This window comes from Mustela lutreola, chromosome 9, assembly GCF_030435805.1.
Source record: "Mustela lutreola isolate mMusLut2 chromosome 9, mMusLut2.pri, whole genome shotgun sequence".
In the NCBI taxonomy this organism is placed as follows: Eukaryota; Metazoa; Chordata; class Mammalia; order Carnivora; family Mustelidae; genus Mustela; species Mustela lutreola.
In genome coordinates this window covers 25,973,785-26,115,976 of record NC_081298.1, presented here as the reverse complement: position 1 = coordinate 26,115,976, position 142,192 = coordinate 25,973,785, and the positions used below count along the sequence as shown (strand labels likewise).

At 46.6% G+C, this 142,192-nt stretch overlaps 3 protein-coding genes across 12 annotated transcripts in view; all 3 read left to right on the top strand.

The window, feature by feature from the left end:
• CCM2L (CCM2 like scaffold protein) overlaps positions 1-11,743 on the top strand; it is a 16,202-nt gene extending 4,459 nt beyond the window's left edge. Inside the window, exons 5-10 of one of the 3 annotated variants that reach the window (XM_059133599.1) lie at positions 1-157; positions 3,653-3,752; positions 5,856-5,919; positions 8,827-8,956; positions 9,523-9,661; positions 10,547-11,743. The exon at positions 1-157 is cut by the window's left edge and continues 304 nt beyond it. In XM_059133599.1, the coding sequence (XP_058989582.1) occupies positions 1-157; positions 3,653-3,752; positions 5,856-5,919; positions 8,827-8,956; positions 9,523-9,661; positions 10,547-10,860 (904 nt within the window). In that variant the 3' untranslated portion in view covers positions 10,861-11,743. Of the gene's footprint in view, positions 158-3,616; positions 3,753-5,855; positions 5,920-8,826; positions 8,957-9,522; positions 9,662-10,546 lie in introns of all 3 variants that reach the window. The other 2 variants (XM_059133598.1, XM_059133600.1) reach the window with 2 other exon arrangements.
• Positions 11,744-28,689: 16,946 nt separating this feature from the next.
• Positions 28,690-70,548, top strand: HCK (HCK proto-oncogene, Src family tyrosine kinase). 6 transcript variants are annotated; one of them, XM_059133592.1, is made up of 14 exons: positions 28,839-28,975; positions 43,579-43,637; positions 44,459-44,576; positions 47,605-47,647; positions 48,011-48,110; positions 48,919-49,017; positions 52,166-52,269; positions 55,535-55,684; positions 55,982-56,134; positions 57,590-57,769; positions 58,602-58,678; positions 63,846-63,999; positions 64,908-65,039; positions 67,879-70,548. In XM_059133592.1, the coding sequence occupies exons 3-14, from the start codon at positions 44,460-44,462 to the stop codon at positions 68,079-68,081; spliced, it is 1,512 nt and encodes a 503-aa protein (XP_058989575.1). In that variant the 5' UTR covers positions 28,839-28,975; positions 43,579-43,637; position 44,459; the 3' UTR covers positions 68,082-70,548. The 6 variants fall into 6 exon arrangements, with proteins under 6 accessions (XP_058989579.1, XP_058989578.1, XP_058989575.1 ...); XM_059133591.1 differs by having other exon boundaries at positions 48,008-48,110; XM_059133596.1 differs by lacking the exon at positions 43,579-43,637 and having other exon boundaries at positions 28,690-28,975.
• Positions 70,549-77,031: 6,483 nt separating this feature from the next.
• Positions 77,032-134,833, top strand: TM9SF4 (transmembrane 9 superfamily member 4). Of its 3 annotated transcripts, none has more exons than XM_059133583.1 (18): positions 77,032-77,206; positions 103,886-103,999; positions 108,863-108,962; positions 113,614-113,782; positions 113,883-114,012; positions 115,197-115,320; positions 116,572-116,690; positions 116,807-116,918; positions 118,260-118,330; positions 120,539-120,671; positions 121,690-121,771; positions 121,867-121,942; positions 125,119-125,202; positions 127,016-127,191; positions 127,679-127,742; positions 128,859-128,978; positions 129,812-129,901; positions 132,931-134,833. In XM_059133583.1, exons 1-18 carry the CDS (start codon positions 77,192-77,194, stop codon positions 133,078-133,080), a joined length of 1,929 nt encoding a protein of 642 aa, XP_058989566.1. In that variant the 5' UTR covers positions 77,032-77,191; the 3' UTR covers positions 133,081-134,833. The 3 variants fall into 3 exon arrangements, with proteins under 3 accessions (XP_058989566.1, XP_058989567.1, XP_058989568.1); XM_059133584.1 differs by lacking the exon at positions 77,032-77,206 and adding an exon at positions 78,139-78,159; XM_059133585.1 differs by lacking the exon at positions 77,032-77,206 and having other exon boundaries at positions 113,658-113,782.
• The last annotated feature ends 7,359 nt before the right edge of the window (positions 134,834-142,192 follow it).

Genomic DNA, 142,192 nt, shown 5'->3' with positions numbered 1-142,192 from the left:
CGGCGCGGGCAAGCCGGGCGGCAGCTGGGAGCGGAGGCAAGCGGGCGGCGGCGGCGGCAGCTGGGAGCGGCGCCACCCGGGCTCCAACCCTCTCGACCCGCAGGACCCCAGCCCCGACGCCTACTGCAACCTTGTCATCCTGGCCGTGGCCAACAGGGTGAGCCCGAGGGCACCCGGAGCCCCTGCGCCCTGCCTCCCCCGCGCGTCGGGGGAATTTGGAGGGCGTTGTCCTCCACCCCACCCCGCCCGGTTCCTGGGGTCTACCCTGGCCTCTTCCCTTATTCCTCCTGAGGCCCTACCTAGGACTTCAGGTTCTACCTGTGCGCTCCAGACGCCAAAGGGTTTCTAAATCTCCAGCCTGGACGCCTCCCCTTGCCAACTCAATGGGATGAAAACTCAAAACAGCCCAAACAGACTTGATCTAACCCTCTTTCCAGCCCTGCTCCTTCTCCCATGTCGTCAATTTCGGCACAACCACAGTAACAATCACGAGGACGCTCATTACCAGCACGAATGGAATGCCAACCTGTGCCAGACAAGGAACCAGCACGAACACATTTCATTCTCTCACTAACCCCTAGAGGCAAACATCACAACCATCCTCATTCTATAGAGGAGGAAACTGACACCCAGAGGCTAAGTAACTTGTGGAAAGTCACACAGGAAACTGGTGGTGGTGGTTTCAACACTGGGACCCAGGATTTTCAGAGCCTTTACTCTCGTTAACTATGGCAGTCATTCAAGGCAGAAGCCTTTCATTTTTGCCTCTCCTCCCCGCCCTCCATTCTCCATATTCACCCTTGCTTCTATTCCTTTGACCATCTTTATTGAGCACCAGCTTTGTCCTAGGCATTGGGCTAAGTGTTATGGATGCAGAGGTGAACAAGACATATTTGGGGCCCTCCCTTAGGGAGCTCACAATCTACAGAGATCTTCAAGTCCTGAGCTGTTTAAGCTTCTCCTCTAACCCAGGGCCCCCAAGCCCTCCCCCAACCCCATACCTACCTTACTGAGAATGCCCCAAATTTTATCTCTCAGCAAATCTCCAGACTCCTTTCTCCAATTGGCCTCTTCATTTGGTGGGCTAATGACCATCTCAATGTCCCAACACAACTGAAGCTAAGAGCCCAGTCTTCTCCCCCAAACCTGCTCCTCCCTTTGTCTCCCTGTCTTGATTAATGGCAGCTCTGTCCTTGCCTCATTCAGATCAAAATTTGGCAGTGACTTGTGGCTCCTCTCGCTTTCACGCAACACACATCCATTCTGTCAATAAATCCTGTTGGCCCTATTTTTTTAAATATAACCCAACCTAACTACTTCTCACCAACCCCCAGGTCCACACCCCATTTTCTATCATCCGTGTCATGCATCTAGATCACGAGTTTGGCTCTGGCTTATAATCTGTCTCCCATTCCCCCCACCAACACACACAATCAGAGCAGTTCTGTTAACACGTAAGTCACAACATATCACTGCTCAAAATCTTCCTGTGGCTCCCCATCTCACGCAGAGTAAGAGCTGATGTCCTTACAATTGCTTATAAGTCCACCCTCCACCCACCTTATGGTGGCGGCTGAAGCCCATTTCCTCTCTGGACTCCTCTTTCTAGGTACCCCTTTATGCATTTCACTCTAGCCAGACTGGTCTCCTTGTAGAGTGCAAAAGACCTGTGCATTCTGGATGGTTCACTCTGTTATCTCTGACCCCTAAAACAGTGGCTGGCACATGATAAATATTGAATGAATGGACGAAGAGATAGGGATTATATTACTATACCTTGGGACGGGGACCAAGAAGAAAACAAGCAGATTGCAGTGATAATGAGAAAGGAGATCCATTTTCCAAAGAGAAAGTGAGTTTGTGCCTTTTAAACTGAAATATGAAGGGGAGGAAGGAGTGAGCAAGGCGAATTGGCAGGAAAATGAATTCTGAGCAGAGGGAACAGCGTGCCCTGTTAATCTCACTGCACTGTGAGGGCTTTAGGGTACAGACCTCATCTAATTCACCCCGAGACCCTGGAGTCTGGCCCAGTGCCTAAAATGGGACTAAATGAGAATTTGCAAAATGAGTAAATAAAGAGTTGTTTTTCAGGAGTATCTGATTCTCTGACCTCCTCTCCAAGGCCTTGGTCCAATGGAGGGCATAGGAGTTAGAGTAAAAAAAGTCCTGAGTGCTGGTGGGGCACCTGAGTGGCTCAGTGGGTTGGGCCTCTGCCTTCAGCTCAGGTCATGATCTCAGGGTCCTGGGATCGAGCCCTGCATCAGGCTCTCTGCTCGGTGGGGAGCCTGCTTTCCCCTCTCTCTCTGCCCCTCTCTCTGCCTGCCTCTCTGCCTACTTGTGATCTCTGTCTGTCAAATGACTAAATAAAATCTTAAAAACAAAAACAAAAACCGAGTGCTGGGGTACCTGGGTGGCTCAGTCCATTAAGTATCTGCCTTTGACTCAGGTCATGAGCCCAGGGTCCTGGGGATTGAGTCCTACATCATGCTCCTTGCTCAGCAGGGAGACTGCTTCTCCAACTCCCTCTGCTGCTTTCCCTGCTTATGCGCTCTCTCTCTCTCTCTCTCTCTCTCTCATGCTCTGTCAAATAAAAATCTTTAAAAAAGAAAAAAAACCTGAGTGCCAATAATAACCAATGCTAAGAACTTGCTGTGTGAGCTGGGTGAGTCACGGGACCGCTCTAAGCCTCAGTGACTTTAACTGTAACAGAAGGATCTTCCATGTCTGTTTCATAGGGTTATTGTAAGGATCAATCCTGCCTCTCCTGGGTTATATTTTAATCCATACCCTGAGCTTTCTAGAGACACAAAATAGGAAGTGGTACCTGAAGATGGTCTCATCGGTGATTGTCTTTCTGGGTCTCTTGCTTAAAGACATAAAGAGGTAAATTAGAAAGGCAAATTTTTCTTCAAATTTGTAGTCTCGAGAAACTTTCACCCAAGAATTAAAATTCCTGCCTCTTATCAGAGACTGAAGTTTATGTATTCATCCTACTTCCATTTTTGCCCTGGGTGCCAGGAAGCTCATACCTAAATATGGCATCCAGTAGTAGTAACTATGTTGAGCCTAAAATTTTTATACATGTAATTCTTCCTCCTCCTAGTATGTGTCAGGAGTCCTGGGTTCTAGTCCTGGCTAATCACTTCACTTCTCTGAGCCTCAACTTCCCACTGGCAAATTTAACAAAATGGGGCTTATTTTATTTTATTTTACTTTATTTTTTAAGTAGGCTCCATGCCCAGCATGGAGCCCAGTGTGGGGCTTGAACTCATGACTGTGAGATAAGAGAACTGAGCTGAGATCAAGAATTGGATGCTTAACCCACTGAGCCACCCAGGTGCTCCTAGGACTTATTTTAGATAAACTTCAGGATATCCTATGAATCCCCTAGAAATATGGGGTGCATTTTTCAGAGCAGAAGACTTAGAGTTGCTGCTGGACTCTATAAAGGAGTCCAAAATCCAGAGGATGGCCATATAATTTTGATAGGGAATGCCCTCCAAAGTGCCCATAGGTACGTGTATGGCCACACAAGCCTCCTGACACTGTTAAAGGGGGTAGGGGTACCCTGGCCACTGGAGAGGTCCTGAGCACTCTGTCTTCCTCCCTGGGCCAGGATGCTGCTGAGGAGTCCTGTGCCCTCATCTGTCAGGTCTTCCAGATCATCTACGGGGACCAGAGCATTGAGTGCGTGGACCGGGCCGGCTACCACTACACATCCACGCCTGAGCGGCCATGGCTGTGCAGCCGCAGTGAGTACAGGAACTCCAGGCTGCCCTCCTCCCTGTGTAACAACCCAAAAGGCCGGGGAGGGGGGCTTCCCCAGGAATCAGGGCCAATGACTGCCTTTAGGAGTCCTGATCTCTACCACAGTTATAGGGTCCCCCCCAACTCCTGCCGCCCTTATGTAGTTAAAATAAAATGTCGGTTTTCACGATGACCTCCAACTTAGCTTCTTCACAGATGTGCTGCCAGATTCAGAATGAGCCCCTCAAAACTGAACTTTTCTCCCTGCTTTCTTTTTTGATGCCCTTGCTTTGCAGAAATCCAAACACATGCACTTTCTGTTTCCTGAGCTGTCTGACTCCACCAGGAATCTAGGTGAAACCCAAGATCTTCAGACCCACCCTTGAGTGCAATCAAGGGCTAGAATGAGAATAAAACTAATAGAGGCATTTATTGAGCGCCCACTGTGTGCCAAGCACAGTACCAATGTGCCAATTCTTATTTAATCCCATAGCAACCTTGTCGGTCCTATTCACATTGTATTCCCTGTGCTTAGCATAGGACCAAGGACATCACAGATGCTAGACAAGTATTTTTTGAGTAGATGAAAGGACTCTCTGAAGCCTTATGATACCAGTTTTACAGATGAGGACATTAAGGCTCAGAGTGGTCAATAAATTGTTCAAGGTCACCCAGCGAGTAAATGGCAGAGTTGGGATTCAAACCCAGATATGTCTGATTTCTTCTTTTTTTTTTAAAGATTTTATTTATTTATTTGACAGACATAGATCACAACTAGGCAGAGAAGCAGGCAGAGAGAGAGAGAGGAGGAAGCAGGCTCCCTGCTGAGCAAAGAGCCCGATGTGGGGCTCAATCCCAGGACCCTGGTATCATGACCTGAGCCGAAGGCAGAGGCTTTAACCCCATGAGCCACCCAGGCACCCAAGATGTATCTGATTTCTAAAGTTTCTATCTGCAACAGCCTTAGTTCCATGCTGCCTTCAAGGCCACTAAGTAAATTTCCTCAGCCACAGCCCCCTCAGTGTGCTCCCTGCCTTCACAGCTCCAGCAACAGAGCTCTTTCCTTCTGGAGGCATTCCCATCCGTGGGCTGTGGTTATGGGGAAGCTGGGATGGCTCATCAGCTCTCACAGGATGATGGGTAAATTAGATAAGTCAACAAATATTTCAACTTCATTCTATTCAACAAATATTTACTGAAGCACCTGCTATCACCAGGATATACTGGGGATTAGAACCAGACGTGCCCCTGCTCTCACAAGGTTTGCATTGCTGTGGTAGACCCACAGTAATTAAATAGTTGCATAAATAAAATGTAGCCACACATTGTACTCTGAGAACACAGACTGAGGAACCCGCCTCACCTGGGAAGCCACTTCCTGAGGAAGTGACACTGAGCAAGCCAAGATCTGAAGGGTAAGGCTAGTGGATTCAGAGAGTAACAGGCGTAGGTAGAGGGCAAGTTCTCACTAAATAGTGCTTTTATCCTCTCAAGATTTGGGGTTCTTTCCCTCAAAGTTCTTTTTATTTTTCTTGCCTCAAACAGTTTTCAAAACATTACCTCGGGGCGCCTGGGTGGCTCAGTGGGTTAAGCCGCTGCCTTTGGCTCGGGTCATGATGGCAGGGTCCTGGGACAAGCCCCACATCGGGCTCTCTGCTCAACAGGGAGCCTGCTTCCTCCTCTCTCTCTGCCTGCCTCTCTGCCTGCTTGTCATCTCTCTCTCTGTCAAATAAATAAATAAATAATCTTTAAAAAAAAAATTACCTCACCTCTTACCTTACCTGCTATCCTAAGACCCCTGTGAGGCAGGCAGGAAGGTGGTGGTGTTCCAGCCTTGGGGAAGTTGAGGGCCAGGAGAGGGGGTGAGTTGCCCCCCAAAGGCTGTCTGTGTGTTCGTGGTGGGGGTAGGAATCGTGGTCAGAATCTTCCAGTCGCTGCCTGATTTCACTCAGGGTAAAAGCTAATACCCTTACGGTTGCTTACAAGGCCATCCATGCTCCCGCCACCAGCCCAGCCACAGGGAGGGGCTGAGGTTGGGGCCTTAGGGAGCAGGGGATGTCGGTCCCTGGTCTGCGGCCTCTGACAGCCAACCTGTCTGCTGACCCCAGGTGAGAGCTGCCGCACGGATGGGACTTACGCCTATGACGCCGACTTCAGCTGCTGCAGCTCCTTGTGGGTACCGTCCTGCCCCCCCCCATCCCCGCACAATTAAGGTTACTCTTCTGGGCATTCTTGTGCCCCTTGTGGGCAAGAGAGGGTGGGAGAAAATGACCCCACCTCGATTTGTGCTGACACCCTGGACTCTGAGGGTGGGGGGTAGGTAAACCGATCTCTCTGGGCTTTAGTTAGCTCAGAGGATCCAAACCCAGACTCTGAGAGGCCCAGGGGAGGGCCAGAACCCAGAACAGGGCCCACGTAGGCCTGTAGTTCTCTGCTCATCTTCCAGACACAGTTGCCTGCAGAGCCCAAGTCAGAGCTAATACCAAAAAATGACTTGGGTTTACTTTAGTTTTAATTCCATGTGATAGAAAACTCTAAAAAAGAGCTTTAAACAAGATAGCTTTTTTCCCACCTTGTCTCTTATATAAAATAGATCAGGCGTTTATGGCAGGGGTCCAGGCCTGTCTTCTCTCCCCTCCTTAGCACTTGTTCCCATCCTCAAAGTCACCTCATGGACCAAGATGAGGGTGCGTGACTGTCATCACAGTGTCCTGCCAGAGGCCTCGGTAAAGAGCTTTGCTGGGAGTCCCACCTGACGACTTCTGCTTATGTCTCATTGGCCAGAACTTGGTCACGTGGTCACCACTAGTGGCCAGCAAGGCTGGAAAGTGCAGCATAACAAACTCACCCAGGAACATTGTCCAGGGTTCTGTTTAGTGTGACGAGCCTGCCCCCCCCCCCCCGCCCAGCCTTGAGGGCATTCCCTGGACATGGGAATTTCAGTACTAACACCAGGGAAGTCCCAGGCAAACTGGGGGACAAGTTGGTCATGATGGTTCTGTTACTAAGGCCTTAGGCTTGACTGGTAGCAATCTCTGCCTGTAATATATGCCTGACCCCCCCCCCCACTCTTTGGCAGCAATATATTCACCTTCTTAATACTGTGTGCACTTGGGCCGGTCCTTAAACAACCTGATATCTGCCGGGGAGATGGCAATCATGATAATGGCTAACCTTTGAGCTTAATGTGTGCCTAGTGCTGTTCTATAAAGCACTTCATTTAAAAAAAAAAAAAAATAAACTCTACCGCTAATATGGGGCTTGAATTCACCACCCCAAGATCAAGAGTCACGTGCTTTGCCAACTGAGCCAGCCAGGTGCCCCCAAGCACTGCATTTTAAAAAAAAAAAAAAAAAAAACTCATGAAGCAACATTACAGTAGCTATTGTTCATTTACTGCTTATAGTCCATGACCCCAGGTGCTGCACAGACTCCTCTAGTTCTTGTGACATCCATTTTTGTCATCCCATTTCACAGATGGAAAAACTGAAGAATAGAGAAGCTAAGCAGCTTGCCCAGGGTCAAACAGCTAGTAAGTTGTAAGCCTGAGATTTGAACCTGAGCAGGCTAGCTCCAGGTCCACATCCCTTAACCACTATGCCACACTGCTTTTCTGGAGGTAATAATGCAAGATGGTTCTGGAACAATTTAGAAAACAGGAGGCAGGTTAACTTTTTTTTTTTTTTTTTTTTTTTTTTTGAGAGAGAGAAAGAGAGAGAGCAGGGGGTAGAGAATCTTTTATATCCTTTATTTTAAAAAAGATTTTATTTATTCATTTTGAGAGAGAGACAGAGCACACGAGCAGGGGGAGGGGCAGAAGGAGAGGGAAAAAGAGAATCCCAAGCAGGGGTGCCTGTGTGGCTCAGTGGGTTAAAGCCTCTGCCTTCAGCTCAGGGTCCTGGGATCGAGCCCCACATTGGGCTCTCTGCTCAGCAGGGAGCCTGCTTCCTCCTTTCTCTCTGTCTGCCTCTCTGCCTACTTGTGATCTCTGTCTGTCAAATAAATAAATACAAATCTTTGAAAAAAAAAAAAAATCCCAAGCAGACTCCAGGTTGAGCTTGGAGCCTGATGAGGGGTTCCACCCCACAGCTGTGAGTTCATGGCCTGAGCTGAAATTAAGAGCTGGTGGCTTAACTGACTGAGCCACACAGGTGCCCCAGGTTGAATTTTTATTAAGCAAGATTTCTTGAGTACCTTTCCTGCACCAGAGACTGCTGTGTGCTAGGGTTACAGTGGGGAGCCAGACAAGGATGAGACCTGTGCTGGGCACTGAACAGGTACTTAACAGACGAAGAAACCAAGGTCCTTCCCTTGCATGGTTTACAGCGCAAGCGCAGTTAAAGTGTCTGACACAGGAGATGATGAAATCATGATTTAATAGAAATAAGCATTAATGGTAAGCATGAAAGAGAATAAGCACCTCAGGATGCTGAGAGAGAGGCCACGGGAGCCTTCCACCTCTGGGGAGTTAGGAGGGCCTCTCAGAGCTCATGCCACTTGAACTGAGACCCAAAGGAGGAAAAGGGAAGAGTGCCCTAGGCAGAGGGCAGACAGTGCAAGCGTTCTGAAGCAGGATGAAGCTTGGTGCACAGCAGCCAAGAGGCCACTGTGGACATTGATTGGGGGATCTGGAAAGGTCTCAAATGTCATGATTGGACTTATGGGTTTGTGACCACATTTGACAGAGGATCTAACCCAGTCATTGGGAGGGGGTCAGGGAAAACGTTGGGAAGGTGACATTTAAGCCCCAGTGACGAGTAAGAGTTAGTCGAGCAAAAGACGGGGGGGGAGAGAGGCATTTCAGGCAGAGGGAACAGCATGTAAAAAGGCCCAGAGGTGAAGAGGTACTTGGAGTCCTAGAGGAATAGAGAGAAGGCAGAGTGGCCTGAACACGCAAAGTGAGGGTGCATTAAGGCAGCAGAGAGACTCAGGGCCAGAAAATGTGTGGCCTTAGAGGCCAAAATGGGATCTCGAATGAGGCCTCAGGCCCAGAGCATTGGTAGCTTTGCCTTCCCACCTCCACCTGAGAGGAGCTGGAGGGAGGTGAGTGAGGGCCCCCCTTTCTGCCTCTCTTTGCAGCAATGGCTCCCAGGATACATTTGAAGCGTGTTATAGTGGCACGTCCACACCCTCTTTCCATGGCTCCCACTGCAGCGGCAGTGACCACAGTGGCCCGGGCCTCGAGCAGCTGCAAGATTACATGGTCACGGTGAGCTGGGGCAGGCAATGTGAACAGCACAAACAGAGGCCTGGAGACTGGAGAAATCACAGGGAGCATTTCAGGAATCATGAATAATCCTGGACATAATTGAAGCAGACGTTGAAGATCAGGGTGGGACATGAGGTTAGGAAAGTAAACAGAGGCCAGCTTGTGAAAGCCTTAACAAGTGTCAGCTAGCACTGATTGTTTGCTGTATACCAGGCACTATTCTATATACCTTTTATGCATTTTTTTTTAATCTCAATAACCAAGGTGGGAAGTGCCACCATTATCCTCATTATATATAAGAAAAGTAAGGGTCAGGGAAGTTGTCACCTACCCAAGACCACAGAGCTGACCAAGGGGCCAGGATGCGAACTCAGGCAGCTTGAATCCACATCCATGCTTACATTTAGTCCAGAGGATCTGGATGCCCCCCTCCGCAATAGGCCATGGGAAGGCTTCAAGGGAGGTCTTGGCCAAATATAGCCTTACAGAGAGGGCTCTGGGTCTTTTAGGCAGAGGTGGGGTGGGGGGCTGCTCCCTGGGACTGATCTTGAATCTTGTCCCTGCAGTTGCGGAGTAAACTGGGACCCCTTGAGATCCAGCAGTTTGCGATGCTGCTGCGAGAGTACCGGCTGGGGCTGCCCATCCAGGACTACTGTGCGGGCCTGCTGAAGCTCTATGGAGACCGGCGCAAGTTCCTCCTCCTTGGTGAGCCCCCCAACCCACCCCCCAAGGTCAGCTAAGCCCCTACATAGTCCATGACATTCCCAATCAGGCATCAGGCTAGACGTGTTCACTCCTATTCTTCAGCCTCCAATAAAGCCAAGATCATGAAATCCATCTCAGGGAGGAGAAAGGGGCAGAGCAGAAGAGAGACATGCTTGCTGTCATGGCACATAAGAAGAGAGCACTAGTATAACCATTCACCTTCATAGCAAAACTGGGCGAGGAAGTGATTCTCCCCATCCACCCCACAGGCAGCTGAGGCTCACAGAGGCTAAGGAATTTGTCCAAGGTCACGCTGCTGGTAAGAAAGGCTAATAATAGCATCAGGAATGATAATACTAATAAGCTAACAGGCATTTTGCAGTTACCCTCCTTGAATGCGTCAGTTTTGGAAAATGGGAACTTATTGCCCCCATATTGCAGATGAGGACACTGAGGCTCAGAGAAGCAAAGTACTGAAGTCACATGGCTAATGAGTAGAGATGGAGGCAAAACGGGCTGACTTGTCTGGGACCCTCAGTGTGAGTCAGGCACCTCCTCACAACCCTACCGGGAGAACTGGTGCGATTATCTGAGTTTTACAGGCGAGGAAAGTAGGCTCAGAGTAGCTATTTAATGAGGGTCACACAACTAATAAATGGGGATGTAACCGTTACAAGTCACAACGACAAGCTAACCTGTATTGAGCGTTTACTCTGTGCAGAGCATTAGATTATTATGCTCTGGTGCAGAGGCGAGGAATTTGAGCAAGGCCACCAACCAGTGGGCGGAGCAGGGATTTGGACTCAGATCTCTGAAGAAGGTGGCTCCGATGTGGGAGCGGGAGGGCTGAACCTCGAGGATTCTCCCGGCCTCTCGGCCCCGCAGGGATGCGGCCCTTCATCCCTGACCAGGACATCGGCTACTTCGAGGGCTTCCTGGAGGGCGTGGGCATCCGCGAGGGAGGCATTCTCACTGACAGCTTCGGCCGCATCAAGCGCAGCATGAGCTCCACGTCGGCGTCGGCTGTGCGCAGCTACGATGGCGCGGCCCAGCGGCCCGAGGCACAGGCCTTCCACCGGCTGCTGGCCGACATCACGCACGACATCGAGGCGCTGGCCCCCGACGATGATGAAAGCACGGACGAGGAGGCCAGGGACTCCCCGGGTGGGGGGGATGCGGCGGAGGACAACTACCTGTAACCGCAGACGAAGGGGACGGTGGGGACGCACCCACAATCCCGGCTGCGTCTCACTGGCTCCTGCTTGTGAGACCCCGGGCCCAGGGACCCCCTCGCAACGGACTCGGGCCTCCACTCCCCCTGGGTATCCGTCCCTGCCCTCGGGGCTCCAGTCCCTGCAGTACCAAGGATGTCCTGCAGGGGGCGGGGCCCTAATGTCGCAGTTGCCGGAGGCTCAGTGGGCCCCTCTGCCAGACCAGGATGGGCAGCGCCCCACTTTGTCCCGCTAGCCCCAGGCGCGGTCCCAGGACCTCTCATCTTCCTTCCCTGCCCTCCCACTCCCGCAACTTTCTGGAGGCCAACGGAGGGATGAGGGGTGGGCTCCACCTGCTGGCAGACAGAAAAAAAGCCCCAGAGCCCAGGCAGTTCTCTTTCACAGTTTGAGAAATTAAGGTTCAAAGAATGGGAAGGAACTTAAGAGAATCTCCTATTTCTCCTTAGAGATTACCTCAAGCTAACCATACGAAATAGTGTCGAGGGTCTTCTTAGGACTCTAAGTGTCAGGGTCGCCCCTCCCCTCATGGCAGGAATTGGATCATCAGTGTGAAACAGGGGTTTTTCTCTGCTGGCTGTTGAGTCAGAAGTAGATGATCGGGGTCCCAGTCCTGGTCCTAAAACTCTGAAGGAGTTGCTTGTTTAGATCTGGATTTAGAGCCAGACAGACCTAGGGCTCCTGTCTGGTTAGTGTTCTCACCTCTTGGTGACTTCCATTCCCTAATCTGTTGGATGAGGTGGGCGCCTCCCACTTCTCAGGGTGGTTCTGGGGACTAACAAAAGTCAAGGTCTTGGGGCTGGGTCCAGCACCTGATAGGCACCCAATAAAAGCTGTTCCCTTCCACACCTGATACTTTCGGACTTGGTCCTGCCTATCTCACTTGGGAGCAGTGGGGTAGGAACTGAAGAGAGGATGGGCTGTAAGAAGACCCTTGGAGAAGTTTGTGAAGAGGAAATAGGACTTGTTCCCCATGGCTCGGTTGCACCCTGGCTCTGGGCTCAAGCCCCAGATGAAAAGTTCCCCCAGACTCCACAAGCTACCATCCCGGGAGTCCAGGGTAGTTGAAGAAACCTGTTGGCAAGGTTGGAGAGGCAGAGAAGTCAGCGTAAGGACAAGTAAAAGTAAAGTAAAAGCCCTAAGAGGAGACAAGAGACTAACACAGAACTGCAAAAACTTATTTGTAAAACTTCACAGAGCCTTCCATGGCCAGACACATGGTACTCACCACGAGGCAGGTACAATGATCACGATTTTAAAGTAATATTATTAGGGCTTTAGGTCCAGAGTTCCATGATTTATCCTCAGTTTGTAGCAAATGGCCATCCCATCGTAATTAGTCCTTCAGTGCCCTCTGATGTTTTGTTTTGCTTTAATTCACCCCTCATTCCCCACACTCCTTCCTCTCCCCACAGTGCACACCCACCCTACGTGTTGATATGTGTCCCTGAACATGATACACACAACACTTTGTGTGTGTATTTACACTACATGAACTGTGTTGTGTGAAAAATCTAATTCCATTGCTTCCCTTTTTTTCACTCCATCATATGATATTTAAGATAGACCCACATTGGGGTGCCTGGGTGGCTCAGTGGGTTAAGCCTCTGCCTTCGAGCCCTGTATCGGACTCTCTGCTCAGCGGGGAGTCTGCTTCCTCCTCTCTCTCTCTCTCTGCCTGCCTCTCTGCCTACTTGTGATCTCTGTCAAAGTAATAAATAAAAAAATCTTTAAAAAAAAAAAAAGATAGACCCACGTTGCTGAGGGAAAGTCTAGCTTATTGCATCAAATTGCTGCAAAGCATTCCAAGTTAAGCATCCATGTTTTTTTTTTTAAGGTTTTATTTATTTATTTGACAGAGAGAGAGAGAGAGTGATCACAAGTAGGCAGAGAGGCAGGCAGAGAGAGGGGGGGAAGCAGGCTCCCTGCTTAGCAGAGATCCTGATGTAGGGCTTAATCCCAGGACCCTGAGATCATGACCTGAGCTGAAGGCAGAGGCTTAACCTAAAGAGCCACCCAGGTGCCCCGAGCATCCATGGTTTTAGTTATTCCCTCCCCCGCCCCAATGATGGACAACCAGATGGCTTCCAACTTCCTTTCATCACAAACAACACTGTGATGAACAGCTTTGAACATGACCTTATGGGCCTATGTGAAAACTTCTTTGGACTCTATACCCGAGTGGAATTAGCGGATCACATATATGTTTTAAATGTCACTAAATCCTATTAATGGCATGTGAAAGATGCTTGTCTCCCCATGTTTTCATTAGCTTTTACATTATCTGACTGTAATTTTTGCCTATAGTTTGGGTAAAGGTGGCATCTCATTGTTTGAGTTTCTCTGATTATATGAGATTCAGAATCTTCTCCTATACTTGTCGGGGTTTTGGGCTTCGCCTTCAGTGAACTGCCCATTCCTGTCTTGAGCCCGTTATCTATTGGGCTTCCTATCTTTTTCTTGTCAATTTGCAGAAGTAACTTGTAAATTTTAGATATTAATACCTTGTTGGTTGTTGATGTTCCCAATATCATCCCCAATATGTTGCTCACGTCCGGTTTGTCTGTGGCGGTGGTTCTCAAACTTTACCATGCACCAGAATCTTCTGTAAGGCTTGCTAAAACACAGATCGCTGAGCCACACCCCAGAGTTTCTGACTCAATAGAGCAGGCCTGGGGCTCAAGATTCTACATTTCAAACAAGTACTCAAGTACCTGACGGTTTGGGGAACACATTTTGCAAATCACTGGCCCGTTGTGCCTTCGTTTGAACAAATTTGCTCCATTGAACAAATCTTCAATTTTGATGTTTTAAAATTTGTTTATCTTCATTTTACAAATGAGGGAACTAGAGCTTAAGGAAGTGACATGAAAGACCCAAGGTCACACAGTGAGCTGGGATTTGGACCCATTTCTGGCCAACCACAGATCCCATAGTCCTAACTGCTCTACTATCCTGTCCACCAACTTTTGAGATGTAGTGACCACAGGCTGAGGCATTTGTCCTGAGACTATGGGGAACTTTAATAAGTTCCTGCGTGAGACAGACACAGAGGGAGAAACATAGCACAGGGCCGCTAAGAGTCACTGGGACAGTTCTTACCCCATAGTTCCAGGGATGGAGCAATTTCCCTCACACCCCGAGGAAGTCCCCACCCATCCCGGAACTACCCTCTTACCAAAGCCGTGTAACCCCTTGGTTTCTGAGGTCCTAAGAGCCCTGTGTGGGGCAGTCCAGGCTCTCAGCATGAGGAGTCTGGTCACACTTCCTCCTGTAACTTCCAGAGGCCTTTCCAGGATCACTTCTCATTATGGTTTCATTCCTGGCACTGCAAGAGGGGGGAAACCACAGGCGGTTAGACAGCTGCTTCCCAAAAACCTCTAGAGGTGATATAAGGATGGGACTTCCCTACCAGCTAAATTTCGTGGGGACAGTTTTGATCCATGGTCAAATGGTGACATTAGTGAAATTGTCTCCAGCTGCCCCTTACAGTGGTGACTCTTTTCATTTTGGGCCCTGCAACTTCCTACATTCTCCCAGCTTCCCACCAGAGGCTCCTAGCAGACCTTCACAACAGAGTGTTGGGAGGAGTCCTCAGGCCACTGTCCTTTGGTCACCATAATTTTGAGAGCATGCACTCTGTACCAGGCATTGTGCTAGACAAGAGGGAGATATAGAACAAGCTCTGTCCCCTGGCGGGGGTGGGGGTGGGTGCTCACGGCTTGATGGGGGAGACAGGTCCCTAAATAATTACAGCATAAAGTTCTCAGTTGTGAAACTGAAGAGTGAGCAACTAGCTCTTCCTAGGGCAAACAGAAAAGGCTTTGCAGAGGGGGTGACTTACAAGCAAGACTTTGAAGGATGAGCAAAACTTTTGGCAAGTAGAGGAAGGTAGACAGGAGAGCCCTCCAGAAGGGGCCATCATGAGCAAAGGGCAGGGAGCTTGAAGGAGCATGGCACCCTCCAAGACTGGTAACCAGTTAGCTCTACAGCACCAGTGAGGCACCGCGGCCCCGGGGGCCAGACTGAGTGAGTTCTGAATCCCAATTCTATCATCTGCTAGCTGGCTGACCTTGGATAAGCTCCTGAATGTCTCTGGTCTTGGTTTCCTCATCTACAAAATAAGGATAATAATAACTCTCATAGATCTTGTAGATCGTTGCAAGACTTCAGCATGACCCATGTAAAAGGACATACAGGAAGTGCTCAATAAATGTGACCACAACTATTTTTGGAGGAACATAAGGTGTGGAGGGTGAGAAACAGGACTTATGGGAGAGGAAAGCAGAGGAGCAGGCAGACTGAGAAGTCCCTTGAAGTGCAGGTCATGGGGAGTGACCACAAGGGGTCTAGCTGCTTGGAGAGGTGGGTTGACTAGAGGGCAGAGGAGAGCCTGGGCCCTGAGAGCTGGGGCAGGACCTGATGACCAAAGCTGAGACCTGACTCAGATGTGGTGGGAGGAAGGAAGAGGAGAGAGCACTGTTCAGGGAGGGGCAGGGGTAAAAAGGCTCCCTCCTCCCTCCCTGCTCAGAAACTCTGCCTCTCACAACCTTTGATTAGATTCATTCATTCATTTGTTCCTTCCTTCCTTCATTCCACAACTGTTTAACACTTGAACCTTGGCCTCTTGGTGTTTACATTCTAGAAAATTTATACTACTATTAAGCAATGTAGCTTGGAGCTTCTAGATCCAGTCTCCACCCATTCAGGCTTAGATGATCAGAAATTAGCAGCCCTATTGGTGTGCCCTCCCATTTCTTGCCTATCCTCAGACATTTCAGATGAAGGGCAAAGGATCTTAGAGTTAGGCCAGCCTGTCCTGCCTACGTCCTGGGATGGTGAGTTCACAGGTGACAGCCCTTTCGGTCCAGTGCAAGAATTAACAACTGCCTCCTTGCCCCCCTCCTCCCACCTCTTACCCTCCCCCAACACACACACCAGAACCTTACGGGGCACAGCTGCTCCCTAGACCATGGGCAGCTCTGCCCTGATGCCCAGAAGATGACATGACCTGCAGAAAATTCTCATTAATGTCTAAAAGTGACTTGTTCCAAAAAACAAACCAAAAAAATCCTTGTTTTTGAAGCTTATTGTGTAGACAAAGGGATAGTGTCTTTGATGTGCAAAGAAGATATTCAAACAAATAATAAACACTCCCAGTGCAATAGAAAAATAGGCAAATTATTTGTACGGGGCCTCAGAGAAGAAAATACAAGTAACTCTGAAATGTGGCAAGTGCCAACCTCACATATAGTAAGAGAAACATACATTAACACCACATCGAGAGAACATTGTTCAGTCACTGGATTGGCTAAGTTTGGAAAGTCTGGCCACTTACCATGTGGGTACAGGTGCGAGGAGACAAACATTGTCCCATGTTGCTGGTAGAAATGTACATTGCTATAAACCCTATTTAACAATATTTTACATGCTTGGACCTGTTGACGCAGCAAATACACAGCCAGGAACTTCTACGTTTACACTCAAGTAGAGGTGATGGATGGGCAAAGAAAACTATTGAGATTAGAAATAAACAAATGGGAGAACCTAGGTGGCTCAGTGGGTTAAGCCTCTCCTTTCGGCTCAGGTCATGATCTCAGGGTCCTGGGATAGAGCTCCGCGTCGGGCTCTCCGCTCAGCGGAGGGCCTGCTTACTCCTCTCTCTGCCTGCGTACTTGTGATCTCTCTCTCTCTCTCTGTCAAATAAGTAAATAAAATCTTAAAAAAGAAAAAAAAGAAATAGGTGCCTCGTTAGCGCAGTAGGTAGCGTGTCAGTCTCATAAAAAAAAAAAAGAAATAAACAAATGTTCAGTGATCGGAGACTGGTTAAGTAATCCGCAGCTCACACAGATAATAGGATGCTATACAGCCATTAATAAAAATGAAGAAGCTTTCTATGAACGGATGGGAAATTACTTCCAAGATAAAGTAAGCAAGGCGGGAAAAGCAGGATGCAGAGAGGCACACACTTTGAAGAGCGGTGTCCTTTTGTCTAAAGAGGGTGGAAAATGTCTTTGTGTATATGCACAGGATAGTTCTGAAAGGATATAAGAAATGGGTTCCAGTTGTTGCCAAAGCTGGAAGAGTGTATAGTTATAGAATAAGGAGAGAAGGAAACCCTCTTTCATGCCGTGTCTTGAATGTTGTACCACAAATACGAATTACATAAAAGCAGTTTTGTTAAAGCCGCTATTGTGATACTTATTGTACTCTGTAACACCATCTGTTTCCATGTCTGTCTGATCTCACCCCACATCCACCACTCCCAACACACACGCACACATCTTGTGAGGGGAAAAGGGATAGTCAGTTCTGACTCATTCCTGTACTCCATGGAGCCCAGCATCACACCCAGCACAAAGCGAGAGCTCAGAAAATTTGAATACCTGTTCATAATGACTACCTTCTTCTTCTTCAAGAAGACCCCAGTTGGTCTAGCCTCGTAGTAGTCTTGCTTTTGTGTAGACCACTCCCACATTGAATAGGGATGACCTGTGGAATCAACAGGCTACTTCACCTTGCTCTCCTGGATCACTCTTTCTTAGGGGAGAGCTGCCCCCATGTTGGGAGCACACTCAGGCAAGCCTTACCGAGAGGTTCACTTGTTGGGGAATGGGCACCTCTTGTCCTGGGAGTGAGGCATCTTGGAAATGGATCCTCAGCCTCAGTCAGTCTCTCACATGATTCCAGGCGGCTCTCGACTGCAGCCTCATGAAAAATCTCAAGTCAAACCACTGAGCTAAGCTGCCTCCCAATTCCTGATCCACAGAAACTGTGTAAGATAATAACCCTTTGTAATGTTTTAAGCTGCTAAATTTTGGGTAGTTTGTTACACAACGATATATACCTAATGCAATCAATAAGTCTTTAATAAGCATTTACTGAGTTTCAGTTCTGTGGGGCAGTGGAAGGGAAAAAGGCATGCTTCTGCCTTCAGGGAAACAGGCCATGTGCACATTCATTCCTTCAGCTGTCATTTATTCTTTTTTTAAAAGATTTTATTTATTTATTTGACAGAGAGAGATCGCAAGTAGGCAGAGAGAGAGGAGGAAGCAGGCTCCCTGCTGAGCAGAGAGCCCGATGTGGGGCTCAATCCCAGAACCCTGAGATGAACCATGACCTGAGTTGAAGGCAGAGGCCTTAACCCACTGAGCCACCCAGGTGCCCCAATTTATTCTTATTTTTTAAAAGATTTTATTTTTTACCCAACTCAAACTCACAACCCCAAGACCAGGAGTCACACACTCCATTGACTGAGCCAGCCAGATGCCCTTCAGCTAACATTTATTGAGCACTTACTATATTCCTGGTCCTATCTTGAATGCTGACTCATAGAATGCTGGCAATCAAAATACACTGTAGGACAAGAGGAAACTTTCTAGAGTGATGAAATGTTTTCTTATGGAGTTGAAGTTATGTTGATGCATATGCATTTGTAACTACTCAGCAAATGTACACTCAAGCTATGTATTTTGTTCAATGTAAATTTTACATTAAAAAAATACTGTAAAGAGTAGTACCTGGGTGGCTCAGTCGGTTAAATGTCGGACTCTTGATTTCTACTCAGGTCATGATCTCGGGTTCCTGAGTTGAGACTTCTGTGGGGGTCCTCCCTAGCCATGGAGGCTGCTTGAGACTCTCTCACCCTCTGCACCCCCTGCCCCTCCCCCCTTCTAAAAAATGCTGTAAAAAACATTGAACTCTAGTTAATAATATGTGGGCTGAAGTAATTAACTTTGAAATACATTTTAAAAAGATGCATTGATGACGGGCCTCTGGGTGGCTCAGTGGGTTAAGCAGTTCAGAATCTGCCCTCCACTCAGATCGTGATCTCAGGGTTCTGGGATGGAGCCCCCCACCAACCGCACTGGGTGCTCTGTGGGGAATCTGCTATCCCTCTGCCCGCCCTCCCACCCCCTGCTTGTGCGCTCATTCTCTCTCAAATAAATAAAACCTATTAAAAAAAGATGAATTGATGGATAGCTGGATGGACAGACAGACATGTGATGAAGCAAGCAGAATGTTAACAATAGAATGTAAATGGTAAGTACTATAAAGCTCTTGTTGTAAATCTTTCAATTTTGCTGTATGTTTGGAAATTTTCATAACAAAATGTTTAAGGAAAAGACCTTCAATAACCACATACATCAGCCCTCTCGTTTATTATTACTATTTTAATTACACAAATAAATACGGTCGAGTTTAAAAATGAAAAAAAAAAAAACAAACCAAAACCAAAAACCTGAGAAACAGTCACCATCTCTTCCCCCTGATTCCAATGTTCCTATCTTCCTCAGGGACAACTTCTGTTCTTGTGGGCTGTAGAGTTTCCACACCTTTCCCTTTAGGTTTACATACAGATATAGGTAAATACAAAACCATGTTCCTTTTTAAGTGTACTTGCATAGTACTCTGCAAGTATGTCTTGGAGATCTCTCCATGTCAATTCGTGCACACTGCCTCAGATTGTAGGATGTGCCTTGTTCAAGGTGCAAAGCTCAGAGAGGTCTGCAGAGAGGAGGTTTGCAGAGAGCAAATCAGAATTGCCGGGACTGGAACCCATTCTCCTGGTTCTGGAGCCCGGGCTCACTTCCGCGGGGGCGTGGCCGCCGCCTTGTGGGGGCGGGGCCGGGACCTTGGCCTTATTTCGCGGAATGCTGGCGGGTGGCAGGTCTGGCTTAGCACCCTCACCCGCCGAAGGGACCTGCATGAGCTTGTGCGCACCCAGACCCAGGAGGAAGTCCGATGAGTGCTTCCTCTTTTCTTGCCCTCCGGGGACGCTGGGGGAAGGCAGGGGGTTGTGAAACTGAACTGTCCCCCAACTCCCCTGTGGGGGGCGGGGTATGGGGAAACCCGTCAGCTGGAGGAGGCACGCAGCTGGGGTCAGAAAAACAACTTCTTGGGCTCCCCTCAAAACCCCCATTCCCGCCCAGTCCCGCCAGACCCCTGAGTAGGAGGTCAGCTGACTCTAGAATGGTACCTGGTGTAGGTAAGCTTCTGAGACACACCCATAGTCTTCCCGGTCACCTACAGGAGAAAGCCCCGGCTCCTTATCAGCTTCTGCAGCCATTTCCAGCCTGATTTTCCACCTGTCTGCGCCCAGGGGATTCAGGCACCAACAACACAGTAGTGTTTGTGGTTCATCAGCCAAGTCAAGCTGTTTTTCCCTCCAGTCTTTGTCAGGCTGTCTCTTCTGTCTGAAATACCCTTTGCCATGCTCTTCTGTTAGCATCCTTTAAATGTCGACCTATCGCCTCTTTCAAGAAGTCCTCCTTGATGCACCCCAGGGCACCCCATGCCCTCCTACTTAGCCCTACAAAACAATGGGCCTCTCAGTACTTCCCCCAGCATTTTCCACTCTGTATTTGAGTTGTCGGTTTAAGTTTGTCTCCCTGATTTGATTGGATGTTGCTTGAAGGCATCTTGTTCATCTTTTTGTGCTTCCAGCCCCTGGCAGACATGCAAGTAATAAGCCCTTTATAAATATTAACAGAATTAACCAAAGAATAAAGGGTTTGGATCTCAGTGCGATCCTTGACTGGCTGTTTGCAAACCTTAAACTTCAGTTTCTTCATCTGCAAAATGGGCCGATGAATAGTACCTGCATGGAGCTTGCAAATAAGCAGAAAAGACAGACAATAAACAGATTAACTTATTATAAATGTGTATTATAGTGCCTGGTAGTGACAAGTTCTCTGACAAAAACTGAGGCAGGGTGGGGGAAGGAGCTAGAGGTGATGGAGAATGTAGGAACTTGAGGAAGGGGCATCAGTGACCTGTTGGGGTGGTTGTGAGTTTCTTAGGAGCTGGTCTTCTCAGATTTTCATTTACCTCTCTTGGAAAATGAGGGCAGCAGTGACCTGCCTGGGAGAATATTGCTGTCAAATGAACACTGACTACTTTTGTAAATAAAAGGGGAAATATCTGAGCCCTGAAGTAATGACTGTGGCTCTCTTCCCCATCCCCCATCTTGTTTTGAATATAGAACAATCAACAGTGGTCCCAAAGAATTTGAAATATGAAATGCAAATGCCCTCTGAGATAGGAAAATATATTTTTGAAAGAGCCATCATCTGACTCACCATAAAGTGAAGCCAGTGTTGTTCCCCAGTTCATGCCCTCCCTCCAGGACTGAGCCCTGAGATGTGTCCCCTAGTCCGAATATTTCTCCCTGCTCCTCAGGCTCCAGGGCACTCTTACTGAGTTTGTGTACTCCTTACAAGCATGGGCTTTGAAGGTACACCGGAGACTCACAGAACTCAGTTTGAATCCCAGCCCTGTCGTTTGCTGGCTGTGTGACCTTGGGCAGGTGTCTTTACCTCTCTGAGCTACCCACTACCCACTTGTAATCATTCCTATCTCAAAGAGATTTAAATCAGGTGAAACAAGTGAGGGCACAATAATAAGAGCTTTTAATGTGATGATTTAATGACCTGGTGAAATAGGTACTCTTATCATTCCACTTTGCAGATGAGAAAACGAAATCATAGCTAGTGAAAGGTAGTTAGTCCAGCTTCAGTGCCTTTGCGTCCATCGTTCCTCCATCCCTGACCCATGGTCAAGTACACACCAAAAACTATTCTTGACTTTTTCATCCTCTAAAAATCCTACCCAGCTCTATCTCTCTATCGATTCTATCTCTGTCTCTGATTTAAGTATTTTTTTTTTTAAGTAATCTCTACACCCAATGTGGTACTCAAACTCACAACCCCAAGAACAAGTGTCACATGCTGGTAGACTGAGCCAGCCAGGCACCCCCAAGTCTCTGATTGTTAAATTGACTTTTAGTTTTTGAGCAGTTAATATATTTAAGTGTTTCACAATTCTAGAGTACAAAGAGTATACTAGGACCAGTAAGTCTCCTTCCCTGCTCTGTCACCCAGACCATCAACATTTGTTATTATCTTTTTAATTTTAGCCATTCTAATGTGTGCAGTGACATCTCTTTGTATTTCCCTAATGACTAATGATAATAAGCATCTTTTCATGTGCTTGTTAGATATTTGTATAATTTTTTTTAGAAATATCTATTCAGATCTTTTGTCCATTTTTCAATTATGTTGTCTTTTTATTGTTGAGTTGTAAGGGTATACATATTTGAGCAACCAGTCCCATAGGAGATCCGTATTTACCCCCATTCTATGCATTATCTTTTCATTTTCTTGATTGTCCCATTTGCTGCACAAGTTTTTGGTTTTGATGAAGTCCAATTTATCAATTTTTGTTGTTTTTACCTGTGTCATATTTAAGAAGGCTTTGCTTAATCCAAGGTCATGAAGATTTTTATAGTTTTAGCTCAGACATTTATCTATGATCCATTTTGACTTATTTGGTGTGAGGTAGGGATCCAATTTAATGATTTTGCATGAGGTATCTAGCTTTTCTAGCACTATTCCTAGAAAAGACTATTCTTTCCTCCATTGAATTGTCTTGGCACCCTTGTTGGAAATCAGTTGGCCATAATGTGAGGGTTTACTTCTGGACTCTCAATTCTGTTCCATTGTTATATATTTCTATCTTTATAAAGTACCACACTGTCTTGATTACTGTAACTATGTACTAAGTTTTGGAATTGGGAATTTTGAGTCCTCCAACTTTGTTTTACTTTTTCAAGATTGCTTGGTTGTTCTAGATTCCTTGCATTTCCCTATAAATTTTAGGATAAGCTTGTCTATTTTTTCAATATATGGAATTATGTTGATCAATTTAAAGACTATCATCACCTTCACAATATTAAGTCCTCCGATCTATAAGCAAATATCTTCTCCATGAGATATCTTTCTCATTCTATAAGATGACTTTGTTTAGGTCCTCTTCAGTTTCTTTCAAGGGTGATTTTTTAGTTTTTGAATTATCTTGTACTACTTTTCTTAAAATTATTCCCAAGGATTTTATTCATTTTAGTGATGTTGTAAATGAAATTGTTTTCTTAACCTTATTTTCAGATTGTTCATTGCTAGTGTATAGAAATATGACTAGTTTTGGGGCACCTGAGTGGCTCACTCAGTTGAGCATCTGACTCTTGATTTCAGATCAAGATCAAGGGTTTTGAGATCTCAGGGTCATGAGATCAAACCCTATGTTGGGCTCTGGGCTGGGCATGGAGCCTGGTTAGAATTATCTCTCTCTATCCCTTTGCCCCTCCCTCCCATTAATTAATTAATTAATTAAATTTTTAAGATGCGATTTGTTTTTATACATCCTTATTCTCCTTGACAACAGCAATAACCATTATTGTTATAGGTTATTTCCAACCCTTTCCTAGTAAAAGTGGTGCTGTATTGACTTCCCTTGTACATACCCATGAAGTTTCAAGTATTCTGATCTTTTCTCTCTCTGAGCTCTTATAACTGTCAGTTGCCACCACCTTGGCCCATGCCATCATTATATTACCCTTGGACGACTGCCTCAACCTGCTCATTGGGTTCTCTGCTTTCCTCATTCATGCCTTTCCAGTCCACTCTCCACCCAGCAACCAGACAGATCTTGTTAAAACACAAGCCAGTGTGGTTTACTCCTCTGCTCAAAACCCTCCAATGGTTCCCATCTTGTGTCAGTTAAAGTTTCATACCAACACCAAGACTTCTTGGCCTCATAATCTGACTTCACTACCTTTCCAACATCATCTCCATCACTCTCCTCTGCACCCACACTGATCCAGCTACATGGCCTCCTTTATTCCTTAAACACACCCAAGTGCAGTTGCACCTCAGGACCTTTGCCATTACTGTTCCTTCTGTTTGGAACACACTTCCCTCAGATTATCACATGACTTATTCCCCCAGTTCACCAGGTCTCAGCTACATGCTACTTCCTCAGTGAGGTCCTCCCTGACCACTCTGTCTCAAGTCACCTTCAACCCTCTTGCCGTGATTTATTTTTCTTGTAATCCTATTACCCTTGTACATAAGATGTTAATTGATCTTCACAAAGGTTCACTGAGATAAATACTATTGTTTTTTCCACCTCATAGCTGGGAAAACTGAGGCTCAGAGGGGTGATCTGATTTGTTCAAGATCATTCCATTGATAAATGGCAGTGCCAGGGTTTGAACTCTAGTTTGATCCCAAAGAGGCAGCATTTAGCACTACTTCTTGTGGTCAGCTATATTCCCCATGACAATGAATGAATGAACTGATAAAATATTTGCCACCCCAAGTACTAGTAAGGCAGCGTTTTAGGATAAATTTATAATTGTATAAATGTTCTTTGATGCTAATATGAATTAGATGGGAAATTTTTTTTAATTAAAAAGAACAACAAGGGGCACCTGGGTGGCTCAGTGGGTTAAGCCTCTGTCTTCAGCTCAAGTCGTGATCCTGGGGTCCTGGGATCAAGACCCGCATTGGGCTCTCAGCTCAGCTGGGAGCCTGCTTCCCTTCCTCTCTCTCTGCCTGCCTCTCTGCCTACTTGTGATCTCTGTCTGTCAAATAAGTAAATAAAATCTTAAAAAAGAAAGTTAGAATGGCCTTTAAAAAATAAATAAATAATCGGGGCGCCTGGGTGGCTCAGTGGGTTGAGCCGCTGCCTTCGGCTCAGGTCATGATCTCGGGGTCCTGGGATCGAGTCCCGCATCGGGCTCTCTGCTCAGCGGGGAGCCTGCTTCCTCCTCTCTCTCTCTGCCTGCCTCTCTGCCTACTTGTGATTTCTCTCTGTCAAATAAATAGGTGGAATCTTTAAAAAAAAAAATAAATAAATAAATAAATAAATAAATAATAAAAAGAAAAAATAAAAAGAACGACAATACCAAATTGGCAAGGATGTGGAGAAACTGTAAACCATATTGCTAGTTGGGATACAAAATGGTATAATCGCTTTGAAAAACAATTTAGCTGGGTATTATCAGGTTAAAAAATACACTCACTTGACCCAGCAAATCCAGCCCTAAGTATTTCCTCAAGAGAAATGAAAACATGTCCACACGAAGGTTTGTGCATAAATGTTCATAGCAGCTTTGTTCATATAACCAAACCTGAAAACAGCCCAAATGTCCATCAATAAGGAAATGGATAAACAAATTGTGGTATGTCTACACTGTGGAGTACTACTCAGCAGTGAAAAGGAACAAAATACTGTAACACGTAACAACATGGAAAATCTCAAAAGCAATATGTAAGTAAAGGAAGACAGACATAAAAGAAACATACAGTATGATTGTATTTATTTGAAATACTAGAAAATACAAAACTAATTTATAATAGACAAAAAGCCAAAAACAGTGGTTACCTAAGGCAATGGAGGGGGGAGAAGCTGACTGCAATAGGGTACAATGGAACTCTTTGGAGTGATAGAAATGTTCTATATCTTTTTTTGTTGTGTTGTTGTTTGTTTATTTATTTGACAGAAGCGGGGGGAACACAAGCAGGGGGAGTGGGAGAAGGAGAAGCAGGCTTCCTGCTGAGCAGGGAGCCTGATATAGACCTCGATCATTACCTGATCAAGGGATCATTACCTGAGCCAAAGGCAGAAGCTTAATGACTGATCCCCCCTGGTGCCTAGAAGTGTTCTATATTTTGATTAGAGTGGGGTTACATGGGTGTATACCTTTACCAAACTCAACAAGCTGAATATTTTAATGGTGCATTTTATGTATGAAACAATGCCCCTAAAGTTGATAGGAGCTTTGGAAACACACGCATAGATTTTTACTGCAGCATTATTTCAATAGCAAAAAAAAAGTTGGGGGGGGGGGAGGTGGAATTGACTGTTAACAGGACAATGTTCCAGCTGTCTGGTCCTTTGCCATCGGAATGACGAACTTGTGAAAGATGGTGTAGCTGATGCTAATGATGACTGTCTCGTGTCCCCGGAACATGTATCTTCTCTTTCTGGTGGCTGGAGCATGCAAGGGGCAGGCCAGAAAAGCTGGAAGATTAATATCCCCCAGGAGCATCCCTCATCCAATGTCTCCCGGGAGTTAGTACATCAATGCCTCAGCTTCCTCGTCTTCCAGGAAGAATAACTATGAAATGGGAATACCTCAGTGTCTCCAGAATTCCTTCTCCAGCAGGAGTGAGTTCCAGGAACCCACAGTTGTAACTTCATTGGCAATGGTCTCTTAATTGGCTTTCTTCCCTGTCCTATCTTATCTACCTCCCCCCCACCAGGGTTTTCTACATCATCCAAATAACCTACTTTCACTTGAATCCATGTCTAGGGTCTGCTTCTGGGGAACTCTTAATGGATGATGGGTGCCTGGGTGGCTCGGTTGATTGAGTGTCTGCTTTTGGCTCAGGTCAGGATTCCAGGGTCCTGGGATCCAGCCCTGCATTGGGCTCCCTGCTCAGCAGGGAGTCTGCTTCTCTCCCTCTGCTCCTTCCCTGCTCTTGCTGTCTATTTCTCTCAAATAAATAAATAAAATCTTTAAAAAAAAAAAAAAGACTAATGGATGATACCAAGAGTCAGTCAAGATGTGGGGAAATGAGGGGAGGGAGTTGGGGGGATGGGATAACTGGGTGATGGACATTAAGGTGGACATGTGATGTAATGAGCACTGGATATTATATAAGACTGATTGAATTTAATTAATTTTTTTAAAAGACTTTATTTATTTATTTGACAGAGAGAGATCACAAGTAGGCAGGCAGAGAGAGAGAAGGAAGCAGGCCCCCTGCTGAGCAGAGAGCCTGATGCAGGGCTTGATCCCAGGACCCCAGGATCATGATCTGAGCCAAAGGCAGAGACTTTAACCCACTGAGCCACCCAGGTGCCCCAGAATGAATTTAATTTAAATTTTAAAAGATGTAAGTGTATGTTAGGAGAAGAATTTTGGCAGCAGCCATCTGCAAGCATCAATCGTTCTTGGCAAAGCAAATCTTCACAAAATTCTTACAGAGGTGCACAGGGCACATAGTAGCCTGAAGTTTGTGTCATCTAGTTGTCCATGACTAGGTGGGTGTAAAAATAAACTGTGGAAGATGCAGACAATGACCTTTAGCAACACAGCTAAATATTAATTACAGTGATGGAGTCCAGGGCTGTGACGGTGAAGCACAAAATTGAATAAGTACCATTCAAGTAAATTAAGCATGGAATTAAAATTATTTTTAAAGGGGAACCCAAGTGGCTCAGTCAGTTGAGCATCCAGCCCTTGGTTTCAGATCACGACATGATCTCAGGGTCCTGGGATTGAGCCACACATTGGGATCCACGCTCAGTGTAGAGTCTGCTTGAGACTTACACTCCCTCTCCCTCTGCCCTTTACCCCCTAAAATACATTAAAAATATTTTTAAACTGTATTTTTAAATGAATTTTGTCATTTAGTAGGTGGAGTCCAGGAATGTTGTTCATCATCCTACTATGCCCAGGACAGTCCCGCACAACAAAGAATTATGTAGCCCAAATGTCAATCGTACTGAAGTTAAGAAGCCCTGTGTATCCCTGCACTCTGTACAGTATTGCTGGCTGAATGAATGAGTGAATGAAGAGATGATGGTGGCCTGAAGTGGCTGGTAGCAGTGGGAATGCAGAAACGCTGTGAGATTCTTACACATCTTGGAAGTGTACTTGAAAGACTTCAGTGCGACAATACCTCCCTTTTTCCAGGAGCAGATGTGCTCTGTCCTTGCCTGGTCCTGGGCACATCTCATTCATGTGGGACCTCCAGTTGCCCTCCAGGCGGGCATCCCGTCCCCTCAGTTTTCAAAGTCCTCTGAGGTGCCGGAAAACGGGCCAAGAATGAGCCAGGGCGGTGACTGTGGGTGAGAAACTTTGCACGCCATTTGAATAGCGCGGGGCCTGTATTGGGGAAACCACTGACCACAGAAGGACCCGGAAGGCCTGGGACGCTGTGTGGGGGAGGGGCCTGGCCTCGTAAGAGTGGATTAGAATGGTAGGGAAAAACCGGTCAGATGCTTGGGACGAGAGTGGGAAGATTAGAGTCCTGTGGAGTGGCAAGGACAGGGGTTAGGATTCTTATGGGCCCAGTTGGAACTCTTCAATGAGGGGTTAAAATCCTGGAGGGTAGGGTTGGAATTTTTGGATGGATCGGATTAGAATCCTGAAGGTGGATTAAAATCCTTTGGGAACAACACTGGGATTATCCAGGAGCAGGATCAGAATCCCTGGGGTTTGGGTTATGAATCTGGAGGTCTGGGTCAGAATCCTTTGAGGTGAAGGGTGAAGATCTTTTAGTTGGAGGGATTAGAATCCTTGGGGGCAGCATTAGAAACCTTTGGTTGGGTGAGGCTAAAAAATCCTTCAAATGTGAGATTCAAAATTCTTTGAGGGCAGAATTAGGATTGTGGAAGGAGATGGTGTTGCAGTTCTTGGGAGGACGGGTTTAATCTCTTTGGGGACTGCATTGGGGTTTGGAGAGGCGGGGTTTATAATGAATTAGGGCAGGTGTAAGGATTTTTGGAGGAGGGGGCAGGGTTCTGATCTTTGGGGGAGGGATTAAAATTCTTAGGGGCAGGGTTATTATCCTTCCAGACCGGTTAGAATCCTTAGGGGCAGAGTTAGAAGCCTCGGTTGGGCGGTATTTAAAAAAAAAAAAAAAAAAATCCTTGGAGGCGCCTGGGTGGCTCAGTTGCTTAAGCGTCTGCTTTCAGCTCAGGTCATGGTCCCTGGGTCTTGGCATCCTCTAGGCCCCCAAGGGGATCCCTGCTCAACAGGGAGTCTGCCTCTCCCTCTGCCTCTGCTCCTGCTCTTGTTCTCTCTCGCTCTCGCTCCCTCTCCCGTCGGCGGTGGGATTAGGGTGCTGTGAGATGGGGTGTGGGATTGGAGTCCCAGCAGTAGAGTCTTCAGGGGCGGGGTTAGGATACATGGGGGTGGGGTTAGCATCGCTCAGGGCGCGGCTAAGGAACCCAGATGGCCTGTGGGTGCCACCGCGTCCCTGGTCCTAGCCGGGGCGCACCACAGAGGCCTAGACGCCCGCGGGTGGGGACGCGGGCGGATCCACGCCAGGGCAGCCGGAAAAGCCGCGCGGCTCTCAAGCCCCTCAGAGCACGTCCCTTGCCTTTTCTGGAAAGTCAGCCCGTCCCCCTTCGGGCACGGGCGCCCCGGGACTCCGGGGGCTGCTGAGCTGGGGGGGCGCTCGAGTTGCGAGGATCCGGGCTGCCCGCCGGACGAGGAGCGGGCGCCCAGGTGAGTGGGGCGGCCGCAGCCGCCGAGCGCCGCCCGAGGGTCTTCGCTGCAGGGGGAACACGGGGTGGTGGGCAGGGCCGGCTGGGGCGCGGCGCGAAGGGGCCGTCGGGGTTGCCGGGAGCTGCGGAGGGGCCATGGGATGAGCGGCCGGGGGAGGAGATGGCCCTGGCGCGAACCCGGGAAAGCTCTAGGGAGGGGAGCTCCGGCCACCGAGTTACTTCCATCCAGCCTCCCCTTCTCCGAGCCGTCCAGGTTCCCTTTCTGCAGAAGTAGAAAAAAACAAAACAAAACAAAAAAAAAAACAAAAAAAAACAAAAAACGAGAAGGAAGGGATGGGGCTTCACGGAGACCCGGAGGGGAAGGCCCTTACGGTTCCTGGTGGGGGTGGGTCACGGCGGTTTGGCAGCGGGTTGGAAGCGGTCGTGGGGAAGGGGACAGCTGGCCGTAGGCGTGACGTGAGAACCACACCCGGGCAGGGCTGCAGCTGGGCCGGCTCGCTGCGCTCCCTCCTCCTCCCGCGCTGGGCGCTGATCCCCAGCAGGTCTGGGTCAAACCTCAAAACCTCCGGTACCACAGTGTCTGCCCCGTCACTTTCCACTTCGTCAGACCTTGGGCCAAGTCGCGCTCTCTCTCTCCAAATTCCAGTTTCCTCCTCTGTTGGACGGGCTATTATTCCTTCTCCAAGGCGACAGTGAGCTAGAGTCTCTGGGGGTCATGCAAGGGAAAGGGGGATTCTGGAAGCAACCGGTCGGTTGACCTTGAGCAAGGGATTTGGCCTTCTTGTGCCTCCATTACACCTGCAGGACGGGGTAGGAATAATAACGACGCCCTCACAGGGCCGTTTGGAAGGTTAAATTGTTATTAATGGAAAGCTCGTGGAGCGGGATGTGACAGGTATACATGCTTAATACATGTGAACTATTGTCATAGCTATTAGGGTCCAGCCCAGTGCTTCTCCAGGATACCAGAATCACCTGGAAGGCTTGTTAAAACACAGATTTCTGGGCCCTGACCCCAGAGTTTCTGATCCAATAGGTGCAGCCCAGGACTGAGAATTTACATTCCCAGGTGATGCTGTCGCTGTTGGTCCAGGTCCCATGCTTTGAGAACCATTGCTGTAGCCTTTGGCCAGCACAGAGAAAGGCTTCAATAGATATTGGTTCCTTTCTCTTCGCCACCCTTTTCTCCTCCTCCTCCTCCTTCTTCTCCATCTCCTCCTCCTCCTTCTTTTTTGGCTGGGGGAGGGGGCATAAAAGTAAAGAAAAGTGGAAGGGATAATATACTAAAGATCCCAGGAACCCATCACCCAGAATTAAATGTCGGCATTTTGTTGTTTGCTTCTTGTTTTTTTTTTTAAGATTTTATTTATTTACTTGACAGAGAGAGATCACAAGTAGGCAGAGAGGCAGGCAGAGAAAGAGGAGGAAGCAGGCTCCCCACTGAGCAGAGAGCCTGACATGAGGCTCCATCTCAGGACCCTGGGATCATGACCTGAGCCGAAGGCAGAGGATTTAACCCACTGAGCCACCCAGGCGCCCACTTCTTCTTTTTTTTTTTTTTTAATAAATTTATTAAAAGTGACAGATAAAATTGAAGCCTCTCCACCTTGTCTCTCTCAGTCCTGTTTTTCTCCCTTCCCAAAGGCAACCATTGTCATGAAATAGGGTCCTTTCCAGTCTGTGCCTTTAAGAATTTATTCCACAGATATGGATGCATAAATAATATATATTGTTTTTCTGTGTTTTAAAGATCTCCAAAAATGCTATCCAGCTGTGAGAGTCTTCTGCAATATCATTTTTCTTTTCCTTGCCTTATCATTAAGTTGTCAGGGTCTAGCCAGGATGAGACACAGAGGCATACATAGTTCATTCCTTCTCAGTGGAGTGTCCCAGCAGGTGACCATCCTATCTTACTTCTCATCCCCTGTTGCTGGACATTCGGGTGTGGAACTACAAGTGTGTTTACTACAACAGATTCTGCTGGGATGATCCTGGATGTATTACCTTGGTGGGGGTGGGAGGGTGCAGGTGTTTCTTGGGAAAACCCTAAGAAGCTGGATGGGTCTCCAGAGGGGGCATCTGTGGCCCTCTCTTCTTGTGTAGGAGGAGGACTGAGGCCTGGAAAGATCGCCCAGGGAATCTCGGTCAGAGAGGACAGAATGTCTGGGTCGGCTGAACTCCCAGGGTCACTGTCCCCAGTCTCTAGTTCTCCACTGCAGGAGAGCAAAGATCTTCAACTGCGTGACACTTGGTAGAAGCACAAACAATGGAAGCATGACTCCTTGGGGAAAAAAAAAAGTTTTTTGGATTACAAATATTTTATTTTCGTGTAGTCTTCTTTTTTGTGCACTTTTAATTTAACAATCAATAAACTGCTGGGTATACAATTTTCATCCTACTTCTTTGCTTAGCACTACATTGCAAACATTTACCCATGTCATTAAAATATCCTAGGATTTTTAAAAATTGTCATTTTATTTTTTAAGTTTATTTGTTTATTTAAATAATCTTTGCACCCAATATGGAGTTTGAACTCATGACCCCAAGATCAAAAGCGGCATGCCCCTCCAACTGAGCCAGCCAGGTGCCCCAAAATATCCTTTAATTTTTTCTTTTTTATTTTATTTTTATTTTTTAAAGATTTATTTATTTGAGAAAGAGAGCAAGCAAGCGCAGAGGGGGAGAAGGACAAGCAGGCTCCCCACTGAGCAGGGAGCCAGATGTGGGGTGGGGCTGGATCCCAGGATCCTGGGATCATGACCCCAGCCAAAGGCAGACGTTTAACTGACTGAACCACCCAAGCAGCCCCCTCGGATTTTTTAATGGCCACATATTATTCCACTGCTTGGATGCACTATAATTTGTTTAACCATCCTAGGAAAGCACTTCCATGTAGTTTGCAACATGTAAATTCTTTTGAGTCAAAATTCACATAGCATTATAAACTTAACCATTTTAAAACCAACAATTTTGTGGCATTTGTGCACCCACCACTTCTATATGGTCCCCAAATATTTTCATCTCCCCAAAAGGAAACAGTGAACCCATTAAAACAGTCCCTTCCATTCCTCCCTCCCCACAGCTCTCGGCAACCCCCAGACTGCTTTTGTATCTTTGGATTAATTTATTCTGACTTCTTCCGCATAAGATAACATTTGCAAGGTTCACACAAGTTGTAGCATGTCTCGGTATTTCGGTTCTTTTTATGGCTGAATAATATTTCATTGTGTGTATATACCACAATTTGCTATGCATTCATCTGCAGATGGAAATCTGGGTTGTTTCCACCTTCTGACTGTTGTGAATAGTGCCACTGTGAACACGCGCCTACAGGGATTTGTTTGAGCACCTGTTTTCAATTTCCTGGGTTTATACCTAGGAGTGGAATCGCTGAGTCATATGGTAATTCCATGTTTAACTTTTTGAGGAATTGCCAGATTGTTTTGTACCATTTTACATTCCCATCACCCATGTAGAAGGCTTCCAATTTCTCCACCTCCTTGCCAACACTGGCTGTTTTCCTTTTTTAAAAAATTACTATTATTATAGCCATCCTAGTGGCTGTGAGAAGCATGGATCTTAATCTCACCCAAATCAGGCTGTTCGCTGGGGGCCCTGACCCCTGAGAGTGAGGAGAAAACTGCATTCAAGGGACCAGCGAGGTCTTGCCCTTTAAACTCTTCCTGGAAAGTAAAGGCAAAATGGGCCGGTCTCCTAAACCACTGTCTCACTGGCACATAGTAGGCGCCTGGCACAGAGTGAGGTCTCAGAAACCCTGAATGCTGGCATGTTGAACAGCCTTTCTCCTCCTCTGCCTGAGACATTTCAGCACGTAGATGTATTTTATTGGCCCCACACAGTGATTCTTTTCAATTAGCTGCCAAGTTTTAACATCAAGAGGACTCACACAAATTTGGATTTCTGTCTTTTGAGAAACTAGCGAAGTTGGCAGTGGTGGGACCAGAGACTCCACCTCCCGCACCCCTCTGCTATTCACTCATGGCAGGTGAAACTGGGCAGGGCTGCCCTGTGGACTACCCCTGAGCTGTCGGTCCCTTTCTTGGATCTCTTTCCTCATGTGGGTGTCCCTGTGGGCCCCTACAGCCATCCAAGTTCTTAAGTCCTACCCCCCAATCACAACAAGGCCTCCCCTTTTATAGAAAAGGAATGCAGGTCCAGAGAGGGTAAGTAGCTTTCCTGAAGTCACACAGCATGTTAGCTGTACAAGCTCTCTTAGCCCCCACAGTGGTTTCTCCAGTTTCCTCCACTGCAGGGCTGGGAGTTTTAGTGTACTTCCAGGGGCCTGGGTAATGATGTAGAAGAAACCCTTGCTCGACTGTAAAACGCACCCTTGTTCTTTTCCGATACCTGTGGCCACACATGCCACGCCCTCCCGATGGCACTGCACCATGGCCTGCATTCTTGATCCTGCCCTAAGACACCCACCCAAGCTCTCACCACCACCCTAAAATCTCTTGGCTTCGGAAACTGAGGTGCAGCCCAGCAAATAGGAAACCTCTCCTTGTCTCTGCCAGAGAAACAACCGTAGTTAGAGCACAGGATACCTGAGTCTGAGTGCCCATGTTGCCTCATAGAAGCTGTGCTGCATTCTGCAAAACTCCTCACTCTGAGTCTCAGAAGTCTCCTCGTCTGAAAAATGAGAATAAGAATACTACCTCCCAACTCACTACAAGTCTTTTGATGTCAATATACCAAACAAACAAACGAATTTAAAGCTCGATATTTTCTGTGGTTATCTGTCTTAACTTGAGTTTCCTTAGAAGCAGACCCTAGAAAATGTGCCGTGCGCATTTACTATCTGGTCTCCTTGGGAGGGGATTCCAGAAACTCCTGGAGGCGGGACGTGAGCCAAAAGAGCAGGCAGTCATTCACTGCGGGGGGAGCTCACTTCGGCTGGGAGCCGGGGGAGCCAGTGAGCATGCACGGCAGGTGAGGGACTGAGGGACCTAAGGTATTTATTCACCCGCCCGCTCCTGTCTCACTGGTTGAAGGCTGCTCTTGGGGGATGGTATTTTTCTTGCCAAGCTCATGGGCAGAGCAGGTGCCAATGGCCACAGAGAACTCTCTCAGGCGAAGAAATACAGGTGCTGATAGCAGGATTGCTCTGAAACGGTTAAGGGCAAGGTGGGGGAGTGGTGGCGCACCGCCAGATCCCCGTGCGTCTGTCCGTCCGCACGTCTGTGCGTCAACGCAGGCGCAGACCTAGGGGCAAGGGGTGGCTGGGGAGAGCCTGTTCAGGGAGTAAGCCAAAGGCACCTTAGATTTATCGGTAAGGTTTTCCTTTTTAATAAGGACGATGTACTGTTTAACCAGGTGATGAAAGGTCATTTTAAAAACAAAATACATACCCTCCAAAACAGAAAAGAAACTGAGACTCTGTCAGCTATAAAGAAGCAGCTGTGAAAGGGTCAGCGCGTGCGTTGTTGTGGCTTCGAGGTTTCTATTTGTGGGGGACAGATTTGGGGGTAGCTGACCTTGGAGCATGATGGGAAATGAGAGTTAAAAGTTGGCCCCCTGGGGGCAAACTGTCCCCTGTGTCCTGTCTGAAGGGGGAAACCTCCACATAGTTCCAGTCGAGGAGAGGTTTTGTTCCTCTCCAAGCAGATACCCCTGGCCAGATAAGCCAGCACGGATACCCCTTTTCAGTTTAGACACACGGAAAACCAGGGCACCCAGGAAATTGAAGGAGACTTCTTTCAATTATTCAAGAATTTATTGAGCACCTACTGGCTCCTCGTTTTACACACTGAGGTACAGCAGTGCATAAAACAATCATGCGTCTTACATTCCAAGGATGACAGATGATAAACAGAACCCTAGGTCATGCATTAGTGTGTTAGTCCAGGTCCTTTGAGAAGCAGACTGTCATCTCAGAGAGATTAAATATGGAAGAAATGTATTAGCGGGAATGCGTGTGGAGCAAGTAGGAGAGGCTAGGTGAGTGAGCGGATGGCAATGTATGTTGGATTCCAAATGAAGAAGAAAGGGAAGGTGAGACGGAGGGCAGCAAAGAAGAAGGAAAGAAGAGGTGGAAATACCTTAGACTCCAGTGTAGTTCCAAGGAAAGCTTGGCAAGGCTGTTGGGGAGCCCTTAGCCAAAGCCTCCTGTCAGAGGTCCCCTTGGCATGGCCTGCCTCAGCATCCCTGCCATACTCCTTCACTGGCTGGAAACAGCCCATGGCTATAGTGATGGTGGACAGCAGCTGGAGCCATTGGTCAGTTCCACTGTCTGCAGTCAGAAATCTGTGAGGCCCATCTTCATGGCCGCCACACCAACTGCTGGGTAAAGCCATGAAGGATACAGCGGGGAAGGGCTAGAAAGTGATGGAAATTGGGAGGTAGGTGTTCCTACTCTTAACTAGGGTGATGAGAGAAGACCTCTCAGAGCAAGTGAGATCTGCAAAGAGACTTGGGTGATGTGAAAGAGGCTTTTCAAGTGAAGAACATTCCAGAAGGTACTATGTGATGGCCCTGAGGTGGAAGCATGGTTGGGGAATTGAGGAATAGCAAGAGGCTTGTGTGACTGGAAAAGAAAACATCAGGAAGGATGACAGGACTGCAGGGTTGGGGGAAACCCAGATCATGGAGCCTTGTCAGCCACAGAAGGGGACTTGGGCTTTTATTTCAAGTGACATGGGAGCCCCAGGAGTTGTTGAGCAGAGGAGGCACATGATCTGATTTATATTTTAAAAGGCTTGCTGGTCTGTAAGAGGCAGAATGGGAATTCAAACCAAGCTCAATGTGACATCAATCTCATCCTGTAGTTTCCAAACTTGCCTGCCCCCTGCCTACCTTAGAGATAAAGTTATTCTAAGGAGGTTCCCAATGGCCCCCTTGAATTCTGGACTTGAACAGGTGACCTGGAGGTAACAATGAACAAGCTAGGAATTTCCCGCATGTTTAGAACAAGTAGGTGACACACACACATGTCAGAGCCAGCCCTCTGGCCGAGTCAGGCGAATGACCAGAGGCCTTCAGTTCCTCTTCAGCATGTGGCTCTGTCACTAGCTATTGTGTAAACCAGGACACAACGCTCAATGGGGTTGCCACTCCAGCAGCAGAACGAAGGTCTCTCCAACAGCTTCCTGTCTGCAAAGTCCAAGTTTTGAGCTCTTTGATCAGAAGCTGAGGGCCAGGAAAAGAGAGAGATGAGGTGTCAGGGGTGAGCCCCAAATGTCCGTTATGGATAACAGTCACTTGGGGGTTTAGGTGGTTCATTGAGAAAACAGTAAGGGAACCAGAAGTGGGGGGATCTCTAGGGCTCTGCATCCCTGGAAACTCTTCTGGAAATTGTCCCTGATGGGGGAAGTCTTTTTCTCCACCTCCATGGTAGCCGGTTCAGCTCCATGGCTGAGCTGAACTGAGAAGGGCAAGTTCCTCTAGTTGGACAGTCTTGAGCCCTGGGCCCCTCAAGGACTGCCTTCCTGAACTTCCTATTTGACTTCCTCATCCTCATCCTGCAGTTCCCCACTGCAGCCTCTGGGGCTGACCCCCAGCAGAGGATGAGTGGCAAGAGAGCTGGGTTTTCATTCTACTTGCCACGGACCACCGGGGGAACCTCTCTACTGTGGATTTCCATTTCCCTGTCTGTAAATGGGCTCTTAACTCTTGTCCTGCTGACTTCAGCCAAGTATGGTCAGGACTGTAGAGGGTTGAACACAATATATTTAGTCCACAAACGTATATGCAGGGCCTAATACATACCAGGCACTTTCTAGGCATGGCTTCAGTGCCATCACCTTCTTGGGGTCCATATTCCATACATCCTTACCTATTCTAATGGATCAGTACCCTCGTCTCATCCATCAGAACCTATTATCTATAAAATCTTTGCTATAAGTCATTTACACTTAAGTATGAATTGCATCCCTGGTAAGAATTTCCCCTGCCCGGGGCACCTGTGTGGCTCTGTGGGTTAAGCCTCTGCCTTCAACTCAGGTCATGATCTCAAGGTCCTGGGATCGAGCCCCGCATCTGGCTCTCTGTTCGGCGGGGAGCCTGCTTCCCCTTCTTTCTCTGCCTGCCTCTCTGCCTCCTTGTGATCTCTCGCTTTCTGTCAAATAAATAAATGAAATATTTTTAAAAATAATAATAATAATTTCCTCTGCCCTAGGCAGCACTCTTTGAAGTTTAAGAGGAGGCAGAAGTCCAGCTCAAACTGGCCCAGGCAGGAGAGAGAGATTATTGAGAAGTCCATGAACACATGCTTCAGGAAGGGCTGCATTCAAGGGCTTAGGAATCTGCGTTTCTCCCCTTCTTGGCTGTTTACAACTCTTTTCCAGCCACAGGCCAATGGATGACTCTCAGTGCCCAGGATGGAGTCATATGTCCTCCTCTGCTTCTGTTACTGCAACTCTGCTTGGCCAGACTTGATCACAGACACCCCTGACACACACACACACACACACACACACACACACACACACACACACACCCCTACAGAGGTTGAAGTCAGCTCTACCCCAATCCATGAAATGAGGGTGAGGGAGAGGTGGTTGCCAAAGGAAGATTGGGAAGCTGTTCTCAGAAGAAAGGTGAGCAGAGACTATGCAGGAAAGAACGATCATCCAATATCTCGCTTCGTATTTGGAGAAATGGAGGCCCAGAGAGTGGTTGGGAATTGTCTGAGCTCACATAGTGAGCTTGTGGCAGAGGTGAAACCAGAATCCAGGGCTCCTCGGCCTCAGCCCCCACAGGCCTCTGCTTGAGCCTAAAATCTCCTTAAAAACCATCTCTCCTGCCCAGTCCACAGGATGCCCAGGAAGTGCCCTGGCCTCTCCCCCTTGGGTTTCACTCCCAGCATGCAGGAGTCCCTGAGGCTCCCCAACCTGCATGGTGACCGTGGGAACACCCAGGGCAAGTAAACTGACCTTTTTCATTTCCCTTCCGTGTCAGGCCTGCAGAAGCTGAGGGGGGAAGGGGTGAGTTTCAGTTTCCAGGAGCTTCATAATGACCTGAGGAAGCCAGGGGTCAGCACTTCTAAGCTAGTCTGGGACCAGGCAAGCAACTTCTGCTCTCAGAGCCTGGTTTTGAGTCACATTAGACAAGAATCATGTGTTCAGAGGTTTCAAAAAGCTTTTCACATCCCTGTCACCCAGGACTTCAGGCTGAGCCTGAGAAGCAAGGGCCTCCTACTTTATAGGGCAGAGAAAGCAGCTCAGGGGAATTGACCTGCCGAAGGTCACGTAGCCAGTCAGTGGCAGAACTGGGATCCAAACCCACGTCTTCTGACCCCAAGTTTAGCCCTCACTCCACTACATTGGTGGGTCTCACATTTACTGTGTATAAGAAGCTCCTGAAGAATTGTGAGAAATGCAGATTCCAGGTCCTCATCCCCAGAGACTCTGGTTCCTTCAGTCCAGATTGTAACCCAGGGAGATGCACAGAGCAGTAAGGACTATTTGGATACGAGCAGTAAAAATCCGATTCAAATGGTTTCAGACAAATTTGAGAACTTATCTGCTCATGAACTGGAAAAATCCTGAGGTTGGCAGGTTTCAGGCATTGCTGGATCCAGATGTTCATACATGTCTGCAGGAATCACTCTGTCTCCGTCGCTCAGCTCTGCTGGCCTCTGATGACTTCACACTAAGACAGTCCCTCCCTTCATGATGTCAGAATGACTCCCAAGAGCTCCAGTCCCCTACACCTACCCCTACATCAGCAATCCCTATAGAACAGAGTGCCGCTTTCCTAATTTTCCCAGCAAAATCCCAAGGCCAATTCTGATTACCTCAGTTAGGATCACATACATATCTATAACTGAATCAACCACTCTTGGTCGTGAGGGGGAACGTGGAATTCTCTGACTGGCCAGATCTGTATCAAGTTGTCAATCCCTGAAGGCAAGGGAGGGGTTTCCTGGTTTCTCCGGGAAAATCTAGGTGCTGTTATCAGAAGAGGAATGGATGCCAAGGAAGCAAGAGCAAAAAGTGTTCACTGCTTTGCTACCAGAATGATCACACAAATCATCTGGGCCTCAGTGAAATGCACATTCTGATTGTGGGCAAGCTGTGATTCTGCATTTCTTAGAGGGAGCAGGGGTACACATAAGGAGGGGAGGGGCAGAGGGAGAGCCCCGATGTGGAGCTCCATCTCAGGATCCTAAGGTTATGATCTGAGCGAAGGCAGACACTTAACCGACTGAGCCACCCAGGTGCACTGACTCTGAATTTCTAACCGTTTCTGTGTGATGCTGCCGCTAGGCCTCACACTGTCACACACAGTAGCCAGGCGCTCTGTTACATTTCTAAGCTCACTTCAAGCCACTGTATCACAGAGCCTCTGTGGTCCCATCCTGCAGAGAGGGCTTAGGCCATGTCACTCTTCGCTCATCCTCTCCTCGCCCCCATCCATCCCATGACCCCCAAAACCCACCCAAACAGCAGCACCATTTATTTGGGAACATACTTGTCAACAAATTGCAGACTCAACTGCCTTCGTCACAGCTGGAGAAACCATCCTTTGTGATCTTCAGTAACCTTTACATGAGGAGCCCCGTAGTAAACTCTTGTTGGAATTTAGTGTTCACAAAATACTTGTTTCTGTCGACAAATTGCTGTGCTTCCTGGAATTTTGGCGTGACAATGTACAAATTCCCATTTCTTTTTTTTTTTTTTTTTTTAAAGATTTTATTTATTTATCAGAGATGGGGGGGCAGAGAGAGCGAGCACAGGCAGACAGAATGACAGGCAGAGGCAGAGGGAGAAGCAGGCTCCCCGCTGAGCAAGGAGCCCGATGCGGGACTCGATCCCAGGATGCTGGGATCATGACCTGAGCCGAAGGCAGCTGCTTAACCAACTGAGCCACCCAGGCGTCCCCAAATTCCCATTTCTATCTTGGCCAGTAAGAAGCCCAGAGATAAACCTAGTAGGTAGTAGTGGCGGGACCCTAGGCTTCTGGTTCAATACTCTTTCCTTTCTCGATGGGGTAGCATAACTCTTTTTGAGTCTTGGAGCCCTCTGGATATGGTCTAATATTATAAACTCCCTCAAATTCTTTGTGGAAGTTAGTGCTTCTTTGGAACATTCTTGTTGTTTGGGGTCCCCCCCCTATTTATTTATTTATTGGGGGGCGTGGAGAAGGAGCAGAGAGGGAGGGAAAGGGAAGGGGAAAGAATCTTAAGCAGAGTCCTTGCTGAGCGTGACCCAGATGCAGCGCTTGATGTCACAACCCTGAGATCGTGACCAAGAGTCGCATGCTTAACCGACTGAGCCACCCAGGCACCCCTTTGGAACATTCTTGACTTTGCCCAAATCTTGATTGAAATCCTCCCCATTCTTCAAAACCCAACTTGTTATGCCGCTGCTCGAGTATTGTCAACAGTTTTCTTCCTCTATGAACATATTAATATACATGTTAGTGGCAGAACCCAGATGTATTCGTTTTACAAAAATGGCTTGATATTATATATCTTTTGAAGTTTGCTTTTTTTGTTGTTTTGTTTTAACTCAAGAAGTATCTTGCTGATCTTTGTGTGGCTTTGACTGTCTTTGCCAATGTGTAACAGCTTCTTAGTATCTGGCTTTGGAACATAATTCTGTACGTTCAGTCTTTCTGTTTCAGCTCAGTCGCTGGAGCAGGAAGCATGTACTGATGCTTTCACTTTGGACTGATTACAGGCCCTGGGCATGCATTTATTCACTAATTGTGATTTATGCTCCTACTATGTGCCAGGGAGCCGCTAAGCCAAGCACTGAGGGACACAGACATGAGCAGGACCAGCCTCTACTGTAATCTTAATGATAGACATGTTCTGTGTCTGCTCTGACAGGTGGCTCTTGGGCACCTGAAACATGGCAAGTCCCAATGGAGATGTGTTATGTTTGTAACATACATGCTGGGATTGAAAAACTTAGTGTACGAAACACAAGTATAAAGTATTTCATTGAGGGGTGCCTGGGTGGCTCCGTGGGTTAAGCCTCTGCCTTCGGCTCAGATCATGATCTCAGAGTTCTGGGATCAAGCCCCGAATCAGGCTCTCTGCTCCGCAGGGAGCCTGCTTCCCCTCTTTCTCTGCCTGCTTCTCTGCCTATTTGTTCTCATTCTCTCTCTGTGTCAAATAAATAAATAAAATCTTTAAAAAAATAAAGTATCTCATTGATAATTTTTTAACTTAAAAAAAATTGTTATGTATTTATTTATTTAATTTTTATTTTTAAGTAGGCTCTCGGCCTAATGTGGGACTTAATCTCATGACCCTAAGATCAAGAGTTGCACACTCTACTGACTGAGCCAGCTGGGCACCCCTCATTGACAGTTTTTATATCGATCATATGTTAATAATTTTTGACACGTTAGGGAAGATAAATGTATCTTTAAATTAATTCCCTTATTTCCTTTAACCTGGAAAAATATGGCTGTTGGAATTTTTAAATTATATGCATGGCTCCCATTACATTTCTGGGTCTGGTGGTCACAAAAATGAGCATGTCTGAGGTCACGTCACGTCAAGCAGTGGGATAGTTCTCCTGGTTTAGGGGGATAGTCACATTTCATACAAATTTGACCCCTGCCAGTATTTAACTTTTTTTTTTTTAAGATTTTATTTATTTATTTGTCAGAGAGCGTGAGCACGGGCAGACAGGCAGGCAGAGGCAGAGGGAGAAGCAGGCTCCCTGCTGAGGAAGGAGTCCGACGCGGGACTCGATCCCAGGATGCTGGGATCATGGCCTGAGCCGAAGGCAGCCGCTTAACCAACTGAGCCACCCAGGCGTCCCCAGTATTTAACTTTTTAAACGTTATATTTTACTGGGCAAAAGTTGAACTAATGGGAACTCCCTATTTTCAAAATTCGATTTCTTGGGGCACCTGGATGGCTCAGTCAGTTAAACATCTGACTCTTGATCTCAGCTCAAGTTTTACTCTCAGAGTTGGGAGTTCAAGCCCTGCAGTGAGCTCCAGCCCTACTTAAAATAAATAAAATAAAATAAAAATATTTTGCTATTGCTGTATCTCTAAGCTCGTGGGTCAGAGGAATGGCAATCTGCATTTGCTTTATCCTCCAGGGCAGGTCCATGTTTGCTAGTAAACAGAATTAGTTACGGTTAACATTTTTGTAATGTTTGCTGTGTGCTAAGAACCTTGACATTTATCAACTCATTCCATGCTCACCACCACCCTGGGGGTTAGAACTCCACCATCCTTTCTCAGATGTGGCCTTGACTCATGCATCAACACGAAGTTTGCAGAGTCCCGTTGCTTAGGATCTTGTGACCATCTCGAATATAAATTGCTGGGATAAATGATACTCTGTAGGGGCTCAGAGAAGCAGAAGGAGCTGCCTTGTATCACACAGCAGTGTTCTTCCCAGAACACTCTAACATAATCAAAAAAAATATGAAATGTGATATGATTGTATGCCATACAGAACCATACAATATGGTCTCTTATTTCCAGAACCATAATACCCATTAATCACAAGTCAAAGAGAGATGATTTAAATGCATCTAAGTACATTATAAAGCAGTGATTAATTGTGATAATTTTTCAAATTAATGATCCAGCACCCTGGGAGCCTGAAGAAGTTCCTTATTTTATTCACAACAGGCAAATGAAGCAGAAACCGCTTAAGTCTTCAAGTGGTAAATTGTTACCAATTCCCACAAGGACAGACAAAAACATCCTTGTGAATAAAAAGAATCTTTTTTAAAAAAGTAACTCCCCTAAGCTTAGGAATATGGATTTTTTTTTTCTTAGACCACAAACATGTGTTTATTTTAACAAGATAAGTATAACTGAGTTCTAAATGCTTTAGAGGAGAATTACAGTTATGCAGAGCTGAGAAAAACAATTACTCTCTCATGTGGCTGCTTAGGGCTCGTCTCAGCAAATACACGTGAGCATTTTGAGAGAAGAAATAAAACATTTCTGCCATTTTGCAATTAAGTTTTGACTCTGATCTGAAAAACACGTTTTTTTTAATATCTTAAAATTTCACAAATCCATTGGCAATGTCTATCAGCTTTACCTCCAAAATATCCCCTCCAATCCTCAAGTCCATTGTTTACCACCCCTGGGCCAGGCCACCATCACCTCATGCTTGAACTTCTGCTGTGGACAGGGTTCCCTGCCTTGCCTCCTAGAGTCCCTACTCCACTCAGCAGCCATTATTTGAAATGCAAATGAATCCCATCATTCTCCTGCTTAAAACTTTCCGTGGTTTCTCATCATCTTTTAGAATCAAAGCCAGATTCTCCCTTGGCTATAAAAGATGTGGCAGCCTTGTCCCAGACCACACCCCTCTTGCCTGCCTGGGACCTCCGGCCACACTGGCCTCCTTTCAGTACCACATTCTCTCCGAGCACATTCCAGCCTCAGGGCCTTTGCACTTGCTGTTCCCTCTGCCTGGAACACTGTTCCTCACTGTGTTTCATGACTGGCTCCTTTGTGCCATTTGGGTCCCAGGTCTGACGTCATCTCCTCAGAGAAGCCTTTCCCAATCACCCTGTCTAAAAAAAAAAAAGCCCTGCACCATTGTTTCCTGTCACATCCTTTATGGTTCTCTTCAACACTTTTCACTAAATTTATCGCGTTATGTATTTGTTTACCTGTTTATTGTCTGTGTCTCCCATTCATCTCCAGGGTGAGCTCCATAACGGCACGAACTCGCTTATCTTATTCATGGTGTAGAAGAGTGCTCAGTAAGTGTTTGCTGAGTAAACAAAGGAATGAATGACCAAATAAACTCATGAGAGAAAGAAGGAAAAAGGAAAGGGGGGGTGGTGTGGGGGTGTGGGAGGAAACTATTATAAGGCAGTTATAAAATGATACAAGGAAGATGATGCCTTGGCTACCATTTAGCTAGACTGTTTGAGCCATATTATGCGACCTCATCTTGGTCGTTTAATATAAAATGATAATTTATTAGATCGTAATAGTATAGTTTCACTTTACTGTTTGCTCTGAGTCCCACGCTGTGCTAAGTATTTCCCCGCCTACATGTTTTCTCATCCTTCCAGCACCCTGCAAGTATGTTGCATTATTATTATCCCCATTTTGCTGATGAGGAACTGAGACTGGGGAGCAGGGCGAGTGAGGAGTGAGGTGTTGGTGGGGTGGAGGGGCCAAGCATCAGCTCAAGGCTTTCTGAGCCCAGGTTTTCTGATCTCAAGGTTTTCTGATCCCAGAACCCGTGGTGCCTACCACCCACTCTGCTTCAAGGCTCTGCCTGTTGAATTTTGATGATCCTCATGATTTATTTCTCTGAATAAACTCCCCATTGCAAGGGTTCTTGGTAGCATGGCTATGACAACTTGTCAATTCTGTGTGGGTATGTGGTAGACACGGACGTGGAGAAGCCCAGAGGTGACAAGGGTGGAGTGAGTGGGCTTGGCAGGGGTGCGGGGACAGGGTAGGGGAGAGGGAGCCAGCCTGAGGGCAGGGGGCCTGGAACCCAGCATCTAAGACTCTCCTGTGTAGGGCTGGGGGCAAGCCAGGCTCACTTCCCTTCTCTCTGATGCAGGATGGGGTGCATGAAGTCCAAATTCCTCCAGGACAGAGGCAAGGTCTCAAAAACCGAGCCCAGCACCAACCCACACAGCCCTGTGTATGTGCCAGATCCCACGTCTACAAGCAAGCGGGTGAGTGGGGGAAGAAAGGGGGGTTCAGCAGCCCGAGGGACTGCCCCATGCTGTCCCAAATTGCCCTAACAGCCTCCTGTATTCCCAACGGTCAGCAGGGGTGACATGGAGCTGACCCATCACCAGCAGTCCCTTGACTCTCTGGAATACTTCTGCACCGAGGACCTGGGGCAGTGACGTCACTCCTCCTTATCCAGCTGCCCACACCTTGGCCCCTCCACCCGCCCTCCAGGGACCAGGTCCCGGTGGGCATGGCAGAGGCCCCAAGCCCGGGCAGTAGCACGAGCAGCGCTGAGAGTAGTCAATGACCTGATGAGTAACAACAGCAGTTGAAGTGGTGACAGTAATGACCGTATTAGTGCTGTAGCGACAACCGTAATAGCAATTATAGCAGCAAGAGCAGCAGGAGTATGATGGCAAGCGCAGACAACGCAGTAAGTAAGCAAAGTGGTCATAGTAGTAGAGGTATTCTCTTACTTCTCCTCTGCTTATACAGAGCCCACGACCAACCATGCACTGTCCTAAGTGCTGTACAGTTATCAGCACCTTAAAGCCTCACAGTAATCCTAGGTCTCCATTTTTGTTACACGGATGAGACACCAGAGCTTAATGATGTGCTGAAGGCTGTACAGGTAGCAAGGGGTAGAGGCAGGATTCAAACCTGGGCTGTCTGCCAAGTGCCAGTGTTTGAAGCAGGAGAAACAGAGGTAGAAGCCAAGTGCTCATGAGGAACTATAGTCAGGGCAATACTAGTGGTGAGAACGGGAGCGGTAGGTGCCCTGGCAGTAGGGCCCCTAGTCCTGTAGTCATGAGAGGGGTAGAAGACTCGGGGAAACAAACAGAGGGTTATAGAAGGGAGGGGGGGTTGGGGGATGGGCGAGCCCAGTGATGGGTATTAAGGAGGGCACAGATTGCATGGAGCACTGGGTGTTAGATGCAAACAATAAATCGTGGAACACTACACCGAAAACTAATGATGTACCGTATGGTGACTAACATAACATAATTAAAAAAAAATGGGGGGGGGGGTGGAGTGATTGAAGAGTGGCTATAGCAGTAACTGGGCTGTTAACCGTAACAGTATCAGAACCGGGAGCGGTGGTGATGGTACGGTGGTGATGGTACTATAGAAGCAGGAACAGCTGTAATAATCTTCCCATTCTTGGAACACCTGCTGTGTTCTAGGCTCTGGGGTGAGGGGCTTCTACAATATTAGTCCCCACCAAAAGTGGTGAGGCAGGAGTTGTGCCACTTTAAAGCCACTGTGACAAAGACTCAAAGAGGTGAAATGTCTCCCAGGGGCCACACAGCTGGGGATAGCAGAGCCAGGTCTTTCTAACCCCGAGGCTGGGGTGCTCTCTACTCTGGAGTCCTGGACTCTGTGCTGTTATCTGAGGTCATCTACGGAAGCGCGGTCTCTGCTTGCTGCCTCCAGAGACAGGGGTGCACTCTCCTTCCTGGAGCAGGCCCTTAGAAAGTTCTGCCTCATATTGAAGGGAAGCCTGTTGTCTCATACTCTGACTCCTTGTTCCCAAACCTGCCCATCAGCCCCACACCAAATACATCCTCTCCCTTTGCCCCATGACAACCAGTAGAGAATAAAGCAAACATATTATCCCAACCCACCCATTCCTTCCGAATCATCTTTCACACAACATGGGTTCCTGGCACCTCTCCATTCTGCTTGCCCTTCTCCAGGCATGATGTCTCAAACAGGGCTAATTTGGGGAAAGGGGCGGGGTAGGGGGTGTTAGTGGAATAGTCACCTCCCTCCCTCTGCACTTAACCTCTATTAATACATCCTGATCCTGAAATTATATGAGCTTTTCACACCAGTGATGTCCTGAACTGACATCTTAAACCCTAAGTCACTCCTACATCTGTTCTCTCTCCTAACCTGCGTGGACCTGGGCCCTTTCTGTGGCTAGAGCTCCAGGTTCTCTGAGGCCCTCTGGCTTGGCACCAATGGGAAGCAAAGAGTCTTCTCCCACTGGTTTTTGGTTGTCTCCTGAGCATCAGATTTAAGGGATGTTATTATCAGCCATTTGTCCTTCTCCTGCAGGGCATTAATTCAGTGATGAGTTAGTAAGTGTTCCTCAGAGAAAGGGTTCCCAGGCCAAACCAGTTTACAAAACACTGACCAAAACAGACTCCTTCTCTGTGGGAGTCCTCAAGCATTATGGATCTTGATGGGCTTTGTGGATCTCCCCCCAAAAAGATACTTCTCATTGTTCCCCACACTTGTTTCTCCAAGTTTACTTAAGTGTGTGACATAAAAACACATTCCCCTTATAAAGAAAAGTCACAGATTACAGTGAAAGCTACAGTTGCCCTGACCAATGTTTCCCTCCCCAGAGATATCCCACTCCTCTTCAGAGGCATCAACCGTTGTCAGTTTGGTGTGGACCCTTGCAAACCTTTCTCCAAGAATTTACACCCACACACATACAGTTTGTGTCCACAGAATGTATTGAGGACGTATGTGTATGTGTTCTCTAGACACGAATCATGGTTCTCCTTCCGAAGAACTAGCTTTGTTCACTCACCAGTGTATCTTTAAGGCCTAGTTGTGCCGGGAATAAAAGTCCATCTCCCTGAGGACTGTGTAGGGTGCCAGGGTGTAGACGGCATCCAAGGTGTAGACCTCTGGGTGAACATTTAGGGTCCCTCATATACAGAATGGAGCCTTTAATGCTGGGACATCTTGGGAGACCTACAACTTCTTCAAACATATCTCAGAAAACACCGATCTGGACCAACCCCTCACCGTATGTCAAGGGAGGGAACAAGCCAGTGTCCCCCAGTAGGCCCAAGGCCAAAGCCATGGCCACAACCCAAGAGACTTGGATCTTTGTGGTGCCCCTTATGGGCTGTGTGACCTCATCGATGTCCCCAGCCCTCTCAGGTCCTCCTCCCATGACACACAGGGCTGGGATGAGATACTCTCGGGTATCCTTTTTGACACAGACCTTCTGTGGCTCCCCACACGCTATCAGATTCATCCCCTTCTCCTGTTTCCTCCTCGCAGCGTCCTGACAACAGCAATAACATCCCACCAGGGTCTGCGGATGGTAAGTATTTGGCAAATGTATGAGGTGGCGTCTTGTTCACGTAGCGGGTTAGGTTAGGTGCTCAGTCAGAGCTTAAGGCGAAAATCCCACACAGTCACAACCACCCTTGCAAATCCTTTAAATTGCTCCCAAAGTACTTTGTATAGTCTGTTTTGTTCTATTACCCTGTATACGAATGCAAACAAAACACCTTTAGCTTTAAACTCTAGAACCGCACCCCACGTGGCACGATCCTTATTTATACCAGAGACAGACATGTCACTGGGTCCAGGGCTGGGTGCCAGTTGTGGGGATGGGAAACACCCAGGGCTGTGGTGGTGCTCAGATAAAGCTTTACCATCCTCTGTGTCTCTCTCCCAGTAGGTCCCGATGACATCATTGTGATCGCGCTATATGATTACGAGGCCATTCACCATGAAGACCTCAGTTTCCAGAAGGGAGATCAGATGGTGGTACTGGAAGAGTGAGTCTCTGTCTAAGACACAGCTACCTTCAATACTCAATCATGCTCTCTTTTGTGTTTCAATAAAGGACCCTATAGACTATCTTATACTAGGGGGTAAATGGCTGATAAGTATCCTAATAGAGGAGGGAGGGTTTGCTGTGAACCTGGGTGAGAGCCACAACAAAGGAGCTTGTGTACTTGCTAGCAGTCCACATCCAGGCAAAAACAGGTGAAAGTGCTTTCTCAGGGCTGCCTTCCTCAGGTTCCTATAATTAAGCTATAGGTTTGTCTATAGACCAGACCCTGCTGAGGTGCCTTTGCATTCAGAAATCTCTGGTCTCAAAAAAAAAAAAAAAAAAAAGAAAGAAAGAAATCTCTGGTCTCTTGAGTTTGCTACTTCCATTCCCCTAGAGTCTTCACTGTCAGTGAGTCCCTGTGTGCTAGGGCTCAAGAATGGGAATGGTTTTGCTTGGTCAGACCACTCCCTGTGGCTCTTGGCATACAATGAGTCTGCCATGGGCACAGGGCCCCATACGCTAAGTATGGACCACTCCAAGTCCAGGGGAAGAGTGGGGCCAGAGACCTAGGGCTGCGGGCTGTGAATGCAAGGACTGGGCTTGATTCTAGACCCTTGCATGCACAGTGGGGACTGTTGCAAAGCTCCCAACCCTGGTGATGGGGTGCATGCTGGGGGCTGGGACCATGGTGACCCTGCCCCTTACCCTGTCTGCTTCCTGGGGTGGGGCTATTCTCCGCCAAGGCTGGGGAGCCCAAGACCGGGGGATTCCCTCTGCTCCCTGACTCCTTTGCTCCCTCCTGTCCTCAGGTCTGGGGAGTGGTGGAAGGCTCGATCCCTGGTGACCCGGAAGGAAGGCTACATCCCAAGCAACTATGTTGCCCGCATTAACTCTCTGGAGACAGAGGAGTAAGTATTCCATTTTTCCTGCCCTGCAGAAGGAAGTATGAGCAAAATCGGTTTGTTCCTGCCTCAGGCCTTGTGCACTCACTGTGGCCCCCCGCATGACCCAGTTCTCCTAGGGGTCTGCCCTTGCCCGTCTCCTTCTCACCCTTCAGGTCTCAAAGAGGCCTTTCTCCGCCACCCTGTCTATGGCGGGTCTCCTCTGGGACTGTGTCACTCATGGACACCTGAACATTTCTCGCTGGCAAGAACAATCTTGTTTCTGTGGTTGCTCACACCTTCCCTGCCTGCCTCCCCACCCTACCCCACCCCCAGATAGGACCATTTGAGGACAGGGACCTTGTCTGTCTGCCAGGGCACCTTCAGCACAGGCGGGCATGCAGAAGGCAGTCAATGCATATTTGTTGACTGAAGTATGTGGTCATGCCAAAGAGGGTCTTCTGGGAGGTGAGCCAGCCCACACCTGGCCAGATATCCCTCATTTGGTTCATTCAGTAGATGTGTGCCTGCACATCACCAAGCCCTGTGCCAGACCAGGGACTTCAAGAACCAGTAAGGCACACCCCTGCCCTCAGAGATCTCCCTATAGCCCAGAGGGTTAGGCTGCAGATCCTTCTCTGTATCTAGGTTGACCCTGAAAACATAAACAGCTACACGGCATTCACACAGCCTCCCCATCCAACAGACATTTGCGGAACACCCAGTAGCCCTGTTTCAGGGACACTAGGTGACTCAGGGCTCCTCCCTGGTGATGTTCCCAGATGGTGAGAGAGATGAGTGAGTGAAACGATGGCCATGCCACGTGGCAATGACGGATCCCATTCACAACTAGCCATTCAAGAAGTTAAAAGTCACTGTGGTTTTTCTCTTTTCTGCCTGCTCCCTCTGGCTTGATGGTATTGAGGGTTTGAAATGCTGACCTATTAGAAATTCACACGTTTGGGCTTTCCCCATCTTCAGTCATGCCTTTCTTGGTGCACATGAAACTGTGTGAAGTCGCCCCTCTCCTACCACGGAGCCTACTGTCCTGGACCACCCCCCAACCCACCCCCAGCACACCCCTTACATGCTGCAGGCAGGGCTTGGTTCCTTCTTAATCCTTCTAGGCTTTCTCTTGGGGCATCCAGGGCTCTGTTCCCAGACTCCAGGATCTGAACACTCACAGATTGCCTGCACCCCACCTCCCCCAGCAGCCTTAGAGGAGGCACGGGCTGGTGGGAATCCTCAAGGGCAACACAATTGCTACGTGGAAAAGACAGGATGCAGAAAACACGTATGACGGGTTATCATTTGGGAACACAAGGGATGACCTCATTGGTGGATCTCAGTCTTCAGTACATCAGCCTCGCCTGGAAGGCTGGTTGAAATGCTGGTCTCTGGGCCCTGCTCCTCAACTGTCAGATTCAAAATTTGCATTTCTAACAAGTTTTCTGGTGAGGCTGATGCTGCTGGTCCCAGGACTCACCTTGAGAACCACTGACTGAAACAGACACACTGGGCTTGCCTAGCACACTCACACTTTCTTGCATCTGTATTAAGAAACTACCAGTGGAGGGTGCCTTTGGGGTCAGGGTACTGGGAAGTATGGTGGGGGGGACAGAATCTTACTTCTTCCCCCTCCTGGAAAGAGACAATACTTTGAATGCTTCAAAATGCAAATGGTGGGGAAGGACATAGAATAAAGCGTGAAAAGTCTGCCAACCAACCACTTTCCCCTCTCTAGAAGCCAGTTTCATATGAGTCTTCCCAAATGCTTAATACTTGTATATGAAAATACAGATATCTCCCTTTATTTTACACCAGTGGCAGATACTACCCACGCCATCCTGCACCTTCCTTGTACAGGTGCAGTGTCCATCATGTAGACATGCTACCATGCCCTCTTCGTGGTCCATGAAATCGTTTCCAGTCCTGGGCTATAGTGAGTCTCCTTGTGTATCTATCATTTCTTCCTTGTGCAAGATCCCTGGGATAACTTCCCAGGAGTGGGATTGCCAGGGAGACGGCTCTCATTGAGTACCCTGCTCCACTGCTTGACTAGTTCACCATAGCACGGATCAGTTCACAAATGAAAGCAGAAAAGGCAGGTGGGCGGCGTCCTATGGTGACAAAGAGCATGGGCTCCAGAGTTAGATGGTCTGGACTTGAATCCTGCCTCTACCACTTCCTCGCTGGATGACACCAGTCAAGGAACTTGCTCTCTCCATTCCTCAGTTTTCTCTTCTATAAAATGGGGATAATACGGGCCATGATTCCATATAATTGTTGGGTGGCTAACAAGAACTTGATGAATGTTAGCTGTCTTTTCTCCCCCAGTTGATACAGAGGAAACAGAGGCCCAGAGGGGGAGAGTGACTTGCTCAAAGTCACACAGCAGATTTGTGGCAGGTGCAAGGCCAGCTGATCTTGGGTCTTGGACATTTTCCATTACAGCACACGAACCACTCCTCACCCTGCTGAGGGTAGGAATGGATTTGGCTGCTGCTGTGTCTTGGGCTTTTCTACTCAATATCCCAAGCAGCCAGGGAAAAAAATGAAAAGATCCAAGTATAAAATGATTGTAATCTCACATTTTAGCTTGAAAATTCATGTTGACTTTATATTCAACTTTGCACACACAGAAGAGGATACATTGTAAAGTTTACAAAGCTCAGGCCCCCACTCATATGAATCCTCTGAGACCCTGGGAGGATGATCATGTGTGCCTGTGAAATTGGCAAAAGCAAGATTTTGACCACAGTTGGTTAAGACTGCTGTATCTTACCAGTCAGTTTTTCTATCCCTCACCATATCCCTCACCATGGGTGGCATTGGAATGACCCATGGGCATTTTGTATTAATAATGCTGTATTCTTTATCTTTAAAAAAAGTTGGGTGTTTTCTTTTTCCATTTTTTGGGAGAAATCTTTCTTTTGGTATTATTTTTCTTAACGAAAGCCTCCAAACCGTGTAAGTTTCCATCTCAGCAAACTCGATTCACTCCTGGTAAAATGTCTGTTTTTATATCAAAAGAATGGATATTTTTCCCCAAATGAATCCTGTGGGGGAAATCGATGCTACAGGAAGCCAGGTGCTCGGTCTTTTGGTACCCAGTGTGAGTGGGACAGGACCCCCTATCCCAAGTTCACACAATGCTTCTGCCCCTTTCCACCAGGTGGTTCTTCAAGGACATCAGCCGGAAGGATGCAGAGCGCCAGCTCCTGGCCCCTGGCAATGTACTGGGCTCCTTCATGATCCGGGACAGCGAAACCACCAAAGGTGACGCCAGCCCTCCCCACCCTACCCCACCCTTCAGGGGTACCCCAGGCATGACTGCATCACTGCAATGCTACAGGGGGGCTGAACAACTCACTCAGCCCACCAGACTGCCAAGTTTTCTCCTGCCCTTTGCTTGAGCCTGATTTAGGTCTTCTCAGCCCCTGTAGTTTCTGGTTGGGTCCCCAAGTGGTTGTGGACCTCAAAAAACAATACTCTGTTGAAGCTTGACCTTCACTAGCTTGTATTACCTAAAATACCCATCATAATATATCTTGTCCACAAGCCTGATTCCCTACTCCTTCCATAAGGAAGGAGTTGACCAGGCGGTAAAAAGAACCCCACACCAGCCTCCTCTGAGACTCTGCTTCAACTGGCATTTGTGCTGTTTTTTGGAAGTTGTGATGTTGGTGAACAACTTCCTGAAATTCCTGTGCTGTGAGGGGGGCTTTCTGCTGGGTGGTCACCCAGGAAGGAAGAACAGTACGCAAAAACAAACTGGCATCCGTTGAGGCTAATTTATCCAAAGGAATGCATGTCAATAAGAAGGCTCGTGATTTCCAACTTCACATGTGGAGTGCTTCTTTACTAATATGTTTAGTCTCAAAGCTGCTTGGTGCAGATTCAGCAAGCAAATTGTATAAAGTGTGACCTCACAGGACCCTGAGCAAACAGTTTGGGGGACATCCATCAAAGACATCTGCCTGGCCTTCTGCTCTCCCCCTAGATGTCCAAACTGGTCAAGCCCGAATGTGGCAGGATAACACCACTCACCATCACTGTTTCAGGCCAGTGCCTGTTTAGACTTTATTTCCTCCCACCCAACAACATCCCTTTAAGCCTCAGGGCAAGGGAAATAGGACCAAAAAAGGCAAAGGCATACAGTTCCTGGCTTCTCCTGTCCAGCTGCTCCCAGGACAGCTGGGGGATTGATTGAGCTGGACCATCCTGCGGATAGAGGCAGGAGAATCAAGAAACCACCCCAGTCCTGCAGGGCGGGAAGGTGAGCCTGGTCCCTTGCACAGGTCCTTCCTCCTCCCCACTGGAGGACCCTAGGGGCCAATTTAACCAGCTTAATAAAATTGACCCCGTGAGTCCCCTGAACCCTATCCTGCTGCTTCTTGGATTCTACCCCACCCCCATCTAGTACCAGTCAAGCCAGCCCTCACCTTGGCTGGGCAGAGTGACAAAGAGTGGGGCCCAGAGCCAGCCGCCTGGGTTTGACTCCAGACTCTACCACTTCCCAGCTGCATGCCTGCAAGTGAGTTAGTTCACCTGTCTGGACCTCAGTCTGCTTGCTTGTAAAATGATGGCGATCTAAAAGCCCGACTTCTCGGGGTTATTCATTCACTATAATGAATAACATAATGCCTTATGTTCATATAATTCCAATCCATTTGGGGATGATTATTCATATTCACCCGCAGTTTATTCGGATGAAATTCTTAGAACAGTAGCTGGGATATCTGGTCACCTGGTTTTTTTTGTGCAACAATTCAAGCCTCCTCAAAATCCTATGTCATAGTGCTCACGGCGCACGTAGAGCAGACCGAGAGACAGAGAGGCTAACCGGATGCCTAAGGATGCCCAGCTTGCAGACGCAGAAGCATGGTCAGGGACTGAAAGACTTGCGTGTTTCCGGTCTGTGTGATGTCACATGCATTAGGTTCCTAATGCTCCTGTCACAAGTGACCACAAACTTCATAGTAGATGAGGTAAATTTGTTATCCTACAGTTCTGGAGGTCAGAAGTCTGAAGTCAGTCTCACCAGGCTCAAGTCAAGGTGTCTGAAGGGCTGGTTCCTTCTGGAGGCTTCAGGAAATAATCTGATTCCTTGTCTTTGTCAGCTTCTAGAATCCACCAGTATTCCTTGGCTTATAGCCCCTTTTCCACACCCCTCCAACTTTGTGTTTCTGTCTTCACCTATCCTACAATTGACTTTGACCTTCCTCTTATAAGGACCCTGTGATTCCATCGAGGCCACCTGGACAACGCACAATAATCTGCTCATGTCCAGATCCTTCATGGGATCATGCCCCCCAAAGTCCCTTTAACCACATAAGCTAACAAAGTCAGGTGCCAGTGATTAGGACACAGACATCTTCGGGCGGGCGGGGGGCGATGTTCAGCCTGCCACAACATCCAATGTTGACATTTATATTTTGATGTTTACATTTCAAGAATCAGACTGCATTGTGTTGTTGTTGTTGTGGATCTTTTTCTTTGTTGGCTTCTGAGTCACCTCTTTACCAGTGTGATGTGATGTCTTGGCTATTGTGACAGATGGTAGATGATAGATCGAGATAATGAAGACGCTGATAAGCGCCGACATATGCTGAGGGTTCACATCCTGAGTGTTTTCCAGCATTACTTCTTTTAATCCTCAGGCAATGCGATGAGGTCCAACCCCATTTTACAGATGAGGAGGCTGAGGCACAGAGCGGTGACAGCATCACCTGTTCAGGGTCTCACAGCTGGACATGGAGGAGGCTGGATGAGCACCCAGATGGCTGGACCCCACAGCCCACTCTTCCCCTGTACTCCGCGGCCCCGGTGCCCACCCAGTGGGGACGGTGGCCTTATAGGGGTGCCGGGAGTGGGTGTCAGAATGCTAATGATGAAGTCTTAGAATATAAGTGAGGTTCGGTGGGGTGAGGTCTGGAGCCGACAACCAAGAAAGAATTCTTGAGATATCTTTGGTGCAGAATGGTGGTTTATTAAAGCATGGGGACAGGATCCCTGGGCAGAAAGAGCTGCTGCTCTGGGGCTGTGAGGAGTGGTCCATTATATGCTTGCAAGTTGGGAGGGGGTCGGGGATGGCACAAATCTCTAAGGAATTTTGGAAGCAAGGTTTCCAGGACCTTGAAGGGCTAGCTATAGTTGGGAAAAGGTTAGTCATTACCAATAATAAAACTTTTGTCTGAGACCCTTTAGATGTGTATCAGTGGACCATATGCTTGGGAATGATTGTCAACACTCTCTTGGAGGGTTTAGAGATGAAGTTTCCAAAACAATTGTTAAAGTAGACTACAGGATCCTGGTTGGGGGTAGAGGTCAGTGAGGCTAGGATTGCCCTTTGCCCTTAGCAAAGCCTCCAGGTGGAGGCAATTGAGTCTCTAGAGGAACATCATTCTGCCTTTTTTAAGGGCTTGTCTGTGAGTAAGGAAATTTAATAATTTTTCTTCTGCCTCTGTTTCCCACATCACTAACATGAGGTGGCAGGGCACTGAGGTCCCGCTCCTGACGGGTTTTTCGCTGGCCCTTGCAGGAAGCTATTCTCTGTCTGTGCGAGACTACGACCCCCAGCACAGGGACACGGTGAAGCATTACAAGATCCGGACCCTGGACAGTGGGGGCTTCTACATCTCCCCACGGAGCACCTTCAATACCCTGCAGGAGTTGGTGGCCCACTACAAGAGTGAGTCCTCCCCAGGGCGGCATCCCAACCAGGGTGGATCCATCTCCCCGGCCTCTGGCCTCTGAGGTCTGCTGAGCTCTTCCTGCCCTTCCCCAGACACATAGCTGCTTGGATTCTCCAGAAGTCTTAGGCCTGTTGAGCAGTAGGGTCAAGATATATCTCATCATGCCCTGTGCTTGTGTCCCCGCTGGTGGTAACCCACTGGAACCCTGGCCACAGGCAGTGGACCGGGCAGGGTGGCCTTTGAGGGGAAGCCTCAGGCTAGCTGCCCTCAACTGACCAGGGGCTATGTTCCAGAGGGGAGTGATGGACTCTGCCAGAAGCTGACGGTGCCCTGCATGTCCTCCAAGCCCCAGAAGCCATGGGAGAAAGATGCCTGGGAGATCCCCCGGGAATCCCTCAAGATGGAGAAGAAACTTGGAGCGGGGCAGTTTGGGGAAGTCTGGATGGGTAAGGACCCGGGACCAGAGCATGGAGGGAGGGCGGAATGAAGGAGGTCATTGCTTCCAGGAAGAGTCAGAGGCAAAGTGGGGATGCCACCCAGCCTGGGTGTGGAGATTTGAATAAGAATCATAAAGGAGCAATTCAACTGATAGCAACCACATTGTCTTGCTATGCAAACACTGATTTGCTTTTGAGGTCAGCCTTGTTGGGGTCCAAATCTCCCTTCTGGGAAGGAGGAGTTCCAGGTGAGAAATCTACTCCTCTTCCCCAGTATGGAGCTGGAACGCTCCCCTAGTTTGGGGTTGAGATCATCAAATCCTCTTAGGAGGATGGAAACTAAGTGGGGAAATGTAGTTTGAGATTTTTCAGGTATGTTCAGTGTTGGCAACTGATAAGCAAGCTGCTCTGAGCCCCCATCATGTGCCCAGCACCACGCTAGGGCATTGTGGGGCGCTAAAAAGGCATACACCATCTCTGTCATCCTGCCCCTAATAAGAACAGCGTTGCCTGCTTTGCAGAATGTGGGGTAGATGCAATGCCTGGCCCAGTGCCCGGTGCACTCCACCATGCTCCACGTGGGAGTGAAGACAACTTACAGAGATGCAAACAATTCAGCAAGAAAAAAAATAAGCTTAAAACCCACACAGTTCAACTCCATTTACTGAGACCCTGCTGTGTGCCAGGCATTGAATAAGAGAATGTGGCTGAGTGATAAGTTTGGAAAACTAAAAGTTTTATATATGAAGGCCTTAGACTCTGACTACAGGAAGACTGCAAATCTAGATTTGAGCTTCCTGGCAGCCAAGGTAAAAATGGAAACACAAGTAATTATGAGATTTACATGATCAACAGGAGGAGGAAGGGATGGGGTGGCTTTAGCCTCTGTGGTGGGAGGAGGAGACTGATTGATATGCAGGCTGATTGGTGTACAAAAGGAGGGGGGCAGAGTTTGGTGAGGCCAAATCCTGCAGGGCTTTGTGGACCATGATGAGATGGGTCATTTAATTGAAAGCAGTGTTACAATTAAAGCATTTTAAGCAAAGATGGTGTGTGTGGGTGTGTGTGTGTGTGCGCACCCGTGCATGTATGTCTGTGCACGCGTGTGTGCATACACACACGCATATGCAAGTAACAGTCTGAGGGAGGTTTTGAGGTTATTCTTAAATCCCTCCCACAGCCCTTATTAAAGGCAATGCTGTTCATTTCCACCTTGCAGATGAGGAAACCACAGTTCAGAGAGGTTAAGTGACTTGCCCAAAGGCACACAGCTAGGAAGTAGTGAACCAGCCTTCTAACCCACATCTTTCTGAGGCCAAAGCCTGGCCTCCCTTTCCCTCTCTGAGGGCTGAGAAGAGCAGGGAAGGCCTTCTGGAGGAAAAAGACTTGCTGTGGGGCCTCCCAGGGCCATGGGGAAGGAGCAGTGGGTTCTGACCATCTTTCCTGTTCCCTCCCCTGCTCCAGCCACCTACAACAAGCACACCAAGGTGGCCGTGAAGACGATGAAGCCGGGAAGCATGTCGGTGGAGGCCTTCCTGGCAGAGGCCAACCTGATGAAGACCCTGCAGCACGACAAGCTAGTGAAGCTGCACGCGGTGGTCACAGAGGAACCCATCTACATCATCACGGAGTTCATGGCCAAAGGTGCTGCACTCGGGGCGCTGGGGATGCAGGCGGTGGCTCATACTGGTCAACTGCAGACTCAAATGTGCCCCTGCCCTCCAGATGCCCCAGTCTGGCCAGGAGCTCTTCTGACAATTACTCTTTGAAATTGACTACTTGGGCCTTGACAGGGAACGGCCCAGCCCTCCCCCTTAGTGGGCTGAAACCATTCAAGAGAATGCCAGGAGAAGGGGAACTCATGGGGCTACAGGAGAGAGGAGTGGGGCCAGCACCCCTCTGGGTGATGGTAGAAGAGGCTTCTGGGTTCACAATAAGCCGTTGAGGCTGGGGGCAGCTCCCTGGTTACCCGCAGTCTTCCCAGTCCGGACCAATGCTCTGGGAAAGAGCTGGCGAAGCCTTCCCTCCCCTCCAGGCTGCCTCCACCCCGCCTGCCCATGATCCAAGATTTCCCAGGGACTTTTTTTTTTTTTTTTTTTTTTAGGCCACCACTTCACCACCATCTTCAATCCTTGCCCATTTTTCGATAAACAGAAATATCTCATGCAGCGTCACTGGGTGTGATTTTGAAATCTCAAAATGCTTTTCATTTTCTAAATACACAATTATGCCAGCGCGGGGAAAGCACAGGCCCCTCTGGTCATCGGGGCTCAGAAAACTCCTTCAGTCGAAGAAACTGTGATTGCCCCCATCTAGTAATCACGAACCATTTTTAAAACACTCAAACTCTAGTTCATAAACACCAGGAGTGGTAAATAAATATTTTTATTTAAATCCATAACTATGAGCAATTTTAACCGTGCACCAAAGAAGTGTGAGAACTGACTGGCATGTATTGCTTCCCCTCCCCCCACAGGAAGCCTGCTGGACTTCCTGAAAAGTACAGAGGGCAGCAAGCAGCCATTGCCCAAGCTCATTGACTTCTCAGCCCAGGTGAGAGTCTAAGGGGGCCTTGGTGGCGGGGGGGGGGGGGGGGCAGAAATTCCGTGATCTCTTTAACGTGTTTATTGGACATGTGCTATAATAGTGTAAATAGTAGTAAATAGTAAATAGCAATTTCTCTCCTCTAGCTGACTCTATTGTAAGAGTACAGGGTATAATACACATAATATAACAACGGTATTAATCCATTGTTTATGTTACTGGTGAGGCTTCCGGTCAGCAGAAGGCTATTAGTAGTTCAGTTGGGGGGAGACAGAAGTTGTATGTGGGGTTCTGGCTGTGCAGGGGTCCTGACTCTCGTGTTGTTCAAGAGTCAACTGTATACTTTCTGTATGTGTCTTGCCGGTACTAACTCATTTGGTCCTCACATCAACTTTAGAGAGTGGGATTTTTCTTATCTATTTTTTTTTAAGATTTTATTTATTTATTTGAGAGAGAGAGAGAACACAGGGCACAGGAGAAGGGCAGAGGGCGAGAGAGAAACAAACTCCCCGCTGAGCATGGAGCCAGCCACCAGGGACTTGAACTTGGACCTCAGGACCAGACCTGAGCTGAAGGCAGTTGCTTAACGGACTGAGACCCCCAGGCACCGCTTTATTATCTATTCTTATGTAACACACTTCTCCAAAGCTTATTGGCTTGAAACCACATTTTATTATTTCTTGTGATGCTGACTGGAATTGGCTGGGTGGCTCTTCTGCTTCCTGTGGTGAGACTGAGGTCAGTCATGTGGATGGATTCTGCTGAGAGCTTGCCTTGTGCTAGAATGTTCTAGAATGTTTGTCATGGGGGCGCATCCTCTGGGATCACTCTCCTGTGGCTCCTCATCACTCAGCAGTCCAGCCAGAGCTTCTTTACAGCATGGCGGCCAGGTTCCAAGAGGGAGTGTTCCAAGGGGCCGAGCCCTAATGTGCAAGCCCTTGTGAATCCTCTGCTCCCATCATTCTTGCTACTTTTCACTGGCCAAAGTATGGCCCACAACCTAGCCAAGGCGCAGGGTGGGAGGGGGCTGCACAAGGGCATGAGTCCCAGGAGGCACAGTCCACGGAGGGCCACCCGTGTAACAGGCTGGCCACAGATAGGTCATCCCATTTTACAGAATAGGAAAGCTAGGCCTGTAGAAGCAGTTGACTACAGATGAACTTTATCTCTCTCATCTTCCCTTCACTCTCTATAGCTCTTCTTACCCCCAGCTTGAGTGTTTTTCGCTTCTGTCTCTCTCATTCTCTCCTCTCTGTGGGAAAGCAGGGTAGGAAGGGATGCCGTGGGAGAACACACTGGAGCATTTAGCCTGGTCCAGGAACAACCCAAGAAGGCTTCCCAGGGGAAGTGGCTTCTGGGCTGAACCATGAAGGATGAGTGGAAATTAGGCAGCTGAACTGGAGAGAGAGGGTATTCTAGATGGAAGAAACAGCCTGTGCCAAAACCCATGGGGAAAAGCAAAAGAGCAGGGCCTTGTAAGCTAGTACCTGGGGCTGGCAAAGATGAGAGGGGTATGGTTTGCAGCCTGGAGAGTGTTAAGGGAAACCTGCCTAGGACCCAAGGCTGTGCCTTCTGGAGATCCCTAAGACAGAACTCCTTTGAGTATGCAAATCTTAGAAAAGGGAGGAATGTCCAGAGATTATAAAAAAAAAGGGGGGGGGGTGCCTGGGTGGCTCAGTGGGTTAAAGCCTCTGCCTTTGGCTCAGGTCATGATCCCGGGGTCCTGGGATTAAGCCCCACATCGGGCTCTCTGCTCCACAGAGAGCATGCTTCCTCCTCTCTCTCTGCCTGCCTCTCTGCCTACTTGTGATCTCTGTCTGTCAAATAAATAAATAAAATCTTTAAAAAAAAAAAAAAAAAGGCTTTAAATTTTGGAGCCTGGAATGCCAGAGGCATATGGAAATCAAGGCCTGGTATTTTCACTTTAATGGGCCCTGTCCCTAGGGAAATAATAGTCTGGCCTATAACTAACTTATAACCATCAAACTGGCAGAAATCTTACTGGGGGAGAGTCAGCCTGGACAAATGCTATTCTCCCAGCCTCACAGATGGGAAAACAGAAACCAAGGGAGGGAAAGAAGATCCTGACCCTTGTATGTCCAGGAGTAGAGGGCCCAGGGAGAGGAAGGAGGCAACCTGGGACCAGGTCTTCACTTCCAGTCCTAGAAAGGCAGATGGTGTAGAACATGCCTCACCTGAGCACTGGCTATATGGGCCTCAGACCTACAACATGCCTCAGTGTCTTCATTTGTCAAATGAGGGAATTAGATCACAGCTATGCTTTCCAAGTTCAAAAGTCTTTTTTTTTTTTTTTTTAAGATTTTATCTATTTATTTGACAGACAGGAATCACAAGTAGGCAGAGAGGCAGGCAGAGAGAGAGAGATGGGGAAGCAGGCTCCCACTGAGCAGAGAGCCCGATGCGGAGCTAGATTCCAGGACCCTGGGATCATAACCCGAGCCAAAAGGCAGAGGCTTTAACCCGCTGAGCCACCCAGGCACCCCCAGAAGTCTTTTGTAAAGCCCTAACCCTGTTGGTCAAGTGAACTCTGGTACAGTTGCTGAGTATTTTAAAGTAGATCAAAACAGAGTTGCTCGGATTGAAGGGGGTGCCCTTTGCTTTGTCCCGCCCCAACCCCGACCAGCAAACCCAAGGAATTACTAGGATTCTGTTGGAAGAGCCCAGATTAGGCCTTTCCAGCTCTGATTTTGTGGCTCCCTGTTACTCTCAGAAGGAAACCCAAATTGTTGTGGTTTTTCAAATCCAAGTTTTAATGCCCAACATAATGGCAGCCTTCTTGGTGGTCATGAAATATCACCACTTCATCACACCCTCCTTCTTAGACCAATCCTGAACCCAGTGAACCTCACTGTTATTCCTTCCTTCAACCCTTGAGAAGCAACACTGGGTAAGCCTCTGGGCTTAGTAGTCACATAGAGTTTTGGTTTTGATCCCAGTTCTGCCTGTGTTGCTTTGAGCCAGTTGCTTAACCTCTCTAAATACGCCACCTTCCTCACCAGGGAGCATGAATAGCCCCGACTGAAGTGAATACCTACGAGCCAGACCCTGTTCACACCCTTGTGTAGGCTGAGAGGATTCATCCTCACATAACCCCCCAGAAGCAGGTTCTGTTGTTGTCCTCATTCTACAGAGAAGAAAAGTAAAGCACAGAAGAGGGAAGTAGCTTGCTGGAGGTCCCAGAGCTGTGGGGCTCAGACTGAATTGGTGCAACATCAGATTAAGCCCAGAGTTCCTTAGGCAGTATCCTCTAGTCTCCTAAATTGGGTTAATCCCATCTGCTCCACCGAGTGCATGTGAAAATCAATAAGTTACATGAATGTCTGCCTGTGAGTACTGAAAAAAAGTACGGCATTAATGCCAAATCCAAGGCCAAAACCCAGGTAGAGTGATGCATCAGTGCACAGATCCTGAGCAGGGATGCTGGAGGTCCACTCCTGCTCTCCGCTTGGACCAATTATTTATTTCTCTAGAATCCAGCTTTCTTGCCATATGGCTGATAGCAGCCGTACCACCCCCAAGCACAAAGCAAATGCTATTTAATCTCAAATGTTATCGTGTAACAAATGAATGAGCTACAATGCCTGTCATTAGCATAATAGCTCTTGTTAACTGTTCCGTTGTCTGAGGACTCCTCATTAATCCCGCTCCCCTCCCCCTCTGCCTCCTGCAAGACCTTGTCTCATCTCACCTCCAAGCAAAATCGGTCCGTCTCAAATTTTTGCTGGAAAGTCTGAAGCCTCACACCTCGGTTCCGGTAGCCATCGGGTGCCCCCTGCTGGCCACTTTCTGAAAGTGCACCACCCTCTTGCCTCCGACCTTGAGCAGCTTGTGTCTTGGTTTGGTCTGTCTGGGCAGGCTCCTCCACCCCACCCCCAAAATCTCACCAGATTGCACCCAACTGCAGTCCTCCAAGCACGGGAGCTCTGCAGTAGTTAGAGGCAACATGGGGCACAGGGACTGGAAATCTGCCGACTGGTTTGAGTCTGACATTGAGAATTTTCCTGGTGAGATGATCTGGAAAAAGTGTCCCCCAACTCTATAAAACAGAGATTGTAGTAACACCTGGCTTGAGGAGCTCAAAGGCCAGTTTGTAAGCCACAAGTGCTGTTTTCTGGGTGTCTGGGTGTTAATTATAAGCTTCTTTATGAGGGTTAATGCACAAGCCCTTGAGAAAAGTCCTTAAGGAAAAATCAGGATTTTTAGGGACATGTTGTGAATGAGAATTCTCTATACAGTCTTTTATTCATTCAGCAGCCATGATGGCATTAAAATATACATCAGATCATGTCACACTCCTGCTCGAGGACTTCTACCATCTTCCCATCATGCTCAGAATACAATCCAACCTGTTCTCCAAACCTAGAAAGTTCTTCACAGTCAGCAGCCTCCTTCTCAACCTCAACTCCCACCGTCCTGCCCCCCACCCCGCACCGTGACAACTTCTGCTTAGCTACCTGTTCCATGAACTCCCAAATTCATTCCTACCTCCAGGCCTTTGTACATGATGTTCTCGCTCTCTGCCAGGAATGCTCTTATTTGACATACTTATTATCACCACTCAGATCTTTGCTAAAATTTCACCTCCTCCAGGCAGGCTTCCCTGACTACTCAATCCAAAACAGCTCTCTACACTCGTGTTCTACTATCCTGCTTTGTCCTTTATGACACTTACTACTACCCGCAGGACCTTGCCTGGCTCACCAGCTGTTCAAATAATATGCCTGGCACCCATGAGACATTCAGTACATATTTGTTGAATGAATACATGAATTTTCCCTACCCAGGCTTAAAGATGAAGAAGGTACAAGAGATACAGCAGAATATGACATTAGCCTAGGTTGTCCCCCAGAAAGAAGGTTGGGGATGAGAGGATCTTATAGTATTCTGTTATGTGTATAGGTCCTGGGGAAATAATGCTCTTTCCTCAAAGTAGTCTCTGGAAGTCTTGGAATCCCAGAAAATCCCCCAAAGAGACCCAGGTCCTGAGATATTCCCCCAGCCTAAATGGGGAGATAGAGAAATTCTAAACTGAGCTCAGGACCCTTCCACAAGAAAGGGGAGGCACATGCATTTTCACTCCTCTTATGTTTTTGACTGGGACCTATTTTGGGCTGGGCCAGATGTGAGGATGAGGATGTCTCTGTTTTGGGTGGAGATTGCAGAAGGCATGGCCTTCATCGAGCAGAGGAATTACATTCACCGAGATCTCCGAGCTGCCAATATCCTGGTCTCTGCATCCCTGGTGTGTAAGATCGCCGACTTTGGCCTGGCACGTGTCATCGAGGACAATGAATACACAGCTCGGGAAGGTAGGGAGCCCTGCCAAAGTGTCCATGGGGCCCTCTTGGGTGGGTTATGAGCACTGAGAGCTGAGATGTGTCTCAGTATTAGCTTGAGGTTAGTAGGCTTGCTGGAGTCCTTCCAGATAGAGTATCCTGACCCATAGACTCTCATACCCAGTGACTCAGATCAATTTTAGCCTGAGCTAGCCAAGTGCATGTTGAAATTAAGGGTGAGAGCAACTTTATGCATAATAGACAAAAACTAGGAAGAATCCAACTATCCATGAATAGTGGAATGGATATATAAATTGTGGTACATTGATGTAATATAATACTATGCAGCAATGAAAAATTACAAACCAATGCTCCATGCAACAAAATGGTTCATTCTCACAGATGTAATGTTGAAATGAAAGAAATCAGACACCCCCCCCAAACGTAGATGCCACCATTTATATAAAATTCAGAAACAGGCCAACTTGTGTATGAACAGCAACATGATTCATGAAAGCCAAAAAGTGGAAGCAACAAAAACACGTTATTTGGCCACAATAAAGAAGGGATGGACTGATGGATGCTGACCGTGGATAAACTTCCAGAACATTGTGTTAAGTGAAAAGACTGCATATTGTATGACTCCATTTATACCAGTCCTTGAGGACTGTCCTCTTCAGGAGCTGTAGTTTCCTGGGGTATGAGCTGAATCAATGAGGTGGCCCAGAGTATCAGCTCCCCTGGCACACCCCAGAGCCCTCTGCCCTCTCCCCCGTCCCCCCAGACAACTGTCCTTAGGATTGATGGCCCTTACTACCATGGAGGCCGGACAGAGGGACAGATGTCAGCAGCCGTGCCCCTGTCCTGCTCCCCACCCTAGCATACACCCAGCCATGACTGCTCCCAGACTCTCCCTGACTCTGCTCTGTCCAACCCCACAGGGGCCAAGTTCCCCATCAAGTGGACAGCTCCTGAAGCCATCAACTTTGGCTCTTTCACCATCAAGTCAGACGTCTGGTCCTTTGGTATTCTGCTGATGGAGATCGTCACCTATGGCCGGATCCCTTACCCAGGTAGCGAGGGGGACATAGCTTGTGGCTGCTTCCATGTCCCCGTCCAGGTGTCTTCTCTTGTTAGTGTGTCCATTCAGACAGTTCTTGGTCCTTGCCCCCAACCTCCCCTCACCTGCCCCATCTCAGTCAAAGGTATCCATCCATCCAGTTTCTTAAGCTGAAAATCTGGAGGCTTCCTTGGCCCTCTGTTTTCTCTCACCCCTTCCTACATCCAAGCAGTCCCAAGGTTCTGGCCACTTGTCTCCAAAATAAATGCTCATGTCTAACTCCTCTGCCTCCACCTACATCCAGGCCAACATCATCTTCCACCTTGATGGCACGGTGGCCTCCTACACCGTCTCCCTGCATTTGTCCCTCTCCCCCATAGGCCATTCTCCACTGAGGCCAGAGGGATCTTTCTAGAATTGTGAAACAAATCTTGTCCCTTTTCCACCTCTAACTCTTTAATGGTCTCTCATTGTATTTGGGACAAAATCTCATACTTCTAATTATAGACTGCAGGTCCCACATGATCCAGCACCTGCCTCCTTCTCCAGCTTCATCTCAGTCTGTACCCACCATCCTGTCATCTAAAGTATCATACATGCCCCTCACTTCTCATTCATAATATCCCATATGGTCTCATTCAGAGTATTCATTGCAATTGATAACCGTATATTCGTTTAATATTTTCCCTACCAGACACTGAGCTCTATGAAGCCAGAAATCATGTCTGTACTCCTCACTAGTGTATGTGCCAACCTGCATGCTTGGCACATGGTGGGTGATTAATAACCACTTGCTAAATGAATTAATTTATCCCCATGCCTATGGGCAGCACCCTACGCTGAGTAGACCATGTAGTTACAAAGATATACCCAATATGCGGATTGCCTGAGTCTCTATAAATAATTTTACTCTCTGTTCCTTTCTGGTTGGGATGTCTCCTGGGTTATCTGTAGCCAGAACACTGGGGAGAAGGAGAAAGGCAGATACAGAGATTCCCTGACTTTGTATATAAACCATCCTGAATTTGAATCTCACCCCAACAACAATTACACTTTGAGAAATTCACTTCACTTCTCCTACCTTGGTGTCTTTACCATCAAAAAATACAGGTAATGATATCTACCTTGAAGAAGTGGTTGTGAAGATTAGAAATAAAGAGATGTAGACAGTTGATTCATTCATTGGTATTGATCAAATCCCTCCTGTGTGTTAGGCACTGAGGATGCAGTGAGACCAGCATGTTCTAGCGTGGAGGGACACACACACATCTGACACACACTCCCAGCTGGAGAGGACTGCTGAGCAGAAAATGAAGCAGGACGAGTGAGAGGGAGTGACATGGGCTGCCTGTGGTGTTCCCCAGCTCCTGTCAGAGTGGGTCCTATTGGAGTTGAAAGACAGCTCCGTGATGAACTAGAGGAAAAAGTCCAGTTAGAAAACACCGCTAGCTCTTAGGCCCTGAGGTATGTTTAAAGAAAGAGAAGCCTGGTAGCTGGAGACAAGGAATGAGAGCAGAAGGTGAACGATGGGGTTGGCAGGGGCCAGATCAGAGAGGGCCCGTGGCCATGGTGAAGAGTGTGGACTGTGGATGTTAGTCTAAGTGTATGGAAGCCATTGGAGGGTCTGGGGCAGGGAAGTGGCATCATCTGATCTCCATCTTTAAGTGATGTTTCAGTTCAGCATGGAGAGTAGATTGGGGGTTGAGGAGAAGGTAGCAGTCACAGCAGTGGGATGGGGGCAAGTGGTGGAGACAGAGGTAAGTTGGTGGGTTGATGCTATGTTTCAAAAGAAGGAAAAGGGCACCTGGGTGGCTCAGTGGATTAAGCCGCTGCCTTCGGCTCAGGTCATGATCTCAGGGTCCTGGGTTCGAGTCCCGCATCAGGCTCTCTGCTCAGCAGGGAGCCTGCTTCCTCCTCTCTCTCTCTGCCTGCCTCTCTGCCTACTTGTGATCTCTCTCTGTCAAATAAATAAATAAATAATCTTTAAAAAAAAAAAAAAGAAGGAAAAAAATGTGACTTGCTGATGAGGAAGGAGAGAGAGAGAGAGAAGAATCATGGTTGATCCTCTTGGTTTTAATTGAGCAGCTGGGTAGGATGGGCTGGGGCTAGAAATTCAAGAATTCTGGTTTAGTCCTGTTAAAATCGAGGTGATGTGTAACATCCAAGGAAGATGTTGGAGGAAGCACTTGGATATGAGTTTGGGGCTCTAGACTTGTAATATAAGATTGGGCATCACAGGCGTGCAGAAGATTGTTTTTCAGGATATCTCAGATAAACATCAATTGAACAAGGAAATGGTCCCACTCACAGAGTGACTTTGAGACAGGCCGCCTGTTTTGTCTTGAGGATACACCAGTAAGAGCCAGGCAATGCGTTATGGAACCTATATCCAAGAGGACACATTAGGCTGTAAGGAACAAAATAACCAAGAGTGGCAGAAACTATAGGCAAGTTATCAGTCTTATATGAGGAGGAGTCTGGCGTTGGTGACTGGCTAGTTCACGTGCTCAACAGCACTCAGGACTGTGGTTAGCTTCTCTGTGATTGTCTTCCCTGTGCGGTCCTCCAAGGATCATGTTGTTCCTCAGTGTCATCGAAAGAGGAAGGGTGTTTCTTCCAAGGGAGGAACACTTTTCCTGGTAGTCTGCCGGAACAATGCTCCTCAGCTCCCATTGGCCAAAACTGGGTGTCACGCCCCTACCCTAGCTGTTAGGGAGACTGGCTTTCATGTGGGAGGGGCTCAGCTCCTAAGGGAGGTGGGAAGTGATGGCTGTGGGAGAGGTCACGGTGTCTGTCACCCCGGGTTTCCCTGTCCCAATCCCTCCCTTTTTAATTCCATGGTTCCTTCTCAGGGATGACAAACCCAGAGGTGATCCGGGCGCTGGAGCGTGGGTACCGCATGCCTCGACCAGAGCACTGCCCTGAGGAGCTCTACAGCATCATGACACGCTGCTGGAAGAACCGCCCTGAGGAGCGGCCCACCTTCGAATATATCCAGAGCGTGCTGGACGACTTCTACACGGCCACCGAAAGCCAGTACCAACAGCAGCCATGATGGGCGAATCTGGGTGGGGCCAGGTACCCAGCTGATGCCTAAGGGGTGGCTCTAGCGCAGCCTGCCTGGTCCTGCTCACCGTTCCCCACAGACACCGGCCGGCCCCACCTCGGTCCAGCCACAGTTCCGCATCTGTCAAGTGGTTTGAACCGGACAGTCTCTTTTTTGACTCCAGCAGTCTACAATCTGCCGTCCTCAGGAGACCCCAAGTTGATATGTCTATTGCCTGGGACAGGCACTACTGTGGTTGCTATGGGAAAATTTAAAAATGATGGAATAAATATTTAAATAAAAGACACAAAGGCTAAAAGGCTTTACTGACAGATTGGCTTGTCTTGTCCTGCCAGTTCGTGACTATCATCTACTTGCCTTTTTGCTGGATGACACATCTGAGAAGAGGAAGGACCCTTCCAAAGACCAGGAGTATGAAGAGAAGTGGGGTCCAAGGCTTCCGAGGTTTCTAACGGCCCACGCCCCCACCAATTAGTCACTGGCTGTGTTTGTTTTCTATGGCTCCTGTAACAAATGACCACAAACTTGGTGGCTTAAAAACACAAATTCATTATCTTACAGTTCCAGAGGCAGATGTCTGAAATGGATTTAGCAAGGCCGTCTGCCTTTCAGAGCCTCTAGGGGAGAATTCTTTTCCTTGCCTTTTCTAGCTTCTGGAGACTGACATGTCCCCGGACTCTTGCTTCTCTTATACCCATCCCTTCAAACCGCTTGTCATGACAGCTCCTTCTCTGACTCTGTCTCCTGCCTCCCTCTTCCTCTTGTAGGGACACCTGTTGGTACATTAGGCCCACCTGGATTATCCAGACTAACGTTTCCATTTCAAGATCCTTATTCACATCTGCAAAGCCCCATATTCACAGGTTCCAGGGATTAGGACAGTGACATCTTGGGTGTGGGGGAAGGGCTTTATTCTGCCTATCACACTGGCACTGGGATGCTGGATGGGTGTTTGTCTCCAAAAAACTGAGTCTGACAAGATGATAAGAATGACTTTTTGGGTGTCTGGGTGGCTCAGTGGGTTAAGCCTCTGCCTTCAGCTCAGGTCATGATCCCAGGGCCCTGGGATCACCAGAGTCCAGCATTGGGCGCTCTGCTCAGCAGGGAGCCTGCTTCCCCCCCTCCGCCCCTCTGCCTGCCTCTCTGCTTACTTGTGATTGCTCTCTGTGTGTCAAATAAATAAATGAAATATTTTTTAAACAATCTTTTAAAAAAGTAAAAATTTAAAAAAAGAATGATTTTTCAAATTGGGGCCCTGACTTTCCTGATGACCCACACTGATAAATAAGCTGGTTAGTCTGGGTCTCCCCGAGGGCTCCTGGGCTGTCCATAGGCTGGCCATTGCCCATGGCCAAGCAGCTATCATGGTTGTTAAGATGGTACCCACCATTGTGAGAATATCAGGGCCTGGAGATGTGGTTGCTGAGAGGGATTTGGTAGCCTGCATGAGAAGCTCTCAGTGGAGGGGAGGGAGATGTGGGAAGGATGCAGAGAAGACAAGGAAGCTGTGGGCCCTTCCTGCATGTTGTTTCAATCGAAAGCATTAGCTTTCATTGTAAGGGGAATGATGGGAAGAGGCGGACAGTGAGATGGGGGAACCAATGACATCTTTCTACATTATTGCATCTCCTGAAGGATTTACATCACATCACCTGCCAGGGTCCCCTGGGACCCTATATTGAACTTGTTTTGCACCCCGGAGTAGCACAGAGGAACCGGGAATAAACTGTGGAAAATGAAGCTAGCAGTGTTTCAGTTTACCTAGTGGGTAACTGAATTTCTCTCCTGCTTTCTCATTTGGGATATATCTTTGGGTATCTGAAAGCAGAGCTCAGGCTCCTTTGGTAGGAATTTGCACTCGTGATTTGTGGTATAGCTCTTCAGTAATCCATAAGAGGGAACCTGTTGCTACACAGACAAGACCAGGGGTCAGTTCCCATCATCCTGCTCTTTTGGTTTACACTGCCTATACTGTGATTTATCCCTCTGGTCACAGCAAAGACGCAGTAAAACACGAGGACCAATACTGCATCAAAGCACAGTCCATGGAAGAAAATATTGTTAAATTAGACTCCATTAAAATTAAAAACTCTGCTATGAGAAAGACACTGTTAAGAAAATGAGGACATCTGGGTGGCTCAGTCGTTAAGCATCTGCCTTTGGCTCAGGTCATTGTCCCAGGGTCCTGGGATTGAGCCCTGCATTGGGCTCCCTGCTCAGCGGGGAGCCTGCTTCTCCCTCTCCCACTTCCCCTGCTTGTGTTCCCTCTCATTCTCTCTCTCTTCCTGTCAAGTAAACAAATAAAATATTTTTAAAAAATAATAGAGGAAACTGGGGGCTGGATGAGAGGGTATATGGGAATTTTGTGCTTTCTACTCATTTTTCTGTAAATCTAAAACTGCTCTGAAAAATAAAGTCTGTTCAATAAAAAAGCAAACAAAAACATGGAGATAAATTTGAGTGCCACCACCAGTTCTTTGGGAAAGCTGCATGCACTCCTCTTCTGGAAGGCATCAAAAGAAGGCATAGATAAAGTGTCCCATTCTAAGATGTCAATGACTTGCTTTAATCTAGTATCTAGATGTGGCTTTCGAGTTTAAACACAGAGAAAGTACTTGTTTCATTTCCCTCTTGTGAGTTAAAATAAAACTGCCTCCTTATTCCCGGACCTGGACCTCAGTTTTGTCATCTGTCTGTCCTCATCACCATATATTCTGAATAATGCTATCTCAATTTACATTCCATTTGAATCTCTTCCCTTTTGGAAGTCAGCAATGACTGCTAGTTGTCACCATAACCATGTTCCCCCTTCTTCCAGAGAAAGAGCATTTTTATCAGGAGGCACATAACTGCCCAGAACGAAGGCTGCACTTCCCAATCCCTCTTACTGCTAAGTGTGGCCAGGTGATTAAGTTCTGTTCAATGGGTTGTAAGTGGAAATGTGCTAAAGCACCTTTTGATATTATTTCTTTTTTTTAATATTTTATTTATTTGTCAGAGAGAGAGGAGCAAGAGTGAGCACAGGCAGACAGAGTGGCAGGCAGAGGCAAAGGGAGAAGCAGGCTCCCCTCCAAGCAAGGAGCCCGATGTGGACTTGATCCCAGGATGCTGGGATCATGACCTGAGCTGAAGGCAGCTGCCCAACCAACTGAGCCACCCAGGCATCCCTGGTATTATTTCTTATAAGACAACCGAAGTGGACTCTTTGCCCCTTATTTTTCATTTCTTCCTCTATCTTGCTGCCTAGAATGTGCATATGAAGGCTGGAGCTCTGGCTACCATTTTGGATGCTGAGGACCATGAATTAACTCAAAGGATGGCAAAGCTGGATGGGGCTTAGATCTCTTAAAATATTTTAAGCACAGCCACCATAGCAACTAGAAGGGTCCTCCAGATTTTCACCTCAGAGGGTGTGGCATGACTGTCAGTATCCCTTGAAGTGGGTTAGACTTTTAGCTGCCATTATCTGCATCATGGTATGCCTGAGGGCTCTTTTCCTAAAGCTGCAGAAAGCCTCAGCTGCCAGTGTTCCCAGAAGAAAAAAAGTGCTGAGGAATTCATCCGCTCTGGGATAAATCCTCAACTAATGACTTCTGGGAGCTGGTGTATAAATACCCCTGCTCCCTTGCTCCCCTGGTACAGTAACTGTGAGGTGTGTGTTTTGGGTTGTTTCCCAGAGTTTCCCCAAAGGATTATGCTTCAGTTACTCACAGAGGTAAGTTGCTTGACAACATACCTTCTCCAAGTATAGCTCTGACATGACTGTGGGTTGATAGTTTCTTTTATATTCATGAATAAAAATGAAAATGAAATAATGAAGATGTGCATGGGAACTTCACTCATTAGTCAATGACACAAGCAACTTCTTTGTAACACGAGTAAGAGATTCCAATATACCCTCATGTTTTTGTGCTGATCACAATGTAACAGATACAGATACAGCACAAATAAGGCTTAATCTGTGCAATTGCCTTTTTCTTTAGCATGTGAAGTCTAGACCAGGGATTGGAAAACTAGGGCAGACCATGTTTTATTGGAACACAGTGACGCCCGTTATTTGTTGTCTGTAGTGGCTTTTGTACTGCAAGAAAGGGTTGAGAATTATGACACAATCGCACAGTCTACAAAGCCTAACATATTGACTATCTGGCCCTTTACAGAAAATGTTTGCTAGCAAAACAAAATTTCAAGCCTTGATTTATAGCATTTGCTGATTTAAGGAGGGGGTATAAATATTCCCACCATTGTCAATTTCAAGCTACTGACCAGAACGCTGTTATGGCTTTCACGGGCCTTAAGCACTTTTGCCTTCATAGGACCCTTCCTCCATACAATATATATTATATTTTATATTTATAAATATAAATATGAATATTTTATTTAAATGCCTATATATTTGATATGTAGAAATATTTCTTTAAATATTAAATATATAGTTGATAACTGCATTGATAGAAAGATGAATATACCAATAGGACCTATGAAAACTTTCCCTTTGACCCCCAAATTCATGTTTTCCTTCTTTTTTTTTTTTAATTTTTAAAAATTTATTTGACAGAGTGAGATCACAAGTATGCAGAGAGGCAGACAGAGAGAGAGGAGGAAGCAGGCTCCCTGCTGAGCAGAGAGCCCAATGCGGGGCTCGATCCCAGGACCCTGGGATCATGACCTGAGCCAAAAGCAGAGGCTTTAACCCACTGAGCCACCCAGGCACTCCCCACATTTTCCTTCTGATTTTAAAAGAAATTAATTTCAGGGGCGCCTGGGTGGCTCAGTGGGTTAAGGCCTCTGCCTTCGGCTCAAGTTGTGATCCCAGGATCCTGGGATAGAGCCCCACATTGGGCTCTCTGCTCAGTGGGGATCCTGCCTCCTCTGTTTCTCTCTCTCTCTCTGCCTGCCTCTCTGACTACTTGTGATCTGTCTGTCAAATAAATAAAAATATTAAAAATAAAATAAATTAATTTCTTTTCATGGCCTCTAAAAGTGGAGTGAGCCTTAGGTATTGCGCCTACTGTATTAACGGATAAGTTGGCTCTGCAACCAATTAAATGCTATTGAACTCAGAACTGGGGAAAGATGTACGGTAGTGCACCATTTCATAGTATTTCCATCATACCTATAAAACAGGTATGAATAACCTTAACAGCATAGATAGTAGTAAAATATAGTAAAGTGATGAGGAAATGGACCTTTGCATATTTCATACTTTCGGTACAAATGTCATTTATTTAACTTAAAGTTTACATAACTTAATTTTCTTTTTTTTAAATTCATTTTTAAATTTTTTTATAAATATATAATGTATATTTAGCCCCAGGGGTACAGGTCTGTGAATCACCAGGTTTACACACTTCACAGCGCTCACCATAGCACACCCCCCCCCCACAATGTCCATAACCCCACAACCCTCTCCCGTCCCCCCTCCCCCCAGCAACCCTCAGTCTGTTTTTTGAGATTGAGTCTTTTATGGTTTGTCTCCCTCCCAATCCCATCTTGTTTCATTTATTCTTTTCCTACCCCCCAAAACCCCCACTTCCTCATATCATGGAGATCATATGATAGTTGTCTTTCTCCGATTGACTTATTTTCTAAGCATAATACCCTCTAGTTCCATCCACATCATCACAAATGGCAAGATTTCAATTTTTTGATGGCTGCATAGTATTTCATTGTATATATATACCACATCTTCTTTATCCATTCATCTGTTGATGGACATCTAGGTCCTTTCCATAGTTTGGCTATTGTGGACATTGCTGCTATAAACATTCGGGTGCATGTGCCCCTTCGGATCACTATGTTTGTATCTTTAAGGTAAATACCCAGTAGTGCAATTGCTGGGTCATAGGGTAGTTCTGTTTTCAACTTTGTGAGTAACCCCCATGCTGTTTTCCAGAGTTGTTGCACCAGCTTGCATTCCCACCAACAGTGTAGGAGGAGGGTTCCCCTTTCTCTGCATCCTCGCCAGCATCTGTCATTTCCTGACTTGTTAATTTTAGCCATTCTGACTGGTGTAAGGTGGTATCTCATTGTGGTTTTGATTTGTATTTCCCTGATGCCGAGTGATGTGGAGCATTTTTTCATGTGTCTGTTGGCCATCTGGATGTCTTCTTTGCAGAAATGTCTGTTCATGTCCTCAGCCCATTTCTTTTTTTTTTTTTTAAGATTTTATTTATTTATTTGAGAGAGAGAGACAGTGAGAGAGAGCATGAGCGAGGAGAAGGTCAGAGGGAGAAGCAGACTCCCCATGGAGCTGGGAGCCCAATGCGGGAATCGATCCCGGGACTCCCGGATCATGACCTGAGCCGAAGGCAGTCGTCCAACCAACCGAGCCACCCAGGCGTCCCTCAGCCCATTTCTTGATAGGATTATTTGTTCTTTGGGTGTTGAGTTTGCTAAGCTCTTTATAGATTTTGGATACTAATCCTTTATCTGATATGTCGTACATAACTTAATTTTCAATAATCCCTATGGCCAATGGTTGGTTCACAAAATTCCTAAAAACTTAACTATTGGCTCTTGCAAGCTGGATAAGCCAGCTCCTGCCTGCCATTTCCTTCTCGTGTCCCTTCATCTCCCAAATAAACTACTCTGGCTTGAATCCTTGTCTCAGAGTTGGCTGCTGGAGGAAACCAAGGTAAGACAGAGGAAAGTAAGCTTCTGACTTATTAAGTCATTTGTGTGTGTGTTGCAGGGGGTGGTGGGTTCTTCCTTACAGCTGGCTCTTTCCCAGCTGATAGAGGCTTGAGATCATTCATAATGTAAACATACAAAAAATATTTTGAGGACATACTTAAAAGGGACACAGGTGGTAACAACATAAATCCAGTTCAGGTCTTCATGGGAGATAAAGAATAACAAATGACCAGATTATATCTATATCTATGTGTGGGCAGGGAATACATCTCTAAGGAGGTGACAGTTGAGCTGAGACCCAAACATGGGAAGGAGCTAACCACACAAAATGCTGAGAGAAGAGTATTCCAGAAAGAAGGAACTGCAAGCACAAAAGCCTTGAGGTGCCCATGAGCAGGGCCAGTTCCAGGCATATCTGTGTGGATGGGGCCCAGGGAGTGAGGGTAAGAATAGTAGGAGACAAGCCTGATCTTGCAGGGCCTTGCAGGCTATGGTGAGGACTTGAGATTTTTGTTATCACGGTGGCTGTAAATGGAGAATCAAGATTAGAGGGGAAAGGAGCAGCAAGCAGAAGGAAGCCAGGTAGAAGGCTGCCACCTCAAGGACACAGGGTGGGGTGTGAAGCAAGGATAGCACAATGGATTGCTACAAAATAACCCTCAACAAATCATGCCCCTCACCGAATTCATGCCCTTGTGTGGTCCCCTACTACTCTGACTCTGGCCTGACCTTGTGACTTGTTTTGACCAACAGAGTGGGGCAGAACTGATGCTGTGGGAGTTCTGAAGCTTGGGCCTTAGGAGGCCTTGCAGCTTTCACTCACCACCGTGGACCTGAGACCATAATGTGGAGAAGCCTTTGTTACTCTCCTTGGGCATGAGTGCCCCCATGGAGAGAGAAGCCTTGCTGACAGCCAGAACAAAACACCCAGACATAAGAGGCCACCATACACCCTACAGCCCCAGCTGAGCCATCCGCTGAAATTGCAGAAGAGATCCCAGGTAAGACAAACAGAAGGGCCCAGAATGCCAACCCACAGAGTCAAGAGAAATAATAAATCTGATCAGCCAGATTCAAAGGGAAGAGAACTAGAGTCTCCTCCTGATGGGAGAAACAGCACACTCATGTAAAGACAGGAGAACTTCTTGGAAGCCATCTTTGTGGACAATCCACTACGATGGGACTCATAGGGAAGGACCAGAGTTCAATTGCCCCCTGCCAAGAGGTACGATTAGATAAGAGTCTTATGGATGGTTTTAGCATAATGCTAAGGACTGCAGCACACAGCAAATGCTCAGAAAGTGCTGATTATTTTAATCATTATTACTTTTTTAACAACTTTTTCAAACAGTCACTGATAGCACTGGTACTTTATCCACTTTACAGTGATACGTGGAATAAATGAACTTTCTGGTTTCACCAATTTGGTTTCACCAATTTTAACACGGTGACTCTTTGAGTCCCCTTTCTAAATATTGGAAATTTTCAAGGCTTGGGAAGACTGAGTGACTTACCCTGGTCACACTCTTAGCTAATCAGACCATGGTGAGGTCTTCCTCTACTAAATACACAGTTTTTCATTCGTTTCTTTAATAATTAGTGTATTGGGGCGCCTGGGTGGCTCAGTTGGTTCGGCTCAGGTCATGATCCCAGGGTGTTGGGATAGAGCCCCAGAGAACATCTCCTGTTCTGGGGAGAGCCTTCTTCTCCCTTTCCGTGCTGCTCTGCCTACTTGTACTCTCTCTCTGTCAAATAAATAAATAAAATCTTAAAAAAAAAAAAAGTAATGTATTATATTGGGCTCTTGCCATCTATCCGAAGAAGTATACATATGTGTATAATGACAATTATTTATTGAATACATATTATGTAACATTATGTCATTGAATCCTCATCATAAACTTATTATAATCCCCTACCCATTTCGCCAATGAGAATAAGATAGAGTACGGTTAAATAAAAGACAGGATCCTACCCTTACAGGGATTACAATCTATTAGAGAGGATATAAAGTAGTTAGACAAATAATTATATATTTAGTTACAAATTATTCCCGGAGTTGGACTGCTATTGGAGCCCTGGTACCAATCCCACTCATCAAATCAACGCAGGTAACCCTGGCAACGGGTCTTTCTGCCAATAGTAAAGATGGCGCCCAGAGAATCGGCGCACGTACGCACACGCTAGATACTCACAGTACAAGGGAGGGGCGAGGGAGGAGGAAGAGGCGGAGTTCCTGCCAGGAGTTAATATGGCTCCCTTAGTTACACCATCCGCTCGTCACCTAATCAGCGACCTCACTGCCCAGACCAAGCTGCAGATCAGGAGCGAAGTCTTCTCGCCCCTCCACTGACCACGACTACAGGAGAGTTTGAAGCCAGACAGCACCCAACGGAGTTAAACTTCGTAACCAGGGAAACACCACTTCCGCTGACGTTATTACGGCGACACGTGGATCCAAGATGGCGGCAGCGATGGTGAGTGAAGGAGACTCTGGGAGCCAGAGCTGGAGCGGGGCCCTCCCGGGGATCCCAGGACCTTCCAGCGCCCCATGCCTGGCCCGAGCCACCTCCGGGATCCCTAGCTCAGGCTTGAGGGACGTCCCTGACTGGGCTTGTCTCTCCCAAGCTCCCCCTCCCCGACCCTGGCCCCACACTCAGGCTTGTCAAGGCCCGGAGTTTTGGGGGAGGCACTGGGTCTGAGGAAAGGTCTCGGTTACTGTTTCCGCCGGTTCCTATTATTGCCTTGGTCTCCGCCTCTTGTCACCCCCTTTTTCTAATTCTCACTTCCCAGCCCCGGTCCCTCCGAAGAGCCCCCTATTATTCCCACCTTCGCTCCTCCAGACTTTGCTCTTTGCCTTCCGCCTTTCCATCCTGACCAGTCCGCGGATGCGACCTCACCTCTGACCAGCGTCCCAGCCCAAGCCCCGTCTCAGATCCTTTCCAGAGCCCTGTTCTCATGTCCACCTTCTACAACTGTTCCCACCGCGCACAGACATTGATTGCCGCTACCCTGGAACATGCCCTTACACCCCTCCCCCTCCATTTTCTATCTCCATACCCTTTCTAAACATTTATGCAGTCTTCTCTAAATCTGCCTCTCTCCTGGGGAGCTTTTATCCCATTGGTTCTCAAACTTCACTGTGCATAAGACTCTCGGGGTGTGTGTGGGGAGCCTGTTAAAAATGCAGTTTCCTGAGCCCCACTCCCAAAGTTCTAATTCTGTAGGTTTAGGTCATGACCAGGAATCTGCACTTTTATAAGCCCTCCAGTGATTATGATGCAGGTGATCTGTGAACTACGTTTTGAAAATCACCTTGTCTGGCTGCCCCTCCCTTGGGTGCCCCTGCAGGGCCACACAGTTCTTTAGGAAAATGGTTCATTAGAATGGATCTTGTTAGGATGGAGGCTCTGCGTGGATAAGGATGCAGGTGAGAGAGCTGTGTCTGGAAAGTGGGTCAGAACTTACTCGCTCCCATACAGAACCCTGGAAGCAGACCTAAGAGGGAGTGGCCTTTTTTGCAGAAGCTTAGCTCACATTCTGCTTGTCAAGAGACCAGAACCAGAATTGAAGTCACTTTGTCCAGAGTGATTTTCTAGATCTTCCTATATGTTGCTTCCTCAGCAGATAATTTCATCCCAGGAATGAATGCAAAGGAAAACAAGGGAAAAAGCAGGCGACAATTGACTTTAGCCAAAGGCACATTCTTATTTAAATTCTTTGGTGTTGGTTTTCTTCAAAAAAGGGTAGGTTCTTGGCGACAATGAGTTTCCCTTCCTCTGTTAACCAACAGATAACATCCTTTTTGTTTGATGAGGGATTCATTTAGAACCTGAGGTCGCAAAGATTTCCCAGCCTTACCTGGTTTCTGTGGTCTCAGACTTCAGTTTAAACCATGAGTGATATGTTGAACCAAATTTTTTTCTGGACCACATTCAGAACAAGAATGGTATAAGAATGAAGCAGGAAAGGGGTACCTGGGTGGCTCAGTGGGTTTGGGCCTCTGCCTTCGGCTCAGGTCATGATCTCGGCATCCTTGGATCAAGCCCCGAATGGGGCTCTCTGCTCAGCGGGAAGCCTGCTTCCCCCTTCTCTCTGCCTGCCTCTCTGCTTACTTGTGATCTCTCTCTTTCTTTAAAAAGAAAAAAAAAAAAGAATGAAGCAGGAAAAGTCACACCCCGCCTTGCCAGAGAAAAAGTTCAATAAAGTGGCATTTATAGCATTGCACTGGGTAATTCCTGCCCAGTTCCGAGGTTTTTAAGAGGTAGTAAGTTAGCAAGACATATTTCTGGAACAATTTGATTTAATCAACAAATACACAAGTGCCTACTCTGTGCCAAGACCAGGAGTGTAGTTGCAAAATAGAGGGTTAAGATGCCCAGCGTTGTAGAGCTTTTCTAGTCTGTGGAGACAGGTGGTGAACAAGTAAACAAGTAGATGAACGAGATAACGCTAGCTGGCAGTGAATGCTGTGAAGACAGCAAGGCGAAATGCTAGTGATTGGGGGCAATGGCGTGACAGAACTACTTTGGATTAAATGGTCAGAGAAGTCTTTTCAGAGGTGACATGAGTTGAGACCTGACTGACAAGAAGGAACCAGCAAAGCAAAGAGTGTTCCTCGCAAAGGAAATCGCAAGTGTAAAAGGACCAGTGTGGGAAAGAGCTTGGTGTATTTAAGGAACACAGAAGGCTGGAGGGGCTGAAGCACGGTGAGGGGTGGGATTGATACAGGATGAAACTGGAGAGAGGCAGGAGCAGCTGTGTTTCTAAAAGCACGCCTTTAATTGCCGTGGATCATCGTCTACAGTTCGCAGTCTCTGGGCTGCCTTTTGAAATAGACTGTTCCATTAGGGTGCTTCCCCTTCCCACACCTCCAGAACATTACATTAGGGGAGCCGACTTGCTTTCAGCCTGTGGAAGACCATGACAAGGAGTTGGGATTTTATTGTAAGCTCAGTGGAAAGCACGGTGATTCAGTGTATGTTGTGTAACGGGAGTATTGCCCTGTGCTTTCGTGGTGGGTATAGTAATGGATTTTAAGAAACTGAGGATGTAATATATACATTACAGTAGTGAATTTATTACTGAAGGATTTGTGTAACAGGCAAAGTGGGATCACAGATAGACTTGAATTTGACCTGTGTCAAGCACTTCATTACACGGAAGTCAGAACCGTCTCCACACCCTTGTATACATTAACTCTTTCCCAAGCAGTGGGAGTGGAGGGTGGGGTAGATCTGCTTTGGGTATATGAGTTTCTGTGGCAATTCATACAGCCAGAGAGGAACTATGCTAGTGGATTCGGTGACCGTGGGAACAAGCTGGGTTTTTGGATTGCTCTTTATGTTTTAAAAGTTAGGGGGCGCCTGGGTAGCTCAGTTGGTGAAGCAGCTACCTTCGGCTCAGGCCATGATCCCATTCAGAGGGAAGCCTACTGGTCACCCTCTGGCTGCCGCTTCCCTGGCTCGTGTTCTCTGTCTCTCTAATAAATAAAATCTTTAAAAAAGAAGAAAGTTAAGGTCATGGCTTCAAGTTTCTAGAGATAGTTTATGGGCTTTTCCCTCCCTCGCTTTTCTTAGTGGCTCTTCTTCCTCGGGGCATGGGCTGCCTGCCACCTGTCAGGTGTGTGTGTTAGTACAGTGGGTGTTTCCTAAACCTGCAGTGCAGGACTTCTCCCAACGTAGTGGGGGATTTAGTTGGTGTCAGCAGAAGTTCTCTGCAGTTTTCCTGCAGGATTTAGTTGGTGTCAGCAGAAGTTCTCTGCAGTTTTCCTGCTTTCCTTCTACCGGGGATTTAGGTGACTTTATAAAGTTACAGGACACTGAGTTGATCCACCTGGGTCTTAGGTGAGAGGCAGGCTCATATCTCATTCTTTTTTTTTTTTTTTAAGATTTTATTTATTTATTGGATAGAGATCACGAGTAGGCAGAGAGGAGGAAGCAGGCTTCCTTCTGAGCAGAGAGCCCAATGTGGGGATCGATCCCAGGACCCTGAGACCATGGCCTGAGCCGAAGGCAGAGGCTTTAACCCACTGAGCCACCCAGGCGCCTCACATATCTCATTCTTTATGGAAATACTGAGCAGATGGCATATGCTTTGGGGAATATTATTTTGGTGGAACATGGGAAGTGTCCTCTGAATACAATTTGTAGGCATTGTAGGATTCCGGAAACCTCCATTTGGAGACTAAAACTGTGTGCTTCTGTCAGATCTATTATTGTCCATACTGTCTGGGTTTTATCTTTTTCCTTTCTTTGTTGGATATAATTCATATACCCCAAAATTTACCTTTTTGAAGTAGACAGTGTAATGGTTTTTCATATAGTCACAAAGTTGTGCAACCTTCACCACCATTTACTTCTAGAACATTTCACCACCCAAAAAGAAATCCTTTAGCAGTCACTTCCCACTCCACACTCTCCTCAGTCCCTGGCAACTACTGATTTCCTTTCTGTATAAGATTTGCCTATTCTGGACATTTTATATAACTGGAATAATAGAATATGTGGTGTTTTGTATCTGGCCTTTTAAATTTCTTTTTTTAAGACCGTGTAATGTTCTCAAAGTTCATGTTGTAGCATGAGTTAGTACTTCATTCCTTTTAATGGCTGAATAATATTCCATTGTGCAAACACACCACATTTTGCTTAGCCTTTCATCCGTTGGTGGACATTGGGACTTTTTTTCCCCCTACTTTTTGGCGGTTGTGAATGCTACTGTGAATATTTATGTGCATGTATGTGTTTCTTTGGGAACACATATTTTCGGTTCTCTTGGGCATATACCTAGGAGTAGAATTGCCAGGTCAGTTGACAGTGTTCTGAGATTATTTTGGTTTGATCCAGTCCAGGGCTAGGTAAATGGACTGAATGACCAAAAGACTCATTTGAGCAGATGGAGGCAGGGCTAGGCAACCCCCAAATCCCCAGTCAGAAGCCTAGGAACTTTTTTTCATGGCGAGGTCTGGGCAGTAGAGGACTGGAACAGGAGGCAGGAGGCCTGCACTCTGCCACCAGTCCCATGTGTGAGCAGTTGTCATCTTGTCTGGGCCTCACGTATGGTTTGGGAGTCAGCAGTGTAGGGCTTAGTCCCAGCACGACACTGATCACCATGTGGCCTGGCGCAAATCACTTTGGCTTTTTGGTCTGTAGCCACATATGTCATAATATGAAATGAAGGTTTAGACTTGATGGTTTCAAAACTTCAGATTGAAAATTCTGTTGTTTTGAACACTCAAATTTAAGTTTGTTTTCCGTGGTCATAGTTTCTGTAGTCTTTCCAGGCTGCCTTCTATTGGTTGTGCTGTCTCTTTGATCTCTCCAGTTGCCCTACTGGCATGAATTCTACAGGAGCCACTGTGTCCTTGGAGCTAAGGCGCCAACACCAGGCCCTGGCTCAGATGTGTTTCTCTGAGCAGTCCCTTTAAAGGAGGGCCTTCTTGCTCTCAGGAAGTACAGAGGAGGCTGAGACAACATTAAGTTGCTTCTTGGTTTCTCTTTTACAGCTTGGACAAAAGTTCCCCTTTGATCTTGGCATTAAAGAAACAAGTCGCAGAATGTCGGAGAAGGTTGAGTTTTGATCTCTGGGCACTGGCAGGAAGGTGGGAAGGACCCAGGATGAGCAGGGCCATCTGGCCACAGACGAGTGATAGCCACCTGCCACCGCCCAGTCTGCTTTGATCCCTGAACCATTTGCTGACACTAGTGTTTCCCAAATAGGGAACTATTGGGGGACATCCAGGACTTCTCAGTTTCATCTCAGTCCTCTTCATTGCTTCCTTCTCTACCTTCCTAACGTGATTTCTCACCTATGCCTGAGCATTAAACTGACAGGCCTCCCAGTGTCTGAAGTCCCCAGGTTTTGTATTCAGAGGATATGCTAAGTGCTCCTAGCAGTTCTTAAAAAACAAAATCAAAGCACAAGTTGGAACTGAATTCTTAAGGCAATTTAGAAGGGAGTTTGGGTGCCCTGGCAAGTCACTTACCATCTCTGGGCCTCAGTTGCTACTTATAGTACATTAGATGCTGTAAGTTCAGCAGTCTGTGGGACACATCTTAACGTGGACTTGATTTGGGGTAGGTTGGTTTGGTTTGGTTTTGACTGGCACCGGACCTAAATGTTTTTGAGTTGGTTGCCAGCATTTAATTGGGAGATATCACATTTAAAAGCTTCTGGGTTTTCATTTTTCTCTTGAGATTTTGGGCCCAGATTCCCTGTCAGGGGCATTCCCCACGCAGGGCCCAGCTCATTGCTTCCTCCTTGGGGCCCTCCTGTATCACTCTGGAGCAGTCTCACCATTTAGGTCACTTGCAGGGAAGGTCCTGGTAAGTGTTTGAATTTGCAACCCCTGTATAAGATAGTCTCTTTATAAAGTGTTTCCTACCCTGATGTGCTGATTCAAAAGCTGGTAAAGGTGTGTGGAGTAATCTCCCACGTGACCTAACTTCAAGGGGAAAATTTCTGCTCAAACAATGCATTTCAGTTGATAAACCATATGCCCATCCAATATTCCATGTGATGCTTTACAAAAGCCCATTTTGCAGGTGGAGAAACTGAGGCTTGGTCTAAGGACCTGAGCTAGCATCCAATACTGTGATTGCCGCAGTTAACCATTTTAAAAATCTTTGTGAGTGTGTGGTAAAATATACATACAACAAAAGGTATCACTTTTAAGTTTTTGAAATGTACAGTCCGGTGGCTTTAATTGTATTCACGCTGTTGTCCAACCCTCACCACCATCCATCTTCAGAACTTACTGTCCCATACCGAATCAGTTTCCTTACTTTTGAAATGAGGGGTGACACTGTCCTCAAAGAATTGGTGTGATTACTAATAAAATACGAGATGAGAGCACCTGGCACAAAGAGAACTCTCTGTAATTTTTCTCTTCCGAGGTTTGAAGTATTCCAGAGGCAAACGATGTAAGCCCGTTGCTTCAGCTAACTGAGCGTTCTTTTGCAAATGCCCAAAGGGGAGAGGGAAGTTGAGTGCATTTATTGTGTTTTATTTCTGCCCTTTCTGGCCTCAGGGCTTGGGTCCCGTTGTCTGTTGCTTGGTGACGGTACTTATAACTTTCCCTTAGTTTTCCCTACCCCCAAAGAACAGCTTGGAGTCTTTCTATGTGTCTCTGCTCAGCGGCAACTCTGTATCTCTGGGCTCTGAATACAGGCTACATTTTCAGTCTCCTGTGTCTAATTTGGTTCTCTCCCCCATCTTTTTCTTTTTCTTTTTTCCTCTGTGACTTCTTTAGCTCCATGGGGGCTGCTTGTAAGTGGTCCTGAGCTGTCATTAGTCTTCTTGCATGTGTGGTTGAAGTCTAGGGGAGCTCTAACTGATTGGGTAATTGATTTCAGTTAACTGTTGGCAAACTGTGCCCCACAGCCTTTTTCTTTCTTTTTTCTTTTTTTCTTAATCTGGGGACCAGTTACTACATGGTCTTAAAATGGTGACAGTGCCTCTGAGAAAGAAATAGAAGAATCTAGCTTACTGTTTAGAAAGCTGATGCTTTTGCAGCAGGAAACGTGTGGATAGGAACCAGGAACCAGAAAGGCTGGTCCAGACAGGCCAGACTCAATTGCTAAGTGATGCTATTTATGGGAAAGAAGACTGCAAGGCAGGGGACTCCAGAAGAGAAAAGAAGGTTAACTTCTGCCCACAGAGAAATGTGAGTGAATGAGCTAATTTTTAGTTCACAGGAGGAAGCTTTTCTTTTCTTTTTTTTTTTTAAAGAAGTTTCATTGTTCACACCTTTTAAACCAGATGGAGCAAATTTTAGGAGATGAGGCATGCTTTTTAGTCCTAGCAGTTCATTGCTAGGCTGTTGGGAGAGTTTTTTCTGCAGGCTCAGCCTCCCGAGAATAAACTAGATAGGGAGGGCAAGACCTTGATTCTTGGGTCTCTTGAGCTTTGTAACTTTCCAGGTCACCCATATCTTTGCCATTGATGGGTTGTTAGATTACAGCATGAAGGGCTTCTAGATTGCTATCACCTTGCTTCTTGACCTGCAGCCTTTGCTGTCTCCTGACTTGGAAACCAAGTGAAACAAAATAATGTTGAATGGGCTGGTTCGCATTTTAGGACTCCCACTCCTTTCTTGGCTCTGAACAGGCATTTGCTAAATACTTAATTGGCTTTTCAGACTGAACTTCGCATGAAAGTTCTTATGATGATCAGTTGAAAACTAAAGGAAGATACAAAGGAATTTCCCAAGAAGCAGGTATTTTGCTACTCCACAACTTCCTTACAGAAACGAACTATGGGTCAAACATCTTCTATCAGGCTGTCTGGGCTGCAGAGGTAAAGAAGTGAAGAAGTCACAGGAAGTTTGAGCTGGTTATTTATTTTTTTTTCAGGTTTATAAAGGTGTCATTTAATACCATAAAATGACTGATTTTAAGTGTATAGTTCAATGACTATAGTTCATTAATTTGTCATTCAAATGACTGATTTTTTTTTTTTAATATTTTATTTATTTATTTGACAGACAGAGATCCCAAGTAGGCAGAGAGGCAGGCAGAGAGAGAGGAGGAAGCAGGCTCCCTGCGGGGCGGAGAGCCTGATGTGGGGCTCGATCCCAGGACCCGGGGATCATGACCTGAGCTGAAGGCAGAGGCTTTAACCCACTGAGCCACCCAGGCACCCCCAAATGACTGATTTTAAGTGTCTCTCTCTCTCTGTGTGTTAAATAAATAATTAAAATCTTTAAAAAAATTATTCCTAAATATCTTAATCTTTTTGAAGGTATTATAAATGGAGCTATTTTCTTAATTTAATTCAGTTAAATTAGTTCAATGAATATGCTTCATTCAATTTTAGTGAATGTATAGACTTGTGCAATCATCATCTCAGTGACACAAAGTTTAGAGCATTTCTGTCACCCCAACAGGTTCCCTTACAGCCAAGGGGTTGATACTTGGAGTCAGTCCCTGCTCCCACACCAGCCAACCACTGATATTTCTGTCTCTAGATTTGCCTTTCTTGGGCATTTCACATAAGTGGAATCATACACCATATAGACTTTTGCATCTGGTTTCATTAACTTGGCATACATTTTATCGGGTTCATCAGTGCTGTAAGAGGAATTAGTAGTTCACTTCTTTTTATTGCTTAATACTATTCCATTGGATGACTGTACTGCATTTTGTTTCTCCCTTCACCAGTTGATAGGTATTTGGATTGTTTCCAGCTTTGGACTTATTGATCAAAGCAATTAGGAATATTCATGTACAAGTCTTTGTATGGACAACTATTTCCTCTTCTCTTGGGTAAATGCCTAGGATTGGAACTGCTAGGTAGCATGTTTAACTTTTTTTTTTTAAGATTTTATTTATTTATTTGACAGAGATTACAAGTGGGTAGAGAGGCAGGCAGAGAGAGATGGGGAAGCAGACTCCCCGCTTAGCGGAGAGCCTGATATGGGGCTCCATCCCAGGACCCTGGGATCATGAAAGGCAGAGGCTTTAACCCACGGAGCTACCCAGGTGCCCCTATGTTGAACTTTTTAAAGATACTGCCAGACTTTCCCATGGCTATTCCACTTTATATTCCCATCAGTATGTAATGAAGTTTCTCCATCTTTGTCCACACTTGTTACTATGTGTGTCTTTGAGGTTAGCCATTCTCATAGATGTGTGCCGTGCCTCATTGTGGTTTTGGTTTGCATTTCCCTAATGACGAATGATATTGAATACCATCTCATGTGTTTATTACCCAGTTGTATACCTTCTTTGGTGAAATGTATATACAGATCTTTTGCTTGTTTTTTAAATTGGATTGTTTGTTTTATCAAGTTGTAGAATTTATTTTTTTAGGTCTTATTTTTTTATTTGAGAGAGACAGAGAGCACAAGTAGAATAAGCAGCAGAGGGAAGGGGAGAAGCACACTTACCACTGAGCAGGGAACCCAGCACAGGGCTCGATCCCAGGAACCTGGGATCATGACCTTAGTCAAAGGCATTTAACTGACTGAGCCACCTAGGTGCCCCTGTAATAATTTTTTATGAATTCTGGATACAAGTCCTCTGTCAGATATATGATTTACAAAGATTTTTCTTCTAGTCTGTGGCCTGTCTTTCATTTTCTTTTTTTTTTTTAATTTAAAAAAATTGAAGTATAACTGATATACAATATATTAGTTTCAGTTGTATAACATGGTGATATGATGTTTTATATATGTGAGAAAATGCACACATAATACGTTAGAAAATGCATAGAAATGTAAGTGTAATTATCCTCTGTCATTATATATATTATAATATTACAGTATTTTTATTGTATTTTTTATGCCATACTTTACATTCTCATGACTTTACTTATGTGCTTTTTTTAAGATTTATTTATTTATTATAGATAGAGGGAGAGCACAAGCAGGGGGCACGGCAGGCAGAGGGAGAGGGAGAAATGGGCTCCCCACTGAGCAGAGCACCTGAAGTGGGGCTTGATCCCAGGACCCTGGACTCACGACCTGAGCTGAAAGCAGACGCTTAACCAACTGAGCCACCCAGGCACTCCTAGACTTATGTTATAGCTAGAAGTTTGTACCTCTTAATCCTCTTCACCTATTTTGCCCATCCCCCCAGCCCACCTCCTCTGGCAACCATTGGTTTGTTCTCTGTATTTGAGTCTGTTTCTGTTTTGTTTATTCATTTGTTTTGTGGTTTAGATTCTTTTTTTTTTTTTTTAAGATTTTATTTATTTATTTGTTAGAGAGAGAGAGAGAGTATGTACAAGCCAGGCAGAGGGGCAGGCAGAGGCAGAGAGAGAAGCAGGCTCCCCGATGAGCAAGGAGCCAGATGCGGGACTCCATCCCAGGACGCTGGGATCATGACCTGAGCCGAAGGCAGCGGCTTAACCAACTGGACCACTCGGGTGTCCCTGTTGTTTAGATTCTATGTATAAGTGCAATCATATGATATTTGTCATTGTTGAACTTATTTCACTTAGCTAGCATAATATCCTCTAGGTCCCTGTCTTTCATTTTCTTAATGATATGTTTTGAAGGGTAAAAGTTTTAAATTTTGATGAATTCCGTTTTATCAGTTTTTTAAATATAGATTGTGCTATTGGTGTTATATCTAAGACATCTTTACCTAACTCAAGGTCACAAAGATTTTCTTGTAACTGTTCTTCTAGCTTCGTTTTTGCTTGTCTATTTAGGTCTAAGATACATTTTGGTTAATTTTTGTGTGTGGTGTGAGGTTCCTTTTGCATGCTGCTACCCAAATGTCCAATAACTGTTTGTTGAAAAGGCTGCCCATTCCCTATTCAATTGCTCTGGCCACTTGTTGAAAATCGATTTACTATAAACATACAGATTTATTTCTGGACTTTTAATTCTGTCCCATTGATCTTTATGCATATCCATACCACACTGTATTGATTACTATAGCTTTATAATAAGCTTAGAAATACAATAAGCTTAGAATTTGTTATTTTTAAAAGTTGTTTTGGATGTTATGGGCCCTTTGTGTTTCCAAATAATTTTAGGGTTGACTTGTCAGTTTCTATAAAAAAGCCTGCAGAGCTTTTGATAGGGATTGCTTTGAATCAGTTTGGGAAGAATTGCCATCCTATCCATATTGAATCTTACAATCCATGAAAATGGAATGTCTCTCCAGTTACGTAGAACGTTTTGTAATTTTCGGCATACAAGTCTTTTTTAAAAATTTATTCCTAGGGACACCTGGGTGGCTCAGTCGTTAAATGTCTGCCTTTGGGGACGCCTGGGTGGCTCAGTTGGTTAAGCAGCTGCCTTCGGCTCAGGTCATGATCCCGGCGTCCTGGGATCGAGTCCCGCATCGGGCTCCTTGCTCAGCAGGGAGCCTGCTTCTCCCTCTGCCTACCATTCTGTCCGCCTGTACTCGCTCTCTCTCCCTCTCTCTCTCTGACAAATAAATAAATAAAATCTTTAAAAAAAAAAAAAAAAAAAAAAAAAAAAAAAAAAAAATGTCTGCCTTTGGCTCAGGTCATGATCCCAGAGTCCTGGGATCAAGCCCCACATTGGGCTCCCTACTTGGCTGGAAGCCTGCTTCTCCTGCTTGTATTCAATGTCTCTTTCTCTGTCAAATAAATAGAATCTTTAAAAAAGAATTATTCCTGGGCGCCTGGGTGGCTCAGTGGGTTAAGCCGCTGCCTTCGGCTCAGGTCATGATCTCAGGGTCCTGGGATCAAGTCCCGCATCAGGCTCTCTGCTCAGCAGGGAGCCTGCTTCCTCCTCTCTCTCTGCCTGCCTCTCTGCCTACTTGTGATCTCTCTCTCTGTCAAATAAATAAATAAATAAAATCTTTAAAAAAAAAAAATAAAAATAAAAATAAAAAATAAAAAAGAATTATTCCTAAATATCTTATTCTTTTTGAAGTTATTATAAATGGAGCTATTTTCTTTTTTTTTTAAAGATTTTATTTATTTATTTATTTGACAGAGAAATAGCACAAGCAAGCAGAGTGGCAGGCAGAGGGAGAGAGAGAAGCAGGCTCTCTGCTGAGCAGGGAGCCCAATGGAGGGCTTGATCCCAGGACCCTGAAATCATGACCTGAGCTGAAGGCAGCAGCTTAACCAACTAAGTCACCCAGACACCCCGGAGTTATTTTCTTAATTTAATTTTGGGGTTGTTTGTTGCTAGTATGTGGAAATACAGTTAATTTTTATATGTTGATCTTATAGTTTCTGACCTTACTCACTTTATTAGTTCTAGTAGTTGTTCTGGATGTTCCTTAGGATTTTCTGAATATAAGATATGTGATCTACAAATAAAAGCTGCTCACTTTTTTTCAGTATGTGTGCCTTTAATTAATGAATTATTTGCTTCAGTTCACATTATTTGCATTTATATAGCACAATGTTGTATAGAAATGGCAAGAGTGGGCATCTTTGCCTTGTCAGTCATCTTAGGGAGAAACATTTAGTCTTTGACCATTAAATATGATGTTGGCTGTGCGTTTTTTTTTTGGATCTTTTTTTTTTTTTTTTTTTTTTTTATAAACATATATTTTTTATATACATATATTTTTATCCCCAGGTCTGTGAATCACCAGGTTTACACACTTCACAGCACTCACCAAATCACATACCCTCCCCAATGTCCATAATCCCACCCCCTTCTCCCCAACCCCCTCCCCCCGGCAACCCTCAGTTTGTTTTGTGAGATTAAGAGTCACTTATGGTTTGTCTCCCTCCCAATCCCATCTTGTTTCATTTATTCTTCTACCCACTTAAGCCTCCATGTTGCATCACCACTTCCTCATATCAGGGAGATCATATGATAGTTGTCTTTCTCTGCTTGACTTATTTCGCTAAGCATGATATGCTCTAGTTCCATCCATGTTGTTGCAAATGGCAAGATTTCATTTCTTTTGATGGCTGCATAGTATTCCATTGTGTATATATACCACATCTTCTTGATCCATTCATCTGTTGATGGACATCTAGGTTCTTTCCATAGTTTGGCTATTGTGGACATTGCTGCTATAAACATTCGGGTGCATGTGTCCCTTTGGATCACTACATTTGTATCTTTAGGGTAAATACCCAATAGTGCAATTGCTGGGTCATAGGGCAGTTCTATTTTCAACATTTTGAGGAACCTCCATGCTGTTTTCCAGAGTGGCTGCACCAGCTTGCATTCCCACCAACAGTGTAGGAGGGTTCCCCTTTCTCCGCATCCTCGCCAGCATCTGTCATTTCCTGACTTGTTGATTTTAGCCATTCTGACTGGTGTGAGGTGATATCTCATTGTGGTTTTGATTTGTATTTCCCTGATGCCAAGTGATATGGAGCACTTTTTCATGTGTCTGTTGGCCATCTGGATGTCTTCTTTGCAGAAATGTCTGTTCATGTCTTCTGCCCATTTCTTGATTGGATTATTTGTTCTTTGGGTGTTGAGTTTGCTAAGTTCTTTATAGATTCTGGACACTAGTCCTTTATCTGATATGTCGTTTGCAAATATCTTCTCCCATTCTGTCAGTTGTCTTTTGATTTTGTTAACTGTTTCCTTTGCTGTGCAAAAGCTTTTGATCTTGATGAAATCCCAGTAGTTCATTTTTTCCCTTGCTTCCCTTGCCTTTTGCGTTGTTCCTAGGAAGATGTTGCTGCGGCAGAGGTCGAAGAGGTTGCTGCCCGTGTTCTCCTCAAGGATTTTGATGGATTCCTTTCGTACATTGAGGTCCTTCATCCATTTTGAGTCTATTTTCGTGTGTGGTGTAAGGAAATGGTCCAATTTCATTTTTCTGCATGTGGCTGTCCAATTTTCCCAGCACCATTTATTGAAAAGGCTGTCTTTTTTCCATTGGACATTCTTTCCTGCTTTGTCGAAGATTAGTTGACCATAGAGTTGAGGGTCTATTTCTGGGCTCTCTATTCTGTTCCATTGATCTATGTGTCTGTTTTTGTGCCAGTACCATGCTGTCTTGATGATGACAGCTTTGTAATAGAGCTTGAAGTCCGGAATTGTGATGCCACCAACGTTGGCTTTCTTTTTCAATATCCCTTTGGCTATTCGAGGTCTTTTCTGGTTCCATATAAATTTTAGAATTATTTGTTCCATTTCTTTGAAAAAGATGGATGGTACTTTGATAGGAATTGCATTAAATGTGTAGATTGCTTTAGGTAGCATAGACATTTTCACAATATTTATTCTTCCAATCCAGGAGCATGGAACATTTTTCCATTTCTTTGTGTCTTCCTCAATTTCTTTCATGAGTACTTTATAGTTTTCTGAGTATAGATTCTGTGTCTCTTTGGTTAGGTTTATTCCTAGGTATCTTATGGTTTTGGATGCAATTGTAAATGGGATTGACTCCTTAATATCTCTTTCTTCTGTCTTGCTGTTGGTGTAGAGAAATGCAACTGATTTCTGTGCATTGATTTTATATCCTGACACTTTACTGAATTCCTGTATAAGTTCTAGCAGTTTTGGAGTGGAGTCTTTTGGGTTTTCCACATAGAGTATCATATCATCTGCGAAGAGTGATAATTTGACTTCTTCTTTGCCGATTTGGATGCCTTTAATTTCCTTTTGTTGTCTGATTGCTGAGGCTAGGACCTCTAGTACGATGTTGAATAGCAGTGGTGATAATGGACATCCCTGCCGTGTTCCTGACCTTAGCGGAAAAGCTTTCAGTTTTTCTCCATTGAGAATGATATTTGCGGTGGGTTTTTCATAGATGGCTTTGATGATATTGAGGTATGTGCCCTCTATCCCTACACTTTGAAGAGTTTTGATCAGGAAGGGATGTTGTACTTTGTCAAATGCTTTTTCAGCATCTATTGAGAGTATCATATGGTTCTTGTTCTTACTTTTATTGATGTGTTGTATCACATTGACTGATTTGCGGATGTTGAACCAACCTTGCAGCCCTGGAATAAATCCCACTTGGTCGTGGTGAATAATCTTTTTAATGTACTGTTGAATCCGATTGGCTAGTATTTTGTTGAGTATTTTCGCATCTGTGTTCATCAAGGATATCGGTCTATAGCTCTCTTTTTTGGTGGGATCCTTGTCTGGTTTTGGGATCAAGGTGATGCTGGCCTCATAAAATGAGTTTGGAAGTTTTCCTTCCATTTCTATTTTTTGGAACAGTTTCAGGAGAATAGGAATTAGTTCTTCTTTAAATGTTTGGTAGAATTCCCCCGGGAAGCCGTCTGGCCCTGGGCTTTTGTTTGTTTGGAGATTTTTAATGACTGTTTCAATCTCCTTACTGGTTATGGGTCTGTTCAGGCTTTCTATTTCTTCATGGTTCAGTTGTGGTAGTTTATATGTTTCTAGGAATGCATCCATTTCTTCCAGATTGTCAAATTTATTGCCGTAGAGTTGCTCATAGTATGTTCTTATAATAGTTTGTATTTCCTTGGTGTTAGTTGTGATCTCTCCTCTTTCATTCATGATTTTATTTATTTGGGTCCTTTCTCTTTTCTTTTTGATAAGTCGGGCCAGGGGTTTATCAATTTTATTAATTCTTTCAAAGAACCAGCTCCTAGTTTCGTTGATTTGTTCTATTGTTTTTTTGGTTTCTATTTCATTGATTTCTGCTCTGATCTTTATGATTTCTCTTCTCCTGCTGGGCTTAGGGTTTCTTTCTTGTTCCTTCTCCAGCTCCTTTAGGTGTAGGGTTAGGTTGTGTACCTGAGACCTTTCTTGTTTCTTGAGAAAGGCTTGTACCGCTATATATTTTCCTCTCAGGACTGCCTTTGTTGTGTCCCACAGATTTTGAACCGTTGTATTTTCATTATCATTTGTTTCCATGATTTTTTTCAATTCTTCTTTAATTTCCCGGTTGACCCATTCATTCTTTAGAAGGATACTCTTTAGTCTCCATGTATTTGGGTTCTTTCCAAACTTCCTTTTGTGGTTGAGTTCTAGCTTTAGAGCATTGTGGTCTGAAAATATGCAGGGAATGATCCCAATCTTTTGATACCGGTTGAGTCCTGATTTAGGACCGAGGATGTGATCTATTCTGGAGAATGTACCATGTGCACTAGAGAAGAATGTGTATTCTGTTGCTTTGGGATGAAATATTCTGAATATATCTGTGATGTCCATCTGGTCCAGTGTGTCATTTAAGGCCTTTATTTCCTTGCTTATCTTTTGCTTGGATGACCTGTCCATTTCAGTGAGGGGAATATTAAAGTCCCCTACTATTATTGTATTGTTGTTTATGTGTTTCTTTGATTTTGTTATTAATTGGTTTATATAGTTGGCTGCTCCCACGTTGGGGGCATAGATATTTAAAATTGTTAAATCTTCTTGTTGGACAGACCCTTTGAGTATGATATAGTGTCCTTCCTCATCTCTTATTACAGTCTTTGGCTTAAAATCTAATTGATCTGATATAAGGATTGCCACTCCTGCTTTCTTCTGATGTCCATTAGCATGGTAAATTCTTTTCCACCCCCTCACTTTAAATCTGGAGGTGTCTTCGGGCTTAAAATGTGTTTCTTGGAGGCAACATATAGATGGGTTTTGTTTTTTTATCCATTCTGATACCCTGTGTCTTTTGACAGGGGCATTTAGCCCATTCACATTCAGGGTAACTATTGAGAGATATGAATTTAGTGCCATTGTATTGCCTGTAAGGTGACTGTTACTGTATATGGTCTCTGTTCCTTTCTGATCTACCACTTGTAGGCTCTCTCTTTGCTTAGAGGACCCCTTTCAATATTTCCTGTAGAGCTGGTTTGGTATTTGCAAATTCTTTCAGTTGTTGTTTGTCCTGGAAGCTTTTAATCTCTCCTTCTATTTTCAATGATAGCCTAGCTGGATATAGTATTCTTGGCTGCATGTTTTTCTCGTTTAGTGCTCTGAAAATATCATGCCAGCTCTTTCTGGCCTGCCAGGTCTCTGTGGATAAGTCAGCTGCCAATCTAATATTTTTACCATTGTATGTTACAGACTTCTTTTCCCGGGCTGCTTTCAGGATTTTCTCTTTGTCATTGAGACTTGTAAATTTTACTATTATGTGACGGGGTGTGGGCCTATTCTTATTTATTTTGAGGGGCATTCTCTGAACCTCCTGAATTTTGATGCTTGTTCCCTTTGCCATATTGGGGAAATTCTCCCCAATAATTCTCTCCAGTATACCTTCTGCTCCCCTCTCACTTTCTTCTTCTTCTGGAATCCCAATTATTCTAATGTTGTTTCGTCTTATGGTGTCACTTATTTCTCGAATTCTCCCCTCGTGGTCCAGTAGCTGTTTGTCCCTCTTTTGATCAGCTTCTTTATTCTCTGTCATTTGGTCTTCTATATCACTAATTCTTTCTTCTGCCTCATTTATCCTAGCAGTGAGAGCCTCCATTTTTTATTGCACCTCATTAATAGCTTTTTTGATTTCAACTTGGTTAGATTTTAGTTCTTTTATTTCTCCAGAAAGGGCTTTTATATCTCTCGAGAGGGTTTCTCTAATATCTTCCATGCCTTTTTCGAGCCCGGCTAGAACCTTGAGAATTGTCATTCTGAACTCTAGATCTGACATATTACCGATGTCTGTATTGATTAGGTCCCTAGCCTTCGGTACTGCCTCTTGTTCTTTTTTTTGTGGTGAATTTTTACGTCTTGTCATTTTGTCCAGATAAGAGTAAATGAAGGGGCAAGTAAAATACTAAAAGGGTGGCAACAACCCCAGGAAAATATGCTTTAGCCAAATTAGAAGAGATCCAAAATCGTGAGTGGGGAGAAAGGGGATAAAAAGAGGTTCAAAAAGGAAGAAAGAAAAAAGAAAAAAAAAAAAAAAAAAAAGAAAAGAATTTTTTTTTTTAAAAAAAGAAAACACCTAAGAAAAATGTAAAAATATATATATATATATTAGATAAACTAGTAAAAAATCGTTAAAAAAGAAAAAGGTAACAGTTAAAAAAAAAAAAATTTTACCCGAAGGCGAGAAAAAAAAAAAAAAAAATGAAAAAGAAAAAATTAAATTAACTGCAAGACTAAAAAAAATCACAGGAAAAAAGCCATGAGTTCCGTGCTTGGCTTTCTCCTCCTCTGGAATTCTGCTGCTCTCCTTGGTATTGAAACCGCACTCCTTGGTAGGTGAGCTTGGTCTAGGCTGGATTTCTTGTTGATCTTCTGGGGGAGGGGCCTGTTGTAGTGATTTTCAAGTGTCTTTGCCCCAGGCGGAATTACACAGCCCTTACCCGGGGCCGGGGTGAGTAATCCGCTCGGGTTTGCTTTCAGGAGCTTTTGTTCCCTGAGCGCTTTCCGTAGAGTTCCAGAGGACGGGAATACAAATGGCGGCCTCCTGGTCTCCGGCCCGGAGGAGCCGAGAGCCCAGGGCCCCACTCCTCAGTGCGCCCTCAGAGAACAGCGCCCAGTTACTCCCGTCTGCCTGACCTCCGGCCGCGCTCCGAGCTCACCGAGCCTGCGACCGGTTCAAGGTAACACGGAGCTGCGAGCTTACTGTCGGCTCTGTCTCTGTAGCCGGCTTTCCCGTTCCAATACCCGCAAGCTCTGCGACACTCAGACACCCCCGATCCTTCTGTGACCCTGCGGGACCTGAGGCCACGCTGACCCCGCGTGGGCTTCGCTCCGGTTTAGCCTCTGGAGCGATGTCCCTCCGCGGAACAGACTTTTAAAAGTCCTGACTTTGTGCGCGGTTGCTCCGCCGCTTGCCGGGAGCCGGACCCTCCCCCCGGGGTCTATCTTCCCGTCGCTTTGGATTCACTTCTCCGCCGGTCCTACCTTTCAGAAAGTGGTTGTTTTTCTGTTTCCAGAATTGCTGTTCTTCTTCTCTTCGATCTGCCGATGGATTTTCAGGTGTTTGCAATCTTTAGATAAGCTATCTAGCTGATCTCCGGCTAGCTGAAGCAGTCTCAGCTTGCTACTTCTCCGCCATCTTGACTCCTCTCCGGCTGTGCGTTTTTTATAGCTGCTCTTTATCTGATTGAGGAAGTTCCTTTCTAAATTTGTCCGGAGGTTTTTAGTTTTTGTTCTGTTTTTTGTTTGTTTTTTTGTTTTTAAAGATTTTATTTATTTATTTGTCAGAGAGAGAGAGAGAGCATACAGGCAGAGTGGCAGGCAGAGGCAGAGAGAGAAGCAGGTTCCCCGCTGAGAAAGGAGCCTGATGCAGGACTTGATCCCAGGAGCCTGGGATCATGACCTGAGCTGAAGGTAGCTGCTTAACCGACTGAGCCACCCAGGCATCCCTGTCCGGAGGTTTTATCATAAATATTTGGATTTTGTCAAGTGCTTTTTCTTTGTGAAGATTGTGTGCTTGGTCATTGCTGGATATGATTTGCTGATATTTTGTTAGGGATTTTTTTCATCTGTGTTCATGAAGACTATTTGTAAGTTTCCTTTTCTTGTGATGTCTTTGTCTGGCTTTGGTATAGAGCTAAAAAAAATTTTTTTTGATAAATGAGATTATACCATACACACATTGCTGTGCATTTTATTTAGCGTATTCTTTATAACTTAGGTTGGCAGTGTTTTGAAAATAGTTCTACCTTCCATTTAGTATAGAGGGCTAAATTGCTCTCCCGAAACTCTGCCAGGTTACCTATATCTTGTATATTCAGATTTTTTAAGGCATTGTAACTCTAATAAGTAAAAAAATCAGATGCCCTTATTTTAATTTTCATTTTTTTAATTATGACTGATGTTGACCATCTTTTTGTGTTTGGCCTTGTGGACTTTTTTTTTAAACTGCCTATTCATATTCTTTTGGCTTATTTTCCTTGGTTGGTTTATTTTTTTTTTTAAGAGATTTTATTTATTTATTTGACAGACAGAGGGATCACTAGGCAGAGAGAGTGGGGAAGCAGCTCCCCGCTGAGCAGAGAACCCGATGAGGGGCTCGATCCCAGGACCCCAAGATCATGACCTGAGCCGAAGGCAGAGGCTTAACCTCCTGAGCCACCCAGGTGCCCCCCTTGATTGGTTTATAAGAGCCCTTGGTATACCAAAGGAATAGGCCTTTGTCAGGTGTGTGGTAAATATTTTTATCCAAATTGTGTTTTTCTTTGTCTTTGATGTACATATTAAAATTTTCTTCCTTCTTCCTATGTATCCTTTTTCTTTATAGTTTCTGGAGTTTGTTTCATTCTTAGGAAATTTTCCATGTCAAGATTGTTTATTTTTTTATTATTACTAACATATAATGTATTATTTGTTTCAGGGGTACAGGTCTGTGATTCATCAGTTTTATACAACACACAGCACTCACCACAACACATCTGCTCCCCAGTGTCCATCACCCAGCTCCCTATCCCCTCACTTCCTCCCCTCCAGCAACCCTTGGTTTGTTTCCTGAGATTAACAAGATGAAACCAGAGAGGGAGACAAACCTCAAGATCATTTAAAAGTTTATCTGGATTGGGGTGCCTGGGTGGCTCAGTCAGTTGAACATCTCACTCTTGATTGTGGCTCAGGTCCAGATTTCAGGGTTGTGAGATCGAGCCCTGCATCAGGCTCTGCACTGGGTATGGGGCCTGCTTGAGATTTTCTCTCTTCTTCTCTCTCCCCCACTTCTTTAAAAAACAAATAAAATAAATTATTTAAAAGTAGATCTGTATTTGCTTCTAACACTTCTGTTTCAGTTTGTATCTTTAAGTCTTTTCTGTCTTCTCCAGTAGCAGTTTGGATAGCTCTGTATTTTAACATTTAGTAGAACATAATCATCAATCAGTGTTAAATGCCATCATTATCAGGATTCTCGCTACCTGCTTATCATCTTTTGATGCAGCTCACCTGCCTGAAAAGAGCATGCCTGTTCCTCTGCCTTCTGACCTTGGGCAAGTTATTTAATCTCGGGGTTTCGGGTTAATTAGCAGTCATCCATGAAATGGTGACAGCAGGCCCAGGCAGTTGTAGCTGTGGAAATGCTGCAAGTCAGCATTTGTAACTTGGCACAAAGTAGGGACTCCTAAATGGAAAGGACTGTGTGCCACAGGACCTTGTTCTTACTTGGCTAGTGCTCAGTGACTCTATGGCTTCTTGTTGCTTTCTTGTGTTGTTTCCCACCAGGGTGAGTATTATCCTCATTGCTTTATCTTTTTGTTCTTTTGGTTTTTGTGTGCGTACTCGTGCTATTGGTTTGAGACTTTGCAACAGAAGCCTGTTGGGATCTTTGAGGATTTGCTTTTCGTCTCTCTGCAACCTGAGCTGTCAGGGAGCAAGGCCTTCAGCTGCCAGGGCAGCATCTCTCTGCTAAGATTGAAGGATTTGGTTTCACAAGAAGGTAGAACTGGAGTAAGTTCCTAGATTGAATTGGCCTGATGACTACAGGAGATTGTAATCCTCTGCCCTGGCTTCAAATCACATATGCAATAAGGCAAAAAAGTCTGGTGTCTGGCTTTCTGGAAGGGAAATTTTTTTGATTAGGAAGAAATAATGATGTCAACTATGGGCTTTTCATATATGGCCTTTATTGTGTTGAGGTAAGTTCCTTTTATACCTTTTATGTTGAGAATTTAAATCATGCATGGATGTTGAACTTTGTCTATAGAGGTGATCATGTGGTTCTTTTTCTTTCATTTTATCACTGTGGTATATCACATTGATTGATTTGCTTATGTTGAACCATCCTTGCATCCCAGGAATAAATCCCGTGTGATTTTGGTGTATCCTTCTTTTAATGTGCTGTTAAATTCAGCTTGCTAGTATTTTACTGAGAATTTTTGCATCTGTGTTCATCAAGGATACAGGACTCTAGTTTTCTCATGGTACCTCATAAATTGAGTTCAGAAGTATTCCTTCTTTTATTTTTGGAAGAGTTTAAGAAGAATTAATATTCTTTATTGAACATTTGGGAGAATCCACTTGTGAAGGGAGGTCTTAGATTACTGATTCAAACCCCCTTTTTTATTGGTCTGTTTTTTGCTTTCTATTTCTTCTTGATTCCATTTTGAGAGGTTAAATGTGTTTCTAGGAATTTACCCTTTTCTTCTAAGTTACCCAATTTGTTGCTGTATAATTGTTTATAATCCTTTTTATTTCTGAGGCACCTGTCACAATGTCTTCTCATTCATTTCTGATTTGAGCTTTCCCTCTTTTTTTCTCATTGGTGCTACTAATTTTATTTTCGTTTTGTCTCATTTGTTGATTTTTATCTTTAAAAAAAAACAATTCTCTTTGTTGTAGGGTTTTTTTTTTTCCTATTTTAAAAATTCTCCTTTTTATCTATTTTTGCCTAATATTTATTATTTCCTTTCTTCTGCAAACTTTGGGCTTCGTTTGTTATTTTTCTGGAGCCTTGAGGTGTGAAGTTATATTTTGGGGGATTTATTTTTTAAATGTAGTTCTTTACTCCTAGTACTGCTTTTGTTGCATTCTGTAAGTTTTGGCATGTTATATTTTTATTTTCTTTTGTCGGAGATACCTTTAAATTCTCATTTAATTTCCTTTTTGACCCAGTGGTTGTTCAAGACTGTGGTGTTTAATTTTCGCATACTTGCCTGTTTCCCATTTTTGTTATTGATTTCTAGTTGTATTCCAGTGTGATCAGAAAAGATACATGGAATGATTTTGGTCTTTTTAAATTTGTTAAGACTTATTTTGTGAACCTACCATGTGATCTGTCCTGGAGAATGTTCTGTGTGCAACTGAGAAGATGTGTATTCTATCAGGTGGAAGGTTCCATATGTTTGTTAAGTCCATTTGGTCTGTAGTTTTTTTGAGTCAGCTCTTCATGGATTTTTCTGTCTGAATGTTCTAGCAGTTATTTTAAGGGGGATATTGAAGTCCCCTACTGTTACTGTGTTGCTGTCAATTTCTCCCTTCAGATATGTCAGTATCGGCTTTATACATTTAGGTGCTCTGATGTTGGGTATGTATATATTTATAACTCTCATCTTCCTGTTGAATTGATCCTTTTGTTGTTATATGATGACCTTTTCTGTTTCTAGACACAGGTTTTTTTGTTTTTGTTTTTGTTTTTAAGATTTAATTTATCAGAGAGTGTGTGTGCACAGGCAGAGGGGCAGCAGGCAGAAGAAGAAGCCTGATTCGGGACTTGATCCCACGACTCTGGACAGACACCCAAATGAACTGAACCACCCAGACGTCCCCTAGACACAATTTTTAACTGAAAGTCTATTTTGTCTGATACAAGTTTAGCTACCCCCTGCTTTCCACTCACATGGAATATCTTTTTCTATCCCTTCATCTTCAGCCCATGTGTGTCTTTAGATCTGAAGTGAGTTTCTTGTAGACAGCATATCACTGGATCTTATTTTTTTATCCATTCAGCCACTGTATGCGTTTAGATTGGGAATTTAATCCACTTATTTCCCAGGTTATTCTAATATGCATCAGGTTGAGAACCACTATCCTAGATGTACAGATAAGGTATAGGGATAATAAATATTCTCAAGGAGTCTCAAACTAGGTCCTCGGAGGTGGAAAGGTGGGAGGTATCAAGAACTCCTTAAATCTGAGGATTAAAAAAAGATCATTCTCAAGGGGATACAGCAAAGATTAAGAACCAAAGTAGGGGCACCTGGCTGGCTTAGTCAGTGTAACATGTGACTCTTGATCTCAGGGTCATGAATTCCTGCCCCACATTAGGCATAGAGCTTAGTATACAAACAAGCCATAGCAATCAATCTTATGTGAGTGTCTGGTTTTATATTTTTTTAATATGAAATTTTATATTTTTGTAAATATAAATTTATATGTATATGTTTATTTTTTATATTTATATAAAAAGGGGGGATTTTCATAGAGTGCAAATTCCTCCCCCAAAAGTGTTCTAATTACCTCTCTAGCTATCCAGGAATATCAAAACCATGACATTTTAATATCTAAATCTGACAGTGTCGTCGTGATACAATCATTAATTCTAAACTGAACTTCTGGATTGCTTTTGGTTGACAGCTTCCATTATTCAAAGATTTTTGTAGCACATAAGGAGATAACCTTTGCCATTTTTCATCTGTTGATTCTTCCTTTAAGATCATTTGATCTCTGGTTTGTTGATCACATCTTTGTGTGAGAATTATCTATTTTCTGCATCATTTTTCAAAAATTCAGAATTGCGTTGTTGTTGTGTTTTCATTTTTTAAAAAACAAACGTATGGCAGTTAACGCCGGTACTGCGGGATTTGTTTTACTTGCATTTTGGTTAACTGGAATCTATGTACAAAGGGGACAAGGCTTATTTCTCTCGCTCCAAGCAGTCATATTCATATTTCTGAAGACTGACCAGGGAGGCCTAGCACAGGGTTCCAAGGAGGGAGGGCCAGAATCTTCTGACAACAGGTCAGTTGGAGGAAATTATCTGATTGAGGAGATCAGATGCTGCAGCCAGCCCATAGTCAGCAGGCTTTCCATCTCAGAAAGAATAAATTCTCTTTGTTGTTGTTGTATTCAGGGAAAACCCATACTACTACTAAGCCCTTCCCTTTGTGAATATGTAAAATGCCTCTGGAGGGATTTTAAGGGAACTGGTGATAGCAGTTGTCTATGGGGAACCCAAGTGGGAGGAAGATTTCTTTTTCATGGTATACCCATTTGTACTGTGTTTGAATTATTTACTGTGTATGTGCTACTTTTCCAGAACGTTTTTAAGCTAGTTTTTTTTTTTTTTTTTTTAAGCCTTGCCTGCTCGTAGTTATGTAAGATGTTAACGTTAGAGGAAACTGGGTGGAGAGTCTATGGGAATTCTCACAATATTTTTGCAGCTCTTCTGCAAATCTAAATTAATTTTAGATTTTATTTATTTATTTGACAGAGAGACCACAAGTAGGCAGAGAGGCAGGCAGAGAGAGAGAGAGGAAAGCAGGCTCCCTGCCAAGCAGAGAGCCTGATGTGGGACTCGATCCCAGGACCCCGAGATCATGACCCGAGCCGAAGGCAGCAGCTTAACCCACTGAGCCACCCAGGCACCCCTAAATTAATTTTAAAATTAAAAGTTTTTTGGCGGGGGGCTTCTGGCTAGTTCAGTCAGTTAAGGGTCTGCCTTGGGCTCATGTTCCCAGGGTCCTGGGATTGAGGCCTGCATGGGGCTCCGTGTTCAGCAGGAGCCTGCTTCTCCCTCTGCCTCTCCCCTGCTTGTGCTTGTTCTCTCTCTCAAAAATAAATAAAGTCTTTAAAAAAAAAAAAAGACTTTGACCAAGCTATGTATCTACAAAAAGTGCACCAAACTCAGAACCTTATACTGTTAAAGCCAACTTGTGCTTCTGGTAAAAATGCAGATGAGTTTACATGCAAGCCCCCTGAGTGATTCTAACTCCATGTAACACTGAGTTCCAGAAAGAATCATCGGAGGGAGAGAGAGTGTGTGTGTGTGGAGTAATTTGAAGGATGGAGGGGATGTGAGGGCGAGGTGGTTGGAAGGCTGTGGCCAGTGTCCAGTGGGCAGAAACAAGGGTCTGAAATGCTGTAACATTCAGGGGTGAAGAGAGAGTGGAGATGCAGGAGCACTTGTGAGTGTGGGATCTGGGTGTCTGGATAAGAGTTCCTTGTTCACACCAGGTACGGAGAGAGAATCGGGAAGCTCTTCTGGTTCCTTGAGGGGGAGAAGCATGTTGCTAATGAAGGGAAAGAGAGGTTTTGATGGAGTACATTTCTTGAGGCCAGTAATTGGTCTGGTCTTATCTTGAATTTCCAGGTGACTAAGCTGAATGCAGTTCATTTACTGAGTGCCTGCTGGGTGCCAAGCCCTGGGGACACACAGTCCCTGCTCCCACAGAGATCACATTTGAGTGGAGGGCGACAGACTGCACAAGTAAACAAATGCATATTGTACATGATAAGATGATGTACATGCACATTGTGCATGTATGTAGGGAGGTCCATGAAAAGAAAGTATAAGAGTGAAGAATGGAGAATGGGAGCCCCGAGGGCATTATTTTAGGTCGGATTGGCAGTGAAGGCTTCCCTGAGGACCTGATATTTCAGAGAGACCTGAATGAAATAAGGAATGAGATTAGCCACACAGGGATCTGTAGGAAGGGCATTCTGGCAGAGGGAACAGTAAAGGTGATGGCCCAGAGGGGTTGAGAAGGACTTGCTGACAAGAGACAACAAGAAGGTCAGTGTAGGGCGCCTGGGTGGCTCAGTGGGTTAAAACCTCTGCCTTCAGCTCAGGTCATGATCTCAGGGTCCTGGGATCGAGTCCCGCATCGGGCTCTCTGCTCAGCAGGGAGCCTGCTTCCTTCTCTCTCTCTCTGCCTGCATCTCTGCCTACTGCGATCTCTGTCTGTCAAATAAATAAATAAAATCTTTAAAAAAAAAAAAAAAAAGAAAGAAGGTCAGTGTAGCTGGGGCTGAGTGAGGAGGAGAGTGGCAGATGATGTCAGTACAATCCGGAGAAGGCTTGTAGGAAAATATATTGGTCACATAGGAGCTTCCTAACATCTTGCTATATAGAGAAAAGGGAATTGGTGGAACATTATGGAGCTTTGTTTCCTACTAACTATACTGGAGAGTGAGCCAGTGTGAAAAGGTGAAAAGAACATTGAGCTGGAAGTGGGGAGCTGTGGCTACCCTGAATTACAGTCTTCCCTTTTGTCCCCATGTTAATTACTTCACTGATTTTGTGACTCGTTTCTGGAAGTGCAGAATCAGTGCCTTGCGGGACTCTTGGGGGCGTTTGGAAGACAGCACTTACAGAGCGGGGATGAGACTGGGTCAGTTAAAGCAGGTGTGAAGGTCCTATGACTTGATCTGCCCTAGAAAGATGTTTACTTTCCCCCATCCCAACTACAACCTCTCTTCTTCCAAGCAGGACTGGTTGCCGTGGTCCCTGCTGCTTTTCTCTCTCACGTGTGATACACGTGCCTTCTACGTCCCTGGGGTTGCTCCAATCAACTTCCACCAGAACGACCCTGTAGAAATCAAGGTAGGTGCTGCGCCAGACTGTTGGAGCCTCCGTGCTGGGCATCGTGGCTGGAGGACCCTGGTGAGATGGTCCTGTCCTTCCCATGCTTGCAGAGAACAAAAGCCAGGGCCAGCCACCGTGGCAAAACGCGGGGTTTGCTGCCTGGTTCCTGGCTGGATGGGGAGTGCCCGCGGGAGCCCACAGTTCAGGAGCTCTGCCCCTTCATCTCTCTCTTCTCCTCTGCGACTTTGCCTGATTGAGTGTGTTCTCGCTCTGTGTCCCTCTCTTTCTCTTCAGCTCTTTCCGTGTCTGTGTTATTCACTCTCACCCTCACGTGTGTCTCTGTTTCTAGGTCTGTGTGTCTGTCTGTCTGTCTCTCTCAGCCTGCCTTCCTGTTTCCTCGGCTCCATCCTCCACTCTGTTCCCAGCTTCTCTCCACATGACTCAGATTGTCTGCGCATACACAGCCTGTTAGGGCCTCTGTGTTTTCACTTGCAGTTTCTGCCACCAGCTGGGCTCTCTAGTTTGGGTTTTCCCAACTGCGTCCTCCCTCACTAAGTGGTGGTACATGAGATGATTTTAAGAGATGAGATGACAAATACATTTTATCTTAATACCTGTTTTCTTTTAATTTGTATTAAGAAAAATAGCTGCTACTTCAGCTCGTGATTTTATGGCTGCTGTTGGTTTTCCATTTTTAATGGTGATACAGTATTAGCTCCTTAAATAAATGTATTTCCCTAAAAATGAGTCGGAACCAAATACATAGTAGAATCAATGGTAAGTAGATGAGGCACACTGGTGCGTGAACAAGTCTAGAGAGAAACCATCCAACCAGGCGCCTTTGCTTCTCAAGCTCGATGCCCACTGTGGGTCAATCAACGAGCAAAGGTGGGGAAGGAGTCACTTAAAAAATGGTTGATCAGGGGCAGTGGGCAGGCTGGCACCTTGATTAATGGCTCTTTAACAGTGTGTTGGTGGCCTTCTCAGAGCCCCAAGCAGGGATAGGGGTTGGTGGTGGATTTTCTTGGATCTGGTTTCCCAGGGCACAAACTCTAAAGTGGGGATCCGGTGCAGTTTGGCTGGGTAGGCTCTGAGGGTTGCCACTTGGGAGGGTGGGAGGGAAGCAGGACTGAGCAGAGGGAGACACAGAGCCATGGTACAACAGATGCCCGTGGAAAGCTCTGGAACTGGAATGGCCGGCCCTTTGGATTTGTTCCAAATTGAAACAAGAGGACTGGTTCTCTGGATCCCTCCATGAACCAGTCACTGGATATAGATTACCACAAGGGACAGGGCATAAATTTATACAAGGGCTCTCGGCCAAAAGGACGCTCCTCTGTCATCACCCAAGTATAACCACTTTTAATACTTCAGTTTTTTTCTGTGTTTTTTTCTCCCCTGTGCAGTGTTTTTAGGGTAGGACACTTGGCATCCTCTCACCTCTCTAAACCCCCAACTACTTGACTACCACACTGTTCCCCCCTTGGCAAAGTAATGTGTAGTTGAAATTTTTAAGGGACGCCTGGGTGGCTCAGTTGGTTGGACGACTGCCTTCGGCTCAGGTCATGATCCTGGAGTCCCGGGATCGAGTCCCGCATCGGGCTCCCAGCTCCATGGGGAGTCTGCTTCTCTCTCTGACCTTCTCCTCATTCATGCTCTCTCTCACTGTCTCTCTCTCAAGTAAATAAATAAAATCTTTTAAAAAAAAAAAAAAAAAAAAAAGAAATTTTTAAGTAGTCCTTCGGACCCTTAGGGATTGTGTAAAAACGGCTAACAGAACTTACAAGGTTATGAAAATAAATTCTGCTCCTTAAATAAACATACATTTCTTGCCTCATTACTGTGTTGAACCACGTCTTTACTGGTCTGTGCAAAAGCAAAGCAATAAGATTGTGTGAACATCGAGTTTATCTTCCCCTGGGCCTCACAGTGTTCAAAAGGAGAAGCAAAAGATGATCACAAAGGACCAGCCAGAGGAGGTGCCATCATGTACATGCCCCTGTGTTTGCTGCCACATTTTAGGTATTAGCAAAATGACAAAATTGCTACATGTCATGCTTATTTGGGGCATCACATACGAGCAACTTGTGATTATCTGGAGGGAATTAACCAGTGAAGAGGAAAAATATGTGAATAATATATTTGCTTAAAGGAAAAAATGAAAACTGCTAGGAATCAAGTTCTAGAAGAGCTGGGATCTTCTCTGTCCCAATCATTGCTGTGTTACCAGCTCCTAGTATGCAGCCTGGCAGGGTGGATAAGTATGTCTGAGGAGTGGCCATTAAAAAGCATCTGCATTTAGGGGTGCCTGAGTGGCTCTGATGATTGAGTATCCAACTCTTGAGTTTGGCTGAGATAATGATCTCGGGGTTGTGGGATCAAGCCCTGTGTCAGGCTCTACACTCAGTGTGGAGTCTGCCTCAGATTCTTTCTCCCTCTCCCTCTGCCCCTCCCCCAGCTCACTCTAAATAAATACATACATAAAACATAAATAAAATCTTTTTTAAAAAGTTCATTTAGAGCTAAGCAGTAATTAATGAGTAAATGCAACATTACATGTGTTTCATTATTGTGAGCATATCTCTTCCTCCCAAATCATACTTGTAACCTTCAGGAAAAGTAATTAAAGTAACATTTATTGAGGGTTATTTACATACCAGACATTATGTGTGACTTAACTCAGATGCCCCCCAAGAACCCTCTGAAGCAGATACTGTATATTTTACAGATAATGGAAATCAAGGCCCAGGGAAGTAAACCACCTTGTTCGAGGTGATGTGGTGAGGCTTAGTCTTTAACTGCTCCAGCTCTGACCTACTGCAGTACCCTTCCTCACAGTGCTTCTGCCAAAAGCCCCCCTATCCAGAGCAAAGCTTGTGGCACAGGGAGGAGAGGGTGGCACTGGCTTCGGGGCCTGCCAGGCTGGGGGTCTGAGAGGGGACACTTTGGGTCGAGGGGTAGGAAGGGTGAGGGAACATAAAGTTAGGACTCAGTCTCTCTGTAACGTGGATTTTTTTTTTTTTTTTTTTATCCAGAACGAGAGAATGTAAGAAACAAAATAACAGGCTGTTACAATAGACACTAACTTTTTGGCCATTTTGGCTCAAGCAGTTTATGAAATGCTTAATAGTAGTCCTCAGTCCCTTCGTCCAACATCTAAAAACCTTTGAAACTCAGTTTTCTAAGCTTTCATTGACAAGACTTGGCCTGAAGTGTTTGACTTTATTTATTCCCCTTATAATGAATATTTTTGCATTTCTTTGCACGGTCATTAAATATGGGGTACTGTCCCAGACGCAGCTGGGGGTGTTGTCCGTACTGCCTTTTAAAAATCAAAAAATATTCCTAGTTTCCAAAATAATGAGTTTTAAATAAGGATTGTGGACCTGGATTCTAAAAAGTATTTAAACTTTTTTAGATGGTGCATAGGAATGGTTGGTAGTTTCTAAATAGCAAAGATAATTTTATTTGCATGTGGATCAGAGTTTACTTTTTGTAACATTTTGATTAGTTCTGTTTATCTATGGTTTGGCGTTGCCTATGATTGTCACTATTTCCAGAGCTATATTCTCTGTGCACGCATCACTTCCTAAATATTCTCCTTCTTGGTCCTTCTTAAACCTTGTTTTTTAAAGATTTATTGATTGATTGATTTGACAGAGAAAGAAATCACAAGTAGTGAGAGAGGCAGGCAGAGAAAGACGAGGAAGCAGGCTCCCTGCTGAGCAGAGAGCCCGATGTGGGCCTCAGTCCCAGGACCCTGAGACCATGACCTGAGCTGGAGTCAGAGGCTTGACCCACTGAGCCACCCAGGCGCCCTTAAACCTTGTTTTTAATGATGCGTAATATTCATTGAATGAGCCTATTACAGTTTATTGCCGTTTCCGATCGTGAGAGCTTATACTTGTTTTCCCGTTTTTCCTCACTTCGGTCATTCAGCAAACATTTAATGAACACCTCTGTGTGCCTGGCTCTGTAGGTCCTTATCCTCACAAAGCCTAACTCTTAAATTCTAGTGGAAGAGACTTGGTTTTTTGGTTTTTTTTTTTTTGTTATTAATGCAACAGGTAAACAAAATAATCATGTTGTATCAGCCATGTTACCTAGGAAACTGTGCATGTTGGAATAGAGCAAATGGGGGGATTCCCTTAGATGAGCTGGTTAGGGAGCGCTTCCAGGTGAGGGACCCTAAGCCGGGACCTGAATGTATGAAGGAGCCAGACAGGCCAGGAAGGAACAGTGGGCACAGAGCCTGAGCCAAGAAGAGCTGGACAGGCTCGAGAAACCGCAGACAGGAGAGCACTGTGGTTATGAGTAAGGAGTGAACCTCTTTGTTCCTAAAGTTTACCCTCATTTGGAGTTATTTCCTAGGAAAGACGCCCAGAAGTGAAATTATAGGGTCAAGGTACCGTATCAGACTTTCAGAATGTATTGAATTTGGTTCTGATTTTATTTATTTATTTTTAAGATTTTATTTATTTATTTGACAGAGAGAAATCACAAGTAGTCGGAGAGGCAGGCAGAGAGAGAGAGAGGGAAGCAGGCTCCCCGCTTAGCAGAGAGCCCGATGCGGGACTCGATCCCAGGACCCTGAGATCATGACCTGAGCCGAAGGCAGCGGCTTAACCCACTGAGCCACCCAGGCGCCCCTTGTTCTGATTTAAAAAAAAACTATTATGTAGTCTAAAACTAAATGAAACATGAAATAATTCAGAATCGTAGACTGTATAGTATCTAGTGTACTACAGCTGTGATCTGCTGCTTTCAGTTTGCTAATAATATTACCAAGTGTACCAATGATATGTGGGTACCGGGGAGGATTATTGAAACAGCCGTCTGGGTTTCCGGGTTGATGAACAACACCCTCTCTTCTTCCACTAGGCTGTGAAGCTCACCAGCTCTCGAACCCAGCTACCTTATGAATACTACTCGCTGCCCTTCTGCCAACCCAACAAAATCACCTACAAGGCAGAGAATCTGGGTAAGTTCTCTTCTGACTGTGTCAGCCTGTCCCAAACGGGAAGCCACGTCCTTACGTGGCAACGGTAGCAGTTAACCCTGACATTCCTGTGTGCCACACACCGTTCTACGTTGTTTACATACAGAGCAGCTTATTCAAGCCTCAGAACAGCTCTGGGGTGGCAGATGCTGTGTTTATGCCCGTTTTACAGGTTCAGTGACTTGCCTGTGGTTATATTTTTAATTAACAGCCAAGCTGGGCTTAGAGACTACGTAGTCAGACTTCAGAGTTTCAGTCCTTGGCTGCTCTCAGCCCAGCTCTCCCTTGATTGCTAGATAATTCCCTTGTCTTTCGTGGCTTCTGCAACCTACTCTGCTTTTTTTTTTTTTTTTTTTTTTAAGATTTTATTTATTTATTTGACAGAGAGATCGATCACAGGTAGGCAGAGAGGCAGGCAGAAAGCGAGGAGGAAGCAGGCTCCCCACCAAGGAGAGAGCCTGATGCGGGGCTTGATCCCAGGACCCTGGGACCATGATCTGAGCCGAAGGCAGAGGCTTTAACCCTCTGAGCCACCCAGGCGCCCCCTACTCTGCTTTTAATTAAAAGAGTGAGTGGTTACCTCTGGCCCTAAAAGAAGCAGAGGCATCACTGTAGTTCTTGCTAAGTGTGCAAGACTTGCTTCAAAAAATGTGCGAGGCACCCAGCACAGTGTCTGGAATGTATGTTCCATAAATAGTCATCTTACTCCAATTCAATAATTCTCCATTTGCTAGAATTGCAGGCTTAAAGCAAAAGACATTTGGAAGCCTCTCTTCCCGACACGATTCTTAGTACTTACCCGTATTGGTGTTGAGTCCTGGAGATAAAAATGTGGGTAGATGCTGTCCCTGACCTCAAGAAGCTTAGGAGACTTTCCTCTTACAACTTAGGAAGGAAAAAGGAGAGAATTGGTTCTTGAGCAGGCCTCTGAAAGGTCTGCCTTCTCTGTCTGAGCTACCCCTGGCTCACATGTTTCCAGAGTCCCCAGCTGATAAGTGTATCTACGATCAGGTATTGGATGTCCCAGACCAGCTGGAGGCAGGCCTTGTAGTCAGCTTAGCCAAAAACAGGCAGCACCTCCCATCCCTTCGTCTTGCCTCCTACTGTTGTCTTGGGGCCTGGACTGACTTCCACTGATTGTCTGGGCTGTCCCCCCAACCTGTCACTTACCCTTCTTTTCCCTTTCCACACCATATTGTGCTCTGGCCACCTGTCTCTGCCTGAGAAACTTGACTTGTTTTGTCCTCTTGGTCAAAGGACCCTCAGAACATGGCGTGCCCATGCCCATGAGCTGGTGTGGACTCGTTGCCAGCCTGTGCTCAACAGTTGGGCACCCCTCCATGTGACACTGGGTGACCTTAACTCCTCTGAGGCCCTGCTGCATCCTCCATGAAGCTGGGGAATGTTCTGCCTCACTGAAATGGAAACTTTTACGTACAAAAGTTACTCTGCTACACTACATCTCGGTCTGTCTTTGTGGAGTGCCTGCCTTCATGGCCTGTGGGTTCTTAGAGTTGAGAGATCACGCCTTATATTCCTCTCTCTCTCTCCCACTTCTAGCCCAGTGTCTGACACAGTAGGATTCAGTCAATGTTAGTGTCCTGCCCAAATGGAGGAGAAAATTCCTTGGTTACATACCTGTTAGATGGCAAGCCTTGTACTCTCTGTTCTCATCACCACCATTAATACTTACAGGCTCTCATGAGCTGGGCGCTTTTCTAGGCACTTCTATGCTTTAACTTTGTTAATACTCACAAGAGCTCTATGAAATAGCTCCTCTTACTATCCCCTTAACATAGGTAGGGGAAGTGAGGCAAAAAGAGGTACAGTTCCTCGCCCCAGTCACTCACCAGTATGGTTGCTCCCGTTTCATAGTAGAGGGAAGGGCAGCTATGAGGGTTTAAAAGTCTTCCTCCACAGATCACATGGCCAGTAAGGGGAGAAATTGATATGTCAACATATTACTCAGGTGTTTTTTTAACTCTAAAGACAGAATTCTTTCTGTTGTCCAGAGTGCCTTCTCCAGAAAGGTTCATTTGAGCTGTGTGAGGGCTGTGCTTGTGGTGATCGCGCTGATGGAGATCCGTGCTGGGGTGTGTGTGGGAGTGTCTGGGGGCAGATGTACTGGGCCATAGCCTCCAACTCACTTAGAGGGTCCACGTTCCTACCTTGATGCTCCTTTAGCCTGGCCAGTGATCTGCTCCAGCTGTAAAAAGTTAAAAGGAACATTTGCATATTAGAGATGAGCCGTTCCAGACTAGCCTGTCTTCTCTCTTGGTGTTAATTTAATTTCTAAATATCAAGATGTGATCTGCTTACTTGGTCTTCAGCCTTGTTCCTCTCTGTGTATTTTCTTCCTTTCCTCAAGTGAGCTCCGTGTAGACTAAAAAAAAATGGGCAGTAGGGCTAGGTATGGAGGAAGGAGTCCAAGAGTGCAGTGCTACAACAGTCTCCTCGTCTGATCACGGGCAAGTCTCGGTCCCTGTCTGCTTCTAGGGTCGTCTTCTGTGAAGTGAAGACGGTGACCCGAATCGTTTCCCCAGCAGACTATGCAGATAATTCTTAACTGGCGTCCTTGCTCTCCACTGGCCAGTCCGTTCCTGGGTTCTCTAGGCTCAGCTTCTATAATGGGGGAAGGGGAGCCCCTCCTCTCCCTGTGCCTCTCCTAAGTGCCCTGTCCACACTCACCAGGGCAGCTACCACGCACAGGGGTGCGGCTTGCGCCCTGCCACTACCGTTCATACACCAGCAACTCACAGCTTTCATCCACAGCCCTGACCTGTCATGGGAGCCCAAAATTTGGGTATCTAATTGCCTGCTTAACATATCCAAACCGAAGAAAGGCCTTCGTCTAAATTTGCTCCTCTTTCTGTTTTCCCAGCTAGCACCCTGTTGTAGAAACCTCAGTCTCCTGCCACTTCTCACTTGTCCTTTGTATCTGTCAGCACCTTCCATTCCCCCGCTCAGTAGCTCCTGAATCCGCATGCTTGCTGCCACACTCAGCACCGCCCTGTCCAGCCACCGTCCTCACTCACATGCATGACTGACTGGCATCGCCTCAGCCAGTCCCTTGCATCTTCTGTGTTTTCTTCTCAAAATAGCCAAAGTGATTTTTCTGTCATCTGAATAAGGTCATGTCTTCCTCCACCCCTGTTAGAAACCCCTCAGGGTCTTTTGGGTAAAGATCAAACTTCCAGCACGGCCCACAGGCCCTGAGGTCTGACTCCAGCTCGTCTTTTAGGCTCACCTTAAGTCACCTGCCCTCTTTGCTTTCTGTGCTGTGACCACACAGGCCTCTCCGCCTCAGTACATGCCTTCCACCCCCCAGGAGCTTTTGCACGTACTGTTCCTTCTGTCTAGAATGTTCTTCTTCTGTCTCTACGTAGTCAGTGCCCCTCTTCCTTTAGAGCTCACTTCAAACATCATTTCCTCAGGGAAGCTTTCCTAGACGTGCTCCCCATGTCTAGAGCAAGTTCTTCTTGTTATGTCATGACTTTACCAAGTCTGTCTTCCCACTACACCGTAAGCTCTGTGAGTATGTGTGTTTAACATCGCATCTTCCGGGCCGAGCCCATAAGCAGTACCAGGTGGATGCTGGGGATGAGTGAATGAATGACGAAATGAATGAAAAAATGACTGACCGAGCAGATAGGGCCGTATCCAGGCAGGTCCCTGCTGCCCGTGTTGGACTCCTTGTATGTGCAGGCGCTCGTCCTGCCCGTTGGCGGTGGTCCGTCTTCAGCTTTTCCCAGTTTCACATCATCTCAGTACAACCGTTGGAACAGCTCAGAATGGAAGTGCCATTGGCTGTGGGCAGCCCTGAGCTTCCCTGCACCTGGTGCCTGGCCCCTGCTCTGAGGCAGTAGGCTTGCAGCAAGTGTGCAGTACCCCACCTCCCTCCCTGGCCGAACTGGGATCTGAAGACACAGAAATGAGTGGGAAATACTGTCTGCCCTTAAAAGAGCTCCCAGTCAGGGGTGGCAGATGCTTAATATCGCAGCGCCCAGTGCAAAATCATATCAGCAGCATGTGAAAAGGTGCAGGAGTGACGCTGAAAATAAAGAAGGCATTTGTTGCCAGCCTGCTGTGTGCCTCAGACTTGCTTTCTCACTGGAACCCTGTGAGATGATTACTGTTAGTATCCCCATTTTGCAGATAGAGGAATTGAGGCTCATTGAGGTTATATAACTTACCAAGATCAAGACAGTAAGTGTTAGAGCCAGGGCTCGGTAGCCGGTCCAGTCCTCAGTATTGTATGACGCTGCCTCTACACAGAGGGAAATCAGGGAAGAGAGGGACAGGCTAGGCCCCGAGGAGGTCAGGAAGGGCTTCCCGGAGGAGGGAACAGAATCGGAGCTCGAAGGGTGAGGAGGAGCTTCCCAGGAACATGGGCAAGAAGGGGCACCGGAGGCGCAGAGGTGTATTTGACGTGCCCTGGAGAGTCTGGTGGAGGTATCAGAGCGGGAGTGGGGAGGCCAGGTGGGAGGCGGAGGGGCCGGCTCTCTTCAGATAGGGTAGAACACCAAGTGCCAGGCTGGGGAACTGTCAAAGGCCCTGCGAGTCAGCAGTGTCTCCTCGGCTCTGGTGACCTCAGGGCTGAAGCTCTGAGATCCATGTGTCTCTCTTACGGCAGGAGAGGTGCTGAGAGGGGACCGGATTGTCAACACCCCTTTCCAGGTGCTAATGAACAGTGAAAAGAAGTGTGAGGTTCTGTGCAGCCAATCCAGCAAGCCAGTGACCCTGACCGTGGAGCAGAGCCGGCTTGTGGCCGAGCGGATCACGGAAGACTACTATGTCCACCTGTAAGTTGTCCTGCATTCCCTGCCGGCCCCAACTTGGGGTGGGGTGGGCACGGATGGGAGAGGCAGTCCAGGGGGACTGAGCGGGGCCTTGGGTTTCCAGCATCGCCGACAACCTGCCTGTGGCCACCCGGCTGGAGCTCTACTCCAACCGCGATGGTGATGACAAGAAGAAGGAAAAAGATGTGCAGTTTGAACACGGCTACCGACTCGGCTTCACAGACGTCAATAAGGTAGAGTGTCTCAGGGTGCATGAAGGGCTGGGGAGCGTTTCATCTGGTAAGTCACGAGCCCTTGGGGCCATAGGGAAGGGGGACATGTTTAGCTTTAGGTTTATAACAAAAGGTGGGATGGCCAAGGCAGGTTTCTCCTGGTGCCCTTGGGCATGGGCTATGAAAGTCGGTGCTTTGGACAAGGCTCTGGCAGATGCTACACAGGAAATGGAAGGCACAGCCCCTCAAAAAGTCAGATTCCATATTTATAAGATTAAAAGAAAAAACAGACGGAATTGGAACAGTATGTAGGAGAGCTAGGTAGGATAGTGGTCAAGAGCATGCTTTTACAGAGCTGGCTCCTTGGCTGTTGGATTCCACCTCCCTCACTTACTAGTTGTTGAGAGACCTTGAGCCTATCTGTTTCCTCTCTGAGCCTTTGATTCCTCATCTGTAAAAGGCATCCAGTGTCCATAGCTGCCCCTTAGGGTTGTTACGCAGAGTAAAGGAGATGATTGGTGTGTGTACTATTTTATGGCACAGCCTCTGAGAAATATGCTAATAATGGCGATGGTAATAACAGTGATTCTCCTGTCTTTCTAATTTTCTAAACTGAACTTCAACCTTCTATGAAGGGAGTAAAGGACAAAACCATTTCTTTTGAGGCGTAGCTCCTGACCTCGGCGGGCTTCCGATCCCAATTCAGAAGAGAACTGACTAGGTGGGACCCTGCATCTTAAGTCCCAGTTGCCATCCCTGATGGTGCTAGTGCTGTGACGATCAATGCCAGCAGAGCTCAGAAGAGCTCGGTGTACATTCGGGTTGTCACAGAGGAGGTGGGTCTTAAAAAATAGGGAGGCTTGATTTGAGTGGAGTCAGCGTTCTAGCCGGAGTGAATGCCGGGAGCAGAGCTGCAGTGTGGGAACTGTTCACCGGGCAGGAAAGGGATGGGGAGACCAGGTGATCTAGATGTCTGGAAACATGAGAGAAGGATGTGAACACCAGGCCCAAGGGATCCAGACTCTTACCTAGTTAGCCCCAGGGACCCCTGGACGGTTTCTGAATGGGGAATGCTGTGAGAGCAGTGTTTTTGGCAGGTTGAAACAGCTGGGCCTGCTGGACCCAGGGGAGGGACCTGATATTGGGATGATTTTCTGGTTGTTTCTGGACCACTAGGTATTTTCTTCTCTCCACTGCTGTTTTAGATTTACCTGCACAATCACCTCTCGTTCATCCTTTACTACCACCGGGAGGACCTGGAAGAGGATCAGGAGCACACGTACCGCGTCGTCCGCTTCGAGGTGATTCCCCAGAGCATCAGGCTGGAGGGTGAGTGGGGAGGTATGACCAGAGGGGCCGGGCTGGATGGGCCTGGGCTTCCATACCCAGGGTCTTCTCACACTTGATTCTCAGATGGCTGATAGGCCACAGTGTGGCACATGGGCCCAGCCAAGGTAGAGTCACTACATTCCCATGAGAGAAGGCTGAGCAAGGGGGAGAGCTGACACCTGTTGTGTCCTGGCCTGGCACCTTCCCTGTTTACCCCCCTCGCTACCCCTGGAAGTGTGTGGTGGTTATAGATGGGGAACCCGAGACTCAGAGAGATTGGTGACTTGGCCAAGAACAAACAGCGGCTAGGACTTGGCTGGGCCTCTCAGAAGAGCCAGCTCGCTTCCCCTAGGTTGAAGAACAAGGGGCAGTGATGCAGACGGAGTAGTCAGACAGCTGGTTTCTGTGCTATTCTTCCTCTCTGTAAGTGATTGCAGAGACGAGAATTGGTCCAGGGTCAAGAGTTGTGTTGGAGTCTGAGAGCCCAGCCCCATAAACCCAATAGGGGCTGGCCTGGCTTCTCACCTCTCATCCCTGGCTCACCCCTGGGCTGTGATAGTGGTGGTAGGTTTCTGGCTTTTTTTTTTTTAAGCTGTGGAACCTAGTTTTCCAAACAAAATCGTCCCCAACAATCTCATGTAAGACATAGATCCTGTGCTTTCAGAGTGCTATCCTGCTTCTGGTGAGCACTGTGAGCACAGCTTTATGTTTATTGCATGATATTCTTGATGTCATCTCTTCCCTCAGCCATTTCCTCAAGTTTAGAGGCTCTGTCTCCTTTTCTCACCATTTTCTCCCCAGCAGAGTGCTGGGCAGAGAGGTGCTTATTACATGGTGGTTGGTTGAGTGGATGGACAGATAATGGATCAACGGAGGAGTAAATGAAGACAGAAGCGTCGGAGTGATTGAATTACTGGTGTGCTGGGACTCTGGGGACCTGGCGAATGAGTAAATGTGATAGCAGGAGTCGGTGGTGTTTTTCCTGTTCCGTGGGGCTGATTGAGTGAATACATGAACACTTGAATTGAGTAAAGAGAGATCACGTGAGGGACTCAGACACCCTCTTCCACACCCGGCAGCCCGAGAGGCTCTTAGGAAGGTCAGGACTCTGGGGAGGAAGTTTACAGCTCTGTTGCCTCCCCTCAGACCCTGGGTTGCAGCAGCAGGCAGCCTCTGAGGGCACCCCTCTGAACAGCCCCAGGCAGTGGCCCTGGTCCCCACAGGAACAGACTGAGTGTCTGTCTCTCGCAGACATCAAGGCAGATGAGAAGAGTTCATGCACCCTGCCTGAGGGTACCAGCTCCTCGCCCCAAGAAATCGACCCCAGCAAGGAGAACCAGCTGTACTTCACCTACTCTGTACACTGGGAGGTGAGAAGGGGCTGGAGCCCGTGGCAGGGGAGGAGGGTTCTGGTCTGGGCAGAAGGTATCTAGCAAGAGGTCTGACTCTAAGTGCTGCTTTTCCACTCTATCTCCTTCTCCTCCAGGAAAGCGACATCAAATGGGCCTCTCGCTGGGATACTTACCTGACCATGAGTGACGTGCAGATCCACTGGTTTTCTATCATTAACTCTGTTGTGGTGGTCTTCTTCCTGTCAGGTGAGACATCTGCGGATGGGAGGCAGAGAGGACAAGGGGGTGAGGGATAAAGGTCTGAGGTGCATCCCATGACTAAAGGGGGACTTCTAGGGTGTTCTCGGGCCAAGTGTAGGTCAAAAACAAACATCAGTGCTCGGTGTTAGGCATCAGGTATGCAGAGGGGAACAAGATTCAGTCTCCTTTCTGCAGAGTTCCCTCGGGGAAGAGAGGTACACCTCTCCATGCACACCTTCACTGAGTCATTGGACGAGATTTCATTGTTGCCCTTTCTGTGCAAGGACTATGCCCCATGCTGGGGATGTTGTATTGAGCTAGCCAGGCCCCTCACAGTCTGTTCTGGTGCTGGGAGAGACAAAAGAGCAGAGAAGTGGTTGAGTCTAGAAAATGGTAAGTGCTTTGGGGCAGATAAACAGGGTGACCAGATACACAGCTCTTGAGAAGGGGTAAAGGCTGCTTAAGAGAAAACCTCTCTGGACTGAGAGGAGCCACCGTTCAGAGACCCAGGGAAAGATGGGTCCAGCAAAGGCCACGGCCCTGCAAGGGGACAGGCTTGGTGAGAAGCTGGCCGGTGAGCCAGGGGGAGGGTAGTGGGCAGAGGTGGAGTGACACCCACATTTCAGTATCATATGGGAAGCAAAGGTGATTTTAGCTGCTCTTTATTAAACATTTCCTGAGGGGCAGCTGCTGTGTTATTAAGTCCTTTCCAAACCTCTCAGTCCTTCAAGTTCCATGAGCCAAGACTAAAAGGTCAAGTTAGCTTGAGGTCATACAGCCCATTGTCTTAACCTGGAGAGGAAACAGGGTGCTGTAGAGGTACAAGTGGGGGGGGGGCCTCTGAACCTTTTGGGGTGTTGAAAGGTAAGGATGCCTGGGGTAAGTTGAAGTGGGAACAGGTGCAGGGCAGAGTGGGGCACCGCGGGCAAAGGGAACAGGAGGCAGCCCCAGTAGGGGCACGGAGGCTGTGAACTGATGACAGAAGTAGCAAGCACGCAGGGGCAGCACGGGAGGTCAGCCCGGGAAGCAGTGAGGCTGCAGAGGTCAGGTGGACCAAGACGTGGAGCAGCTAAAGTGCTGTTCTCCCTGGAATAAAAAGCAGTGTCCCTTGACTGCCCAAACCCATCCCAGTGGCTCTTTCCTTCCCCTGCCAGGGGAATGACCCTCCATGTACCCTTGTCTGGATAGCTGGGGTGGAGCTCTGCTCAGCAGACAGCCTGAGGCAGCTGCCTACCCACTGCCCACCAGAGGAAGCCCGGTGTGCCAGCATCCCTCAGCGAAACACCAGGCCCAGGAGGCTCCGTTGGCAGTGCTCAGGCCTCTTCCTCCCTACCCTGTTCGTTTCAGGCATCCTGAGCATGATCATCATTCGGACCCTCCGGAAGGACATCGCCAACTATAACAAGGAGGATGACATTGTACGAGGTCTTGGCTGGGGAGGGATGGACTCGGAGAGGGAGGGCAGACTAGCAGGAGGGCTCTGGGCCTAGCAGACCAAGGGTCAAGGGGTGGTGCTGGTGGTGGTGGTGGTGGTGTGTGTGTGTCTGTGTGTGTGTGTGTGTGTGTGTGTGTTTTCATAGAGTAGTTTGAAAAGGAAAAAATGTTTAATGACCCAAAATGAGAGGGATAAGCTTTCTAATTTCTAAGCATAAAAGCAATGGGAGAAGTCACAGGAAAAAAAAACTTAATGAATATAACATTAAAAATCTGAAACTGGGGACTCCTGGCTGGCTCAGTTGGTACAACACATAGTTTTTTGGTTTTTTTTTTTTTTCTTTTTTAAGATTTCATTTATTTATTTATTTGACAGACAGAGATCACAAGTAGGCAGAGAGAGGAGGAAGCAGTCTCCCTACCAAGCAGAGCGCCTGATGCGGGGCTCGATCCCAGGGCTCTGGGATCATGACCTGAGCCGAAGGCAGAGGCTTTAACCCACTGAGCCACCCAGGCACCCCAACACATAGGTCTTAATCTCAGGTTTGTGAGTTCAAGCCCTATGTTGGGTGTTGGGCCTACTTAAAAAAATTTTTAAAAAAATCTAAAAACTGTTCCACTTGTCAGAATATATAGATAAGACAGGAAAGTGTGACAAACTTGAAAAAGAGTCAATAGTTAAAAGAACTGGTTTTAGGGACGCCTGGGTGGCTCAGTTGGTTAAGCAGCTGCCTTCGGCTCAGGTCATGATCCCAGCGTCCTGGGATCGAGTCCCACATCGGGCTCCTTGCTCAGCAGGGAGCCTGCTTCTCCCTCTGCCTCTGCCTGCCATTCTGTCTGCCTGTGCTCGCTCTCTCCCCTTCTCTCTCTCTGATAAATAAATAAAATCTTTAAAAAAAAAAAAAAAAAAAAAGAACTGGTTTTAAAAAGTCCCAAAATCTCTAATGTAAGAATGAACAAAAAATTTACTGACTAGGAAATGGCAAGTGAACATGTGAAAAAACATTTTTACCTCAGGGATGGTTATCCATCCCCACCCCACCCCAAAACAGATTCAAACAATATGAGAAGACAGTTCAGGACCTTCAGATCAGTCATATATAGTATAGTAGTCATCGGCAGCAAGGTGGATGTGAGCTAAGCACTTTTCCACGCCACCCATGCAAGTATAAATTTGTAGTTTCCTGAAAAGTTACGTATTGGCTATACATAGCACAAACTATAAAATAGTTAACTTGCTTTGATGTCATTCTTTTAGAATTTTCCAAAGGAAACTATCAGAACCCCCAAAGACTTGGTCTAGGTGTATTTATTATAGCTCTATTTATAATTTAAATAAACTAGATGTAGCCTGATATTCCATAAAAATGGATTGGCTATGTTATGGTGCAGTTATACAATAGAAAGTTGTACCGACATTAAAATACTAATTGCAGAGTATTTATTGGAAATGAGGAAATGCTTATGATCAAACATCACCTGAAAATAACTAAGTATGCAATAAATAGGGTCTGATTCCAATTTTGTGTTTAAAAATTATATATACATATGCATATATATACATACACACATACATAAAGAGCTAAAAGAAATGTGTCAAAACAATGATCTCATTAAGTGCTGGGAGTATAAATTGTGTTTTTCTACTTTTTTTTTTTTTTTTTTTTTTAAATTTTGAGTTTACTTATGAGCCCTGGGATCATGACCTGAGCCAAAGGCAGATGCTTAACGACTGAGCCACCCAGGCGCCCCTACTATAAACATTTATTATTTTTTATTCATTTGAAGCATACTATGTGCCAGAAAAATTTTTTTTACTTTTTTATTGCATAAGAGCACATACTATTTTTATAATAAGTCAAAAAAAATTGCTTTTAAATTTCACCACTCAAAAAAACTCTCAGTTAACATTTCAGTGTGCTGATGTTTACACTCTTTTTCCATGCACAAGGGTTGTGGAATTTGGGGAGGAGTTTTGCCTTTTATGTAGCTGTAAGCCTCATGTTTGTGCCCTCCTTTTCTGCGTGACATTTCTCTGGGGAGTACTTTGTCATGTCGTGTACTCTCAGGTCAGAGTGGAGGCTGGCTGACACCCAAAGGACCCTCAGCCCTAGTCTGGGGGCGTGGGTCCCTGCAGGAGCTGCGTCCTCTGGGCCCCAAGAAGCAGCCTCACTTCTGGCCCTTTGCTGCAGGAAGACACCATGGAAGAGTCTGGGTGGAAGCTGGTACACGGAGACGTCTTCAGGCCCCCCCAGTACCCTATGATCCTCAGCTCCCTCCTGGGCTCAGGCATTCAGCTCTTCTGTATGATCCTCATCGTCATCTGTGAGTGGGCCTGCTGGGGCTAGCAGTGGGGTCCTGTCACCAGAGAGCACAGGCCTGAGTCTCAGAGAGGTGGCCTCCCACCCCTGGAGAACGGGGCAGGTCTGCACCACTGGGCCAGACAGAGTCATCTATGCCAGCAGGAGGGCCGGGTCCTCTCAGCACCAGGCTCTGGTGGTTGGCTGCGCCTCGGGGCGCTCCAGCACTGTGGTTCGCCTCCCACGTCCACTCTCAGCAAAACCACACACCAGTGCCTCCCTCGGCAGTCAGGCTTTAAGTGACTTACACAAGTCAGCACCAGGTCTTTTCTCAGAAAACAACCCCCCAAACCCTAATATATAGTAATTATAGACAGTTCTGAAGTCAGTCTGCCTAAAAAAACTTTTTTTACCATTTAAACTATTTTTTAATTGACACATAACACTATGTAAGGTGTACAGTACAACAGTTTGCTGTGTGTATATATGGTGAAATGATCACAGTGGTAAGTTTAGTTAACATTCATTACCGCACATAGTTACATGCTTTTTTTTATTGTGATGAGAACATTTAAGACCTAATCTCTTAGCAGCACATCTGCCTAAGTTTGTATCTCAGGCTCACGCCGCTGGGCTTTGTGACTTTGGACACCTCCCTTGACCTCTGCGAACCTGTTTTCTCATTTGAGAACTGGATAAGCAGCACCCCCCACTCGTCGCAGGGCCAAGAAGGCAGGTGCAGTGAGCAGGCATCCATGATGGTCTGAGCTCTGTGCTGGCCAGTTGTAAGTGCTCTGTGGGCTGGAAGCTGCAGGGAACATGTGGCCAGCCAGCACCTGGCAGCTGCTGCTGTCCTGTGAACCCTGGCTAAGACCGATCTTCTGTAGAGAGCGAGGGAGTATGCTGTCAGAAAGGCCAAGGGAAGAGGGAACCTCATCAAGCCTCATCTGCCCTGGGCCCTGAGTACCAGCCTGGGATGGGGCCGGGGCCCTGGGACCCTGGCCATCAGCCGCCCTGTCTCTCTTCTCCCTCTCCCTCCACAGTCGTGGCCATGCTTGGGATGCTGTCACCCTCCAGCCGGGGAGCTCTCATGACCACGGCCTGCTTCCTCTTCATGTTCATGGGGTAGGTGTGTCTGAGTGAACTCCGGGGCTTGCCCAGGCAGCCTGCCCTTAAACTAACAAATCTCCCTGGTGTGGCTCCGTACCATTCCCCCACAGGGTGTTCGGTGGATTTGCTGCTGGCCGGCTGTACCGTACTCTGAAAGGCCATCGGTGGAAGAAAGGAGCCTTCTGTGTAAGCATCCTAACCTCCTCCCAGTGTTGGTGTGGAGCTGATAAGCTTCTTCCTGGGCTTCTCAGCAGTGTGGGTAGTCTGTGGTAGGGTTTAGGATCAGAGGTATAGAGGACCAGAGGATGGTATTGGGGGTCACACACCCAAGGGGAGGGAATGCTGCGTTCCCACCACAAGCACCTTGGGACCTCTGAGGGCCCTTGCTGCTATATCCATAAGAAGAGGGGATTGAATTTCGGTGGTTTTTAGCCTATGTTGTTTGTTGGCTAAAATAAGAGAAGAAATAGGAGATTCAGAATAACAGGATTTGACACCAAGCCTTGGTGTCAGAGTTTAAAGCCAGAAACTGATGAGCAGGGCTGCTGGGAGGACACCCTGCCCAGTGGAGTAGAGAGAACTACCTGCCCAGGGCAGAAGAAGCCAGGCCCAGGTTGCTTTCAGCCTGTCTTCAGATTTGCGTGCCTCCATTTCCTCTTCAGGGAGGACAGCTTCTGTCCTCTGTCCTCCTGGTGGTCGGGAGAGTTTCTGGCAACAGAAAAGACCACAGAAACTGGCAGAAGCCTGGGACTTGACCCTATTACCTCCCAGGGAGCCATGACCCTGACCCTATCCCAGACAAGGAGGCCCCTAAAGCCACGAGAAACCCTTGTGTCAGACTGGAAGATCCTTTAGGAGTGGTCCTAAAACCATTCCCACTCTGTTGAAAGCCCCAGGGGAGCCCAGGCTGTTTCAGCTCCTGCTGCCACAACCCTGGCACAAAGTCCTCACTAGAAGAGCTGCAAAGGTGGCTTTTCTGGAAGAAGCAAAGAAAGGCCCTGAATTGTTGATGCATCAGGCATCTTCAGGCACACAAGATCCAGGGATCTACAGAGGTGTGGAACCCAGACAGTACCCTATACAGCTCTTCCCTGGGAGGCCTCCCACAGGTACCCCAGGACCTCCCTCCGCAGGCCCCATGCCACACCCCGCCTCTCTGCCCCACACCTCCTTGCTTCTGGTGGTGGCAGCGTTCACCATGACCCCCAGGCCATACCGCTGGGTTGCTTCCTTGCCTCCTACTCCCTTCTGCCCACCGCCTCTCAGACGACAGGTGTTGATGGTTTGCCTGCCAAATGGTCCATGAATTTCCTCCCTGCTGCAGCTCTGGCTCTAGAACTCTTGCCCAGGTTTTGGGCATTTTTGCCTCTCGCCTAGACCCTAGGCATCCCTGGTGTCCCTGCAAGATTCTGACCCTTCCCTGGTGCTCTGGGCATTGCTGTGGCCCGCAGTGATGCGGACCTCTCACTGCTTGTCTCTCCTCTGGCCTCTGTCTTCCCTTCTGTATGGACACACTGCTCCCTCACTCCCCTTACCTCATCCTTTACGTCTTAGCGTCACCCTCTAGAAGCCACCTCCCCTCCTCCCCCCATTCTGACTTCTTTGTCCTCCTTGGCACCCCAGAGGAGCCTAGGTAGAGCCTCGTGCCTACAAGTAGTGCCATGGAGGTGGGTCTCCATCTGTGGCTCTGTCTGCCTCACTGGAACTCTTCTCCTGTTCTCACTCATTGTGCTGTGTGGACAGCACGATGTCCAGTCTATAAATTCCTGCTAGGAGGGCCAACAGACGCCCTGCTAGACACAGCAGAGTAAAGCAGGACCGTGCAGGCAGGGAGGAAATGACATTTGAGCTGGGCCTTGAAGAGGAGGGTTTTAGATAGACTGAAGCAGCCAGCAGGGCAGCCTGGGGTTCTGGAATCTCCTAGATCCTAGTCCTGGCTCTGTCCTTTTTCAGTTTCCCCATCTCTCCAGTGGGGGATGGTCACACCTACCTTTCAGGGGCTTTGTAGATGGAAGGAGACTGCACAGAAGGCCCTAGACACAGCATTAGCACTCAGGCAGCAGATACCCTGAGACGGTGCTCACTCTGCCTGCACCAGCCCAGGGACAGCAACATGCAGGAGCCTCAGCCAGTTACTGGGTGTGGGAGAGCTGTGGGCAAAAGGTGAAGTTGGTGTTGGAGGCCAAGTGCCAGCTTGCAGGGAGCCTCAGGCATCGTGGTCAGTGGCCCTCCTGGATGCTCAGGCAGCCCTAGCAGTGAAGGAAGCTCCTGTAGGTCTGGGGCTTCGGTTCTGTGTTCCTGGGCCCCAGCCGAAGAGATTGACTGGACAGAATATAGCTCAGTGGGTCGGGGCTTGGCCTCTGGGCTCAGACTGCTTGTGTTTGAGCCCCTGATTCTTCCTTAACTGTGAAGTTGGAGTGTGTATTTAACACTGCTGGACCTCAGTGTCCTCTTCTTTTTCTTTCTTTTTTTTTTTTTTTTTAAGAATTTATTTATTTACTTGAGAGAGAGCAAGAGCACAGAGGGAGACAGAGAAGCAGACTCCCCAAGGAGCCCAGTTTGCGGCTCCATCACAGGACCCTGGGATCATGACCTGAGCCAAAGTCAGACGTTAAACTGACTGAGCCATCCAGGGGCCCCAGTGTCCTCTTCTTTAAAAGGGAATAATGAGGGGCCTCTGGCTGGCTTAGTTGTTAAGCATCTGCTTTCGGCTCAGGTCATGATCCCGGTATCCCAGGATCGAGCCCTGCATCAGGCTCCCTGCTCAGTGGGGAGCCTGCTTCTCCTCCTCCTACTCCCCCGGCTTATGTTCCCCCTCTCATTGTGTCTATCTATCTCAAATAAATAAAATCCAAAAAAATTTTTTAAATAAATAAATGAAAGCAAATAATGATAATCCTTTCCATCTGGCCCATACGATTAGGTGAGCTGATGTGTGTGGAGGCCAGCACCTGCCACCCCTAAGACAGTTCAGGCTTACCCACCACTCTAGGCAGTTTTTGTTGGGATCCACATATACATGTTTTTTAAAAGTTTTATTTATTCATTCCCACTCAACAAATGTTTATTGAGCAGCTACTGAGTTCTAAATGCTGGGCGTACATCAGTGGATAGGAAGGGGGTAGGGACTACAACACTCTCTCCCAAGGAGCTCACAGTCTCTGGGGGCAGCAGGCCTTGGCCAGGTAACAGTACATAACCAGAATGGGATGAGGGCAAGGAATGGGCAGTTCAGGGGATGCTTTCTGGAAGGAATTACCCTGGAGCTGGATCCTGATGGACAAGGAGGGCTGAGAGCCTCTAGTCTGGGAGCCTCACTGGAACAGGTGGCAGCACCCCAGCCTGGTCTCCCTTGCTTGCAGACGGCAACACTCTACCCTGGCGTGGTTTTTGGCATCTGCTTCGTTTTGAATTGCTTCATCTGGGGAAAGCACTCATCAGGAGCAGTAAGTAAGGGGGTACCAGCTGTGCTGGGTCCCACTCTGGGAGGTCACTTCCTGCTGTTCTCTTCCCTTTTTTGAGTCCCCGGAGTTCCGTTCCCAGCCCTGGGGCCTGAGGGCTCCCCGGGGTTTCCCCCTCCCTACCCATCCAGCTGCCCGTGCTCCGGCCCTGGCCTTCTTGTGCACTTTTGCAGAGAGCTGGCCAAAGCTCACTTCTCTAAAGGGAGATTTCCACAGCCCAGGGGCCAGCTGGGGAATCTCCCTTGGCCTGAGCCAAGGGAAAGCTGCCTGGTGTGAGTTTATTAGGTCAGTATCCCAAACAGGGCTCTCCTCCTCTTGTCCCTGCCCCTTGGATCCAGTCCCCATAAGTTGTCCTGCCTTCAGTGCAGGGATCCTGCCTGCCCCGGTCATTGCCTACAGCTGCCCAAGACTCACTGAGTAGGACTGTGAGCTCGGTGGGGGGCAGGGAGATGGGTTTTCCATCCGCTCCCTCAATCCCTGGCAGGGCTGCAGGGGAGGTGGGGCAGGCCTTTGCCCTGGAGCCTTAGCGGGTAGAGCCACTCCCCTCACTGCAGGTGCCCATTTGTTAGAGGTCTTCTGGGGTGCGAAAGGACAGGCTTCTTTGCAGCAGTCTGGGAAGTCGCCCTCAGAAAAGACAGTCATGCTCTTCCTCTCACTTCCTCTTTTCTACCTGTTGTTCCTTCTCTCTCTCAACACTTTCTTCCCAGTTACCAACCACTCATGATAAATACTCATCGGAGAAATTTTGGAAAGTACAGAGAAGTTGATGTAATCTGTAATCTTAACGATGTGTCCACATCGTTAGTATATTTTTGCAGTCTTTTAAGCTATATTTAAAATAGAATGATGAAATTTTAAATTTATAATGAAATAGCAAACATTTATATCATGCTTGCATTGGAGTAAGTACTGTTCTAAACACTTTGCCCATATTAATTCGCTTCCTCCAGTTTGCATGATTCTTGTAAAAACAATACTGAAATGAACAGGAAAAGAAGCAAATGAAAAGTCAGTTCTAACCCCTACCTCCCCCCTGAGGAAGTATTGTTAACTTCTGGCCACAGCCTTCTGTAGACACATAAACATATAAATATTGGGGTGGTTCTCTTAAAATGGAGTCTTTTTTTTTTTTTTAAGATTTTATTTATTTATTTGACAGAGAGAGATCACAAGTAGGCAGAGAGGCAGGCAGAGACAGACGGAGAAGCAGGCTCCCTGCAGAGCAGAGAGCCTAATGCAGGGCTCGATCCCAGAACCAAGATCATGACCGGAGCGGAGGGCAGTGGCTTAACTCACTGAGTCACCCAGGCGCCCCTTAAAATGGAATCTTATACATACAGTTTTGTAACCTGCTTTTTTTTTTTTTACTTCATAGTATATTTATGATGTATTATTTTAACAAAACTGGGAACATACGATTTGTACACTTGTGTTTTTGCCCTTTTGTCTCCAGTTCACATACCACCTAATTCTCCTTCATTCTGGCCTCATCTCCCCCTCATGTTCTTGGTCCTTCTTTGTTCTTTCTCTACTTCCTCCCTAGCTGACAAGCTCCTCTGGGATGCCATGGTTCCTTCTCCACCTCATAGCCCAAATGGTCCTCCATGTGCCCTCCGCTTTTCCCCAGGGCTGACTCAGTCCCAGGAGGTTCTGGCCAGGAACCTTGAAGGGGGTGGGGGGTGTCTGCAGGACCTTCCCCACCATGGTGGCCCTCCTTCTTTGGGACCCGATGGGTCCCTCTCCCCCCTGCACAACCCCTGGGCCTTATGGGGGGTGGCTCATGGCGCTGTCCCCACAGGTGCCCTTCCCCACCATGGTGGCCCTGCTGTGCATGTGGTTTGGGATCTCCCTGCCCCTTGTCTACCTGGGCTACTACTTCGGCTTCCGCAAGCAGCCGTATGACAACCCCGTGCGCACCAACCAGATTCCCCGGCAGATCCCTGAACAGCGATGGTACATGAACCGGTTTGTCGGGTGAGTCTCTAGCAGGGCCAAGGCCGATGCTGTCCTCAGCCATTTCCTTGGGAGGACATGGAACGAGTCCCCTCCCCCGGGGTTGTTGTGACTGATGTTCAGCAGCTCCAGCAGGCTCTAGTAGACTTCATGAAAGTTTAACTTCACTCCAGGTTCAAGAGGACCAAGTTGTAGCCAGACTTGGTGTTGGCATAGGAACCGGGACAGGGAAGGAAGGGGTGGAAGAAGCAGGTGAGGCAGGTTAAGACCATCACGCAGATCTAGGCAACTTACCTACCTCTCTGTACCTCAGTTTCCCCATCAATAAAATGGGGAGAATGGTGCCCACCTTGCCACCCTCTCAGGAGGCTGTATGGTATGAAAGCATGCCAGGGAGCTAGAACCACCACAGCTGTGTGCGCACCGTCCTCCGGGCCGCCTGGGAGGAGCCCGGGTCCCCCAGTGGTCTGGGTCTCCTGGCGGCGTTAACCCTCCCCTTGTGCTGCAGCATTCTCATGGCCGGGATCCTGCCCTTCGGTGCCATGTTCATCGAGCTTTTCTTCATCTTCAGCGTGAGTACCGCTTCTCCCCAGGGCTGGGTCAGCCCACAGGGTTGGTGGGGACGCTCCCCTGCCCTGTGCATTAGCCTGATCCCTGTCCCTCTGCTCATCTGCTCTGCCTCTTACCACCTGTGAGATTTCAGACGGGCCCTTTCGCCTCTCGGGGTCCCCACTCATCACCCCAAAATGGGATTGACAGTCCCGCCCCTCGGGATGGCTTAGAAGGAAACATGAGATAGGCCACATGTGTGGGGGTCTGGTGTGGGAAGTTGGAGCTGCTTCGGTAGCCTTGCAGCCAGACTCCACCATTGTTCATCCTGCGGCCTCTGCTTTGAGTTCCAGGTCCCCACACATCTTGGTCTGCTATTCAGAACTCTTAGGAAAGTGGGGGGAATGATTCCTAATTCTCTAGATCACCGTGAGGCTGGAGTGGGAATTTCTAGAAGAGGCACATGCTTGGCATTCAGGCAGTACTTGTTTAATAGTGGCTGTCGTGATGATGCTGACCCCTGCCCAGCCCTGCCAAGGTGGAAGTTGGCAGAAGCGCTTCTCAAAGACACCTATGCCTGCTGACCTGGCTCAGTGGCCTGCCCCACCCAGCCCTGCCTAAGAAAGGGTCAGAGGATGGGTTGGCTGCCTGCCCCCCCACCCCAGGAGGCCACCTTATTCTGTGGGACCCTGAGCGAATGAATCACCAGCCTCTCTGAGCCTTGGCTTCCTCACCTGTAAATGGCCACACTTTTATAGACTTAAATTTGGAGATGGATGCACGTAAAGCATGTAGCACCTGACGTAGCATGCAGGAGGCTGCCCTGGTGGTGGCCGCTGTGTGATTTTGATTGGGGCGGGATTCATTGTTTTCCACAAGCTGTTGAGTTCAGGCTGGGGTCTACCCATTGCAGGGTCACCCATGCCCCAGCTGCTCCCTAAGAACAGCCTGGCTCACCCAGAGAAAGGGGCCGTCAGAACCACATGCCAGGCCCACAGACCCCAGTGATATCATGATGGTGCCCTTCCCTGGTGGCAGTTGGTGTGGTAGTTATAACTGCAGAGTGGTTTTCTGAGAGCAGGCAGTGTATGCTGCATGAAGGCAGGCCAAGCTGAAGGCCAGCTGTGATGTGTCCACAGGCCATCTGGGAGAATCAGTTCTATTACCTTTTTGGCTTCCTGTTCCTTGTCTTCATCATCCTGGTGGTGTCGTGTTCACAAATCAGCATCGTCATGGTGTACTTCCAGCTCTGTGCAGAGGTAAGGGGAGTGGGGCCGGGATTTGGGGGTGAGGAGAGCTGGGGCCTGCATTGAATGGGTCATTGAAGCTGCCTGGGTTTCCCAGGTGGACCTCCTTCCTCTGGCTATGAGCTCTTGGGCAAGTACATCACTTCACTTCACTAAGCCTCGCTTTATTCAGCTGTAGACTGGAGTTGATCCCTACCTCACAGCATAGTCACGTGCAGTAGTCATAGCAACATGAGAGAAGGATGGTAGATTGTCAGTACAAAGTCCACTCCAGTAGTGGCTTCTCCAGTAGCTGATGCAGATTGGGTGGCCTTCCCTCCCTCTGGGCACTAGCTCTTGGCAGGGCCCCTCGATATGGGCTCTGGGACACACAGCTGGTGCTAAAACCCTGGCTTAGTAGCTGTGGTTGGGCAGTTTCGTAACTTCTCTGTGCCTTCCATCCCTCATCATGTGACACGGCAGCAATAGGGCCTGATGGGCCTACTACAAGGAGTGAACGAGCTGATTCACGTAGAGCACTTAGAATGGTGCCTGGCACGTCGTGAGCATTTGCTCAGGAAATGTTAGTTGTTTTTTTGCTGTGGCCCTCGGTGATCTTTTTTTTTTTTTTAATCGAGATCTCATTGATGAACAGTAGAGTTTATCCTTTTTAGTCTCCATCTCTTGTATGCATTTTTAGAAATGCGTACAGTTGTGTAACCACGATCACAGTCCAGATATAAAACATTCCCATCACCCCAAATATTACTGTTCTCGCCTAAGGCCTTTAGCTCCTCAGGCAACCATGAACCTTCGGGAAGAGATTACACCTGGAGAAGATGACTCTGCTTTTTTTTCCTCTTCAGGATTACCGCTGGTGGTGGAGGAATTTCCTAGTCTCCGGGGGATCTGCCTTCTACGTCCTCGTCTATGCCATCTTTTACTTTGTTAACAAGGTACGGCCCTGTGTGAAGAGGCCCCCAGCCCTCTCAGCGCCGGCTGGGGGAGAGGAGGGTGCTGGGGAAAAACCAAAGTGTCTGAGTCTCTCGTGCCACGAGTGGGGAGAACCAAAGCCATTTTGTTCTAGAGCATGCATCTTTTTAGGACAGAGAGGATCCGTGTTCTGTGTGTTTTGAGGGACAAAAGCCTTACAATAAAGGACAGTGAGAATACTGCAGCAAAACCTATGAGATACAGCCAAAGCAGAACTTAAAGGAGATCTCTCATCTTACAGTGCTTGCTATTCATAAGAAATGAGAGAGACTGGAAATGTCGTACATTCCTTGGGTTAGGAAAAAGAGCAATAACATGAAAGAACAAAGAAAGTAGATGAAAAGGAGTTCATAAAGACAGAAGCAAAAAGTACTGAAAGCACCTTTAGCACCTTTAGGAACTCAGGTATACCCACAGAGCTCGCTGTCCCCAAGAGCCGAGTGAGTAAGAATACAGCACTGCCCGCTCACCACGCTCGTTGTGGTAGGTTCACACGTGACACGTAAGCCACGTGAGCCCCTGAAAGGAGTATAGGCTCGCTGTGGTGGACCCCTCCCTCCCAGGGGTGCCACTGAAGATGGTCTCCCCCGCTGTGCTTCGGGTCTCCAGAACCCAAAGAGAGGCGGTCCTCTGTTTGCAGCCAGGCTGTGTTCCCAAACCAGAGTCACGGGCCAGGTGGTGGGAGCTTGGGATGCCCTCTCGCAAAACGGTCAGGTTAGAGAGGATGGTGTGGGTCATCCTGAGGTGGTGCTCCAGCCCTGCTTCCGGTTTGCTGACTGTGCCCCTGTTCTCCAGCCGTCCCAGCAAGGGATCGCAGAGCTCAGCAGTCAGCAAACTCGAGCCCGTGTGCTGGTGGGCCTGTTTCTATAAACGAGGTGTGGCTGGAACACAGCCATGCTCGTTCATTTACATACATCTGCGGCTGCTCTCACACGGTAGTGGCAGCGTTGCATGGTTGTGACAGAGGCCACGTGGCCGACAAAACCTGAACTCTGTATAATCTGGCCCTTTGAGAAAAAGTTCGCTGACCCCTGCTCTGGCACATCCAGTGACAGAAGATATCCCCTCCTGGCATGCTCCTGCTCTTTGGCTAGCTCCTGTCGTTACAGAGGTCTTCCTTGATTCACACTGAAACCCGCCCCGCTGTCACTTCTGTCTTTAGGCCATAGTCTCAGTCCTAGAATCAACCAGAACAAATCTAATTTCCCTCCTCTATAGCCCATATTCATCAGAACTCTTGAGTAAAAAGTGACTAAAACTGAGTATCAGCTGGCTTAAGCAAAAAAGAGAATGTATTGACTGGTATCCCTGGAAATTGAAGAAGCCGGAGTTCTAGCTTTAGGCATAGTTCAATCCAGCATTTCAAAGGATGTTGGATGTGTGTTTTCTTGGCTTTAATCTGCATGCAGGACCTTGCCTCAGAGTGGAAAGATGCCGGGGCAGCCCTAGAGTCTTCTTTTTCCAACCTCACAGCCCTAGAGCTAGAAGAACATCCTTCCTCTACTGTCAGGTGATCAGTCCCAGGGAAGCTGCTCAGACCAGGTTACACGCCATCCCGCACTGTTACACAGGTCCAGCAGAATGGTCTGCTCTCATCAGCTACCCAGCATAGGTGTTGTATTAAAGCTGACAGCCCCAACAGGACCGCAGAGCAGGGAGTAGGTACCCCAAAACCTCAGGAAGATGGAAGATGGGAGATAGTGTTGAGCAAAGAAAACCTAGCTACATGGCCTCCGGTATTGCCCCCCAGGGTCCTATCACAACCTCCTGTCCTTCTTCCTCCCTGTGCCCAGTCTTTCCTCTCTGTTCTAAAAACCTCCACCCCGTGTCCCAGAGCCTGACTGTAAAATGACAGCCTTGGCCTGTGGAATTGTAAGAGCCTTTCTGGCCATGCCTGATTGCCTTGTCCCTTTCCCAGTTTCACCACTGGGTTTACCACTGCCCTGTCCCCTTCCTCCCTCACCCCTTCTCCAGCCCTGAGAAAGCTTGTGAAATGGGAGGGTTGAGCCTGAAAACATGGCCTTCATCTCCTGGCTTGAGGATATTTGACCTTGGGGAGAAGGTCTTTATTGATTTCCTCTGAGCTCCTGACATTTGTGACCATGTGTCTGTCCACGAGTCCTGGCATAGTCCCCACTCGGGCCCTGGTGTGCCAAGCACATCTTGAGACCATGGTTCCAGCCTCGCTCCAGTTAGCCCAGCAAACACCAGCACAGCCCAGGTCCTGGTGTCTCTGCCAAGCCGCTACCCTTGACAGAGCAGTCCCATGTGCTCCCAGATGCAACCCCTGGGAGATGTTAACCACAGTGATGGAAGTGTTCTCAGGAGGCGAGGACTGTAGGCTGCCTTACGGTGGCTCTCCGCTCCTTAAGCTGGGAGCCTTGGATGCCTCTCTCCTCTCTCTCCTCTCTCTCCTCTCTCCCCTCCCTGGCTGCCGCTCCAGCCCTCCAGGAATGTCGCTGTGCTGTTCTGGGGATTGTGGAGGGTGATACAGCTGTGGCCCTTCCTGCCTAAGGCCTTCTGGCCCCGCCCCCTGGAGGGCACCCCCCCCCCCCATTTCCCAGTGAGCTCCCAGGCCTGTCTCCAGGAAGAGTCCTGTACCCTGCTCCCCACACAGGGCAGAAATGGACCGAGTCAGTGGAATTGGGTCCTGGACCTCCCCCAGCCCTCCAGCCCCAGTCTGAAATCCCATGTCCTTCTGCTTCCTAGTTGGGTAACTGTGGGTGTGGTTGGACCCTGCTGTGCCCCATCTGCTATGGGGGTCACGAGCACTGGAAGCAATGCATGGCCCCGGGTGCCGACAAAGGCTTGCCGTGGCCGTGAGCTCTGGCGGCCCCTCACTGCCCACTGGGAGTGAGCCCCTTCCCCTTCCCAGGCTTTAGCTTCGCCAAAAGATCAGTGAGAAGGTCGGGGCGGGGGCACCCCTGCTGGCCATGGTAGGCTGGCACTAAGTGTCCCCCCACACCCCTTTCTCTCTCCACTCGTGCCCCAGCTGGACATCGTTGAGTTCATCCCCTCTCTCCTGTACTTTGGCTACACGGCCCTCATGGTCCTGTCCTTCTGGCTTCTCACGGGCACCATCGGCTTCTACGCAGCCTACATGTTTGTCCGCAAGATCTACGCTGCTGTGAAGATAGACTGATGGGGTGGACGTGGCCAGGCCCCCTCCGTCCATGGACAGGAAGCCACACTCTGCGTGGGGAACTGCAGGCACGCCAATAAAATAACTCGTGCTCGTTTGGAATATAACTCCTGGCACGGTGTTCCTGGATCCTGGGGCTGCGTGGGCGCGGGAGGGCCTGTAGATAAATCTTGGACTTTCCTTCATCATTTTATTCCAGTTCTGTGGGGGATGAGTTTTTTGTGGGTGGTTTTTTCTTCAGTGCTAAGAAAGTTCCCTCCAGCAGGAACTCTCAGACCTGTTTATTCAGGTTTATTTTTTTGGTTGGGGGTTTTCTCCTTAGTTTTTTTAACACATGGATCCAGGATGGATAAATCACCAAGACACTGGGTTTTGGTCACTGTCTCCACCTCAGTTCCTCAGGCTGTTGGCCACCCCACGATTAACTGGAAGAGGAAATGCCTGGCCTTCTGGGGCTTCGGTGAGGTTCCCGAGCCTCTCACGGCCCGTGCTCGCCATTGATGCCGCGACAAAGCACAGCTCTGGCTCGGACATCCTCAGTGCCAACCAGCCTCTACCAGCCCTGCCCCTCACTCTTCTCTCTCCCCCAGCCCCCTCCCTGGGTGGCCTAAGGCAGGGCTTCCAGCCAGGCCTCCAGGTCGACCAAGTCTCGGTTGCTCCAAGGAAAATCCCTTGGAAGTGCTCGGGGCCGCGATCCCCGGGACAGCAGGACTCACCCCTGCTCAGAGCAGTGGGAGTTGGCTGGACCAGAGAAGAGACTTGCAGTGAACTATTCGTGCCAAGAAACCCTGGGTCCAGGGCCAAGTATTCACAGAGTCAAGCCAAGCATCCACGTGTCTGTCTGGAATGAGGGTCCTCACCCCTCAGGATTGCTCCCCAGTACTTTCCTCAGGGGGGTTGCTGCTCTTTGCAAAGTTTGCTGGTGGCGGGCCCTCTCCTCTCCTGCTTCCAGGGCAGAGCAAGGCTGGGAGACCCCCATGCCCTCCTTTAGGTGGCTGGAGAGAGGCGTTCTCCCCCTGACGTCCCCTAGCCTCAATGCTCACACCCAGGTCTAGCCAGCCCTGTCCCCTCCACCTCCCATGGGATTCTTGCCTCCTTTGGGAGACATCCAGAAAACCGCTCGTGGGAAGGGAGATAAAAGGTCTGTTCTGTCGCTCTGTCCCCAATTCCCAGGAATAGGCAAGGAGCCAAGTTAGAAAGGGAGCTAAGGTGGCAAGCCTGACTCCTCTGGTCGGCACCCATCCCCTGCCCACCCTGTGTATGTTCCAGACATTTGTTCTGAAGTTGCAAAGACCAAACCCACCCTGGGATTATCCTTGCTTCGGCCCCTTCGGTACTCCCGCCACGAGACAAAGCTCAGGATGCTGGCTAAGCTAGGAACACACCCCACCCCCTTAACACCCTGCACCCCAACTCCAGATTCCCCCCAGCAGCCCCCACCCCCTCCACCAATCAAACCAGTGAACTTCTCAACCTTGCTCTCAGTGACTCCGTATTGCCAGGTGGTGTCTTTGGAGAAAAGGGAACCCAAACAGCAGAGAACGATATCGCAGGCTTTTGTTCACTCAAATCTCGGATTTTTTCCCTCAGAGATTTCTTTTGGGGGGGAATAGGGAAATGGACTCCTCACCAAGGGTTCAAACATCATCAACTTTTCTGACTTTTTTAATCATCGTCATTATTATTTTTAATTAAAAGATGCCTGTATGCCTTTTTTTGGTCCAATTGTAAATAAATATGCCATTGTCCTGTTGTCATGTCTCCGGAATCTCTTGCAAGGGTTAGGAGCCTGAGGTGAGACAACTTCCCCAAACGGGTTGAGCCGAGGGGTTTCCCTCAAAACTCATTCTCCGGTCAGGCTTTCTAGGGCTCTGCCACTGTTGTTCCCCTGTGTGGTACACATCCAGAACCTCTCCCATCTGCCCAGTCCCTCTCTCCTGAATCACAAGCATCTGCCCCGCTCCCACAAGTGGGAAAGGCCGTCACGTGTGAGCTTTGGTAGCACTGAGACCTGGTTTTAGATTCTCAGCTCCAATATTTTACTGCCAACTCACTTCAGCTCTCTGTCATCTAAGAGTCCTTCAAATAGAAACAGGTCACACTGGTTTATGTGCTAAGGGAACTTGATTGGTTGGTAAGTCATCAAGGAAAGAAGTGGTTTGGTTTCAGATCTGGATAGATCTGGGGGCTTAAGGAGTAGCCTTAGGAGTCTTTCTCCACTGTTCTTTTCTCTGGCTCATTCTGCTCCTTTGCCAAAAATCTTCCCTGTGAGGAGGTGGTGAGGGCATGTCACAGATCACTCTGGGCTTACACTAGCCAGCTTGGAAAGCCTAGAGGAAAAAGGTCTCTCCTTCCCTACTTCAGTGTATTTTATAGAGGTAAATCCCAGAGGTTTCTGATGGGCCCAGCTTGGATTACTGTTTGCACATCTTGGACCAGTCACTATATCCAGGACAGTTCTGTTTACAGGCTACATACTCCAAGGATATTGGATACTGTGAGTTTTAGCCCCACCCAAATCCCTTGGAATGTGTGGAAAGAACAATTTCCCACAGTAAGGGATGCCAAGCAAACAAAAACAGCAGTTGCCTATTGTAACCCCACCCCCTCCGACTCCACACCTCTGTTTCTTCAACCACAGTGAGAAGGGTGCAGGGTGCTGTTCATGGAATTCTGCCAGTGCTCAGAGGCTGTTCCGCTTTCCACGTGTTGGCCCATTTACTCCCGAATATGATCCTCTAAGGCTTGTTCTGTTATTAGTCCCCCTTTTACAGAGGATGTAACCAAGGTGTCTGTGCTTGAGGTAGCCTGCTGCGGGTCCCATGGCAGGGGTGTGCTGAAGTATCATTCAGCTGAAACTCCCAAATGTGTTCTAACAACGGCTACCACACCTGCCTTTTAAAAGAACCAAAAATCGGGGCATCTGGGTGGCTCAGTGGGTTAAAGCGTCTACCTTTGGCTCAGCTCATGATCTCAGTCAGGGTCCTGGGATCGGGCTTCACTGCTCAGCAGAGAACCTGCCTCCTTTCCTCTCTCTCTGCCTGCCTCTCTGCCTAATTGTGATCTCTGTCTGTCAAATGAATAAAAAAACTTAAAAAAAAAAAAAAAAGAACTATACATCTGTGTATATACTTAAAATGGAACCATGGTACATATGCCATGAAATACCACAATCAGGATAGAGATCGTACCCATCAGCCCAAGACTCCTCACGCCCTTTGTAATTCCACCCTCTCTAACCAGTCTCTAACCATCCCCCAAAAACTCCCCATCTACCTTCTATCACTATAGATTAGTTTGCATTTCCTAGGGCTTTGCAAAAATATCATATACTTCCCCGCCTCCAATCTTTTTCCATTCAGCCTAAGGGTTTTCAGATTCATCCATGGTGTTATGTACATCAGTAATTCCTTTTTATTTCCAGGTGTCATTCTATGGTAGGGTTATGCCATAATCTGTTGATCTGCTTTTCTACGGATGGACATTTGGGTTGTTTTCTAACTTGGGGCTATTACAAATAAGGTTGCTGTGAATAAGTGAAGCAGTGACATGGCTAGATCATATGGTAGGGTGTGTAAACTAAAGCGCCAGGCCCTTCTCCAAGATGATTGCAGCCCCTTACATTCCCATCCCAGTAGATGAGACTTCAGTTGCTCCATATCCCAACACTTGCTGTGGGTAATCTTAATTTTGACTGTTCTAACAGGTACATAAATATAACGTGATTTTTTTTTTTTAAGTCCTCTTTACACCCATTGTGGCGCTAGAACTCATGACCCTAAAAGCAAGGGCCGCATGCTCTTCTGACGGAGCCAGCCAGGCGCCCCCTATCAGGTTGTGATTTTAATTTACGTATTTACGCATCCCTAGTGGCACATTATGCTGAATCTTTTCCTGTTCTTATCTGTTATTCCTATGCTTTTTTTGGTGAAGTGTCCAAATCTTTGGCCTTTCTTTTTAATTGAGTTGCTTGGGTTTTGGGAGTTTTTTAATTAAGTTTTGAGAGTTCTTTATATATTTTACGTATAAGTCCTTTATCACTATATGCTTTGCAAAGTTTTTGTCCTGGTTTGTGGATTGTGTTTTCACTCTTTTTTTTTTTTTTAAAGATTTTATTTATTTACTTGACAGACGGCAATCACAAGTAGGCAAAGAGGCAGGCAGAGAGAGAGAGATGGGGAAGCAGGCTCCCTGCGGAGCAGAAAGCCCAATGCAGGGCTCAATCCCAGGACTCTGGGAATCATGACTTGAGCCGAAGGCAGAGGCTTTAACCCACTGAGCCACCCAGGTGCCCCTGTTTTCATTCCTTCAACAATGTCTTTTGAAGAACAGAAAATTTTGATTTTGAATAAGTTTAATTTATCAATTTATTCTTTTATGGATTTGGTTTTTGGTGTCATATCTAAGACATCTTTGTCTAACCCGAGGTCACAATGATTTTCTCTCTTTTTTTTTTTTTTTTTTTTTTTAGAACTTTGTAGTTTTATGAATAGTTTAAGGCTTTATGTTTCAGTCTGTGGCCATTACTAGGTAATTTTTGTATATGATGCAAAGTATCAATCCAAGTTCACTTTTCTTACCATTTATTGAAACAGTTACTTTTCTCTTTTTTTGTGCCTTTAACAAAAATCAGTTGCCCGTATATTTGTGGATTTATTTCTGGTATTTTCATTCTGTTCCATTGATCTGTCTATTTTTATTCCAGTACCACACTTTGTGTTACTGTAGCTTTATAATTCTTAGGATCAGGTGTTTTTACCCCTCCAACTTTGTTCTCAGTGTTTCTAGGCCCTTTGATTTCCATATGAATTTTCAAATTATCTTGTCCATTTCTACAAAACACCTGCTGGGATTTCAGTCAGGATTCTGTTAAATCTATAGATCAATTTGGGAAGAATTGATCCATGAACAAAATATACCTCTCCATTGATTTACCTTTAATTTTCTCTCAGCTGTATTTTGTAGTCTTCAGTGCTTTAGTCTTTCACATCTTTTTGTTGGATTTTTTCCTCAGTACTTCATATTTTTGATGCCATCATAAATCATATTTTTTATTTCTGACTTTTCATTATACAACTGAATACAATCAAGGTATTTATGACTTGACAACCTTGCTAATAAATTCATTTACTAGTTCTGGTAGTTTTTTTTTTTTTAGATTCCATCAGATTTCTACAGAAATTATCATGTTTTCTGTGAACAAAGACAGTTTTACTTCTTCCTTTTTATCTGAATGCCTTCTGTTTTTTTTTTTTTTTTTCTTGCATTATTGCACTGGCTACAACTTCTAATACAGAGCTGAATGGTGAGAGTGGACATCTCTAAGTTGCTCTATTCTAGTTTCTTTTTTTAAAAAAATATTTTATTTATTTATTTGAGAGAAGAGAATGAGAGAGAGAGAGAGAGAGAGCATGAGAAGGGGAGGGTCAGAGGGAGAAGCAGACTTCCTGCTGAGCAGAGAGCCTAATGCGGAACTCAGTCCCAGGACTCCAAGATTATGACCTGAGCCAAAGGCAGTCACCCAACCAACTGAGCCACCTAGGGGCCCCTCTATTCTAGTTTCTTAAGGTGGAAGCTGAGGTCTTTTATTTAAGGCCTTTTTAAATTTTTTTTCTAATACAGGTGTTCAGTGATACAAATCTCTTCCTAAGTACTGCTTTAGTGACATTGCAGAAATTCTGATATGTTACGCTTTCATTGTCATTCAGTTCAAGATATTTTTAAATTTCTGTTCATTCCTTTTTAATTTATTATTTAGAAGTGTGTTATTTAGGGGCACCTGGGTGGCTCAGTGGGTTGAGCCTTTGCCTTCAGCTCGGGTCATGGTCTCAGGGTCCTGGGATCGAGCCCCGAGTCGGGCTCTCTGCTCAGCAGGGAGCCTGCTTCCTTCTCTCTCTCTCTCTCTGCTTGCCTCTCTGCCTGCTTGTGATTTTTCTCTGTCAAAAATATAAATGGAATCTTTAAAAAAAAAAGAAGAAGTGTGTTATTTAGTTTGTAAATATTGGGTTTTTTGGTTTTTTTGTTTTTTTCAAGGATCTTTCTGTTACTGATTTCTAACTTAATGCTGTTGTGGGCAGAAACCATAATGGGCAGAGACTTTGTATGATTTGAACATTTTGAATTTATTGAGACTTGTTTCATACCCCAAAATATGGTCTCTTTGGTCTATGTGCATTTGAAAAGGATGTGTCTTCTGCTGTCCTTGGGTGGAGTGTCCTATAAATGTCAATCAGGGCAAGTTGGTTGGTAGTGTTTTTCAAGTCTATGGTACCCTTGTTGATTTTCTCTATGCTTGTTTTATCAATGATTGTGAGAGGGGTATTGAAATTTTTTACTGTAATTTAGATTTGCAAATTTCTCCTTGCAGTTCTGTTCTTGCTGTATGTATTTTGAAACTCTGTTAGGTGCATGTTGTCCTCTGGAAGAATTTATTCCTTAAAGCCTTAACTCTGAAGTCTACTTTGATATTAATATAGCTTTTAGTATTAAATAATACTGTATTAAGTAATACAGTTTAGTAATAAGTAATATAGCTTTTAGTATTTAGTATTAGCATAAAGTTCCTTTGACTTATGTTAGCACGGTCTATCTTTTTCCATCCTTTTTACTTTATTTTTAAACAGCTTTTTAAAAAATAATCGAGGGACACCTGGGTGGCTCAGTGGGTTAAAGCCTCTGCATTTGGCTCAGATCATGATCTCAAGCCCTGCATCAGGCTCTCTGCTCAGCAGGGAGCCTGCTTCCCTTCCTCTCTCTCTGCCTGCCTCTCTGCCTGCTTGTGATCTCTTTCTGTTAAATAAATAAATAAAATCTTAAATAAAATAAAATAAAAAATATAAATATGAATAAAAAATATTGCAGTGCAGTTGGAATATTGTGTTCTATTCATATAACAGTTCTGTATATTACTGCATGCTCATCAAGATAAATATACTCTTAATCCCCTTCACCTATTTCACCCATCCCTTCACCCACTTCCCCTCTGGTAACCATCTATTTGTTCTTCGTAGACAAAAGTATGTTTTCTGGTTTGTCTCTCTTTCTCTCTCTCTCTTTTTTTTTTTCTCCTTTGTTCATTTGCTTTGTTTCTTAAATTCCACCTATGAGTGAAATCACACGGTATTTGTCTTTCTCTGACTGGCTTATTTCGCTTAGCATTATACTCTGTAGATCTATCCATGTTGTTGTAAATGTTAAGATTTCATTCTTTTTTATGGCTGACTAATAATAATTATATATATACCACATCTTTATCCATTCATCCATCGATGGACTTTTAGGTTGCTTCCATAATCTGGCTATTGTAAATAATGTTGCAGTAAATATAGGTGTGTATATATCCCTTTGAATTGGCATTTTCATATTCCTTAGGTAAACACCCCGTAGTGGGATTACTGAACCACAGGGTGGTTCTATTCTTAAATTTTTTTTTTTAAGAACCTCCATACTGGGGCGCCTGGGTGGCTCAGTGGGTTAAGCCGCTGCCTTCGGCTCAGGTCGTGATCTCAGAGTCCTGGGATCAAGCCCCGCATCGGGCTCTCTGCTCAGCAGGGAGCCTGCTTCCTCCTCTCTCTCTGCCTGCCTCTCTGCCTGCTTGTCATCTCTCTCTGTCAAATAAATAAAATCTTAAAAAAAAAAAAAGTTTAAAAAAAAATTAAAAAAAAAAAAGAACCTCCATACTGTCTTCCACAGCGGCTGCACCAGTTTGCATTCCTAACAACAGTACACAGGCTTCCTACTTTTACACATCCTCTCCCACACTTGTTGTTTCTTGTGTTTTTTCTTTTAGCCATTCCAACAGGTATAAGGTACTCATTGTGGTTTTCTTTTGCATCTTGCATCTTCCTGGTGATGAATGATGTTGAGCATCTTTTCATGTGTATATTGGTCCATCCTTTTATTATGAACCCATTTGCATTTTGTATCTAAAGTGTTTTTTATAGGCAGCATGTAGTTTAGTGTTGCTTTTCTATCCAGCCTTGGAATCTTTGCTTTTTAAATAGAGTATTTAGATTATTTACATTTCATGTGATTGTTGATTTGGCTTGGTTTAAGTCTATAGTCTTGTCAGTTGTTTCCTATTTGTCCCATTTGTTGTTTCCTTTGTCTTCTTTTTCTGCCTTCCTTTGGACAAATCAGTTATAGTAGTACCCTGTTATTTGTGGCTCTGCTTTCCACGGCTTCAGTTACCTGCAGTCAACCGTGGTCTGGAAGCAGATGATCCTCCTTCTGACATATCATCAGAAGGACAGTGAGTGGTAGCCTAATGCTGCATCACAATGCCTACATTGTTCACCTCACTTCATCTTGACATGTAGGCATTTTATCATTTCACATTATCACAAGAAAGGGGAGTATGATACAATGAGATATTTTTGAGAGAAGAGAGGCTGCAGTGATATAACTTTATTACTGTGTATTAGTTTTTATTATTAAATCTCTTACTGTGCCTAATTTTAAATTAAATTTTATCATGGGTATGTATATGTAGGGAAAAACATGTATATATAGGGTTCAGTATTCTCTGTGGTTTCAGATATCCAGTGGGGGTCTTGGAATATATCCCCTGCAGATAAGGGGGGGATTATTGTATTTTTTTTAAAGTAAGCTTTATGCCCAGTGTGGGCCTTGAACTCACGACCCCAAGATCAAGAGTCACATGTTCTACCAGCATGTTCTACCAACAGTAGTCCTGGGGACCCCAGGACTACTGTACTTTAATCTTTGTTGGCTTATTGGCTATACCTTCTTGTTTTGATATTTTAATGATTACTTTAGGATATATATATCCTTAATTTATCACAGTCTACCTTCAAGTGATACTATACCACTTTACATACCGTATAAGAACCTTAAGATAGTAGAATTCCACTTCTCCCTTCCCAGCCTGCATGTTATGGTTGTCTGTCATTTACTTATTTGTTATTTTAAGATTTTATTTGTTTACTTGGCAGAGAGAGAGCACAAGTAGGGAGAGCAGCAGGCAGAGGAAGAAACAGGCTCCCACTGAGTAGGGAACCCAATGTGGGTCTCCATCCTAGGACAGAAGAATCATGACCTGAGCTAAAGGCAGACACCCAACCACTGAGCCACCCACGAGCCCTGGTGGCAT

Coding starts and splice junctions, on each gene's coding strand:
- HCK (XM_059133595.1), top strand. CDS start 44,460: ATGGGGTGCATGAAGTCCAAATTCCTCCAGGACAGAGGCAAGGTCTCA. Junction 48,111..48,918: donor CAGATGGTGGTACTGGAAGA/GTGAGTCTCTGT, acceptor TCCTGTCCTCAG/GTCTGGGGAGTGGTGGAAGG. Junction 65,040..67,878: donor TGGCCGGATCCCTTACCCAG/GTAGCGAGGGGG, acceptor GTTCCTTCTCAG/GGATGACAAACCCAGAGGTG.
- TM9SF4 (XM_059133583.1), top strand. Junction 116,691..116,806: donor CCTACTCTGTACACTGGGAG/GTGAGAAGGGGC, acceptor CTTCTCCTCCAG/GAAAGCGACATCAAATGGGC. Junction 127,743..128,858: donor AGCTTTTCTTCATCTTCAGC/GTGAGTACCGCT, acceptor ATGTGTCCACAG/GCCATCTGGGAGAATCAGTT.